At 38.0% G+C, this 144,179-nt stretch overlaps 2 protein-coding genes across 3 annotated transcripts; both read right to left on the bottom strand.

The window, feature by feature from the left end:
* Window positions 1–2,188: 2,188 nt before the first annotated feature.
* Window positions 2,189–16,371, bottom strand: RNPS1 (RNA binding protein with serine rich domain 1). 2 transcript variants are annotated; one of them, XM_044657079.1, is made up of 8 exons: window positions 16,327–16,371; window positions 13,682–13,871; window positions 13,270–13,425; window positions 12,315–12,506; window positions 10,958–11,060; window positions 7,975–8,128; window positions 3,978–4,119; window positions 2,189–3,223 (listed from the first exon to the last, which is right to left on the bottom strand). In XM_044657079.1, exons 2-8 carry the CDS (start codon window positions 13,750–13,752, stop codon window positions 3,124–3,126), a joined length of 918 nt encoding a protein of 305 aa, XP_044513014.1. In that variant the 5' UTR covers window positions 13,753–13,871; window positions 16,327–16,371; the 3' UTR covers window positions 2,189–3,123. The 2 variants fall into 2 exon arrangements, with proteins under 2 accessions (XP_044513014.1, XP_044513015.1); XM_044657080.1 differs by lacking the exon at window positions 13,682–13,871.
* A 24,212-nt stretch (window positions 16,372–40,583) lies between these two features.
* ABCA3 (ATP binding cassette subfamily A member 3) lies at window positions 40,584–120,336 on the bottom strand. The gene is made up of 30 exons (XM_044657170.1): window positions 120,279–120,336; window positions 119,800–120,064; window positions 118,908–119,035; window positions 116,220–116,385; window positions 113,627–113,886; window positions 105,938–106,054; window positions 103,956–104,076; window positions 95,414–95,587; window positions 87,894–88,075; window positions 87,319–87,462; window positions 84,469–84,598; window positions 77,631–77,785; window positions 77,169–77,324; window positions 76,492–76,702; window positions 75,747–75,897; window positions 72,050–72,148; window positions 69,087–69,273; window positions 68,669–68,972; window positions 67,765–68,038; window positions 67,375–67,579; window positions 64,203–64,422; window positions 63,410–63,568; window positions 62,513–62,685; window positions 50,836–50,964; window positions 50,389–50,583; window positions 46,967–47,154; window positions 43,845–44,015; window positions 43,020–43,219; window positions 42,454–42,527; window positions 40,584–41,909 (listed from the first exon to the last, which is right to left on the bottom strand). Exons 1-30 carry the CDS (start codon window positions 120,330–120,332, stop codon window positions 41,781–41,783), a joined length of 5,121 nt encoding a protein of 1,706 aa, XP_044513105.1. The 5' UTR covers window positions 120,333–120,336; the 3' UTR covers window positions 40,584–41,780.
* Window positions 120,337–144,179: the final 23,843 nt, after the last annotated feature.

Raw genomic sequence — 144,179 nt, 5'->3', positions numbered from 1 at the left:
GCCAAGGCAATTCACTGCATTCTGGGCCCCTGCTGACGGTGCTGACGTTTCATCTGGCCGCTGCATTTGGGCAGGGATGAAGAAAAAGGCTTTAAGAGGCAGGGTCCAGCATAGCAGGGGACATGACCAATCTAGGTAACCATAGAAAGAAGAGTGGACTTAAGCCACAATATTTGGGTTCAAGGCCCAACTCCCCCAATTTACCTGTTAGGTTGAAACAAGTGAGTAAAGCTTCTGAACCTGGTTCTTCCTCAGTAAAATGCTCTACTTACTGTAGACAGATTTACTTGGGCCTGCTTGCACTAGCCACCTCACAAAGTGCTTGTTAGCGTGCAAGTCAGATAGCACAATGGTGAGAACCAGGCCTGGAGCTGGGAGGACCTGGATTCACTTCCTGGCTATGTCTTCCTGGGCTAGTCACTTAACTCTGATTGCTTACTAAGACAGAGGGCAAGTATTTTAAGAACAAACAAAAGCAAAGTGCTCTGTAAACCGTTGCCTTCTCCCTTTTATGTTTCCATTTCCTAGACTTAGGATCACAGGGTCTGTAGATCTTAGGGATCTCAGAAGTCATCTAGTCCAACCACTTGATTTTACATCCTGGGACTGAGAGGCTAAATGGGAGGCAGCCAGAAGACGTAGTGCATCGAGCAGTTGGGTCTGGAGTCAGAAAGACCAGAGTTCGGATGCAGCCTCAGACATTTACTTGCTGTGTAACCTCTTGGCAAGGCATATTAAACTGTTTGCCTCGGTTTCTGCAAATATAAAAAGGGGATAATAATATCACCTACCTCCCAGGGTTGTTTGGAACAAATGAGATCAAGAACTAAGCATAGTACCCGGCATCACTCTATAAATGTAATCACATAGGCAATGACCAGAACTAGGACTCAAACTTAAGTCTTGACTCCAGTTCCTTCCGCTCTCCAGGATTTTTCCACTACCACAATATATCTCTGCACAGTACCATGTAGGTACTGCATAGTCTTTAAAGAGGATTGCCCAGGGCACGGAGAGGTTCAGATGAGCCATCATCCTCCCAGCGACCCATGCCAACTTGAGACTCTTCTCTCACCCAGTCTGTTGCAAGGTCTTATTTCTAGCTTCATATCTTATAAAAATATTCCTCTCTCCACTCAAGTAGCCTCTTGTCCTTTCAACTATTACAATAGCCTTCTTATTGATGCAGGTCTGACCAAGTCTCAACTCAATAAACTCCTCTGGTTCTTTATTCCCTCCAGGATCAAATAGAAATCCTGCCTGGCACTTATGGTAAAGTCTAATCTCTATCTTCCTTATCTTATATATTTTACTTGCATGCTTAATACTCTATAATCCAGTTACACTAATCTATCTGCTGAACTTGTGCCTTTCAATGACTTTTCCCCCATGCTGAAAATACTCTTCCTCCTCACCCCCTACCTACTGGCTTCCCTGAAAACTCAGCTTAAAGGTCACTTTCTGTAGGAAATCTTTTTCTGGTCTTCCCAGCTGTCATATTTTCTTCTTTCATCTAGTTTGTCCGTATCTTGTAGGTAGTTGTAAGAATGGGAGCTCCCTGAAGGGAGGGACTACCTTCCTTTGTATCCCTAATTTAGCACAGGATCTAGTACTTCATGAATGCTCATCAACTACTGATGGACTTTTATGTCTCCCTAATGCTTGCTAAAAAACGTAGGCTCAAAGGCAGGGAGTTTCCCCTGCTTTTTTGCATCCTTGGTGCCTGGTAAACAAAAAGTAGTTAGCATGTGCTAAATATATAGAATTTGAACCCAGGTCCGGACAGGTGTGACTTATTCATTCATGTTTCTTCTCTAGCTATCCTTAAGTACTGCTGAGCAATGCAGTGGGAAGGAACCGAGCCTCCAATTTCAAATCCAGTGATTTTCCCTGAAGACCAACTCAATTGTTTGAGGCCATTTTGGAGGGAGGCTGGGCCCATTTGAGATTAGGCAAAAGCAACAGGCCTGTCTACGTAACCAGTTTATCAAAAGCAAAGGAGAAATATCTAAATAGCTACCCTGTTGATAATATCCTCATTTTCCAAATTTTTGACTGCAATGTTGTATGCACAAGTACAATACTATGACCATGATACTCAAAAGCTGCCTTTTGCAGGTTTAGTCTGGAATAGTCCAAGACAAAAAGGAATCACAGAGACCTGTAAAGAGTCCACGACACCACCATATTTCAACCCTTGAAGTTTATTTAATACGATTTTCTTCCATTCTACACAACAAAAGTACAAACACAACATTATCTAAAATGCTACAAAGATACAAAACTCAACGCAGAAATTTTCTAGTACTGACTGTACAATAAAAGCCAAGAATGCAATTTACATTTTGCAAAATTAACCCGTTAGCTTCCCAAGGGGTCACAGCCTCAAAGGACTGGCTCCTCAACGAGGCAGCACCCAGGGGCTGATCTACAACTTGCTTACCAATTTCTGAGACCAGGAGGGCACTAGAGAGTGTGTGTGTGTGTATAGAACCATTTATAGCAACGAGTAAAGGAGTGAAATGAAAAATCTGTACTCCTTCCCAGGGTTTTCTGACCCCCCCAAAATCAGGAAAAAAAAAAAAATCAAAGCAGCAGACTGATTGTTGGTCTAGCTTTAGCAGGAGACTAAAGCGGACATGCATGAGCTCATGTCCTCTTTTCATAAAGAATCAACCTGGTCAATAAGCAAGCATAAAGTCTTCATATTTGTCAAAAAATTTCTGAGGGAGAAGAAAAAAAAAAACAAAACCACTGCCAGTTTGGGGTAGGCAGGGCTTCAGTATCTTGAGCTTTTCTTTGCTTGGTCTGGAGCTGTTGGTTTCCTGCTTTTCTCAGAAGTTGGTAACAGATGAGTTTTCTGTTTGGGCCAGAAAAAAAGACGGCCTTAATATGGCTGCAATTCTGTACCTTCAATATTCCTGTGAGCCAAAATCAGCCCTGAGACATGAATCAAATTTGCTTTCTAGAAGCCTTCAAGGGCAAGGAGACATCCATTGCATTAAACCTTTGCTAGCCAGTGCTTGGTTCCCATTTTTCTCTCCCCCATGCTCAGTACAAATGCTCCAATATTGTTTGTGTTCAATCATATTTAAGTTACAAAGTAAGAATAGCGGTCTTGTTTTATCGGGATGAATTGGAGCTGGAACGGCTGCGGTGGCGCCGGCGGCCAGGGGAGCGGGATCGTCGGCGGACAGGAGATCTACGCCTAGGAGAGCGGGACCTGTTGAAAAGAAAATATAGAGTTAGACCAAAGCTGAAAGAGGGCAGCTGAAGATGTAAAACTACTGTACAGCTTCTTATGTGGGATTCAACTCTCATCTCTCAATACTGAGTTGAGGGAAATAATTTCTAAGAGTCCACAAAGAAGAAATTGTACTTGACCCTTTCTAGAGGTATTTGAGGAAAGCAGATGGGCAAAAAGTATGTGTGCTTAAGGGACCATCATGCTCTCTAGCCATTTCTGTATTCTATTGCACGGCAAATGTATTATTGGGTAGAGAAAAAAAGCAGCTGGCGGCTGTTGACTTGGTACTACCCACCATCCTGAGGATCCAGATCTTTCAGAATATGCCCAAAGGCTTCTCCTTTTTTCCTTAATTTACTTCTTCCTTTTTATTCATGAATAACCGCTAATATTAATTTTTGTTGTCTAAGGGGTAGTCATTCCTTTTTAAAACCAAAAACTTGTGCTGGGCACTTTTGAGTTCTCTGAAAGGAAATGTTCACTGGGCACCAAAGACAAGAGCTATTAGCAAGATGATCAGAAACAAAGAGTCTTAGTACTAGGTAAGGGAAACATCATTGTACTCCCTTTGTCAGACCCCATATGTGGTATAATGTTCAGTTATGATTGAAGCATTTTTAAGAAGGCTACCGAGAACTTGCAGAACATCCAGAAAAGGGCAATCAGGACAGCAGAGGGCCTAGAAATCAAGCCTTCTCACAGAAAACCATGGATTCAAGAACAGGTTTACCTTCTCCTCATGCGAGGTGGCGATCTACGCCACATCGGTGGTGGTGGCAACATCCTTCTAGGTGGGCTAAATCTCCTGGGTGGGGGCCTGGGCCAGGGGGTCAACACTGCAGTGGCTGTTATCTCCTGACCATCAATCTGTCCTGTTAAGGAAAGCACAAAACCAGAGAACTGAGACAAATAGCAAGTAACAGAGATCCTCTCTGCCCTTTCTTGTTTTTGGACCTGTGAATCTAGAAGCTTCCAGAATATCAAAAGATTATTCTTGACTACATAAGAGGTTGGGGACCTCACCCATCTCCATCCACCAGCTCAATGACAATATATAACTAGCATGGGAAATGCTTAGGTGAACAGCTCCAGAATGTTAAAAAAAAATCAGTTAGCTACTAAGAAATTATTGCTTGAAGAAAAAACAGGCATGAGGCATGACTTTTAGTCACTTTGGACTTTATAAAACACCACCCGGCACTTAAGTGCTGCTATGAATTATTGTTGCAGGTAAGAGGAAAAACTCATCTCTGGGTGTTACGCTGAAAAAAGTACAAAGTTTCTGCAAACAAAATTCCAGATCAAGATGATGATATATAATTTCAAAAATCTTCATAGTATAATTAGTACAGAGCAGGAGCCTAGATGAAGAAGGCACAAGAGGCAAAAGTTCCTGTTCTAGATGTGGTGGATTGTTGGCCTTCAATGATGCCCACAGGTTGGACAAAGTGAGATGAGGTAGAGAAGAAATCCATAGATTTCCTCCTCTTTCTTCTCTCTCAGCTCCTATGTGGTAGTTCATCTTTGTGGGATAAGGGGGGTTCAGACAAGGGAAAAGCCAGGGCTGAGAGGGACAAGAAGTCATGTTTCAGGAAGTCTAAAATGAAGTGCTGAAAGAAGACAGCTCAATTTACTAGAAAGAAAAGAATCTGGCTTAAGAGCCAGAAGACCCAATTTCATATTCCTGGGTCTGCCAGTAACTTGCTATGAAAGTTGGGATAAGTTTCATCTCTTCCCTGGGCCTTGGTTTCGATAGTAAAATAAAGGAGTTAAGACTAGATGACTTCTATGGTCCCAGCTGCTCCAACTTGATACCACGGGACTGGACAAAGTTCTAGATAAAAAATACATTCCCTCTGTTGTCTTGTGTAACTACTATTTCATATGGTATCTCTACTTCCTTTCCTTGTCTCTTCCCTATCCTCTCTCAATCCTAGAGTAGATCTCTGTGCCTCCCATATAGTTCTTTTGTTAAAAAAAAAAAAAATCCACCTTCTGTCTTAAATCAATACTGTATATTGATTCCAAGGCAGAAGAGGAGTAGGAGCTAGGTGACTGGGGTAAGTGACTTGCCCAGGATCATATCCAGCTAGGAAGCATTTGAGGCCAGATTTCAACCTAGGACCTCCCATCTCCAAGCCTGGCTCTAATCTACTAGGTCACCTAGATACCCTCTTCCCATATATTTTTAAAACTCTAATAAAGATTCTGCCAATAAAATGTCATTAGAACATAGCCTCTTAATAACTGCTTTACTAAGATAATGTCAAAACGAGTATGATTTAAACATAAGCATAATACCATAAGCAAATTAGGGGAACATAAAAGTAGTCCACCTGTCAGAGAAAGAGAAAAATTTATGACCAAATAAGAGATATAAAATGAATAACATTGATTATATTAAGTCAAAAAGGTTTTGTACTAACAAAATCAATGTTTTGGAAGAGAAATAAACTGGGTAAAATTTTTTGTAGCAAATTTCTCTGATAAATGTCTCATTTCTCATTTATATAGAAAATTAAGTCAAATTTATAGGAATGCAAGTCATTCCCCAATTGACAAATGGTCAAAGGATATGAAAAAGCAGTTTTCAGATACCCTCCTCCCCAAGCTATAAATGATCATATAAGAAATGTTCTAAATCACTTGATTACAGAAATGCAAATTAAAACAACTCTGAGGTACCATCTCATACCTATCAGACTGGTCAATATGACAGTAAAGAAAAATGAGAGATGTTGGAGGATTTGTAGCAAAACAGAGACACTAATGCATTGCCAGTGGAGCTGTGAACTGATCCATTCTGGAGGGCAATTTGGAACTATGCCCAAAGGGTTATAAAACCGTATATATCCTTTGACCATGTAATACCACTGCTAGGTCTGTATCCCAAGGAGGTTTTAAAAAAAGGAGGGGGGCGGGGAAGAATGGCAGTGGAGAACCTTCTCTTACAAATATATTTATAGCAGCTCTTTTTGTGGTGGCAAAGAATTGGAAATTGAGGGGATGCCTATAAATTAGAAAATGGCTGAATATTATTGTGCTATAAGAAATGATGAGCAGGATGGCTTCGGAAAAAGCTGGAAAAACCTACATGAACTGATGTAGTAAAATAAGGAGAACCAGGAGAACATACCAGAAAGACAGCAATACTACATGATCGACTGAAAGACTTAGCTACTCTCAGGAATATAATGATCCAGGACAATTTTGAGGCACTTATGACAAAGAATGTTGTCCACCTCTAGTGAAAGAACTGTTGGAGTTGGAATGCAGATCAAAGCATACCGTTTTTCACTTTAGTTTACTTGTGTTTTTATTTATTTTATTTTTAAGTTTTGGTTTTATATAAATATTCCCTTACAACAATGATTGATACAGAAGTAAGTTTTACATGATACATATATAACCCATCAAATTACTTGCCATCTCTGAGAGGGGAGGGAAGGAAGGAAAGGATCTTATAATCTTGGGAAATGTATGTTGAAAATTAAAAAATAATATATGTAAATGGATTCATGTTTTCTCCTTATGTCTGCTTCATTTCTTTGGACCTATACCCCCAAAATTCCATTGGCTGCTAGCACAATTAATGCAACAGCTCATTTAATGTAACAACAACAACAAAAAAAAAACATTAAATAGCTATGATATACTTGGCTGTGCTCCAAGCTCTGGGAGACAGCTTTCCTTCCCAAGTCTGCAAAAATTGTCTTGTAGTCAATGTGAGAAAACAACCAGACTCGACTCTACCAAGACAATATAGACTATTTGGAGCTTAGTGTTTCCCAGGTTTCCTCCTGCCCTTTCAGATGTCTTAAGCAAACTCTGAACAATTAGGATTGGTAAAGGATGATGAAGGGTGGATGAAGTTACCTATGGTTCATATCTTATGACAAGCCATAACTACAGGATAGATAGGAAAGACATCAAACTGATTTTAATCGTAGGTAGGCTGCACGTGATGGTATACTAGTTGTTTCATACTAATTAGATAAGGCATTTTAAGAGATGGATTAGAAGTCCAATTCCAAATAATGTAAGAGGAGTGAAAGGGAGAGGAAAGGGTAAGTGGTGAAGTATGCTTACCTGGGTAGGGGAGGGGGGAAGAGGGGATGCCAATTAAGAGTATGATGGAGAAGAACAAAGCACCAGAAAGTTAAAAGAAGGATGTACGTGGAAAGATTATTCAGAATACAGTTTGTAAGACTAATCCAAGGGAAGAGATGGAGGGAGATCTAAGAGGGGGGCAGCTGAATCAAATTTGGGCCTGAATAAGGATTTCAAGTGTAGAGAAAAGTTAAGGTAATTTATGTATCAGCTAGGTCATTGAGTGAGTACTAGACTCAGTGTCAGAGAAGACTCACGTTTAAGTCTGACCTCAGATATTAGCTATGTGACCCAGGGCAAGCCATTGAATCTTTGCCTGTCTCAACTCTCCTGTAAAATAGGGTTATGAGAATAAAATGAATAATATCTGTAAAGCCCTTTGTTACCTTGAAACAATAAATAATACTAGTGATCATTAAGTACAAGAAAAGGCAAGATGGTGGTGCTGTGAGGGCAGTCAGCTGCCTATAAAGAGAGAAGAGTCTGGAGTAAAGACAGGTGGCATAAACAGTCATGGCTTATCACGACCTCTTCCAGGGAGACAATAACAGGGGAGAGAAAAAAAAAAAAAAGAGGTGCTAAATGTTAAAGGACTGTTCTTTAACTGAAAGGCTTACCTCCATCCATGTGTTTCAATGCTTTTTCAGCCTCATCTGGATTCTCAAACTCCACATATGCATAGCCTTTGGATAGGTGAGGGTGCATCCTTTCCACAGGCATATCAATCATTTTAATTTTCCCATAAGTGGAAAATATTTCCATGATGTGATCCTAGGAGATATCACATAAAAATAAAAGCGATATATGGATAACTATTACAGATAAACTCTTTGTAAAGATCGTTTTTGCCATCTCCATCAAATTCTCATGTGAATTTGTAGGACAATCAGGTAATTTGCCAGTGGCTTGGATGTGTTAAAATGCTTAAGAGCTTAAAGTATAGGGCAGGGGCAGGCCTTTTCCTCCATGCATATAACCCATTATGGAATTCAGTTTTAGCCTTCCAATGAAGGTACAGGGATCTGGAGGGAGGAGTGATGCACAAGGGTAAAGATTCTCATTTTGTGATATGCCAAAGGGTAGCAACATGACTTCATGGGAAAGGCACAGGAGTATAAGAGGAAAGGGTCTAACTTCAAACCTTAGTTCTGCTACTTCCTATATGTGACCCATGGCAAGTCATTTAACCTCTAAGGTTAATTTCCCTCATTAGTAAAATGAGGGAGTTGGACTAGATTGGGGATTTTTTTAAAAAAGCTTTTATTGATTTCTGTTTCTTCCACCTTCAGTTATCCTCAGTATCCTTCCTAGAGTCATACCATAAAACAAACAGTATTTAAAAAACAATAAAAAAAACCTCTTACCTTCTATCTTAGAATCAATACTATTAATTCCAAAGCAAAAGAGCAGGAAGGGTTGCTTGGGGTTAAGTGACTTATCCAGGGTCACACAGCTAGGAAGTAGCTGAGGTCACATTTGAATCCAGAACCTATTGTCTCCAGGCCTGGTTCTCTCTCCATTGAGCTACCTAGCTGCCCCTCAAATGATATTTTTTTTAGAGGAAAACAAAATCAGTGCAACTGACTGATACATTGAAAAAGTCTGAAGATGTGCAGATTATGACACTTGTGAACTCCCACCTCCACAAAGGGGAAGGTTGGGGGCCATAGCTTTTCAAATTCTACTTGAACACTATAATTTTGTTACATTCACTTGCTGTTCTTTCCATTTCCATTTTTTATTGTTATTGTGTATATTATTTTCCTGGCAGTGCTCATTTCACTCTGAATCAGTTCATATTGATCTTTCCACACTTCTGTGTTCAACACATACATCATCTCTTTCAGCATAGTAATATTCATTATATGAATGTACTACAATTTGTTTAGCCATTCCCTAATTGAGAAGCGTCTACTTTGTATCCAGTTCTTAGCTGTAACAAAAGTGCTGCTACAAATATTTTGGAGTATATGAAGACTTTATCAATATCTTCCTTGGAGTATAAATTTAGTAATGGAATCTCTGGTTCAAAGGATACAGATATTTTAGTCACTTTATTTGCACAATTCCAAAATGGTCTTAACACCAGCTCACAACTCCACCAACTATGTATTAGTGTACATATAATTCTGTAACTCTCCAACAATGACTGTCACTTTTATCATCTTTACTAATTTGCAGTGTGTAAGCAGAAACCTTAAAAGCTGTTTTGATGTGTATTTCTCTATTAACAATTTGGAACATTTTTTCATATAGTTATGAATATTCTGCAATTCTTTTGAGAACTGTTTGTTCATATCCTTTGACCATTTATTTATTGAGGAATGGCTATTAATCTTATATGTTTATTTTTTTGTCTTGGATGGAAATTTTTAATCAAAGAAATTCTTCCCTTCTTAACCTGGATGCATCAATGTTGTCTCTGCCTAAGTTCTTCAGTTACATGTAATCGAAGTCAACGATTTTTACCTCTATCTCTTGTTTAATTAAGAACAATCTGTGCTCAAATGTGGGAGAGGGATATGATCTGTTTCTTGTCAAAAAAAATTTTAATAGTATGATCTTTAATATTAAGGTTACATATCCATTTAGAATACATTATGTATGGCGTAAAGATTAGGGGTTTTTAACCTAGGGTTCATGAACTTGTATTAAAAAACATTTTAATAATTGTATTTCAAGATGTTTCCTTTGTAATACTATGTATTTTATTTCATGTACTTCTTAGGAATCCGTAGATTTCAACAGACCACCAAAGGGATACACAACACAAAAAAAGGTTAAGAATTCTTGGACTGGATATTATTTACTTCCCTTCTCTGGTTCTATGTTTATGGTTCAATGGTTACCAAAGGGATGAGACTAAACTGTCTTAATTCTTTGTACATCCTCTTGTAGTTTATACTTAGGAGGGGTCCAACAAAGGTTTTTTATCTGTATACTTTCCAAAACAAACTAATTTTGATTCACTTTAATTAGGAAAAAAAATCCAGATAGAACTTTTGAAAGGAGGAGAAAGGATAGAAATGAAAATAAGTAATAAGATTAGAAATCAACTCATTATGGCTTGGAAATCCTTAATTTCTGAAACAAGATCTGTTATGAATTCAGGAGAGATTATAAAGCAATCACGGTTTATTTTACTGAGAGAACCCCCCATTTTCTAAATCTAAAGGGACCTCTTGGAGATATCCTATGAGGGACTAATGGAAATGACTAAGAAATCATTAAACATTACAGAGAGACAAGTCTCCTAGGACATAAAACTCTATTGAGTACCCAATAATGGGGTAGGTTAGATGTCTAGTCCAACCTCTTATTTTACAGTTTAAGGAAACTGAGATGGAGAGGTAACACAAAAGCAGATTCAGGGTTTGAACCCAGGTCTCTGCACCCCAAATCCAAGATTCTTTCTAGCACAGTCTTGAAATTGGATTTATGTTGCATAATATCTATCAGTTTCTTATACCACATGTGGAGTTGGTCAAACTAGAATTAGGTAGCTTTTACAACTAGGACCAAGCAATTATCAAGAACTAGGACATGTACAGGCAGATGATGGCTCAATGATTGTTCACTAGATGAATGACGATTTCTTACCTTTGTCACATTCTTAGTGAGCCTTCCAATGTGTACTTTGGTAGGTTTTGGTGAAGGACTTCGTCTTTTTCGTTCCTTTTCATCTCTTTTAGGTGGTTTTGATCTATTTTTTAAAATATCAGACATTTTATCAACTTCTTGATTATTTCAGAAAATAATTACAAATTCCCTAGATCTTCAAGATGATGCAGAATCTCAAATAGTGATATATGGTTTCAATTTGGTATAGACATTAACTGCAAATAGTGGTTTCTTGCCCTTCTTAAAATTAAAATTCAATTTGTTACTACTTATAAATACGATATAAACAAATTTATTATTTATAAAGAATACAATTATTTTCCACATTTTTAGAATTTCTTTGAATTTCTACTTCTCTCCCTCCTTCCAATCCTCATCTTCCATTCAAAAGGCAAACAATGAGCATCAATTATACATGTAAAGTCATGCAAAACATATTTCAATTAGTTATGTTGCAAAAAATAAAAAACAAATTAGAAAAATAAATGAAAAAAATTATATTCCAATTTTATCAGTTTTCTCTCTGGTAGCAGATAGCATTTTTCATCATGGGTCCTTTGGAATTGTGTTGGATCATTGTATTGATGGGAGTAACTAAGTCTTTCATAGTCAATCACTGTTATAACATTGCTGTTACTTTGTACAATGATCTTCTGGTTCTACTCACTTCATTCTGCATCAATTCATAAAGGTCTTCTTAGGACTTGTTGAAACCACACACCTCGTCATTTCTTATACAGTATGCAATAATGTTTTCAAAGGAAGCCCAAATACCAGATAAGATTATCTTATTCCTAGAAATCCCAAAGATAGACTGTACATTATTACTGAATGTTAGTGGGTTCCCAGAAAGTCCTTAACAGACATTTTTCTTCACTTAGATAAAAAATAGAAAGCAATCACTTTTTAGATTGTGAACTTCTTGAGGGCAATGACTATATATACTGATGAATTTTATACAATTTAATCACTTTCTAAACCCATTGCTTTGCTAACTGATGCGTGATCAGCATTCTGACTCTATGATAAAGAGCTAAAAATACCAACAATACTCAAATTTTAAAAGAATAAATAATAATTATGTGGTTTCTCAACACACTTATAGATAGGTGGACTCGTTTGGTTAGAATGAAGGCCCACATGTCAACCAGCTTTATGACCAATTGGCTATAAATATGAACTGAAATCTACTTTTCCAACAACTTAGTTCTGATCCATAAAAGGAAAAAGAGCTTTGGCCATAGCAAAATTCTAAAGGCACATATAGAAATACATTTACATTTTCCTAGAGTACAAGGGGAACAGACTAGATAAAGAAATTTAGGTTAGCACTCACTTGGAGCGGGACCGTCTCCTATTGTCATGTCTTCGTCGAGAGGGACTTGGAGACCCAGAGGAACTGCTAGAGCTGGAACTTCGGGAGGTGCTAGAGCTTCCTGAACGGCTTGATGCGGAAGAAGAGCTGGACCCACTGCTAGAGCCAGTGCTCGTACTTGAGCCAGAGCTAGAGGTGGAACTGGATCGAGACCTGCTGGGTAACAAGGTAGACAGGAGTAAAAAGGCCACAGGCTGAATTGTAATGGTAGCATAATGATTTCAAATTGGTATTAAGGAACTCTAGGTTCAAAGGTAATGTTCTTAAGAAGCAAAGTCCATATGTTGACTTTACTATTCTTTACAGAGCAATCTTACTGCTAATACCAAAATGTCTCTATTTGTTGGATTGGCAAAGAGATTTAAGTTGAAATCTTTGAGGTGGGGCAAAACACCTGAGCAGTAACAGGAAATCAATCACAGTTTCCAGAAAGAAGAAGAGAAAATCAGAGGCCTGTTACTTGCAGAAGACAGTATAGTATGGAGAAGGGGAACTATAAAACCTGCACACATACATGCTGATCGAAAAGGCCTAGACTGGTAAATGTTAGCTGATTGCTTGGAGGTGTTAAACAAACAAACAAACCAGGATTTTTGTTACCAACTGGTTAACACTAATGTTCATTAAAATAAGTATACCCGAGAAGATATACACCTAATCACATTAACATAAGAAGGAGCACCCTGAACACTCCACTAATCCCCCATATTCAGAAGACTTTTCCTCTTTAAAAGTTTTCCCCAAAGGCAAGAGGCTACTAGAACACTCTTCAAGTTTATCTGCTATATGAAAAAAGGAAGGGAATTGCACCATTTCTAGGATTCCTCAAAGACATCACCCCTGAAATGTGACTCCACCTGCACACTGATCTAGCATTCAGTTCCCCCCAGAGTTCAGGGAAAAAAATGATCCCCACCTGGAAGTACTGCTACCACTGGAGGCACTTCGTCTCTTACGTGCTTTGTCTCTACCACGGTCCTTTTCACTTGACTCTTTGGTGGCCCCTTTATCTTTAGACCGGTCCTTTGACTTCTCATCAGTTCTATCTTTACGTTTGGTGGGAGAAGGAGCCCTAGAGAGGGGGAAAAAAGAGTTTGTAAGAACAAAGCCACTCCTAGCCACAGCCTAAAATAATATACCACAACTTAGAAGATAGGGCATCCAAAAGCTTTACAGGGATCCCAGTTAATTACAGGGCAAAACGACCAATTGTTTATGGAAGCTTTCACTGAGAACAAACAAAAAATTTCAAGTTTTGCCCTTCCTGAGGGATCCCTATCAGTGGCTATCCCAAAATTAGCACTAAAAAAAGCTGACAGAAGGATTACCGAGTGCTGGACTTTTTATTATTTTCTTTGACTCCTAGCAAGCTCTTCTTTTTCATTCCTGATAAATCCATTCTCCCCTTCTGAGGTGGTTCAAAGCAGTACTGGATAAGTACTCACTTATCTGAGCTTTCACTTCTAACTCCTTGATTCTGAGAACCGATCCCTAATCGAATTTACTCCATAGAGCAGCCTAATAACAAGATAAAAGGATTTAAAAAGAATCAAAGGCAACAAATCTACTTTGCAGTAAAAAAAATTCAGCAATGTAGGGGTAGGGTAAAGAGGTGAGAGAAACACCATGGATTTAACACCATATACATTGAGTGTTCACACAGAATGCTGTGGAACAAAGGCTGAGGAAGATGTTCACAGGGACAATTCAACACCTCACACAGGCAGCTCTTTCCTTGCTCTAAAGGAAGGGGGTCTGGAGTTTTCACCTTACCCTGGTATTTTCTTATAAAAGCAGGCTTGGGGGAAGGAGAATGAGAGGCAAAAAAAATTATCTTTCATAGGTGCAAGCTCATTTTCACCAAGGGAAGGTGAAAAGCTTCTTTACCCCCCCCCCATTCATTTGGAATACAATTAATATATAGTCATCATATGGAAGACAAGAACACAAGCCATCTGGGCCTCTCCCCCTAGGAGACCTCTGCTTGATTAGATCATTGCTAAGTTTCTTGCCATAATTTAAATTTAGAAAATTCTATTATAATAGTGGCTAGGACCACCTCTCCAGAGTTAAAATTTTATCATTTATGGTATTGAACATGTTTATGTTTGCTGATACCACAGCATTTAATACCAACCTAAAGAAAAGTTTAAAGTTTTTGTTTATATTAAAAGCTAATATAATTATACTTTAAAATTCACATCCTCTTACCTTTCTCCTTTCCCTTTAAATATGTGAGCTGATACTTTTTGTTTTCACATAGGTTACATTAATTTCTAAATACATCTCTTCCCCAGCCCTACAGGCTCTTGTAACAAAGATTAAAAAGAAATCTTAAGAGGCAAGTACCAAATAGGGATAGAGACTGGACCTGTGATTTTATTGGCAAAGAGAACTACCAGGTGAGGAAACTTTTTACCAATGAAGGCTGCTGACACCTTCTCTGGAATTATAGTTTTAAAGTGCTGACTAGAATATTGAGAGATTAAGTGCCTTGGCTAAGGTCAGGAAGCCAGCATGTGTCAAGGGGTTAAGCTTAAATTTAGTTTTTCTTGGCTTTAAGTTCTGCAGTCCATCCAGTAGGCCAGTTGCCCCTCACTGAGAAACCTCAAATCTCTTACAATTAGGTGTCATATATATTATGTTAAACCCAGCAATTTCGATTGTTTACAAGAAACTTCTGCTGTTTCAACCCCTTTAGAACTTCCATTTCTTAAAATGGGAAGCCAGGGTCTGGGTTAGGGTTGGTACATTGGTTATATTAGGTGTCTGTCTATGGTGCTCTATTCTATCTGGGAAAACAAAACCTTATGGTTGTCCAGGGTCTCTTTTTATACTTGCCATCCCTGGAATGGTCGTCTGGCAAAAGCAGAAGCCTTTACCAAAGACTGGAGAACCCTTGATTTTTGCAGTCAAAGCCAAACAGTTCTGGATATATGGGTAGAGAGAAAAAGTTAGGAGGAGAGCTTAATCTAGGATCCTGCTCTGACAAGTAACACCTGGCAGGACAAATTGTAAGGTGTGAGAACACATCAAAAGGAAATAAATTTGCTTCTATTGATATCATATTAGAAAAATAGTCTTCGTTCCACATTTGGGAGTCTTTCAAATGCAAAACTGTCTTCAACTTGGACAATTTCTGGAAGAATCTACACACAACTGCCAGCAATGACAAACCCCCTAAAGCTCATATCTTCAAGATCGCGGATTTTGGGTGAACTAGTCCTCTATTAAGATAGTCACCACCCAGCTAACAAAATGTTTTGTTCAATCATATCGTGGCAGGCACTTATATCCAGACGCGGAAAGAAAAGGATGTTGGAGGATCCTTTTATACAAAAGGTCTTTCAAATCAAAGCCTTTAGCGACTTCCATCCTCCCTAAAGGGCCACCTTACAGTTTGTCCTCTCCAGGCCTAAGCCTTCAGTAACGCTCAATTTCTTTCTTTCTCTTAAGTTTTCAACCACACTATTTCAACTCAACAATTAATCTGGACGCCTTGGGGGAAGCCTAGGTTGCTCGATTTTCTCGAGAAACAATCACAATGAGCTCCCGGAAAGAGCAGAGTTCTGCCGGGCAAACTCCACAACACCCGACATTACTCGTTTTCTCCTGCCCCTCTTTCTCCAGCATTATTTCTGACCCTCACTCTTGGGCTTGACCCAGCTTCGGCCTTCTATCCTCTTCCGGTGTCCCCTCACGACCTCCAGCCAGGCCGCAGTCCCCCGCCCCCACATCCGCGGCTTCCTTCCCTCCGGCCTCCTCCCCGCATCCTTTGGCTCCTCCCCCTTGGGCCAGGCCGGGCCCGCTTTCTCCCTCAGACCACGATCCCGCCGAATTTATCCGGGGCTCCTTCCGCCCGTGAGGGTCTGGTCCATGTCCACCATCCACCTTCCAGGGGATGGCGGCCGGCCCCAGGCAAGCGCGGGGCGGGCAGAGCCCCGGATGGGGCCGGATTCTTTTCGACACTTACATCTTCCCAGGTCCTCTGCCTCTGCCGCCCGTTCCTCCTCCGCACTCTCTGGCGACCAGAGATGACGTATGCGCCAGGGCGGGAAGATAGAGCAGTGCGCAGAATAGTGACGCAAAGGGGCACCGCCTACGTACCAGTTAAAGGGACAAGACGGCTATTCTAGGGTGTTCGCGATCCCTCCACTTGCTTGTAGTGCCAGAGGCCGTGGCCGTGGCCTTCCCTTCCTTTCCGTGGCCCTCTCGAAGCCTACTGAGGCAAGCCTCGGCGTAGGAGCCGATTGCGGCGGCTCTTCCCAAGGCCTGCCACGGGTCCCAACGGTTTCGTTGGTAAGACGGGGCTGTGGCGCCTAGCCGTCCTTAGGGCCGCTTCGAGGCTGTCTCCGGACGCTGACAGAGAAAAGTGGAATGAGGGAGAGAGAGGCTCTGGTAGGGAATGAGCCTCTCGCGCCTCGGCTCCGAGCGGGTTAAGGCCGAAACCTTCCCGGCATCCTCAGCGATTTCGCTGGCACGCGCACCGAGCGGCTGGCGCGGGGGCGCGCTCTCCCCAGGTAGAAGCTGCCTGGGAAGAGGGGTGGCTGCGGCGGCGGCGCTGGCGGCTGCTGCTGCTGCTACTACTACTAGTAGTACTGCTACTATTACTACGGCAGCGGCAGCAGCGCAGCCCCTGGAGTCAGGGCCTGTTAGGTATCGGACAGGTGACGGCTGCGACTAGGACGACTCGGACAACGACGATGATTAGGCGGAGGGGCCCGGCTTGAACTGGGAAAAGGGACACAGTTTCGGCACGGAACTACCCGGACTTCGTGAGCGCCTGGGATCTCGGAGCAAAGGGATCCCCGGGAGGCCTACGAGGGAACTCGCCGTTGAGGCCTCGTAGTGTGAACGCTTTCCTCTGGCTGCCTCTTCTCGGGTCCCTGCTTCTCAGACGCTGTCCTAGGGCAGAATAGTAGTGAGTGACAGCCGGGTTTGCCGAGCACCGATAGAGGACTGGGAATGGAGGGGCGGCGGTGGGGGTGGGTGGGAAGGAGGTCTCTGGGAGGGCTCCGGATCCCCACCCCCTTCTCTCGGCACTCTATCTTTACTAATTGTGTCCGGCTTATCTAAGTGCCTGAGCGATTTGCACTTCATAAAAGTAAAGCCCTCGTAGGCTTGGAGGAGGTGTGGCTGGACGGAAACGGGACCACGGGAGGGGTTGACCTGGGATTTGTTCACTAGCTTCCTGGTATTAGATCCCCCCCTCCTCCGGAAGGGACCTTAGGGAGTATTCAGTGCAACTAATCTCATTTTACTGGGAAACCAAGTGGCTAGTTTTGTCACACAGTGGCTTCACGCGGTGTGTCCCGAAAACCTATGCTTTCCTTGCCCCTTGACTCCTAAATCCAACTCTTTTCCCCTTCAAAAGTTTCAAAAGGCTTTAAAATACCTAAGAATGGAAAGAAAGGTAAAAACAAGGAGTTCACAGTCTAATGAAAACAACTATGTATAAACGGGATATTTGATAGTGGGACTATCCTAGGATTCTTTGATAGGCACTGTTGCCAATCAGAACCAGTTTAATAAGCATATAGGCACCTGGTATTTAAATGACCAGTGAAAAATAATAGAATTTGAAGAGTTTAATATATAGAGAGCTTAGTTATATCAACAGGAAGGATAGGAGTGGGATTTTTAGAGGCCGAAAGGAAAAGTAGAGGTTTACATTATACGGATAAACCTGAAAATTTTATAGCAGGCAAATGGAGAGGAAAGATTTTTATCAAAAAATATCAGATAGGGGAAGTTTAGTGAATTTTTGGATTTATTAGTAAGTGCTAGGGATTTGTTTTGGAATTTGTAACTAGCCAGCAAATGCTTATCATGAGTAAATAAAGCTGAGCCAGAAATTCTTTTATTACCAACTACTGTAGTTAAATTTTTGGAAATCTCAGCTAAATTTCACTCGAAAAGAAAATGCTTCAGCAGGTTACATAGTTTTAAAAAATTAAATGGCAGTACTGGAGCCAATAGAAATGAAAAATTCTCTTAAGACAACATATAGATTGAACTGGGGGAAATAAGGATAAATAAAAGACTATAGAATTTTTTTAAAGTAAGAAGCATAGATATAGGGCCCAGGCAACTAGGGCTGGAAATGCAATTGTGCCCAAAAAGTCATGGTTAAATAAATAGAAGAGGGGTCACAATAAACTTATTTTTGAGATTGAAAGGTATTACTTTATCTCTTTTGTCCTCCTTCAAAAAGATTGAAGGCTATTCTTGGTAGGCTACTAGTTTGTCTTGAAAAGTCTTTCTTGTGTTATTTATCTTTGATGTTAGGATGGGGCTTCATATGGCCACACCTGTTTGGCCCTGCAAATTAGCTTTTGTTGTGGTGTTCTCTTTTTAGATTTTGTGTTTGTCCTGCTAATTAGTGGCTAGTAGGGATTGTAGAGAACTCCTTTTAACCATCTAGACTAGATTTAGCCAACCAAAGTACCCAGACTGAGTGAGCCCTTCCCTCCTGGTGAGGTGACATGACATGACATGACATGACATCTGTGTTTGCCTCCGTTCTTATTCTTCAGGTTTTGTTATCATTGCTGTTCTATGAAAAAAGAAAAGGGAAAGGGAGAACAGAGGATAGGGACAGCAGTTTCCACTAGGTTATGTGGTTTGACATTCTTTTTGGATGTTGTGTTCTGATTGGTGATTTATCTAATCGATGAAGGGAGAACTGGAAAGAGGTGTCATATAACTATAAATTGAGCATATCTTTCTTTGATGCTGTTTGGGAGAGAAGTGTTTGGGTCTTGTGGTCGATTCCTATTTAATTTATTATTCTTGCTAAGTGCTAGATTCTGTTGTTAATACTAGTGGAGAGCAAATGCTATTAGGATTTCCTACAAAATAAATTTCCATTCAAAGCCCTGAGTTATTGTGCTAGGGTTTGAGTATTGCTATTTTGATGGCTTCTAAGGCTGCTCAGGAAGAACTTTTTTTTAAAGTTTTTATTTTGAATATTTTCTCATAGTTACATATTTCATGTTCTTTCCCTCTCCCCCAAGTCGCCCCTTAGCCGACACACAATTCAACTGTGTTTTACATGTATCATTGATCAAGACCTAATTCCATATTATTGATAGTTGGACTAGAGTTATTGTTTAGTGTCTACATCCCCAATAATATCCCCATCAGCCCATGTGTTCAAGCAATTTTTTTTCTTCTGTATTTCTCCTCCCACAGAGGAAGAACTTTTTTTTTTAATTTTTTTTTTTTTAAACCCTTGTACTTTGGTGTATTGTCTCATAGGTGGAAGATTGGTAAGGGTGGGCAATGGGGGTCAAGTGACTTGCCCAGGGTCACACAGCTGGGAAGTGGCTGAGGCCGGGTTTGAACCTAGGACCTCCTGTCTCTAGGCCTGACTCTCACTCCACTGAGCTACCCAGCTGCCCCAGAGGAAGAACTTTTTAAAACAGTTCCATCTTTTGCAAATATTTCTTCTAAGTGGGATACAATCTATTGATAAGTACTTCATTCTCCAAGATTTAAATATCTTTTAGGTTGTTAAGCACTGTGCTAAATTCAAAAAAAAGGAAAAAGAAACCCCTATTCCTGTGAAATTTGGGTCCTTTTCAAGACATATACAAAATTAACATAAAATGAATATAAAGTGGTTAAGTGAAAAGTAGTTGGGAAGGAAAGGCACAACAGTGGGGGGAAAGCCTTGAAGAAGATAAGGCTTGATCTATGTCTTTTTTTTTTTTTTTTTTATTTGTTGCCCTTCTCTCTTTTATTTATTTTATAATTTTTTATTTTTAGAAAAAATTTCCATGGTTACATAAGTCATGTTTTTACTTTACCCTTCACCCCCGCCCCCCCTCCCCGATGCTGTAGCTAACTCGAATTTCCACCGGTTTTAATATGTGTGGTCAGACAAGACTTATTTACATATTATTGATAGTTACATTGGTGTGGTCTTTTCAGGTCTACATCTCCAATCATGTCCTCATCAACCCAAGTGTCCAAGCAGTTGTTTTTCTTCTGTGTTTCCACTCCTGTAGTTCTTCCTCTGAATGTGGGTAGTGTTCCTTTCCATAAATCCCTCCGAATTGTCTTGGTCATTGCATTGCTCCTAGTACAGAAATCCATTACATTTGATTTTACCACAGTATATCAGTCACTGTGTACAATGTTCTTCTGGCTCTGCTCCTTTCATTCTGCATCAATTCCTGGAGGTCTTTCCAGTTCACATGGAATCCCTCCAGTTTATTATTCCTTTGAGCACAATAGTATTTCACCACCAACATATACCACAATTTGTTCAGCCATTCCCCAATCGAAGGGCATACCCTTGCTTTCCAGTTTTTTGCCACCACAAAGAGCGCAGCTATAAATATTTTTGTGCAAGTCTGTTTATCTATGATCTCTTTGGGGTACAATCCCAGCAAAGGTATGGCTGGATCAAAGGGCAGGCATCTTTTATCGATCTTTGGGCATAGTTCCAAATTGCCATCCAGAATGGTTGGATCAGTTCACAACTCCACCAGCAATGCATTAATGTCCCAATTTTGCCACATCCCCTCCAACATTCATTACTCTCTCCTGCTATCATTTTAGCCAATCTGCTAGGTGTGAGGTGGTACCTCAGAGTTGTTTTCATTTGCATTTCTCTAATTATTAGAGATTTAGAACACTTTCTCATGTGCTTATTGATACTTTTGAATTCTTTATCTGAAAATTGCCTATTCATGTCCCTTGCCCATTTATCAATTGGGGAATGGCTTGATTGTGAACTATGTCTTGAAAAGAGTGATCGTGAGGGCAACATAATAGTCCAGGAATGGGGGACACCCATTGCCCTGGCCCAGATATGGGAGGTGAAGTATTGTGTGAGAAACATAAAGGACAGCTGGCTGAACCTTAAGAGTGAAGGAATGTAAGTAAAGTATGAGTATAAAAGGATAAGGTGGGACCAGGTTGTGAAAGTGTGTTTTGATTTTGAATTTTTTCTAGAATCTTACCTTCTTTCAGAGAATCAATAATAAGTAGAAGTTCCAAGGTAGAAGAGCAGTAAGGGCTAGGCAACTGGGGCTGTGACTTGCCCAGGGTCACAGTATCTCAGGCCAATATTGAATCTAGGACCTCCCATCTTCAGGCCTGGCTTTCTATCCCCTGAGCCAGCTTACTTGCCCCTTAGAGGTGTAGTTTTTTTTCTCTAAAACTTTTTTTTTTATTCAGAGATATTTTGTTTTCCCAATTACTTGCAATAACAATTTTCAACACATGTTTTCTGAAATTACAATTCAAATTGTCTCTGATCCTCTCTTCCCCCCTCAGAGATGGTAAGCCATTTGATCTGAATTATTCATGTATTATCATGCAAAACATACATTGTCAGAAAATACTCATATAAAACCAAAACTCCAAAATAAAACTGTAATAAACTAATGTGAAAAATATTATGCTTTGATCTGCATCTCACAATAACAGTTCTTTTTCTGGAGGTGGATTGCATTCTTTATCTTAAGTCTAAAGGCATATTTTGAAGGTCAACAGGAGTTTATGTTTTATTGTAGAGGCAATATCGAGCCAGTATGCTTTGTTGAGCAGAGGAGTGTCATGCTTATATCTAATGTTAAGGAAAATCTCTTTGGCAACTGTGGAGGATGAATTCTCATTGGGAGAGATTTAAGGAAGAAAGACCTATTAGGAGGTCATTCTAACAGTCCAGATGAGAGGTAATAAGAGTGATTCTAGGGGATGGATGAGAAAGATGTTTTGGATATTGAATCAAAAGACTTGGCAAACTAATTGAATAATGAGAATGAATAGGTCTAAGCTTAGGTTATGAATTTGGGAGACTGGAAAAATGTTAGTGCTTTCCATGGAAATAGGGAAACCTAGAAGAGTGGATTTTTTGGCGAAAGATAATTGTTTTGAACATATTGAATTTGAGATGTCCCTGATTTATTTAGTTTGATGTACTCAATGAATAGAAGGTGATGTGGGACCAAAGCTCAGGGGGGAGATTGGGGCTGGATATATATATGAATTAAGGCTAATAATAATGCATAGGGATAATAAACCCATGGAAAGGAAAGAGATATATATATATATATATATATATATATATATATAGAGAGAGAGAGAGAGAGAGAGAGAGAGAGAGAGAGAGAGAGAAGGGCCCACAGTTAAGGGCCTTAATTTGGAGAGACATAGTCAGACAGCCAAGAGAAGTAGGAAAGAGGAGGTTCATAAAAACCCCTCGGTCATTACCTCCACCAGATAAAAATCAATAGTGTCAATTGCAACAGAAATGTCAAGAAGAATGAGGACTAAAAAAAAATCAGATTGGTAATTCTTGTTAAGTGATTGATGAAGCCAGAAATCACATTGCAAAGAACTGAAGAAGAAGAAATGGAGACAACATATAGAGAGTTTTAGGAGTTTGGCTGAGAAAGTAAAGAGAGATCAGACTCTCTTTGAGTGAATGGTAGGATATAGAGAAGTTTTTTTTTAGGATGTGGCAGACTTGGACATATATGAAAGCAGTAGGGAAAGAAGTTGTGGATATGGAGAGGTTGAATATTAGAGGTAGAGATGATTGAGGGAACAGTCTGTTAGGGAAATTGAGAGGGATTGTTCTTCTTAAAGAGAAGCACCACAGTAGGGAATAATGTCAAGGGTTTTGAGTTGAAGAACAGGGGAATTCACAGCAAATGACCTCAATCTCTTCAGTGAAGTAAGAAGTGAGGTCCTTAGCTGAGAAAGTAGAGGGATAAAAGTATATTGGAGGTATGAGGAGAGAAGAGGTTTGGAATAGCTTCTGTGTGGAGTGAATTATGACATCAGGTAGCAAGAAATTAAAGGATTGCCTTAGGCATTAAGGGTCCAGGTAAGCTTGGATAACATAAGTTTGTAGTGTACCCAGTCAGCACAATTGTGTGATTTATTTCAGATAGTGAGTTTGTAGTAGGATAAGCGGATGATGGGAATAATCCAAAACTAGGTTTGGTTAGGGCTGAGCATTGAGAAGATAAGGGACCAGAGATTGGAAAGTTGAGGACTATGTGGAGTTGAAGTGGTTAGTAATAGGGTCAATATAAGAAAAGGAAGAAAGGGAACTCAGAGCTAAGGTACAGGGATAGGGAGAGTAGCAGATGGGGGGAGCCTGCTAGCTTTAGGGGTAAGAGTGAATGACAAATGGACTATAGAGAGAAAATAAGAATATATAATGGAGCACCCTAAGACCTAGGAGAACTAGGATAGGCCTTTTGAAGGCAATACTTCTTGAGTTGATTCTTGAAGGAAATTGAGGATTTTCAAGGGGCAGAGGGGAGGAGGAAGTACATTTCAAGGATGGAAATAGCTTTTGGAAAGGCACAGACACAGGACGTGGGATATCAAAGCTTGGGGAACAGCTTGTAGACTAACTTGACTGTTTGAAGGGAAGAAATTTTTTTTAAATTTTTAAATATTTTTCTATGGTTACATGATTCTGTTTCTCTCCCTTCCCTCTTTCCTCCCCTCTCCCGCAGCTGACAAGCAATTTGAAAGGAAGAAATATGAGACAAGTTTGGGAAGATAATAGTAGCACCAATTTATGTTGTACTATAAAATTTATGAGAGCTTTATATGTTCTCTCATTTGATCTACATTAAAAAGCTGAGAAGTGGGTGTTTTTATTTTCTCCATTTCACAGATGAGGAACCTGAGTCTCAGAGTTTAAATGACTTGCCTAGAGTCCCATATATTAAACAGGTGCCTGAGACAGGAGCCAAACCTAGCTTTATCCCTTATGTATGATTCTACCTCTCTAGGTAGGTGGGAACTAGCTGGTAGAGGACCTTTGGTGCCATGCTAAGGACACATATTGGACATTACTTGGGACATTGTATTCTATTCGAGAGGCAGTAGGGAGTCATTGAAAATTTCTGTACAGCAGAGTGACATCTTTGGGCTTGTATTCTAGGAACAGTAATGTGTCATTTGTGTGGAGGGTAGTTTGGAGAGAGGAGAGACTGGGAATAAGGAGACATTAGCTTGTAGGGCCTGAACTAAGGTAGTGGCTGTATGAGTAGAGCAAGAGGGCACAGACTTGAAAAATAGGGAAATAGAATTGATAGGACTTAGCAACTGATTGCATATGGGTTTTGGGAGAGTGAGGGAGGGTGGTGGTGTCCTCAACAGAAACTGGGCATTTTGAAGGAAGGGTAGGTTTAGTGGCAAAGATAACAAATTCTAGTTTGAACACATTGAATTTGAGGAACATCTAGGTGGAACTATTCAGCATGCAGTTGATATTATGGAGCCCAAGAGATAGATTAGGATATTAGGTGATTTAGGTGTCATCCTTGTAGATGATAACCAAAATGCTGGCAACTTCTGAGATTGCCAACAGAGACAATGTCAAGAGAGTAGATTGGACGATACTTAAGCTTATCGTGAATAGGAGTTGATTGATGATTCAGCTGTGATTGAGATGTAGATAACTGTAAATCACAGAAAGACATAAGTGTGTTAGACAGTTGCAAAACAAGATTCTGAGAGTCTGAAAGCAAGGATCTTTTCTGACAGTGGAGTCTCTGAAGGCTTCAAGGAAGAGGTGGCATGTGAGTTGAGCTTTTAATGGATCCAGTTTGGAATTCAGCTGGCAAAGAACATTTTAGGTGAAAGATATAACATGAGTAAGTTCACAGGAATAAATGCAAGATATGTTTGGGGGGCATAGAATAATCCCGTTTGAGTGGAGGCAGTTTTATGAAATAAGTTTGGAAAGGTTTAGCATTGGCACCAGATCATATAGAGCAGGAGGGGTCAGCAATGTATGGCTCTCAAGCCATATCTGGCCCCACCTCCCGACCGCCAAGTCCGGGCAGAGCCCCAGGATGTGCCCCAGGGGACCCTTCAGCCCCTGCCCCATATTCCAGCGCCTTCCACCTCTATCCTCCTCTTTCCACAGGTGTTTATGGCTCTCACGGCCAAAAAGGTTGCCGACCCTTGATATAGAGCCTTGAATGTTAGGCAGAAGAGTTTACCTTGCTTGGGGCTTGGTAGGCAGTAGGGAGCCACTACAGAAGAGAGACAAGATCATAGGAAGATTAGTTTGGCAGAGGTAAAACATGATTGATTGTTATCTGTTTCTCAGCACTCCAGTTTATGCTACACACTGCTGCCAAAATAAGTTCACTTAAATGCAGATCTGACCATGTGACTATCCTATACAATCAATTTGAGTGTTTTTTTTTATTGCCTTTAAGATATGAAATATACATTTTGTTTAGCTTTTAAAACTTTTCAAAGAATAGCTTCAACTTAACTTTCTGGCTTCACTGGGCATCATGTCCTGTCCTGCACTCCAAAATGGAGCAAAAATGACTTTCTATTCCTTGCATACTCCATCTCATTTCCATGCCTTCCACCAAGATGCCTGTCTCTTCTGCTTTATCTCCTTATCTCTGCTACACAGGTTCTCTCCTTTTAAGATTCATCTTAAATTGGGTTCAGATCTGGCCTCAGATACTTCCCAACTGTGTGCCTGAGGGTAAGTCACTTAACCCCAATTGCCTTGCCCTTGCTGCTCTTCTGTCTTAGAATTAATACTGACAGGAAGTAATCGGTTAAAAAAAAAAAGAATGAACCAAGTACCATCTGCCTTCTTCATGAGGCGTGCCCCCCCCCCCTTTTTTAACCCATGGGCTAGGCAATGGGGGTTAAGTGACTTGCCCAGGGTCACACAGCTAGGAAGTGTCTGAGGCCAGATTTGAACCTAGGACTTCCCATCTCTAGGCCTGGCTTTCAATCCACTGAATCACCCAGCTGCCCCCCATAAGGCCTTTCTTGGTCCCTCTAACTGCTAATATCCTCTTTTCCTAATCACTTTGTATTTAAGGATTCTGTATATATTTGTATTTGTTCACTTTATATTTATGCTGTATGTATTTTTTTGAAATTTGTTTTTTATTTTGTTTTCAAGTTTATTCTCTCCCCTTTTCTGGTCCTGCTTCCTAATATTGAGAAAGTAGGAAAAACAAAACCCCTGTTACAAACTTATAGTTAAACAAAACAAATTTCTGCACTGCTCATGTCCAAAAAAGAAATGGCTCAATCTGCAGTCTTGAGTCTGTCACTTCTCTGCCAGGAGATGGGTGGCATGTTCCATCAGGAGACCTCTGGAATTGGGATGGGATCATTGTGTTGATCTGAGTTCTTAAGTCTTTCAGAGTTGTTTTGTCTTTACAAATGTGTGTATATTAGATATATGTATATGTGTATGTCTATATTTGTGTTCTCCTTTAGATTGTATGCTTCTTGCAAGTAGGGATTGTTTCTTTGTACTTAATCCCCAAACCTCTAACACAGTTACTCAAACATAATAGGTGCTTAATAAATGATTTTTTTATTGACTGATCTGGATTTGTTCTTTACAGTCCTGAGCAAAGAGAGGAAGTGTCATTTTCAGAAAAATAACTTGAGAAAAAAAAAGCTTGATTCATTGAATACAACTCTTGTAGTCGTATTAATTATGTAGAATCATACTTCCGATCATTTGAGGAAGCAGCCCCCAAACACTGAGGTTGGAAAGAATGGAGGGGTTGAGGAAATACAATTTCTTGCCTTGGTTTTGCCATTCAGCAGACACATGAAGAAAAGTTGTTTCTGCTTCTCCGGCCCTCATTGTTTTCTGATCCAAACTTGAGTTTCTTTCCAGCTCTGACATTTAGTAATTCTCCAGCATTTAATCCTTTTTGCTGTGTGTGGCAAGGGTAGTTCTCTCTGCCCAGTGGTCATGAATGGAAACTTTGACCTCAAATGTGAGCTGTGGTTCTTATCAGAATGACAAAGAGTTGAACAACTTCTCTTAATTTTTTTAGATATTTCAAAATGGTAATGATTAAAGAAATTTTGATTTTTTTTTTCCTTAATTTTTTTTTGAGGTGGGGAGGGAAAATCAGGAAGAATAATGGAAATTTGAAAGTCTTGAATTTTTCTCCTGGACTCTATTATTCATTCATTTCATCTGTGATTCTAGCAAATCCTATGTATTGGGGGTGGGAGTTGGTGAAACAATAGACTTTTCTCCTACTCTGTGCCTTAGAGAGTATGCTTTTTTAAAAATTAAAATTATTTTTTAATTCAAAGATATTTTATTTTCCCAGTTACATATAATAATTTTCAACATATGTTTTCCAAAATTATAAGATCCAAACCATCTCCTTCCCTCCCCCATTTGGAGATGGTAAGTAATTTGATCTGGGTCATACATGTATTATCATGCAAAACACACACACTTCCATATTGGTCATCCTTGGAAGCGCACACTAACAAAACCAAAACCTCCAAATAAAATCACATATACACTGATGTGAAAAATAGTCTGCTTTGACATCCATATGCATCCTTCTCTAACAGTTCTGTCTCTGGAGGTGGATAGCATTCCCATTATTCCTTTCAGGATTGTCATAGTATTGATTCGAAGGCAGAAGGTATGGGTTTTAAAAAAATTATGTATTTTTTAAAAAAGTGGTTGGGGAAAGCTTCCTGTAGAGCAGTGATTCCCAAAGTGGGCGCTACCTCCCCTGGTGGGTGTTGCAGCGATCCGGGGGTGCGATGATGGCCACAGGTGCATTTATCTTTCCTATTAATTGCTATTAAGATGAAAAAAAAAATAATTTCCAGGGGGCTAAGTAATATTTTTTCTGGAAAGGGGGCGGTAGGTCAAAAAAGTTTGGGAACCACTGCTATAGAGGATGGGATTTTAGCTGGCTTCTTAAAAATAAGCTGGGAAAATCAGTAGGTTGAGTTGGGAAAGAATATCACAGGCATGGGGGATAGGCAGAGAAAATGCCTGAGGCTGGGAGATGATGAGTCTTGCCCCTGATGTATTTATTTATTTGCATAATATCTCCTCCATTAGATCAAGAGCTTGTGGAAGGCATTCTGTCTTTCGCCTCTTTTTGTATCTCCAGTGCTTCGGACAGTGCTTGCTACATAGTAAGTGCTTAATACATGTTGATTGTTTGACTCAGAAGACCTGGGCTTAAATACCTTTACTTAAATACCTTTAATATCCTTTCCAAACCTGCTCCTTCCCTCCCTTTCCTCCCCACTCATGGAGATGGTAAGCAATTTGATTTGAGTCATATATGTGTTATCAAGTCAGTCCTCCATTGGGCTTCAGTTTCTCCAATATAAAATGAAGAATTGGGGCTAGCTGTCTTCTGAGGTACCTTCAGTTTCTAAATTTACTATTGTAGAAGTAAAATGGACAAGTCTTGGCAGCAGCTTGGATAGGGGGTGGGGGAAGATATGAGAGATAGTAAAGAGTTGAGGAGAATTCTAGGTTTTAGACTGAAGGGCTGTACAGTAATGGGGAAGGTAGGAGGCAGGGGGGGAAAGATAATGAATTCTGTTTTGGACTTGGTTAGCTTGAGATGTCTGAAAGAAAGTTGGAAATTTGAGATTAGAGGTTAGCAGAGAGGTTGGGCCAAGATAAGGAGATTTGAGAATTATCAGCATAGAGCCAATAATTAAAGCCAAAGAAGCTAATGAAATCCTGAAGTGTGAAGTAATAGGGAGAGAAGAAGGCCCAGGACAGAACTCTGAGGGACATCTTCAGTTAGAGGGTATAATCTGGAGAAGGATCCAGCAAAGGAGGTTGAGAAAGAATGGATAGAAAAGCAACAGAGTGGTCTGTAAAATCTAGAGAGAAGAGGGTATCAAGAGTGATCAGTAGGGGGCAGCTGGGTGGCTCATTGGATTGAGAGCCAGGCCTAGAAACAGGAGGTCCTGAGTTCAAATATGACCTCAGACACGTCCTAGCTGTGTGACCCTGGGCAAGTCACTTAACCCCTCTTCTTCCTGAGAACCAATACAATATTCATTGTAAGATGGAAGGTAAGGGTTTGAAAAAAGATTTTTTTTAAAGTGATCAGTAGTTATCAGCAATACATTGATCCAGAACAGTTCTGAAGGACTTACGAAAAAGAATGCTATTCACCTTTAGAGGAAGAACTGTTGGAGTAGGAATACAGATGAAAGCATACAATTTTTCATTTATTTTATATGGTTGGGGGTTTTGGCTTGATAAGATTATTCACTTACAAAAAATGAGTAGCATAGAAATATGTTTTGTGTGATAATACATGTATAACCTGGACTGAATTGTTTGCCAGGTCTGTGATGGGGGGGGGGGGGGAGAGAAAGGTAATATGGATCATATAACATCTGAAAACTTATGTGGAAATTTTATTACATGTAATTGGTAAAAAATAAGTTTTTAAAAAGAGTGACTAGTAGTGTCAAAGGCTGTAGAGAGGTCAAGGAGATGAGGATTGAGAAAAGGCCATTGGATTTGGTACCTTTGGATCACTGGTAATTTTGGAGGGAGCAATTTGGTGGAATAATAAAAATAATAAAAGAAGCCAGATTGTCAGGGGTTAAGAGAATGAGAAGAGAGAAGAAGCTGTACATCATAGATGCTTCCACTTTCTGTCTTAATCTCTTCTGAAACCCTTTGACCCTTTCACTTTGCAACAGAGAAATCGCCATTATTTGGCAGCACCTAACAGCCCAGATGAATGAGTCCCTGGAATGTGAGGACTAGATTTTTTTTAGTACTAATGTTTCCATTCCAGAAAGGATTTAAAAAAAATTCAGGGGGCAGCTGGGTAGCTCAGTGGATTGAGAGCCAGGCCTAGAGACGGGAGGTCCTAGATTCAAATCTGGCCTCAGACACTTTGCAGCTGTGTGACCCTGGGCAAGTCACTTGACCCCTATTGCCTACCCTTACCACTCTTCTGCCTTGGAGCCAATACACAGTATTGACTCCAAGACGGAAGGTAAGGGTTTAAAAAAAAAGATTCAGAAATGTCAGATTCCTCATCCAAAGAAGACTATTTTTACTGGAAGTTTCCTACAGTTTCCCAAAGGCAATAATATGGTCTTTATAAGTTGACTCATTTAGCATAAGGAGCAAAGCAATATAAGAGTTTAATTTTAATTGTACTTTCCCATGGCCTCATACAAGGTCAGATGTAGAAGGTCAGAGACAAAGGCAATAAAAGGGAGATAAGAAAAGGGTAAAACAGGGAAGAGAAACTTTCTTTCTCTGAAGACAAAGTCTTAAACTGACACCTGTGCCTTTGTTGCCTTCAGACCTTGCCAGAGTGAGAAATGAGGGGCAGACACTGTAAATTTACCAATTCACTTCTCCCTTCAGTTATTTGACTTAGGGCTCTATAGATCCTTCCATTCCCTTTCACACACTTTTTCCAGGCCAAAGCGCCTAGTTTACTAGGACCCCTTTATGAACTTCGTGTTTGCTGACTGGCTACCTGTTATCTCTGTTGATTGGGATACCTGGTGTTGTTGGGGAACTCAAATTGGTTCCCCAGGGGAAATTTGATATGGTGGGGCCAAGGCTAACTTAGCCATTTGATGTGTATTAGGGGCTAGACTGTCATCTGAGGAATGAGACAGGGTGAGCTGAGATGGGGCTGATACGAATTGTGTTTGCTTTGCAGGAGCAGCAAGGATCAGAATGGGCTCTCTTGTTGGTGAATTCTATCCCAGGAACTTCTGCTTTGGGTCTTGAAAGGCCGCCTCTGTGTATGTATATTTCTGTGCACAGGCTTCTGGATTGGAGCAAGCTGTGTGACAGACATCAGACAAGGGGACAAGGGACTCCTGAGGAGTGAGGCCTTGGATATACTGTAACCCTAGCAGGCCAGGGTCATGGGTCGTCTAGATGACTATGCCAAGAAGCGAATCGTGGAGCTTCGGAAAGCAGGGCTGAGTTTTCGAAAGATCAAGAAGGTCCTGGAGCTTGACAACATCCGTGTCACACCACAGGCCATCTATCTCTTCTTGAAACGGAAGAATGTGGATCCCAGCCCCCTGCCTGGCAGCAGCCATCCTCTCCCTCCCAGGGACCAGAACAGTCGGCTGCTGGCACTCAGGAGAGCTGGCTGGGAGGATGAACAACTTTGGGACTTGTTGCAGGAGAGCGAGGTGGAACCAAAGGAATCCTTAGAAAGCCAGTCAGCTGGGCCTAGGGGAGAGACTGGAGCTGGTCAGAGCTGGGATGGTGAAGAGGGCATTAAGATTGTCAGTGTGACATCTCTGTGTGAGGATAGTGGAACCCACCCCAAGGATGCTTGTTCCAGTGAGGCTCCCCAAGCCTCAGCTAACAGTAAGCTTTCTGGGCCTTAGTCCTATCTTAGTGGTTGTATCTGATAAGGGTTGTGCTCTGCCCAACATGTCCACTAGATTTCTGACCTGGAATTGTGGGCTCCTCTTCTACCTTAAGCTACTCCCAGAACTCTGCTTTATCTGTTGGGACTTCTTTGTTTATTTGGGAGTAAAGTTATGGCAGCATTAGCTTCCCTTTCTCCCTCTTCCACTTGGGATCCGTGTTGGCTGTCACCCATACCTACTGTGTGCTAGTGAAGAGGGTGCTTGCAGAGCAGAGTGATGGGGGAGAGTGTGACAAGTGACAAAACAGGGCACTTTTCTCAGCCTGACACTCCTTGGATTACAAGGCAATGGGTATCTTCATTTCAGGTCTCAGGCAGAGCTGTTTTTGGCCAACAGTCCACTCCTTCAAGATTGTGAAGGACACTGGGTTTGGAGCCAAGTCCTGGCTCTGCAACTTTCTACTTTGGGCAAACCATTTTGTGTCTTTGACCTCCAGTTTCTTTATCTCTAAAATGATCATAATATACCCCACCATCCCTAAAGCACCTCCTCCTTTAAGAGCTTATGGGCCAACAGTTGCCCTGAGCTCACTGTACCTGATTTCTTGTTGGAGAAAGGCTTGAATGTTGTGATATTTTTCTATATCCTTTGGCATCAGTGACTACTACATTATGCAAAACAGGGCCCTTTTTTCTTAGTCTTAACCTTCTAATTTTCTTCATAGATCAATGTACAGTATACAAGGGATCTTAGGAACTTTGTTTATTACCTGTCTCAACTGCCACTAACCGAGGATTTCTGGGAAGTGTTCTCACTTTCTGGCTATCTAGACTCCAATTTTTTCTGGGGAAAAAAACATTCATTCAGTCACCTGGTCTGTCTATTAGTGTTGGGGAGACAGGTAGGAAGCATGACTTTGGAGACTAGGATCTCCCTGCCTCTCTGTAGCTGCTATTCTTGCTTTACTTACAGGTGATGCTGGTATTGGGCTGGTGGCTCCTGGTCCAGTGAGCCAACCTGCTTCCCCTCATCCACTGAGTCGGGGGCGGGCATGTATGCCTTCCCCAAGGAACTCTGCCCTCATTGTCAAGAAGAAGATTGTGGACAGAGCCATCTATCTCCACAAAAAAGTAAGGTCCAGGGCATCTAAAGGTTGGAATTGGTGGTGGGAGAAGGATGAAGGGGGAAAAGTCGTCCATAGCCCGTTTTTCTCAACTTTCCAGGAGTAGAAGTAGTGGAATTATTATGTAACCATGGGCAAATCATTGTTATTGTGGCCTCAGTTCCCTTTTTTATAAAATGAGGGGGGGAGGGAAAGCAAGATTAGCAGAAATAAACTCTGAGGGTGATTGCAAGTCTACCTTTATTTGAGAAGGGACAGTAGTGCCCTGAGTACAGACCTCAAACTTGGTTTAGTCCCCAAGCCTGCCCTCACTTGGAGAATAAGAGATGGGAATCCTGTCTGTTTTGTTGAAGGGGGTTATGGGCCATTATAGCCAGGGATTGTTCTGTATTCCCTTTTCCTCTCTTCTTTCCATCTGAAAGAGGGGAGGAAGGGACTCAAGTTTGACACTGCTTGCTTCCTCCGCAGGCTACTGTACAGAATATACAAAGGGGCACTGGCTCCTCTTCTCTTCCTCTTCTGGTAGGAGTGCAGTCTTCTGGGCCCAGCCCTGGCCTGCCAGACCTTAAGGATTCCAGCCCTCAAGTGAGTAGATAAAGGAATGAAAAGAGATAAGATAAGGAGGGAGGTGGAAATAGTAGGCATGGATGAATCTCTCTTTTTTAAAAGTTTAATTAATTAGAATTTTTTTCCATGGTTCCATGATTCATATTCTTTCCCTCCCCTCCTCCTTTTCCCCCTCCCATAGCCAATGAGCAATTCCACTGGGTTTTACATGTATCATTGATCAAGACCTATTTCTATATTATTAGTATTTGCACTAGGGTGATCATTTAGAGTCTACATCCCCAAACATATCCCCATTGAACCATGTGATCAAGCAGTTGTTTTTCTTCTGTTTTCTGCTCCCACAGTTCTTTCTCTGGATGTGGATAACATGCTTTTTCTCATAAGTCCCTCAGAATTGTCCTGGATCATTGTATTGCTACTAGTGGAGAAGTCCATTATATTTGGTTGTGCCACAGTGTATCAGTCTCTGTGTGTAAGGTTCTGCTGATTCTGCTCCTTTCACTCTACATCAATTCCTGGAGGTTGTATAAATGGAGATTTTGAACCTTGGACTTCATCCCTCATAAGTCCCTTAATTTTCCCCAAATTCCCTTTAATCTCTCCTCTGCCTCCACCAGTTTGTGTGATCATGTTATTGTTTTATAGTTGACTGTAACTCCTCCCTCTTGCTCTTTGGTTCCTGGGAGCAAGCTGGTTAGTACCTTTTAGTTAGTCTCTTTTGTTAGTTTATTATTAATAAGATATTTAGAAATATAATATTTATTGAATTTATTGAATATTAATTTTAAAATCCATAAGGTCATTCCAGTTCACATGGAATTCCTCTAGTTCATTATTCCTTTGAGCACAATAGTATTCCATCACCAGCAGATACCACAATTTGTTCAGCCATTCCCCAATTGAAAGACATACCCTCATTTTCCAATTTTTTGCTACCACAAAGAGTGCAGCTATAAATATTTTTGTACAAGTCTTTTTCCTTATTGTTATCTCTTTGGGATATAAACCCAGCAGTGGTATGGCTGGATCAAAGGGCAGGAAGTCTTTTAAAGCCCTTTGGGCATAGTTCCAAATTGCCTCATGATGAATCTCTTGAGAAGATTGGCTGCAGATGGAGGAGAGATGGATAGCAGGGTTTGGGGAGAACAATTTTTAGATTATTGGACACATGAGCATGTTAGACCTGGGGGAAAGCTGCTGTGGCAGGCTGGTTAAAAGAATTGGGGATGTTTATCTTGGAGAAGGGAAGACTTAGAAGAGGTAATGATGGCTGCCTTCAGATATTTGAAGGCTAAATTGTGGATGAGAGATTTGGTTCTACTTGGCCCAAGAGACAATTACAGAACTTGAGAATTGGAAAGGACAGCATCCCTGTAGTCCAACCCATATACAAAAGGAGTCTTCAAGGTAATGTAACTAACACAGTCATCCAGTCTCTGCTGGAAAACCTCCAGGTGTGGGAAATCCACCAATTCCTAAGACAACTCATTCTGTGATCTGTGATTGTTAGAAAGTTTTTCCTGAATACCTACATTTTGGAGCTTTACAACTTCTGCCTATTATTCCCACCTCTGCCAGGGCAGATGAGACATAAAAGGGCAGTCTTCTTCCTTCCCCATCCCTTAAAATCCTTTTACTAGATTGTAACACCTGGAAGATTTTCTTATCAGCTTTCATAGGTATGCTGCTCTTTGATCAGGAATCTGAAATCCTTATATTTTATTTTATTTATTTACTTATTTTTAGATCTTTATTTTATTAATTAACTTGGAACATTTTTCCATGGTTTTAGGATTCATGTTCTATCCCTCCCCTCCCATAGCCGATGCACAATTCCACTGGGTTTTACATGTGTCATTGATCAAGACCTATTTCCATATTATCGATATTTGCATTAGGGTGCTCATTTAAAGTCAGTATCCCCAATCATATCCCCATCAATCCATGTGATCAGGCAGTTGTTTTTCTTCTGTGTTTCTACTCTCACAGTTCTTCCTCTGAATATGAATGGTGTTCTTTCTCATAAGTCCCTCAGAATTGTCCTGGATCATCGCATTGCTGCTAGTACAGAAGTCCATTACATTCGATTTTACCACAGTGTATCCATCTCTGTGTACAATGTTCTCCTGGTTCTGCTCCTTTCACTCTGCATCAATTCCTGGAGGTCATTCTAGTTCACATGGAATTCCTCCAGCTCATCATTCCTTTTAGCACAATAGTATTCCATCACCAGCATATACCACAATTTGTTCAGCCATTCCCCAATTGAAGGGCATACCCTTGTTTTCCAGTTTTTTGCTACCTCAAAGAGTGCAGCTATATTTTTGTTCATGTCTTTTCTCTTATGATCTCTTTGGAGTATAAACCAGGCAATTTTTTTAGCGCTCTTTGGGCATAGTTCCAAATTTCCATCCAGAATGGTTGGATCAATTCACAACTCCACCAGCAATGCATTAATGCCCCAATTTTGCCACATCCTCTCCAACATTTATTACTTTCCTTTGCTGTCATTTTAGCTAATCTGCTAGGTGTGAGGTGGTATCTCAGAGTTGTTTTGATTTGCATTTCTCTAATTGTAAGAGATTTAGAACACTTATTTATGTGTTTTTTGATAGTTTTGATTTCTTTATCTGAAAATTGCCTATTCATGTCCCTTGCCCATTTATCAATTGGGGAATGACTTGATTTTTTGTACAGTTGATTTGGCTCCTTATATATTTGAGTAATTAGACCTTTGTCAGTTTTTTGTTATAAAGATTTTTTTCTATTTTGTTGCTTCCCTTCTAATTTTGGTTGCATTGGTTTTGTTTGTACAAACCCTTTTTAATTTAATGTAATCAAAATTATTTATTGTACATAAAACCCTTATATTTTAAGCCATAATCCAGAAATCCAAATTCCATTTTTAAAATTCCACTTTCTTAGTCTGCTGTTAACTTCCCAAATTTGTTTTTCTCTTTTGCATCCCTTGTGTTCAGGGGCACAACAGTGAAGAAAACAGAACCGATGTCCTTGTGGTCTTTAGTTCTTGCCCAAGACTTTGTAATCCTTGCTTTTCTTTCATCTCATTTGTTTGGTCTTGTTAATGACCAGAAGTGGCAAGTTATTTATCTTGATAAGTCTTGGGAGGCTTTCTCTAATGTTTTGGATACTGGTCTCCAAGCAGACAATGGAAGAACTTTCTGTTGTTGTTATCAGTTCTGCAGCCAGCCATCTTAATGCCTCTTAGCCAAGAGTCCCCATCTATCACCACTCTTACTTTTTTTCCCTGTCCTTTACTGATTAATATTTCCCCCTAATAACTTCTGGGGCTCGATTCTTATTGTTCTTTGGGAGAGACAAACAGTTCAGCTTCTCTCTTTTCAGGGAGAGCCTCAATTCTAAAAAGCTCTAATTAACTGCATAGCTGTCTTTTTCCTTCTCTTTCTCCTCTAATACTTCTACTCTCTAATAACCAGACAAGGGTCAAGTCTCTTTTTCCATACAGTTCCTTTTTTTTTTCCCCCTGAAGCTTTAGTTCTGAGGAATGGGTAGAACCTAGGCAGAATGTGGTTTGATTGAAGGAAAAAAAAACTTCCTAACACAGCTCTCTCAAAGTATATGCTGCTTCAAGCAAGAATAATTGGGTTTCCTTATATTGGAGGTCTCAAAGCAGAAGTTGGATGGGTAAGTTGTGACGAGTATTTATGTTTTATGTATGGATTGGACTCAATCCATATAGATTTCCATATAACCCAGGTTCTAAGCTGCTGCCATTTGGTCCCGTTAGGAATATGGGAGGGATGGAGAGCTCTGTGCATTTCTGCTGTCTGCTAGCCTCATGTCAGTCTTTTCTCTCCACAGGTTCACGACATGAGTACTCAGACCCGTCTGCCTTGTGCCAGTGCCCAGGGCTTGGCTGAGAAGCTAGATGCGGTGCAGGGGGCTGTGCAGCAGGTCCTGAAGGTGCTCCAAATGTTGACAGATCAGCAGAGCCGGCTAGAGCGGCAGCAGGAGCAGCAGCGACGTTGGCAGCAGCAAGTGTTGGGAACTTTGCAGCAGCTCAGGGAGCCCACTCACAGTCAAGGCCCCGGAGCCAGGGAAACCCAGGACCTAGGGAACCTTGGGACTCTGGAAGGACCTAATTTCTGCCAATTTAAGATGGAACTTCTTTAACAGTGGTGGGAAGGATCCCCCACAAAGGGGCGGCATACCTGAAGGAGCAGGGCCTTCAGCTGTGAGAAAAAGAGGTCTGTGCTCTGGGCCCATCTCAGCTGAAGAAAGCCCTCTGAGGAGTGAGGTGTGGGCAGGAAACGCTGCCCCCCTCCCCTCCCCCTGGCCTTTACCACAGGCTCCAGCCCCACATCCTTTTCCTGTATTGGTGCTGTCTTTGAGAAGCCCCACCCAGCTGCAGGGGTTGTGGAAGTGCTGAAGGTGGCCTGGGATTTGGGAGCAGGTGACCAAGGGAGGCTTTGTGACCTTTTTCCTTCCCTGGGTTTGGGGCTTAGGCTCTGGGAGAGTAGGTTTCTCTACCTTTATAAGTTATTAGAAGTGAATGAGGGGCTCAGGTGTTTCTTCAAGATAGGGGATGGGTCAGTACAGTTTTTGGCATCATTGCATATTCCTGTTGGGGACTACTAAGCATGTCCCAAGGCTTAGAGCACAGTGTGGGGCCAGGATTAAGTACAGAGTTGGTGGTGGGAGAATAGTAGCTATATGGTAGTAAGGCCAAGGAGGACCAATCTCAAGGGAGTAGATAATGTTCTCATAATGGAAATGCTTTTCCATCAGCCACTGACAGTGTTAATGTGCCATAAAGCTACTCTACCTTGGATAGTTCTTTTGTGTAGATGGGATCCAGTCCTAGACTCTTTTCTGCCTCGCTGCAGAGGGTGTCATTTTTGGGTGGAAGAGGGGCAGTGTAACCCTCTGCAGACAGTTTAATGCACCTAAAACAGTCTGCCCAGCAGCCTGGACACAAATATGGTCCAGTAAGACTCAGGAAGTTACTTTTCTGACATAATACATTTATGGTCATTATGAAAGTAAAAACAAGGAGACAAGAGAAGACAGTGGGGTCTCCTGAGGTTTCCAACTCTGGAAATCATATCTGTGTCATTAAGTAATAAAATAAGCACAATCCTATTAGTGCAATATCTTAATTTCTGTGTCAGTGTCCTAACTGTAGTTGATCAGTAATGGCTCAGACAAAGCATACAGAGAAGGAATACAGTTAAACAGGCATTGTGATCTGCTGTCACAATCCTGGCCCCTGCTAAGGTAGCCTGGAACCCAATCGATACTGGGTCTCAGCCCTATAGGAAAATTTTATTACCTTTCATCAAGGAGGTTTTTTGTTTTCTTTTTAAACCTTTACCTTCTGCCTTAGTATCAGTTCTCAGACAGAAGAGCAGCAAGGTCTAGGCAATCAGGGTTAAGTGACTAGCCCAGGGTCACATAGCTAGGAAGTATCTGAGGTCAAATTTGAACCCAAGCCCTCAACTCCAGGCCTGGTGCTCTTCTCTATTGTGCTACCTAGCTGCCCCCATCCAGGAGTTCTTGCCACTTAGGCAAGTGACTCACACAAACCAAACCAGTAGAAACCCAATATGTAAGTCAGCTGAATTAAGCAAAGAGAAGCAGCATGGTATAGCATGCATAGAGTACCACTGTGAAGGCAGGAGACCTGGGGTCAGGTACTTCCTCTTGACATATAATGGCCGGTGACTCAGCTACAGAGCAGGTCAGTGCTCTCTAGACTACTCTCCTAGACTGAAGCTGTAGGGAAGGTGCTGACCTGCAATGACAGGGGGTTTTCTCATCCAGGAGGTCCCTATACCAGGGAAATCCCAGGTCTCTTCTCTGTCCCTGAAGGCTCACTGCAGTGGCGCAGTGTGCCAGAAAGGACCTCTGCAGACAAAGGTGCCACCACTGGTAGCCTGGTGAGTGTGTGGCTGGGGAAAGGCCAGTGCAAGCTAGAAAGAATCCCCATCTCTTTGTTAAAGGCCATTTAGTGGCTTCATGGACAGCGTTGGGGGCTGGCATCCCTTTGTCTCTCAGTTTTTTCTTTGATAGATCTAATGTACTAATTCCTATTTTCAGCTAGCTAGGGAGCCCTGTCAGTGTTCTGCTCCTGGCTGAAGTTCAGCCAAAGGGTATCTACTCTCAGTGTTTACCCCTTCGCTCAGTTTTGCCTGCCTGGCCTAGGACCCACCAGATTGGCCCCTTTCTCATTAATGAAAGGAGATTCTAGTCCCACAGCAGCTTGGGCAGCCTCAGATCTACTGAGATTTGTCTTTTCACTATGAATGAAACTTTTTGAAAGTGAAGTGTTCTCCTTTTTGTCCCACTCTGAGGCCCAGAAATGGGACTTCCTACCCTGTTCCCCTCTCTCCCTCAAGAGAGGCTAGAAGCTTGGGCTCTTTGCTTAGCACTACATAAACCTATGTTTCATACAACCACTATTATGATAGCTAAGAATGGGAGGGGTAGGGGTGGTATTAGGTGGAATGTGGAGGGCAGAAAAGGGAAACATTTTTAAGAGTTTCAGCTGCCAAACTATATAGCAGCAGTGATAGGAACAGTGATAAGCCAAGGAACGTCCTGTTGCAGCCTGTTACCACCTTCACTGGAGGAAGGGTGGCCACTGAGGGACAGTTTAGCAAGCTTTTGAGTTAAAGGAAAAGTTAAGTTTTGAATCATAGTCCCTTTTCTATACGTACCCCAAAGCCCTTCCCTCTGAAACAGATTAGCTTGGCTATTGCCAAGAAGAGGCACCTCTTGGTAAACTTTTTAGAAGTTCTTCACTTACCATTCATGGATTTTGTGGCATGGGAGGGAAGGAATTTGGATCTCACATCTGAAACTAGAGAACTAAAACAAAGGTCCTGGGATAAAACATGCTAGAGTGGGAAGCCATTCCTCTCTAGTCTACTGACTATCACAGACCTCAAGGTGGCATGAGCTTCATGATCTTTGGACAGGGCTGAACTGCAGTGTTTCGTTAGGCTTAATGAGGACTCTGATCCACCATCACTGGATGAAACTGACCCAACCTTAGAATCACAAGTTGGAAGGAACTTCAAAGGTCCTACCTTCCACCCAGGACTAGAGGCCTTCTTACAACCCTGTCAACAGTCATCCAGCCTTTAAACAGCTGTGGGGAAGCTCATGTTGTGGAATAGGTTCTGCCTTACATTAAGCTGAAATTGGTCTCCCTGTAATTTCTACCCAGTAGACTTGCTCTGCCATAAAGAGTAAAAGAATAATGTTTCCTAGAGGGACCATGGCAACATCAATTTTAAAATTGTTCCTCATATGTAAAACTGGTACTAGGAGTATGAGAAGGCATAGAAACACTTATGATAAAACAAGCTGGGCACAAGATAGAATTGAGGACACAATACATATATTTTTTAATAAATGCACATATCTTTAATGATCTCTGTGACCTATAGGTATTTTTAATAAGTCAAGGCGCGTGTGTTACATTGAAGGCTCAAAGCCTCTGGTAGGCAGTAGCACCTTTGTAGGAAAATGACAATAAAGGTAAACAGGGTTTATCAAGAATGCTCTTGTACTGGGGGCCTGTGCAAATACAATTTTTAAGCTGTGCCTAGGGCACACTTACATCTCTTCAACTATGTTCATTTACTTATTTCTAAATCCCCCTCCTCTTGACAAATTCTAGTTATCATCCCACAGAAATGGTACCACCCAGAATTGAACACTGACCTGCAGATATGGTCTGACCGGGGCATTATAGCATAAGATTCTGACCCGTCCCTTCCCCTCCAATCAGTATGCTATGTTTATAAAGAGTGAAATATTTTGTCCACCATGATTAATGTGACTCAGGGTTGGCATCTCACACACGTGCACATGAACACATCGTGGGGGGCATGCAGGAATTGGTGATGAACAAACTATGGAGGGTAAGCACCATCTCCTGCCACAAATGAGCCCCCAACCCAAGAAGTGAATGATAAATTAATTCACCTAGGACACAAAGCAAGAGTCAGAGGTCGCCATCTTGAAAAATTGATACATGTCTCTGCCCAAGTTTGTATTTCGCTTAATTGGAATCATTTAGGGTCACAGTTTCAGGTCGTTTTGGAGAGCATTAAGCAGAATTCCCTTTTTTCACACCTTACTCCTGGACTTCAATGGCTTACTAATCTCTTTAGGCTGGTGGCCACTGACTCCCATGGATCCAAATGTCTTAGGGTCTTCCAAATGATTACTGTAAGGATTAGCACTGTCCTTCCCTTCTTTGAATTCCTTATTCCTTGATACATTATTTTGAGAGCGCCTCTGCTGTTGATTTTGGCTTAGTATTTAGGGCTTTGAATTTCCATAAATGACTACATTCAGAAGTAAACATTCACCATGACCAGGGTCCTATTGTGCTGTCCAGAACGTGTTCACCATCTCTAATTTGAGAGCAGTATTAAAGTCTATTATGGATACTTAGCTATATCCATAATGCAAAAAGAACCAACTAACAATAAAGGTGCAGGATAAAAAGTGATGGAGAGGGTGTCACTTTTTTGTGTAACAACCAGATAACAAATACCGAAAGCCAACTGCATGGTAGATGCCACTGTTCATCGTTCATCTTCTCCTGAAGACTGTAAGTGGGCAAAGCTCATGAAGACTTGCTCCAGTGAGACTTGACTGATGGAATAGTCGTCTAGTCCATATTTCACTTTGGCTTTCTCCAAGATGCCAAATACCTTTGGGAAAGCAGAGTCACTACTGAAGCCTCAACCCAATGGGAGTGAGGGATTGCTTTGTGTATGATAAGGGCCAAAAGGTAAGGTACAAGTGTGGCTTGACAGGGGACTAGCTCTTCTCCATCACCTGGACCACAAAGTAAAAATAATGGCCTTTGGAAGGAGAGGATGTCACAGTTAGTTATTAAACTGTTGGGCCTTTGGACAAGAAAGGGGTTCCCCCCAAGGCACTGTCTTTACTAAGATCCCCAGGCAAATAAATGCTTTTCAGGTCCCAAAATGTGCTAAGCACATCTTAGTTCTTTTATACAAGGAACTTAGATTGCCAGAGAGTATTTAAGGCTAAGAAATCTTGCTACCACAATAAGTATCAGAGTGAAAACAAACTAACTGAATATGAATAATTCCCCAGAGTCCCTCATGGAGCTGAATTTTACCACATTTTCATATGTCCAAAGGCCAGGCCTCTATGGCTACTTAATTACCTCTGTGTGTCTCTTGCTGGAGGCAGCTTGACACTGGGAAGTTTGTTCTCCATACTCACCTTTGCCCAGCTGAGGTCCTTACTGGGCAGGTGATAATGGACCATTCCTTGGTGTTCATCCTTCAGGATGCTCCCTGCCAAGAGGAAAGAGACAATTCCTGTGAGGGATACTGGGCAGGGTTTTCTATGTCAAGTTTAGTTTTCAACCCAATATGGTTAACTCCAGTCAATTCAATTACCCATGTGACCAGAGGGAATAGAGTACAATTAATAAAAAGGCAGAGGACCCAAACACCCCTTTCTCTTAGCCTTTGGATGACCTGAGTAGCTTAATTCTGCAACACATGAATGTCTGTTCTCAAGCCTGCTCGGCTTCTGTTGATAGTGATAGTGGTGAGAGTTTTAATTCTGTAAGTAGTGCTGCTAAGGCAGGTACATGTTGGGTGGTGTGTAGAATTAGTGAGAATCAGTGGGTAGATACCTGAGGAAATCACGAGGCATATTCTCAGGGAGAGGGAAAGTGCTATAGGACCTGAAACAGGGCTGATGAGAATCTCAGTGCCAACCCCCTTGTTTTCTGAGGACTGCTGGCCAGGGGCTCTAAAGGAAGCTTTGAGTTACAGTACCTGGAAAAGTCTGGTTGATAAACATCTTGAACAGCTCCAGGGCCTCCATTTTGCCCTCTTGCCGGTCACTTTTAACCTTGGCCAAGAGGGTGTAGCCACTCCCAAACTTGCTCTTGAGATGTTGTGGGCTGCCCAGGCACTTGAACTGCCCATTCACCATCATGGTCAACCGGGTGCACAAGGCATCACACTCTTCCATGCTGGGGAGCCAAGGGATTAGAGGAAGATAGGAATACAGTAACCTTTTCTCAGAGTAAAGGTTTTTGTTCTCATCTCTACAGAGGGCAGGCTTAGTAAGGCAGGCCCTGGGCTAAGGCTGGTGAGTGGTCCTATCAATAAGTCAGAGCAGTCAGCATAAAATGGAAGGAACAGCTGCCAAATGGGGTGGAAGTTTCTCCCACTGTTATTCTATCCCACAGCACACATTCCTACAACCCTTTTCAGAAGACCCTGAGTAGTCCCCAGCTAATGGGCTCAGTTTCTTAAAACCTTTCCTCTTTCCCTAACATGAAGGGAGCCAGGAACACACATAAGATCTGTGCTAATCCATGTTCTCAGTCCTATCTCCACCCCTCATGTTTGTCCCCATTGCAGTTTACAGAATCATGGAACAGAAGGTTAAAAGGAGCCTTAGAAGCCACTTAGTTCAAACTCATTTTAAAAAGAGAGAAATCAAGGACTAGAGAATGGATTTGCTGAAGTGCTAAAGTAAGTGGTATACTTGGGATCTGAATCCATCTCCTTATTCCATCAGATACTCTTTCGCCCACACCTACTACTTTCCATTGTTCTTCCTGCATCTGGGTCAAAGTGAGAGCCTGGTACCTATGGGAGGTGATGACAATGGCCTTGCCAGATTCACGGGCCCGAGTCACTGTATCCCAGAGCAGGCGCCGAGCTACTGGGTCCATGCCAGTGGATGGCTCATCTAGGAAGATGACTGAAGGCTCTCCAATCAAGGCAATCCCTGTGCTCAGCTTACGCTTGTTGCCACCACTATGTCAACAAGAAGAGAAAAAGAAATGGGGTAACTATAAAATGATACAAATTTCTAGATTCTAGTCTGGAACACTGGGGAGCCCAGGAACAATGCAGAGAGGCAGGGTAATACATGGTTAGAATGTAAATTTAACTTCCAGCTAGGCTTTATTATAGATAACAAACTAAATGATAGAAACCCCCAAATATGCATTCATTCATTCAAATGACACTTAATAAGAATCTACTACATATAATGTATCACGACAGGCATTGGGAGAGCTAAAAAATTATGTAGTCCTTGCCCTAAAGGACTTTATAATATAGTTAGGGTAGATAAGAAGGTATACAGTTAAGTAAAATATAACATAATAATTACATAAGAGGAACAAAGTGCTATGAATTAAATGGAGAGATCACTTCAATAACTCTTAAAACTGTCTGGTGTTGGGTTAAAATAAAAAAATAGACTATTAGAGAGAAAGGGGCTCCTGAAAGAATATTCAACAGAAAACAATGTAATAAATGACATGGGGAAAACTGGATATCAATATAGAGAAAAATAAATTCTTCAGGGCAGTTAGGAAGGAGAGTGGATTGAGTGCTAGGTCTGTAGTTGGGAGTACCTGAGTTCAATTCTGGCCTCAGACACTTCCTAGTTGTGTGACCCTGGGCAAGTCACCAGCCTGGTTCTTGCCCTTCTGTCTTATATTATTACTAGGACAGAAAGTAAAGGTTTAAGGGGGTGATGGTGGTGGTAGGTTCAAGTAAGAGGGAGAGAAGGTGAATTTTTGTTGAATGAAAAAATAAAAGATAATTTAAAACTAGGCTTTTAATGTACTTTTATATGCTTTAAAATGCATAATATAAAATTATATTATTACATAATAAAATGATATTTTAATATGCTTAAAAATAAGTCAAACATAATAAAAGCCTAGAAAAATGTACCACATGGACAAAACAGAATATTTGCAGGAAATATAACAATCTCCATTAAAGTCCTACTCTGATATATCCCAGTGGGATGGGGTGTTTTCTCAAAAAAAAAAAAAGCTCATTTTGAAATAGTACATTAAGGTTTTCAAGTGCTTTACATATATCTTATTCCATCTTCACAACCACTTTGTGAAGGAGAGGCTACTATTATTTCCCTGGGATAGAGGAGGAAATGGGTTCAGAGGGGGCACTTGAGAGGGTAATACAGTGAGGAAGTATGAGCCAGAATTTGAACAGGTCTTACTATAAATATAAACTGTGACTGTGGATAGATTTCAAGTATGGTGTGGTCATGAGGATCAGCCTAAGTTAAAAGAATCCAACCCAGAACAATAGGGTCAACCCAGGACAATGAACTAGTTAGCCACAGCAATCCTCAACTGTCTTCTAAGTTATGAGTGACAAAATCACAAATCTATTAAATGTTGAAAAAAAAGGGATAAAATGGATAATTCTTGTATTTAAAGTAAATACAGTGATCCCTCATCTTTCATGGGAGTTACATTCCAGAGACTCCCATGATAGGTGAAAATCCACGAAGTAGCAGCGTTATATTTATTTTATTATTTATATATATATATATATTATTTATATATATATATTTAAGGCTTTATAAACCCTTCCCACTCTCCTAGAAACCTTTCCCACACTCTTATAAACACTTCATATGCTCTTAAATACTCTTAAACTACACTCTTAAACCTACGTAATTTGGTGCTTGGGTTCACTGCCAAAAGCCTTAGAAGGTGAAGAATGTTTGGGTAGCATAGGGCTTGAAATAAATTCAAACTTTTATGAAAACTTCACAAAAACACAACAACGCAGAGCATCAATGTAAAGTGGACAAGGAGAGATGCCAAACGTACCGGCACAGGGCTGATGTTATAGTCACTGAGCCAATCAGCACCCAGGATACAGAACACAGTGCTGTGGTTGGTTGCCTTTCATTCCATTAGCCAATAGTGTGCCTTGCACAAGTGGTAATGGTGTACTGCATTTCCATTGTGTACAGCACAGTATTCATCCACAAAATCCCACAATATAGCGAAAACTCCATGACACAGAATTAGATATTTATATTTTTAAAACCCACCATACAATGAAATTGTGATAAATGAACCGTGATATAGCTAGCATATTATATATGACTGTATATTAAAGTCTCCCAAAAGAATGTGGGAGGCAATAATGAACAATGGAAACTGGGAAACACAGATGACTGACTACATCACTAGAAAAGAAATAGAAAATCCTTCAGAACAAAGATAAAACAGAGCTTCAAACCCACAACAAAACAGATTTAATATAGCTAGATGATGAAAAAGAACAGGCAGATAGGAGATCAAGAAAATTAAATTCTAAGGGTTTCCTGAGGGAAAAGCAAAGGAAAAATCCAATACTTGAAGGCAGTGCTGCCTATATAAGGATCCCTTCAGACCACATATTGACTTAGAAAACCACATGTCCATATTATTGGTGTTCTATTGTATTTTTATTGATTTAGTTAAATATTTACCAATTACACTTTTAAACTGGTAGGCCTCATTCCAGAATGTAGGTCCCATATTTGACACCTCAGCTTTAATGGATTAATGATCTCATGATATAAGCTTCACAACACACACACACGTCCCTTATGATCCTATGTTAGTCTTATCCACAATCTCCTAAAACTCTGCTATAACAGAAGGTATAAGATGCATTCTGAGACGAGGGTCAGTCATTGTCTGGCAAACTGGACAGTATGGAATGGTGACCAACCAGGCCACAGGAACAGGCTTCCATTCCCTGGTGGCCTGTTGTCACATGGTCATTATTCTTATCTATGGCAGTGGCCTGGCCAATGTGTAAACATCCATTCCCTGTACTGAGGAGGGAGCCACCCCAGTGCAGTAGAGGAGAAACATTTTCCATATGGCCTCACGTGTATGGTCATCACATGACCAAGGGAAGCGAATGAAGAGGCCCACCTGTAAGTCTTGACGAGTTTGTCTGCGTGGGGTTCCAGGAGCAGGCCCTGCAGCACGTTCTTCACACAGTTGCTAATATGGCACTCAGGGATGCCCCGTAGCCGGGCATACATGATCAGAGTCTCTCGTCCAGTCATATGTTCCAACAAGGCATCAAACTGAGGGCAGTAGCCTATTCGCTGTCGTACCTGAAACAATAATGAATCCCCAGGAGATGGGGGCAGGTAGGAAGGTGTGATCAAATAAGAAAGCTCTATCACACACATATTCTATAAAGTCTGTCAAGGGAAAGGACACAGAACCCTCTCTCTCCTTGACTCTAGCCAGGAGAGGTAATTGTTTCAAATACTTCCCCTTTCTAGGACTTTCCATTACTATCTAATGGGTAGCAATAAAAATAAAATAAAATTTCAAAGAATTCACTGGACTCCCTATAGCTAGAGCTGACTGTATTGGATTGGGACCCTCTCATGCCTCCCTGTCAAGATTATCCCTGGGTTTCCTCTGAAGCATAGGGCCAGAATGATCTATCGAATAACAATCTACACTTCTGCTAAATCATAAATGAATGTGTCCAGCACAGAATATAAAAAGAAACTTACAATTGGAAAGTCACACAAGGGGATCTTGCCTGGCCCAATGATGCTACCAACATTACTAGGCTCTTTAGGGTAGCTGCTCTACCTCCCAAAATAATGGGCTTACAGTTAAACAGATATGGATGAGAAAGGTGGGAAAATATAGCCCTGAGGTATAATGACATTCGGGCATGTAAATGGGCTCTGGGAACAAGGCAGGTGTCAAGATGCAAGGAAGACTGTCCAGGAACATGCACTGGCCATGTAAGTGATGTTATTTAAGAACCAGTCAACTTGAAAGACAGATAAAAGTTTTAGATTTTATAATTAGCTTTTAGTTTTAATAGTACCTACATTTTCAGTGGAACAGACAATTAGAATCTTTCCCTATTCTCTCTTTTTTTTTTTTTTTTTTTTAATTTTTTTTTTTTTTTAATTTTAAACCCTTAACTTCTGTGTATTGACTTATAGGTGAAAGAGTGGTAAGGGTAGGCAATGGGGGTCAAGTGACTTGCCCAGAGTCACACAGCTGGGAAGTGTCTGAGGCCAGATTTGAACCTAGGACCTCCCGTCTCTAGGTCTAGCTCTCAATCCACTGAGCTACCCAGCTGCCCCTCCCTATTCTCTCTTGAAGACTTTTCTGCTGCAAACTCTGGGACCTAGTAAAATTAGATCTGGCCAGATGCTAAAACATTTGTTGCTGGATTATTTGACCTGAACAGCCTGTTTTCTTTATTGGTCTTCATAGTCCTAAAAATGTATAAGCAAGTACAGCAACCTACCATCATATATAACAGTCTGGATATAAACAAACAAAGCTAAGATGGCTGTGGGCAAAAAAGTGAAAACCCTCATATTTTGTCCCCAAATGTAGACCCAACATGAGAATCTTCTGTTCAAACTGCTTCTTTAGAGGCTTGCTATTCATATACTCCTTAAGTACTTATTGATGAGAGAGGAAGCCAGACAAGAAGAAAAAGATATCTAGAGATCAAAGGGAAAGGGGAAAGCAAAGTGGGTGATGAATTATAATTAGATGATTAGTTTTCTCCCCAGGAAGCATTTCTGTGGGTGAAATGGAATTACTGCCAAACAAAACATTTAATCTCCAAAAAGGATAGATTTCCCTCATCAGTAAATAAAGGAACAACCTGTGCATTATACATTAAACAGTAGGCCACAACAGTCAGTCACAAAGGTAGACCTCTGGGCTAACTAACAAGAAGATAAAGAACAGAGGATCTTTCTTTTAAGCAAGCACAAAGGGCAAGGAGAAATTTGCAGTGACCTAAAGAGAATATGCTTCCCCCCAGCCCCACCCCATACTAAGTAAAAGGTTTGTTGATTTCTGTCCTGGAAGAGAAGGTCAAAGGGCTGAAAGAAGCAGGTCAACTCTTCAGATTATCTGGGAGCATGTGGAGTCATTACCCTGTGATAAAAGGCAGCAAGATAGAAGAATAAGACAGAGAAGAAGGGAAGGAGGTAGTCCATTAACTCTCTGGAGCTAAGTAATAGGTGTGGAGGGAGAGCTGGATCATCTCATAAGAAAGCAACTTCTTGGTTTTCAAGAAAAGATGATTTAGACCCACAAATGTCATGAGAAGACATCATTCTGAAATAGAGAAGGAAGAGATAAGTGATGATGAGTGCTGAGGGCAACCAAGATGGCTCTTCATGGACCCAAAAAACAAGAAAGAGAGCCTCCTGACACTTGCTAAACTTAGGCCTTACCTGGGTGTCTTATTTGGTGACAAATGGTATTACTGGAAAGAATATTAGCTGAGGATTATGATATCCTGGGCAAAAAAATTTAGGGAGACAAGTGTCCTTGTTATTACCGTCAATTGAAAGTTTGGCATTCAGAAGAGAAGCAAATTTGGGACCTAAACAGCTAGCTAATAAGAAAAGGATTTGGATTTCTAGATAATGGCTTAAATGTTGGGAACTAGGGGTTTTCAGTGAGGGAGGGAATATAAATAAGTTTTTCCCACCTCCATGCCTTTCCATTGGCTATTCCTCATGTTCTACATACCCTCCTCACCTCTGCCTCTAAAAATTCTAAATTTTATCCAAGTTAGCTTGAGCACCATCTTCTTTTCTTCTTCTTTAAGACCCTTATCTTTTGCTTTAGAAACAATACTAAGTATTATTTCAAAGGTAAAAGAGTGGTATGGGCTAGACAGTTGGGGTTAAATGACTTGCCCTGAGTCACTGCCCAGCTAGGAAGTGTCTGAAGTCACATTTGAACTCAGAGAAATGAGTCATCCTGACTCCAGGCCTGGTGTTCTTTCCAAAACTATGCTACCTCTCAAGCACCATCTTATGGGTTTAATTCAATAATATTTTATTTTTCTTCAATCACATGTAAAAACAATTTTTAATCTTCATTTAAAAACATTTTTGAGCCAAATTCTCCCCTTCCATTCCTGCCTCTCCTCTCCTCTCCTCTCCTCTCCTCTCCCTGAGATGGCAAATAGTGACTTCCTCACAAACTACTTTGTATCTATTTTATATCTACGCACATATGGTTTTTCTCTCTCTGTCCCCTCCTTCTGGGTTGGACTGCAGTACCTCCTGTCTCAATAATACCAGTATCTAGCACGGTGCTGTGTATGGTATAAGTGCTTACTAAATGTAACTGATTCATCAATTAATTGTCAAAATCTATTAGCCTAAAAGATTGCCAGGGGATGGAGAGTGAGAACATTGCCTGTATAGACCTGCTAAGCCACAGAGAAGAACAAATGACATGGGGAACAATTTCCTCCATCAGTGCTTCTAGTTCCTCTCATTTATGATGCTACGTTCATCTCAAGGTGCTATGTTCTGCTGGGAGCATCTTACCTTTTTGATGTCAGTGATGATGCTGTAGCCATCAACAAAGGCATCTCCAAAGGTAATGGTGTCTTCCCCAGTCAGCATTTTGAAGGTGGTGGTTTTCCCAGCTCCGTTGAAGCCCAGTAGCCCAAAACACTCTCCTTTCTGGACTGTGAGGGAGATTCTGTCCACAGCTAGGAAGGGCACCCTCTGGCTGTACACCTAAGAGAGAACTCAAAGACAGTATTGTGGAAATTGGGGCTGCAGACCCTCAGGAAACAAACACCTTCCCCCCCCCCCACCTCCTGGGAAAGCAATATAGGGGCTGTTCCCTTTCATTCCAGGTTCCCACTCTTCAGATCTATAAAGAAAACACATATCAAATGTAGGCACTAGTTGCTCAAAGTTAATGCCATATCATATGGGTCTGAGATGGGAAGGATCAGAACAACAATGACCATAATTTAGCTTTACCTTTGTGAGATCTTTAATGACCAGTGGGGTATTCAGCAACAACTCTGGAAGAGATTCCAGGACTTTCTTTTTTTCATCTTCTACATCTTGGTCTTTTGGAATCACTGGTGCTTGGACATGCATTTGTACCTGGATTCCAGAGACAAGGATCAAGGAAGTAAATACCCTGAAGGGGTCTGGCTCAACTAGGTTTAGAGGGCAGGTTAGAAAAGCAGGATCTGAGGGGCAATAGGGATGTGTTAGGTCTTCAGAAATGTTTTTTAAAAAAGTGTTCTCTGGGGAAGACTTTTCAGGAATTTCCTAGCTCTTCCCCAGATTTTACATATATGTATGTGAGTGTCTACATATGTATACAAAGTACATGTATACACACAAATAATCTGCTGCTTTCCACAAGGACAAAGTAATATTAGAAATTAGGCTCAATTATGATCATGAAAATGAAGAAATAAAAACTTCAAGCTCAATCACAAATATACTGAGAAAATTTTAGAAGAGGAACAACACAGTATATTTCTAGGAAAACAAATCCCAGGGGTATCTAGGTGGCTCAGTGGATTGAAAGGCAGGCTTAGGGTCCAGGGGTCTTGGGTTCAAAACAGGCCTTAGATATTTACTAGCTGTGTGACTTTGGGCAAATCACTTAATTCCCATTATTGTCCTTACTGCTCTTGTGCCTTGGAACCAATACACAGTATTTTTTTTTTTTAAACCCTTGCCATCAGTCCTAGAATCAATACTCTGTATTGGTTCCAAGACACAAGAGCAGCAAGGACTACAATGAGAATTAAGTGACTTGCCCAGAGTCACACAGCTAGGAAGTATCTGAGGCCAGTTTTGAACCCAGGACCCCTGGCCTGGCTCTCAATCCACTGAGCCACCTACCTTGCCCCTTTCTCATGCATTTTATTTTATTTTTTTACTTTGTTTCTTAAATTTTTATTTTTCCAGGTTACATGTTGATATAATTTTTAATAATTTTTTTTCTGGAATTTTTCAACCCATGTTCTCTCCTTCCCTCCCACCTTTACCTCCTTCCCAACACAGAAGGCAATATGATATAGGTTGTACATGTATTATCATACATTATGTATTTCCATGTTCATCATGTTATGAAAGAAGATACATATTGCTAACATCAGAGAAAAATTTACAGAGGAAATGATGTGGAAAATGGCATGTTTCAATCTGCATTCAGATTCTATCAGTTCCTTCTTAGATGGTGGATAGTCTTTTTTTAAATTAATAAATTTATTTAGAATTATTTTTCTATGGTTACATGATTCATGTTCTTTCCCTCCCCTCTCCCGGAGCTGACAAGCAATTCCACTGGGTTATACATGTATCATTGTTCAAAACCTATTTCCATATTATTTGAATTTGCATTAGAGTGATCTTTTAACTCCAAAACCACAATCATATCCTCATATATTTTTCTTCTGTGTTTCTGCTTCCACAATTCTTTCTTTGGATGTGGACAGCGTTCTTTCTCATAAGTTCCTCTGGATTGTCCTGTGTCTGTGTACAATGTTCTCCTGGTTCTGCTCATTTCACTCTGCATCAATTTCTGGAGGTCTTTCCAGTTCACATGGAATTCCTCCAGTTCATTATTCCTTTCAGCACAATAGTTTTCCATCAACCATAAGATACCAGAATTTGTTCAGCCATTTCCCAATCAATGGACACCTCCTCATTTTCCAGTTTTTTGCCACCACAAAAAGTGCGACTATAAATATTTTTGTACAAGTATTTTTCCCTATTATCTTTTTGGGGTACAAATACAACAGTGGTATGGCTGGGTCAAAGGGAAGGCATTCTTTTAAAGCCCTTTGGGTATAATTTCAAATTGCCCTCCAGAATGGCTAGACCAATTCAAATTTCACCAGCAGTGTATTAGTGTCCCAATTTTGCCACATCCTTGATAATATTTATCACTTTCCTTTGCTGCCATATTGGCCAGTCTGCTAGGTGTAAGGTGGTACCTCAGAGTTGTTTTTATTTGCATTTCTCCAATCAGGAGGAATTTAGAACACCTTTTCATGTACTTATTGATAGTTTTGATTTCATCATGTGAAAACTGCTTATTCATGTCTCTTGACCATTTGTCGATTGGGGAATGGCTTGATTTTTTGTAAATTTGATTAATTCCTTATATATTTGGGAAATTAAACCTTTGTCAGAGAGTTTTCTTCTAAAAATGTTTTCCCAGTTTGTTGCTTTCCTTCTAATTTTGGTTGCATTGATTTTGTTTATACAAACCCTTTTTAATTTGATATAATCAAAGTCACTCATTTTATTTACATTTTGTAATGTTCGCTATCTCTTGCTTGGTCTTAAATTCCTTCCTTTCCCACAGATCTGACAGGTATACTGTTCTGTGTTCACTTTAGTTATGATTTCACTTTTTATATTTAAGTCATTTACCCATTTTGAATTTATATTAGTATAGGGTGTATGTTGATCTAAACCTAATTTTCCCCATATTATTTTCTAATTTTCCCAGCAGTTTTTGTCAAATAGTGGGTTCTTGTCCCCAAAGCTGGGATCTTTGGGTACATCCATCCCTTTAAAGACCACAAATATTTTTGTACATTGAATATTAATAATCTTTACAAAAATAATATCTCAGTAGTCTTTTACTGAATTTAGTTTTATCACTTAAAAATGCTACAAAATTTCAAGAACAAAAAGCCCTTCAGAGTCTGTCATCTAGTCCAAATCATACCAGAATAAAAATCTCCTTACACAATTAGCAAACAATCATTTGCTTCCTGCAATGGAAAGGACCCTTTATTTCCAAGGCAGACTTCATTTTGGCATGGTTCTATAATGTTTAAGAAATTTTAAGTAACATCAAATCTAAATTTGCCTCTTTTTTTCACGTGTTTCTGTCCTCTGGAACCAAATAAAATAAAATCTAATCCTACTTTTATACAACATCCTTTTAAATACTTGAAGGAAGCTATATTATCTTCTCTAAGTCTTCCCTTATCTTTACTATGCTTTTCAGTTAATTTATTTTCTAGTTTTATTTTTTATATAGTACTTTTTGGTTACCTATTTCAAACCCCACTCCCCCACTATGCACCTCTTTATGTGATACAATTTATCCTATTTTTCTTCTTCAAATTTATCATAGTACCACCTTCTATCTCTGCATTTTTTATATCATCTTAAATAACTTAGTACCACAACCTCTGCCTGTGAATAATTCTTCTATCTACTATGATAATGAAAACAATTTTTAAGAGTTACAGACATCATTTTTCCATATAAAAATATAAATAATTTAAACTTACGGAAGCCCTTAACCCCCCCTCCCCCATCTTTCTTGTTTACCTTTTATGGTTCTCTTGAATTTTGTATTTGGACATCAAATTTTCCATTTAGTTCTGGTCTTTTCTTTAGGAATGCTTGGAAGTCTCTCTCTCTCTCTCTCTCTCTCTCTCTCTCTGTGTGTGTTTAATGCCCATACTTTCCCCTGAAAGTATATAGTCAGTTTTGATGGGTAGGTGATTTTTGGTTGTAGACCAATTCTTTTGCTTTCCTGAATATCATATTCCAAGCCTAGTCACCCTTTAGTGTGGAGGCTGCCAGATCCTGTGTAATCCTGACTGGGGCTCCTTGATATCTGAATTGTCTCTTTCTGGCTGCTTGCAATATTTTTACCTTGTCCTGGGAGCTCTTGAATTTGGCTATAACATTCCTAGGTTGTCTTTTGAGGATTTAATGTAGGGGGTGAGCTATGGATTCTTTCAATGTCTATTTTGCCCTCTTGTTCAAGAATATCAGGGTAGTTTTCTTGGATAATTTCTTGTAATATGATGTCAAGGCTTTTATTTTTTCAAGGCTTTCCTATTTTCCAGGTCAGTTGTCTTTTCAATGAGATATTTCATGTTTTCTTCTATTTGTAAATTCTTTTGGTTTTTGCTTTATTAATTCTTGCTGTTTTGTGAGATCATTAGCTTCTACTTGTTCAATTCTAGTCTTTTAAAGACTGATTTTCAGCTATGATCTTTTGATTTTCCTTTTTGGATTAGTCTTTCCTGCTTTTCATGGCTTCTAGCAGGTCAATTCTGGTGTCCAATTTGCTTATTACTTCATTTGATTTCTATGCCTCTTTTTCTATGTGGGCAATTTTGTCTTTTAAACTGTTACTTTCTTTTTGTATTATTTTAATTTCTTTTTCCTACTTTTCTTCCTATTTTTCTTCTATCATTCTTACTTGGTTCTTGAACTTTTTGAGTTCCTCAAGAGCTTGTGACCAATTTCCTTTTTTTTTTTTTTTGGAAAGTTTGTATGTGTTTGCTTGTTTGACACTCTCTGCTGTTGCTTCTGTAATTTGTTCTTTTTCTTCATAGAAATTATCCAGGGTCAAGAGCTTTTTTTGCTGCTGCTTATTTCTTTTGCTACTAGTGGACTGGGATTCCTGCATGTTGATTGCTTTCTTAGCTTCTGTTTTGCAGGGCTTTGCCTTGGTAGTATCTTCCCTTCCCAGTCAGGAGCCTGAGTGAGGAGGACAGTCAGCTCTATGATGTTCTTTTTATAGTGCTTTAAAGTGTTTTTTCCTAAGGCTATTTTTCCAATCCCTGCTGCCTCCACTGTGGCTAGCTGCACTTCTTGCCCAAGCTTTGTGCTCCACTGCTCCACTGCCCAGGCTCTGCATTTTTCAGCCTTGAATTGCATGTCTCATTGCCAAGGCCTTGCACTGCCCTCAGGGGTAAGTCTGTGGTGCTTTCAGTCAGCCCCCAAGAATTTAGAGACTGCCCCAGCCCTTGCTCTGACTCTGACATGGTAGGTGGTGTGGGGGAGAGGTGATTGGCTTGTGCTTTGATAAGTGCAGTTTTGCCCCCTTACAAAGTGGAAATCCCCAAACACTGCCTACCTTTAAGGCTGCGTCCCATGGGAGAGCCCCTTTATTCATCAGATTTTGATTTCTGTCCTTTTGAAATGCTTTGTAATGATTGGTTGGAAGGAGATTCAAAAGGCTCCTGGTACTCCATTGCCATCTTAGCTCCATCTCTTCTCTTGTGAATTTTAAATGTATTAATAGTACTCTTTTCTTTCTTTTAAAAAATCTCTACTACTGCCCAATTAAGTCACCCCTCACACACCACTAAAAGTCCTCCCTTATAGTAAACAAGTACAATCAAGTTATAGAAATCCACATATTGACCATACCTGAAGATTTATTTCTCATTCTGCACCTCAAGTCTACTACCTCTCTCTCTATTGGAGAGCATGCTTCATTATATAGCAGGGTGGTCATTATGTAAACTATTCTCTGAATTCTGTTTGTTTTACTTTGCAGCAGTTAATACAGATCTTGGTTTTTCTAGTTGTCAGTTATTATTTCTTATGGAAACAAAATATTCTGTCACACATTTAAAGAACACAATTTGTTCAGGTATCCCCCAGATGATGGACATTCTTTTATTCCCCAGATTGTTGTTAAACAGGAATGACTATAAATGCATTGCATTAATACCAGGTGTGTGGCTACTTCATCTGCTCTAGCGTCTTCTTCTTCTTCTTCTTCTTTTTTTTAACCCTTACCTTTTGTCTTAGAGTCAATACTGTGTATTGGCTCTAAGGCAGAAGAGTGGTAAGGGCTAAGTAATGGGGGTTAAGTGACTTGCCCAGGGTCACACAGCTGGGAAGTGTCTGAGGCCAGATTTGAACTTTAGGACCTCCCATCTCTAGGCCTCGCTCTCAATCCACTGAGCTACCTAGCTGTCCCCTGCTATAGCTTCTTGGAGTCATAGGTGATAGCTTGAGTGCCAGGTGGACACTATAGGTGGATGAGAAGTCCTGAAAAGCGTTCAGTCACCCCCACGCCAGAGATGTTAGTCCACCTTGACCATCCATACCCCCTTAGAAAGAAATGAGCCTTCCTAACTCTAGGTCTGGTATTCTATACACTGTACTGCCACCTAGCTAGCTGGCTAGTGGTCATAGCTTGGTAAAGTGTCTCAGCAGGGAGGTTAAACCAGGCTGAGATAACCAATGGGCCACAAACGCATCAGTGAGTTAGAGGGGATGTCTATCCCAAGCATGTGAAGACTTCTCTAGGAGGAATGGGTGGATGAAAACAATGTTTAATGGTAATGAAGGCAGCTGAATCGGGCACTTTAGAATGCTTAGAGCTTGTTCAGATATCAAAGATGCCAAGCTCATCCACTGCATGTTGTGCCATCACCAGTCATCCTGACTTTTGTCTTGCTACTGGACTTCAATGACTCCAGAAGAGAGAGTGAGGCTGACAACTTTATGCAACTCTGACTTGCCTAAATCCAATTCAAGTACGAGTCAAGACATCAACCCATGATGTCAACTGGCCCTCTATGGATCCCTTCCTTCTTTTATTGACTTCTTTAGGATCTGAATCTAATAATGGCACTGCTGGGTAAAAGGGAATGCAGAGTTTAGCTTTCAAGCTGTTTTCCAGAATAGATGGATTGATTTATAACTCCACCAAGGGTAAATTAATGTTCTGCTTTTCCCACAACCCACAACTTTTTCCTTTGTTTTTATCTTTGTCAATTTAAAGGATGTGAGATAAAATCTGAGTTGTTTTAATTTACATTTCTCTTTAAAAGTGACCTGGAATATTTTTCATAAGGTTACTGATAGCTTGTTTGTCTTATATTGAAAATGATCTTTTTATAACTTTTGAGCAATTAACATTAGAGAAGAGGGCAGCTAGGTTGCTCAGGGGATTATGAACCAGGTCTAGAGATGGTCCTAGGTTCAAATTTGGCCTCAGATACTTCCTAGCTGTGTGACCCTGGACAAGTCATTTAACCCCTATTGCCTAGCCCTTACCACTTTTTTTGCCTTAGAACCAATACACAGCATTGATTCTAAGATGGAAGGCAAGGATTTAAAAAAATTAGCATTGGAGAACAGCTTTTTGTCTTATCTGTGGCTCAATTCCATAGAGAATAAATATAGATGTCAATGTCTGTATGTATATGTGTCTTGGATAAGACACCTTTATTAGAGAAATTTTAAAGTTTCTACCCAGTTAATCATTTCCCTTCCAATTTTAATTGCATTGATTTTGCTTGTGTAAAACCCTTTCAATTTTATGTAATCTAAATTATCTATTTTTATTTTTGAAGTTCTATTGATTGTTTAATGAAGGCTTTTGCCTCTTGACATCAGTATGAAAGGTATGTCTTTCCTGTTTTCTTTATTTTTTTTAATGATGTGACTGTATATTTAGTTGGCAGAGTGCATTGTGACCCAATTTCCCCTACAGTTTTTTAAAATTAATTTTTATTTTGAACTTAACAAACACTAAATATAATGAGCATTTGACATAGTAGAACAGAAAAAGTTGTATGTGAAATTGTGTCTCTGATACAAAGTCATAAAAATCTTTTTTTTTTTTTTTTTTAAACCATCACTTTCTTGTCTGAGTATTAGATAGAAGGAATGGCTAGGCAATTGGGGTTAAGTGACTTGTCCTGAGTCACACAATGAAGAAGCATCTGAGGCCAAATTTGAACCTAGGTCTTCCTGACTCCAGGCCTGGTTTGCTATCCACTATGCTATCTAGCTGCCCTGAGGTCACAGAAATCTTAATAAAAAACTTAATTAAGCCAGACTCTTCATAGAACATTTATGGATGATGAGTCTGGAAGAACAAGAAACAGGAAAAGTAGATAATCACCATTAATTTTAACAACAAATTATCCTCTTCATCATTAACAGTGGAGATACTACATTTGGACTATATATCTCTAGTCTCTATATAGACTGTATATCTATAGTCTCTTTTGTGTTATATAAGGGAGTAAAAAAACCCTAAATAAAACAATATGGGAAAGGTACTTATGGAAAATTTCTCTATGGAGGCCACAGAAATTTGAATATATTGAGAGGTTGATTTTCTTAATATATCTGAAATAGAGGATATCAAATAACTGAAAAATGAATATTTCATGACTAATATAAAAAGGTAATTCGAAATTATCAGTAATTAACAAACTAAATGCCTTATTTTCTATCTCTACAAAATATTTATGAGAATCATTATATGTAAAGGGAAGAGTGGATGAAGATATGAAAAGGGAACCAGGAAGCTGGTATAAATGATATTCTAGATCAGACTTTCTCTTTACAATCACATAATTGATAGAATATAAAAGTCAATTAAAAAACCCAGGCTGCATTTAATAAATGCCTAAGATTTACTAGGCACCAGGAAGACAGATGATATAGACACTAAACTTAAAATAGTCTCTTCTCTGAAAGGCCTTCCATTCTACTGGAGTGGGGAATTGAATCAGTCAGTAGATAAATCTAGATTATGATCTGAAGAGGTCTAATAACTAAGCAGTGGTTCTCAAACTTTTTTTGTCCTACTGCCCCCTTTCCAGAAAAAATATTACTTAGCCCCCTGGAAATTAAGTTTTAAAAAATTTTAATAGCAATTAATAGGAAAGATATTAAATGCACCTGTGGCCATCACCGCTCTCCTGGATTGCTGCAGCACCCACCAGGGGGTGATGGCACCCACTTTGGGAATCACTGAACTACTAGGATTAGGAAAAGGCTTCCTACAGAAGGAAGCACATGAGATGAACCTTAAAGGAAGCAAAGGATTCTTTTTTCCTTTTATTTGAAGGCATTTTATTTTCCTATTTACATGTAGTGAGGTTTTCCAAAATTATAAAATCCAAACTGTCTCCTTCCCTTCCTTCCCTCTTTCTTCTCAGAGATGGTAAGCAATTTGATCTGAATCATATGTGTATTATCAGAAGTAAGGGATTCTAATAAGTGGAAGTGAGGAGTATCTGCATTCCAGGCATGTGGTATGGCTAATATAAAGGTAGAGGCATGAAGTTCAGAGAATAGCAAAAAGGCTAGTTTGCTTGAATATAGAGTGTACGAAAGGGAATAATTTGAAATAAGTTTGGAAAGGTAGACTGGAGTCAGACTGTCAGGGGCTTTAAATGCTGAACTGAGGAATTTGCATTTTACTGTAGAAGGAGAAGGGTACCACTAACATTTTTTCAGCATGGGAGTGATGTGGTCAGATTTGTGCTTTAGAAACATCAATTTCACAGTTGTGTGCAGGATGTATTATGAAAGAGGAGAAACTAGAATCTGAGGGTCCATTTAGGAGATTATTTGAATAGTTCAAATGATAAGAGGATGAGGGGCCAGAATTAGGGTGGTGAGCAGAGAAAAATAGATGGATACAAGAGAATTAAAAGTTAGAAGAGACAAGACTTGGTAACAGACTATAGAATCAAGAATAACTCTAAGATTATGAACCTGGGAAAATGGAAGGATGGTAATGACCTTAAAATAAACAGGGAAGTCTAGAGGGGGTAGATTTAAAGGAGAAAATTAATTCTGCTTTGGATATGTTGAATTTGAGATACTTACAGGATATCCAATAGGAGTTGTTCAACAGGCAACATATGATATGGAATTGGAGCTTAGAAAAGGTTAGGGCAAGGCATAGGAATTATTTACATAAAGATGATAAAAAAGGGGTAAGGATAGATCCTAGAAAGACAGTTAGGGGGTGAGGCATAGATAATGATCTTGCAAAGCATAATGAGGAGTAATTAGAGAGACAGAAGTAGAACCATGAGAGAGAAGTGTCATGAAAGCCAAGAGATGAGTAAGTATCCAGAAAAGAAGTGATCAACACTGAAAAATTGCAGAGAAATAAAGTAGAATGCAAACTGAAGAAGTCTATTGGATTTAACAATTAAGTGCTTATTGGTAAATAGTTGAGTGGAAGCAGACATAAGCTAGGAGGCAAACTGGTGAGAAGTGAAGAGGAAGTGATTAAATGTAGATAAGGGATGTATGTGACTCTTTCTGAGAGTTTGACTTTAAAAGAGAGAAAGAATTAAAGACAATCAAGAGAAGGCTTTCCTTCCTTCCTTCCTTCCTTCCTTCCTTCCTTCCTTCCTTCCTTCCTTCCTTCCTTCCTTCCTTCCTTCCTTCCTTCCTTCCTTCCTTCCTTCCTTCTTTTCTCCCTCCCCCTTTCCCTTCTCCCTCTCTCTCTTTCCCTTTCTTTCTTTCAAGAAGGGGGCAACATGAGTTTTTGTAATGTGTAAGTAGAAATTTTGTACCTTTGAACAATGTTCCCCAGAATTCCTTTAGTATTTCCCAGAATTCCTTTTAATCTCTCCACCACTTTGCCTGGTCACTCTTTGTATGTAGTTGGCTGTAACTCTGCCTCTTGCCTCTCATCTCTTGCTCTCCTTTCCTGCTACCATGGCTTGGTTAGTTGCCTTTTTACTCTAGCTTCTTAATTTTAGTTATTACTAATAAATCTTATTAAATATAATACTTGGAGATATTGTATATTAATTTTAAATCTTACAATAAGTAGCAGGGAAGGAACCAGGGGATAAGAAGACACTGAAGATGAGAAAATGAAAAGGAACACTTAGGGAGACAAATTTCAGGAGAAGGCAGAAGGGGATGGAATCAAGGGCACAAGTAGGGGAGATGACTAACAAAAAGAACAACTTTTTTTTCTTAGAGACTGGAGCAAAGAAGGAAAGAATGAGGGATGATGTAGGAATGTTTTGAAGTATGGAGTAGGGAGCTCATAAGAGATGGTCTTGGTTTTCTCAGTAAAGTAAGAACAGAGAAGGCAGATGGCAGATGTAATCTGTTAAGATGGAGCAAGGCAAAATAGCAACAGGTGAAAAAGATACTTCTGCCTTCTCTTTACCCATTTTCACTCCTCAATATCTTTTTTCTTCTCTAATTACCATAGATAGCATTTACAGTAAATAAAAGTGAAGACAAGAAGTATTCTTGCTTTACCCCTGATCCTAGGGAAAAGTTTGAAGTGTTTCTCCACTACAAATAATGCTAAGTTTTTGTTTTTGATATATACTTTTGAGCTTAATAAGGAAAGGCCTTTCTCCCCCTATATTTTTAGTGGTTTTTAAAAAATCCCATAAATAGTGCTATCTCTTAGGATTTCTTATTCTTTCCTACTATTATTTTCTTCTTGCTTTCTTTTACCCTGTAGTATTTATTTGCTTTTTTTTTTTCATTCTTACTTCACATTTTTGGTCTACCAGTTTTCCTATGAGGATTTCTTTCTTTTCCATTTTTTTCTTTTCATTTGATGTATTTTTTTTACCCCTTTTATGACATGGTGCAGGGAACAGGGCTTGGTCACTACTCACTTATCCATTTTGCCAAATTCCAATACCAAGCATTATTAAACTACTCATAATGCCAACTACTCAGCAAAAGAGGGAGCACAAGAACACATGAGAATGAGTGAGTTTGCTCAAAGGGATGAGACAGATTCCTTCACCTTCTCTTCAGAGAACTTCTAGGGTCCTGAGATTCATTTTTCTGGTCTAGTGGAAATTACATCTGTTTTTCTGCAATAGCACTTTGTTAATGTTTAAAAATAATATCTTGTGTACTATTCACCAGACCTTGTAGATATTCTATTGATTCCAAATAAGACTGTCATGGAAAATGGTGTCTGAAATCAGGTCCTTGGCCAACCTTTATTTTCAGACTGGAAGAAGTAATGCAATATTCATGGCTACAGGGACAAAGTGATGATGGGTTGGCTGGATCTGAATTAAATTTATTTATTTTTTCTTTAAGAAAGACGGATAGATCTATCTTTTATTTAGTCTAAAGCTGAACAGGAGTAAAATCTCACCCAATTCCGTGTCCTGAAGATGCCGCTGACCAAAGTTCTCAGTCTCCAGAGGAGGTTAGTTTCAATGAGGAATAGAAGAATGAGGAAAACAAAGCCAGAAACAGCCATAGAAGTCATGTATTTCCCAATCCCAGGAGCTTTCCATGCAAAGAAATTCTCTTGGTATTTAATATCTGGAGATGGTAAAAGGATATGTGTTCATTTAAAATGCGGGAGTGCTATGGCTTCTCTCTTCCCTTTTACTTAACTATGGAAAAAGCCTCCCTGTCACTCTCTTCATAATAACCCCCAAAGAGACCCTTATGTCTTTGAGAGGCCTAGGAAGGCCATGCCATTTTCCCCACAATTTGACTAATTCAGCTTCCTATTAACCTTAGATTCTCTGCCCTGTAGCAACTCAGTGTGGCCATGCCATGAAAGGTTTGGGGAAGAGGTAAATGTTTAGAAAAAGGCCCCAACCTACCTGAACTGCAGCCAATGTTAACTAGGTTCCTGGGAAGGGAAGAAGCCCTGTGCTTCCTTTCCCTCTTCTCCACCATTACACTACTGGTTTCATTCATATCAAACTGCCTTCTGCTCTGTTGTTTCCAGGTATCCTAAAGTTATAAGTCTGAATTACAGATTTTCCACCATGTGTATATGGAGCCTAAAACTATCATCAGTTTATTTATGAGTTACTGTTATACTAGAAACTACAGTTATAGGGATACCACAGAGGTGGGTCTCCAAGTCACTTGGGGCCATGGCTTGTGGGTGTGGGTTCAGAAAACCCAAATGCAGCCAAGTCATCTCTAGCAACAAGGATCAATGAACATTATTCTGTCTGCTTTTAAGTATTAAAAGTGGCAAAAAAAGGAACTGCTAAAACAGGGGCTAGGGGAAATTCGGGATACTTACTAAATTTCTTGCAGTTATGGGCTGCAATCTCAGAAGATGTGCAGTATTTCTTGGTCTCAAAGTTTTCAAAAAAGTTGCTTATAGACATTCCTAGGCTGTGACTGGGCAATGCCAGGAAAACCATATCTAAGGTTTTAGAAAGTTGCAACAATTTGAGTCCTGCAATGGAAATGATAGGTTAGTTCATTATGCAGCAAATCCATCTTTCTCCAGGGCAGCAAAATTAGGCTAGTTGAATAACCCTTAAATCACAGAAATTCTCTGCATTCCTTTCCTATCACTCCATTTGAAAACAACTGTGTTACTTTGGGAATTTTGGGGCTGAGGTTACCAAACTACTCATCTTTGTATCTTCCTTACTTCAGGCCCAGAAGTAAAAAAAATTATCTTTTTTCCTGGGGCTTAAAAGCACTGGGTATGTTCCTGGATTCCCTTGAACTTTCTCAAACTAGTTAAAACAAGTTGTCAGGGAGGAAATACCAACAATTTCACCAAATACTAACCCAAGATGGTTTCCCAAAGTTATGTGATATCAAGATGGAAAAAAGATATGACAAGGCAGCTATACAAAAATAGCTGATTTTTCTAACTTGAAGTCAGCATGTCTGTTTAGTTGTAACAAATGACTAAAACATTTGTGAAAAACAAAGACTTACCTTGATATTTCAGAAATTGTCTATTTAATGATGGTTCCTATTCTTGAACTCACTTCTCATCAGTCTCATTATTTGGAGAAGGGATCATCATGTGTCTATTAGTAGGGAGGGATGATGACAGATTCAGTGTACCCTACCTGGCATGCGCAAGATGCTGATGATAAGAAAGGTGGCAAGGCCTGAGAGGATGTTGAATATGCTAAGTCTGGTGTAGGCAGCTGCAGCTCCAGAAAAAAAGAAGCTCATCAGGTACATAAGAGGAATGATGGACCAACCATAAAGCATTAAGATCATCAGAGCATCTGCAAGGTGGTTATCCTGGGTGAAAACTTCCACATTAAAGGCTCTGAACACCACCTAGGTCACAGAGACATCATATTTAGAAGGGAGATGGGGCGAAAAGGATGACAAAAGGACAAAGAAATAAAGTCATAACAGTAGTAAGAAGAAATAGTGAAGTGCTATTTCAAATACTCTTAAAAATAGATATAGAACTCCTAATTTCCCATAAAAAGGACACTTCAGCAATAAAACACATGTGCTCATGCTCTATTAAAGCAGTTTAAAGACAACGAGTCACCTTTTTCCCGATTAGAGGACATTCCTTCTCCTCTTTGGAAAAAAAGGCAGAGGAGGGATGCTCCACCTTGTGAGGATGCCCTAGTGATGCCAGTCTGGACAGACCAAACATAGAAGAATGGAGGCCAAGAGAAGATTACTGTTTTCTGTAGATCCTAGGAAACTGAGGCAAAGAGTGTCTAATTTTGCTTCCTCCACCATCATGTTCCTTGGATGGATTTAGTGCCTGGATACCAATTGTCAAAGGAGAAACTCCAAAGAAGAACCAGAACAATGTACACAATGACCACAATAGTACAAAGGAAAATAATACTGAATGATTTTGGAACTCTGACTAATACATTATCTAGTAGGGACCTGAGAGGGCTGAAGGTGACACAAATTTGCTATTTTGTGGCAGGAAGGTGATGGACTATAGGTGTAAAATGAAGAATATGGCCAAGGTATGGATTTATTGACCTTAATTTGTTTTTAAATTTTAATTAGTTTATTTTTTAAACTGCTGGTAATGTCTTATTTTTCCCTCATACATATAAAAACAATTTTTGGAATTCGTTTTCTAACATTTTGAGTTCCACAATTCTCTTCCCTCCCTTCTTTTTCTTCTCTCCTCCTGAGATGGCAAGTAATTTGCTATTGGGTATACATGTGCTACTACTGTACAAACATTACCATATTTGGAATGTTGTGAGAAAAGATACTTAAAAAAACACCCACAAGGAAAATAAAATGAAGAACTGCTTTGAACTGCTTTCAAATATCACCAGTTCTTTCTCTGCAGGTGGACGGCATTTTTCATCATAAACCCTTTGGAATTGTCTTGTATCACTGTGTTGCTGGGAATAGCTAAGTCATTCATAGTTGTTCACTGTACAATATTGCTGTTGCTGTGTATAATGTTCTCATGGTTCTTCTCATCTCACTTTGTGTCAGTTCATGTAGATCTTTCAGGATTTTTCTGAAACCCTTTTGCTCATCATTTCTTTTAGAACAATGGCATTACATTACAATCATACACCACCTGTTTAGCCATTCCCCAATTGATGGACATCCCTCAGTTTCCAATTTTTTGTCACCACAAAAAGATCTGCTATAAATACTTTTGCACAAATGGGTCCTTCCCCCCTCTTTAAAAAAGTCTCTATGGGATACAGATCCAGTAGTGGATCAATTTATACCTCCACCAATAGTGCATTAGTGTCCTGATTTCCTCACATTCCCTTCGACATTCATCATTTTCCTTTTCTGTCATATTAGCAATCTTATAGATGTGAGGTGGTACCTCAGACTTGTTTTCATTTGCATTTCTCTAATCAATACTGATTTAGAGCATTTTTTCATATGACTATGGATAGCTTTGATGTCTTCTTCTGAAAAATGCCTGTTCATAATCCTTTGGTCAATCATAGATTGAGGAATATTCTTATAAACCTGATTATGTTCCCTATGTATAAGAAATGAGGCCTTTGTCATTAGAGATACTTGCCGTAAAATTGCCCCCCTGGGCCCAGTTTTCTGTTTCCTTTTTAATCCTGGTTGTATTGGTTTTGTTTGTGTATAAAACCTTTAATTTAATGTAGCCAAAATAATTTTATTTTATATCTCATAATTCTCTCTATCTCTAGTGTAGTCATTAATTTTTCTCTTATCCACAGACTCAACAGGTAAATTATTCAATGCTTCCCTAATCTCTTTATAGTAGTACCCTTTATGTCTAAATTATGTGTCCACTTTGACCTTGCCTTGGTATACAGTTGAAGATGTGGATCCATATCTAATTTTTGTCATAATGTTTTCTAGTTTTCCCAGCAATTTTTAAGTTCTTATCACAGAAATCTGGATCTTTGGGTTTATCAAATACTAGATTACTAGTCATTTTCTACTGTGTATTGTGTACCTAACCTATTCTACTGGTCCACCACTCTATCTCTTAGCCAATACCAGATTGTTCTGATTACTACTGCTTTATAATATAGTTTGAGATCTGGTAACAGCTAGGACATCTTTTACTTTTTTTTTCCCCATTAAGTCCCTTGATAGTGTTGACCTTTAGTTCTTCCAAATGAAATTTGTTATTATTTTGTCTTGCTCTCTGAAATTCTTTTTTGGTAGTTTGATTGGTTTGTCACTTACTAGATAGATTAGTTTAGGTAGAACTGTCATTTTTATTATGTTGGCTTGGCCTACCCTCAAGCAACTAATGTTTTTCCAATTACATAGTTCTTTTTTTTTTAAACCCTTAACTTCTGTGTATTGGCTCATAGATGGAAGAGTGGTAAGGGTGGGCAATGGGGAGCTGGGAAGTGTTTAAGGCTGGCTTTGAGCCTAGGACCTCCCGTCTCTAGGCCTGACTCTCAATCCACTGAGTTACCCAGCTTCCCCCCAATTACATAGTTCTGACTTTATCTGTGTGAAAAGCATTTTGTAATTGTGTTCATTTAGTTCTTGGGTTTGTTTTGGCAGGTAAACCCCTAGATATTTTATATCATCTATAGTTTTTTAAATGGAATTTCTCTTTCTATCTCTTGATGCTAGACTTTGTTAATAATATGTAGGACTATACTTATTTGTTACAAAGGAAAATTCTATTTGAAGGGTAGTCATTGGGAAGTAAGAGTCATATTCAAAAAAGAAAGAAACATCAAATAAAACACTGAAAGAGGAAAAAAATAAGCAAAAGTGAATCTCCTATAATGGTGGGTCCCAACTGACACATTAACCAACACTCACCAGCAGCAGTGAACAGGAGACAAGGAAGGTAAGGAGATCCCACAGCAGGGCAGAAAGCCAAAAATGAATGACATAGACTCCACTGACAAACTGGATATGCTTTGCCTTCATGTCTCTCTCAATGACTGCCAGGATGGAAAATGTACTGGCTAAGAAAGCCATGCTGAAGAGCAAATTAAGAGCTAGATGAAATCCTGTGTGGCCTCTGCAAGAGATGGAATGGGTAGAGGAGAACTCTCAATACTTCTGACTAAAAGAAAAGAGCAATTTATTTTGCAGCTATATTCCAGAACATGACCTGCTAACAAAAAATTAAACCAGCTGGGCAGGGGGAGATGCTCATGGAATGAAAGCCTCAATCCTTGGTGAAACCAAGGTTCATTCACTTACTCATCGGCTTGTTCTGTTGTGGTCTGGCTGGCACCTCGAGGTTGAGGGTAGTTAGAGACAGTAATGGAAGCACTGGGGCCAGAAAGTAGCTTGAACAGAATATTGTCCACGATGGCCAGAGCAGTGGCAGGAGAGTGGTAGGCTTGGTTGTTGAATAGAGCAGTGATAACTGTTTGGTCTCTGACATCTTTGAAGGAAGCTGCCACAAGGCATCGTTCATTAAAGCCTTCACCTTCTACTGAGGCCCTAAAAATCAGGAACTCTTCCAAATCACCTTGGGTGGTTAAGTAACAAGAAAGCCACATGAATTTATTGAATTTAATTCAAAAGATATTTATTAAGCACCTACCAAATGTGAAGCTTTATATTAAGTACTGAAGGAGATACAACAATATATTAGAAATAGTTTCTGCTCTTAAAGAACTTACAAGTTAGGAGTGTATGTGTATGTGGAGAGGGGAAAGAGGTATTCACCAGATTATAATAGCCAGAATATAGACAATACAAAAAGTATCAAGTGCTACTAGGGTTCTGAGGAAAGATACTTTCTGTTGGGAAGAACTGGGGAAAATTTCCTGGAGGAGAGAAGGCATTAGGACAGGATCTTTAAGTATCAGTAGGTTTGCTGTGTGTGACGGGAGTGGCTGGGATGGGCCAACATTCCATGTCTAGAGAATAGTATAAACAAGGGTAGAAAGCTGAGAAGTAATGGGACATGTTCCCAGAATACTAAGTTCCACAAATTATTGGAGGGTGAAGTATCAAAGGAGAAAAATGTGAAATAAGGCTGCTGCTATTGGCCAGTGCTGTACCACTCTGAAAGCCAGTGTGCTGGATGATGATGTCATACTTCTCACAAGCTCATTTCCTGGCAGACAGGTCTTCACCTACCAGCAGCACTCACCTAACACCTCCCGGGGGACCTGTTTCTCAGCCTGCAGCATATCTTTAAAGCGTTCTGAAAGCTGCTGATCCAGTTTGGAGGTTCCATAAATGGAAAAGGGCACAACTGTCTGACCATATTGATCCAAGGTTAGTTGTAAGATGGGGTCATCTCGAATGGCTGAGGAGTAGTTGATGGCCATGAGAGCTAATGTGATGCAAGTCAGAGGCACAAGGATCTGCGCCACCAGGATCTTCCAGTTGCGCCAGCTGTACAAAGCCTTCTTTGTGAACATGGCATAGAACTGCTGGCAATGAAGGTAGAACTAGAAGAAAGAGATGATGGACCTGGAGTTATATGGTTAAACAGAGGTAAGCATATTGGGTCACATATCTTTCCTGAACTTGCCAGGCGTACAGTCCCAAGTAAGAATGCTCACCCTGGCGTTAAATTTGATGGAAGTACAATCTTCCTTGATTAAGGCTCCAATGCTGTCAGTGAGGTCCATTATTCCACTGAGGTTGTTATCCATGGCCCAGTCACTTGCCCGTCTTTCATGCTGGTACTGCAAGGCAGGAAGTTGTATGGCTTGGATATCCATACTTGAATCTACAAGCTTGCCAACTCTGAATCAAAAAAGTACAAGACATTTTTATTATAAATACAGATAAAAGTCAATTGAATTTGGTCAATGTGAAAAATATCATATTGAAAAGGTTATTCAGCACTTCTACTGAACAAAGAGAAAGAAGAAAAAAAGGGTGGTATCTCAAACTACTAGTGTGGACTTCTTTCTATAACTCCCTAATCTATGTATCCAGTCAGTTAATAAACCCTTGTTAAGTGCCTACTCTATGTGTTAAGTATTGAAGATACAAAAAGAGGCAAAAGATAGCTCGAAGTCTAATAGGGGAAGGACTATGTACAAACAAATGATATATAGGATAAATTGGAAATAATCAACAGTGAGAAAGGCACTAGAATGAAGGGGAATCAGGAAAGGCTTCCTGTAGAAGGTGGGATTTAAACTGAGGCTTGAAAGAAGCTAGAAGAGCCAATAGGTAGAGATGATGAGGGAGAGCTTTCTGGCAGTTGGGGTCAATCAGTGAAAATGCCTGGAAGTAGGAAATGGAGTCTCTTATTCAAGGAAAACAAGGAACTTGGTATCATTGGGTCAAAGAATATGTGGCAATGGAGGTAAAAAGTGGAACTGAAAGCTGGAGGGAGCAGTTGGACTTTATATGAAGGGTTTTGAAAGCCAGAGTAGCTTTTGTATTTGATCACTGGAGATCACTGAGCAAGGGAGTAGCATGGTTGGAGTTGCTCTTTAGGAAAATTAAATTGGCAATTGAGGAGAGAACAGACTGAAATGGGGAAACTTGTGATAGGCAGACCAACCATTAATGTATTAACAGTAGTCCACCCACAGGATGAGGGCCTACACCAAGGTGATTGTCAGTACCAAAGGAGAAAAGGGAATGTATTTGAGAGATTTACAAAGGTGAGATTTAATATATCCAACTGTAGTCCATCTTCTTAGCTGCAGTCTCACATTATGAATTGTCTACTGGTCATTAAAACTAGATGTTCCCTTGATAGCTCAAATTTAACATGTTTAAATCTATGTGAGATATCCACACTTACACCTCTGAATTTCCTTATTTCTGTCAGGGGCATCATTATCCTTCCAGTTTTCCAGATTTGAAATCTTAGTGTTATCCCCAACTCATTCTCACTCACTTCATATACCCAATTAATTGCCAAACCTTTTAATTTCCATCTCTATAACCCCTCACACATGTCTCTTTCTCTCTATTGGCCACCTTGGTTCTTGCCCTCATTATGTAACATCTGAACTCCTGCAAGAACTTTTTATTTGGTCTTCCTGGCTCAAGTCTTTACTTTAGTCCATTCAGTTATTAAATTGATTTTCCTAAAGTGAAAATCCATATCATCCCCATTCTCAAAAAAAAACACCAGTGCTTAGGATCATATATAAATTTCATTGTTAGGCATTAAAAAGCTCTTCACAACATGGCCACTTTCTACTCTCCAGGTTTCTTATACAGAATGTGATACTTGAACTGAAAACTCTTACTTTTTGTCTTAAAATCAATACAGAGCATTGGTTCCAAGACAGAAAAGCGGTAAGGGCTCAGCAATTGGAGTTAAGTGACTTGCCCAGGGTCAAAACAGTTAGGAAGTGTCTGAGGCCAGATTGAACCTAGGCCTCTAGATCTAGTTTTCTATTCCACTGAGCCACCTAGTTGCTCCTTGAGCTAATTCTTTTAAAAAACAAACAAACAAATAAACAAACAAAGAACCCCAGGGATTCCAAGAGGCAGAGGGGGATTATTTCAGGCATGGTGGATAGCCTGGGAGAAAACATGAAAATAGATCAGATCATTTTTGCTCTTGTTGTCTGGCTTCTATCACCTTTCTATAAGAAACCTCGCTATTAAAAATATATTTACTCAGTCTGACATTTTCAGTCCTCATTTTGTTCACTAATGTAGAAAACTCGGCTTGGAAGCAGCAACAGGGGTTTAACCAAGTTAATCTCAATATACATTAGAGGATCAGCCTAATATTTATATAGTATTTATCAGTTTTTACAAGGAGGGGGGCAAAGGAGTTATTCTTATTGCCATTTCAGACAAATTCAAAGAGGTTAAAATGGCTGAAGTGGTATGGCTATTAAGTGATTAAATTTACACCAGAACTCAGGCCTTCTGACTACTGGTATCCAGTGTATTCTAAATTGCAACCTGTTGCAGATGTCTGAAACAGTGTGAGAATTCTCTAGTTATGTTAGCAAAGAATTTCTTATCTGGCATAATAATTCTGGGAGAACTAAATGTCAGTTATTAAGTTATTAATTCTTCTAAGTATTCACCTAGAGAAAATCTGGACTGGAAAACATTCTTCATGTACCTTTTCCTGGCAAAACTGTCATATTATATAATATTCATAATAGTATCTAGAATAAACCTAAGGGAAATGATGCATATTTTAACCTTAGGCATTATTAGTATTTTGACTTCCTAAATCAATTTACCTTTCTCTTTTGCAGAGATAGACATTTTAGAATACATTTAAAAGTAATAATTCTCCCTCCAGTCTTTCAACCACCAATACTACTACTTTTTTTTTAACCCTTACCTTCTGTCTTAGAATTAATTCTAATTATCAGTTCAAAGCAGATGATGGGTAAATGCTAGATAATTGGGGCTAAATGATTTGCCCAGTGTCTCACAACTAGGAGTGTCTGAGGCCAGATTTGAATCCAGGTACTCTGGATTTTAGGCCTGGCACTCTATCCGCTGTGCTACCTAGCTGCCCCATCAATACTTCTAAACTCTTAAGTGATCATAACAACAAAGCTCAGAGTTAAATACTTACCTAAGAAAGACTTCTTCCATGGTGGTAACAGATGCCCCATAGCTGGCAATACCTAGCTCTTTCTGTTTCAGTTCCAATTCAGTAAATAGAGTTTCAAACCTATAAGGAAGAAGGGAATAGAATGAAAATGACCAGTTTGGATATCCTTTAAAAAAATACATGGAAAAAAGTATGCAAGCTATATAAGAAAAATAAGCATATAAGTAAACTAAAACAAACCCAAGACTATATTTTTTCCTCATTACTTAACAACTGCTAGCTCCATTCCAAAAGGCATATCAGCTTTAATAAAGCAATAACTGTACCATCCTTTTCAATTTTTCTGGGTATATGCATAGCATGAATTTGCTGCATGTTATTTTGTCAGCATGTATAATTTTTTTTTCATTCTGCTTTCTTTACTCTGTATCACTTTATATGTGTATTCTTGTGCTTCTTTGAATTCTTCAAAACTATCAATTCTCATTGTAGTTATATTCTATTACATTTTGTATATCATAATCTATTCAGTCATTCCTTGCCTAAGACAGCTAGGTGTTTTAGCATTGAACTTGGAGTCAAAAAACCCCGAGTTCAAATCTAGCCTGAGACGTTTTACTAGTTTTAAGTCCTTAGGTAAGCCATTTAACTTGTCTAAGTTTTTACAGCTGTAAAATGGAGATAATAATTGCATCTCCTGTCTGGGTTGTTGTGAGAATAAGATGAGATAAGTGTTTCACATAGTGCCACATAGTAGCTATACAGATTCTAGTTATCATCATCATCATATTTATTTATTATTTATATATTTATTATTATATGCACCTACTTTGTTTCTGGTCTAGTTTTGTTAAATTTTAATAACATAACTAGATCTTCTAGGAATTTTTTTGCAATGAATCTTCCCCTCCCCCCTATTTTTTGTCAATAATCTCCTTGGAATATAATACTAGCAAGGGGACTGTTAGGTAAAAGGCTACACATTTTTCTAATTCTTATTATTTCACATAATTCTTGATTGCTTTCCAAAAACACTAGATCAATTTCATAGTTAATAGCAATGTTGCCTATTTCATTTTAGCCTTGCCAGCCCTGGATATACTTATTTTTGCCAATTTGCCAATTTGATGCCAAGGGGATAGGATCTTAAGAGTTTTAATGTGAACTTCTCTGATTACTAGGGATTTTGATTTTTTTTTTGGTGAGATTACTGATAGTTTATATTTCTTTTTTACTTCTTTATATCCTTTGACAATCTATTGAATGGAATGTAGTTCTTACTCTGCTGGATTTGAATCAGTTCCATGTAAATTTCAGATGTCACAGTTTTATCTCAAGAATTTGATAGAAAAATTTTAAAGTATTATCAAATGATAAAAAAAACCTGTTACCATCTGTCTTAGACTCAATACTGTGTACTGGTTACAAGGCAGAAGAGTGATAAAGGCGAAGCAATCGGGGTTAAATGACTTGCTCAGGGTCACACTGGTAGGAAGTGTCAGCCCAGATTTGAACCTGTCTCTAGGCCTGGCTCTCAACCTACTGGGCCATCTATAATCTGAGGCCCCCAGGATGAGTGAACCCCAGTAAAATCAAAACCATAGTCTAGATAAAGCCAGATATGTAGCTCACTCCTCACATGAGGCCCCCCAAATCCTTCCTTTCCACCCCTCCTTCTTATACTTTGCAGAAACTGCATGTCCTTTCAAGGAATTACTGATGCAGGGATTCTATAAGAATCTGAGTTAGATCATTACACATTGACCTACTGATTTATCAGCCTATAGAAAGCTCTCTCTAAGCTTTGGTGAGGTAAACAGAATCATTGTTCTAAGACTGTAAATTGTTACTAACCATTGTCCATGTAAAAAGATTACCTAATCCTTAAACTTACATAACATTATCCTATATAACACTAGCTGACCAATAAACTTGCCACCTGCTTGCCATCAGCTCTCCTGAATCTGTCTGCATTCTTACCCTGCAGGACCCCCAATCAGGTGGTCCTTGGTAGTCCTGACAATAATCAAAAATTTTAAAGCACACAAAAAATATAATTGTTCCTTTGCTCTAATTTTTTTGAGTGCTTTAAAAATATTTATTTTGTGACCAGTAGTAGCCTGGTAAAAAGTTTAACAACTAGTTATATGAAAAACAATTGAAGCAAGGCAGTTGTAAGTTTAATCTGCATTCTTAATATTTTCCTCATTCTTTCTTAAGTCCATAATGCATATAAAGTGAGGCAGAGTAAAGAAAGCAGAATCAAAAGAACATTATACATGTTGATGAGAACCACATGGTAAAATCAACAAAACAAATTAAGCTCTGATTTGTAGTGTTTGCAGATTTCCAAGATGTAAATGCTTCCACTGAAAATTTAACAATTTAACAATTAAATTTAACAATCAGGTCTTGGGAGGCATTAAAAAAAACCAAACAAACCTTACCTTCCATCTTAGAATCAATACTGTGTATTGATTGGTCCCTTATCCTAGCACAGTGAGTAGTACACAGAAGGCACATGCTAAATACTTGCTGAATATGGCTTGGTTCTTTGAGTTGTTGTGTTTCAGTTTTTCTCTGGCCACTGATGACTTAGCTCTCATGCTAAGATCCAGGCCTTACTCTTTCCCCATCAGATCCTCCTTTACTTATTCATTATACAATTTGATCTACCTTATGTTAGGGCCAACTTTGCTCCTTGGACCATCCCTGAAGATCACTTGCTACTGTATAGACAGTCTTTCATATGTTGAAGACGTTTCCTTCCTGCTATTTGCTCATTTTCTTGTCCTTTTCTTTTCCTCACATAAAAGGCCACTCTCTTTTGAAGTTCCTTGGTTGTTCTCCTTTTATCTCCTTCCCCTTTTGAGTTTTAGGCATTTTTAGTTACTCATGAGGAAGATGCAGTGAACTGTGCAGTGAGGTTTTCTGCAACCTCTTACTCTACTTATTTTACGGAACTCAATTAGATAATGTTAACTTATCTATGACATTTGATGTCCTTACTTTCTTGTAGGACTGAGCATCCAAAGTCTCTATTGCATGATATTTATATGGTCATTGTAAACCCAAAGGAGCCTAATGAATAAGTCCCTAATAAATCAATCTCCTTTGGGAATTTCAGATATGTAGTAGTTAAGTTAGTTTATGAAAGATTGACAATGGATTATATAATCACCTCAAGAAGGAAATCAAGAACATTTAAAAAATAATTCATTGGGCCTGCACCTTAAAAATGATTACACTGACTAAATTAGAAGCAAAGGATCTAAGCTTTTCCCCAAGGTGTATAGCAAAATCATGTGTTTGCTTTATAGAAAGTAGAAAAGTCCTCTACTTCAAATTCTGATTTCACCCAGTTTTGGGAGTGCAACAGTGTCATGATTCATTATGTTACATATGAGTGACAACTAAGCTTCTAAATACTCCTTAAAATGAGCCAAATACTCCTTTCTGGAAATTTGATGGTGCCAGTGACATACCCATTACTCTTTTACACCTTCCCCAAGATTATCCGTGTTCTAGTAGTTTATTAAGAGTGCTTTTCATGGTATGACTTTCCTAACTGTTTATACTATGTATATGGTAGCAATGTATGTAACATAACACAGGCCTTGCCTATCAGAACTCATCTACCAAATCTCTGGAATCTAGAAAATAATTGCAGACTTTGAGCAAATAAAAGATATTGGTTTAGAACTCTTTGGATTCATACCTATGTGCACTCTCCTTGGGGAGGATAAATGATAATTCAGCTCCAACGTTGCTCTCCAAAATGGCATTTGGTATATGATGATAAACCAGACGAGAAATTTCACTGGTGTTACAATGAAGTTCCTTCACTATGATCATATGATACCCTGCACCTGAAAGAAGGCATTTAAAAGCCTGGATGAAACCATAGAAATTTTAATAGTTCTCTTCTCTAGACCACATTTGGTAAACTCCATGGGAGATGAGATAGAGAACCTAGATAGAGAATGGTTTGCATGCATCAAAGAGCTGATCTCAGGAGATCAGTATTTTTACTCAGAATCTTGTCTCCTATTCCTCATTAGATGACTTGATAATATGAGTTTGGGGGGTGATTGGCTTAATAAAGAAACTAATTTAGGAAGAAGGTTGCTACAAATATACAACTAACTAGGTGAGAAAATTCCATTAGATTAATGTCTTGAGTTTTGTTAGAGTTGAAAATAAAGACATCTATAGGGGAAAAAAATTCATGCTCTGGAACATTTACCTACTCTCTGAGACAGAATTCTATTAGATACGAATATGGCTTATCTTTATATATGTTGTACCTAGGGCCAAGGATCCAGGAAGTTCAAGGTAAGAAAGCTTTTCATTACCAGACTTTAGGAACCATGTATGACATGAACCTACAAAGGGTTTGATGTTAACTCAGCAATGAAGAAAAGGACTAGAGACACCTAGTTTTCTTCTCTTGTCCTCCTCACCATATTTGTGCTTGAGGAAAAGTGATGAGCCACAACATTGCAGGTCCCCTTTGGCCATAATAGCAATTCGGTCCCCCAAGAGGTCAGCCTCATCCATAAAGTGTGTGGTCAGCACAATGGTGCGGTCATTTTTCTGCTGCTGAAGGAGATCCCAGGTGGCTCTCCGTGAAATTGGGTCCATGCCTGAAGTTGGTTCATCTAGCATCACTACCTACAGACCCAAAAGGGATAGTCATAAGACTAGTCAAATGGTACCTTGCCACTTACCAAGTCAGGTGGGGGTCCTGTTCCTGTATGTTCTTCTCCTGTTGGTGAAAATGTTCTTGCCACTGTAATGGTCTATTCAGGGGAGTACAGTGAGTTTTACTTAGATATAGCAGCTGCTATATGAAATATATTATCTGTTAGGCATTCACTTTTCTGGCTGAGATGAGAGATAGTGGGGCAAGGTCAATTGTCTGAGGACAGACAAAAGGCCCAGGAGTAAACCAGATTTAGAGATCCCCTCACTATTATGACCCGCCTCCCCCATACTAACCTAACTAATGATCTTACTGCCCTTTGAGGATATCTTATTAGTCTTCTTAGGAAGAATAGTCATACAAGCTCTTCAAGTCTGTATCAGCTAATGTTTTTGCCAGTCTGCAGAGGCTATCTGGTTCCACCCAATACTGTACCTTTGAGCCTCCTATGAGTGCGATGCCAACAGAGACTTTTCGTTTCATTCCTCCACTTAGTGACTTTGAAAGTGAGTGGCGTTTATTCTCCAAATCAAGAATGTTCAAGATATGATTGACTTCCTCAGGACATTTTTGCTCAGATAATCCTTTCATCTATGAGACCAAGTATGTGAGAGAATTTTAGATTGCAGCTTTCTGAGAGGAGCCTGACTCAGCACTGTAGAGTTGACAGAGCACTGAACTTAAAAGTCAGGAGTGGTAGGTTCATGTACTTACTAGCTGTGTGAAGATGGGCAAGCTACATAACTATTTAATACCTCCTCCCCCATCTTCATTTCCTCTGCATCTCTCACCTTTCTACCTCCTTCCTTTTCTCCAGAGTTCTTCAAAATACATTTTGGGACTCTGTGAGGAGAGTGCTATGAGCTAAACAAAAAAACGTATTTATTTTAGACTCGCCTGAGCATAGAAATAAAGGTGTTCGGCCACTGTCATATAGTCAAAGAGGACATCATGCTGAGGGCATAAGCCCAGGCTCTTCCGGATCTGAACTATGTCATGTGAGATCTCATACCCATTGATATATGCCCGTCCACTTGTTGGGGGAAAAAGACCTAGGAAGAAGCAGAAGATGACCCAGTACGACTTTAGTGATGATGGCTTAATTCATTCCCCATCAGCAGCTGGAGATTAATTATAAATGATGCTAGCCTCTTTGAAGTTCCTTGCTTGTTGCTCCTCTCCCAAACCCAGGAATTTCCACTGGCTATTCCTCATGCTTGGGATATTCTCCCTTTTAGTCTCCATCCTTGGCTTTCTTGATGTCCTTTAAGTCCCAGCTAAAGTTCCACCTTCTGAGAGATTTTCCTTAATCCTTCCCTCTAATATTATCTCTAGTTCATCCTGCCTATATCTTGTTTGAACATAGTGGTTTGCACGTCTTCTCCTTCCTTAGTCAGTGAGTTCCTTGAAGGTAGGTATATTGCTTGATTCATTTGATTGGCCTTTATTTCTATTCCCCAGAACTTGTCTGACAACACTTTCACCCACTTCAAAACACAGCAGGTGTTTAATAAATTATTGTTAGCTTGGCTTGAACCTTACCCTTCTGGGGTATTCACAAAGACTAGCTGACTTCCCTTTTCTCAGAAGGGATATACTAGGGATGTGTTGGTGAACCTTTGGCACACATGCTGAAGGGGGCTACTTCCTTTCCCCTTTCCATGCTTGTCTAAGGACATTTCTCAAATCACCACCCCTCTGCCTAGCAGCCTAATGGGAGCACTTCCTCCCTCCCTTGTCTAGGGCAAGGAAGAGGGGGTCACATATGGTGTGAGGGTTGCAGTTTGGGCACTGTCTCTAAAAGGTACACCATCACTCTACTAGGGCCTGGGAGAGAGCATAACGAAAATAAGAAGAATGATTCCCTAAGTTTAGGAGCTTATAATCAGTTTATGGAGACAAAACCCACAAAACTGGTCAAAAAAATTTTAAGTACATATTGACAAGTAAGAAATTATTTTCTCCTCACTAATTGAGTTAAATACCAAAGGAAATCAGAATGAAGATAAAAATGGAAGAGATTAATCAGGTAATTACTAGAAGAGAATTTTGAATTAGTTTTGAAGGTTGTGAGAAATATGAAATATAATGTAAAACTAACATGATGAGAAGGGTTTTATATATGGCTTATGGAATTAATCTCATTAAATTGGTTACACTAAATCAGTATAACAAATTCACATAAGTTTTGGGGTAGAAAATCTCTAGTCATAATGAAGGGTCTTTAAACAAAGTAACTTAGCTAGATAAAGGGCCTTTGAAAGAGAGGGATCTCTCTCATTACCTTAGGCAGGTTATATCTGAACATTACACTAGGAATCATAGTTCTAGTAAATGTGGTGTTATGTTAATTCATCAAATGGGATTTTAGGGAAAAAACACCTGCAAATAAGGTCGAGTAATTAATCACTATAGCATGGGGATAATGATTTTTTCCAATTATTCTTGCCTCAAGTCTCCCATATCTATCCTTTTCACAGTTGACAAAATTCCCCTAAATAAATAAATAAATAAATAAAAACCCTGCTTATTTACTTATTTATTTATTTATTTGTTTATTTATTTACTTGCTTATTCATTCATTTATTTATTTATTTGTTTGTTTGTTTGTTTGTTTATTCATTCATTTATTTATTTATTTGCTTATTCATTCATTCATTTATTTATTTAAATTAGAATATTTTCCCATGGTTACATGATTCATGCTTTTTTCCCTTTCCTTCCCGCTTTCCCCCTCTAGGAGCCAATGAGCAATTCCACTGGGTTTTACATGTACAGGTTCAAAACCTATTTCCATAATATTACTTTTTGTAATAGAGTGATCATTTAAAGTCAACATCTCCAATCATATACCCATTGAACCATGTGATCTATTATTTGCTTTTCTTCTGGGTTTCTACTCCCACAGTCTTTCTCTGGGTGTGGATAGCGTTCTTTCTCATAAGTCCCTCAGAACTGTCCAGGATCCTTGCATTGCTGCTAGTAGAGAAGTACATTATGTTCGATTGTGCCACAGTGTATCAGTGTCTGTGTACATCATTCTCTTGGTTCAAAATTATTTTCTTAAAGTAAAAGTCTGCTCTTGTCACTCCTCCACTCACTAAACTCCAATGGTTCTCACTGTCACTAGGAATAAACTACTTTTCCTGCCCATTTAAACTACATACCAGGGGGCAGCTGGGTAGCTCAGTGGATTGAGAGTCAGGCTTAGAGACAGGAGGTCCTAGGTTCAAATCTGGCCTCAGACATTTTCCAGCTGTGTGATCCTTGGCAAGTCACTTGACCCCCATTGCCTAGCCCTTATCACTCTTCTGCCTTGGAACCAATACACAGTATTGATTCTTAGGTGTAAGGGAAGGATTTAAAATAAAAATAAACTACACACCAGCATGAGCATGATATATCTCACCATCTCATCATACCTCTCCTAATGGTAACAACTTCATGATTGAGAACTTTGAAATTCCTCTCTCTTACCACAACTATATGTATTTTCAACTCTTCTACTCTTTCCTCACTCACACTAAATCCAAGCTTCACAAATATCATGATCTCTAGTTCTTTAAATCACTTCTATTCTCCCAGTCTATTTTCCCATATGTAATCTTGATTCCATATCAAGCTTTGACCCTATGGTCAGTTACTTTTTTGATAAACTAGCTATTATAGCTCTAGAATCCCATTTCTCTTCTCTTTTGCCACACCTGCCCAACAAAGCCTCATATTTGTTGATGATGCACTAACTTGTACCAAACTAATTTCTAACTTTTGCTGCAGAGCTGAGCATCACTGGTGAAAAATAATTGAATCAAGTTGATTTCTCCCACTTCAAATTCAAGGTACACAATCTCAGCAAGTATCCTCACTACTTTTCTTTTTTAAAACCCTTACCTTCCATCTTAGCCCAGGGTCACAAATTCAGGAAGTGTCTGAGACCAGATTTGAACCCAGGACCTCCCATGCCTAGATCACAACTTTATAATTATATTTGTATTCTACTCTTATCAATTCCCTATAGGTCTCTAAATTAATGGGGAATATTTTCTTATCTCCTCCTTTCCTCAACTGGTCTCCTAATCCTCATCATTTATAATAAATAAGCTAATCTACTTCATGAGAAGACTGAGGTCCATTGATGTGATCTTCCTAAGTCCCCAAGTATTTGATGCCTCAAGATCTGTTCTTTTCCTCATTCCTTGTCACAAAAGGAAATATTCTTTATTTTTCTCTAAGGCAGAACCCATACTGTATGCTTTTAAAAAACAATTACATCAAATAAAATGAGTATTTCCAAATACATAGTAAAATGGAAAAAGAAGATTACAAATGAAAATGAGAACCTGCTTGCCCTTCTGTTTAAGCATATAATAAATTCAACGTGTAATTTTCAGAACTGTCCTCTTATCTATGATTTTTTCTGTTCTCTTTTATGCATTCAAAAACATTTCAATAACCATGTTTTTTCTTTTGTGGTGGGCTACCCTATTTCTAAACTCTCTCCTGCCTGCCATCACTTAGAAAAATAGAAAAACAAAACACTCGTAGCATATATGAATAGTTAAGCAAAACAAACTCCCAAATTATTTGTGTTTCAAACATATGTTCTATTCTGCCTCTTAGTTCTACTACCTCTTTGTCAAGGTGTGGGCGACATGCTATATCACTGGTCCTCTGGATTTCTGTTAGTTGTTTCATTGATCAAAGTTCTTAAGTCTTTCAAAGTAGGTTGTCTTTACAATGTTGTCATATAAATTGTTATAGTTCACTCTGTATCAGTTCATAAAGTCTTCCAGGTTTCTTTGAAACCTTCCCTTCTGTAATTTCTTATGGTGTAATAATATTCTATTGCATTCATATATTCTACATGGGATACTGCCACCTTGTTTCTGGTTCTTGCACCAAATAAAAGAACTGCTATATTTTTGTACATATGAGTCCTTTTCCTTTTTCTATGATCACGTTGTGGTATAGATCTAGTAGGGGTTCTTTTACTCTTGATTTCACTTCCCTCTCCTTTCTTGCTTCCTCTAAGACCTAGTTCTAGCAATCATTCTCTCCTTCACGAATCTTCAAATCTCTCCCTTCTCACCAACTGCTTCCATTCGGCCTATGGATATGATCTGTTCCTATAATCCTTAAAGTCATCCACCTAATCCTGTACTTCTCAAAAAGGTTATCTACAATCAGTGCTTCTATCCTGTGGTGGGAACTGTAGATGCCTTCTTTTCTCATATAGCTCTTGTCTATGTTCTTTCATGGATCCTTTATGGATTTACTTAGTAAAGACCTTTCTCTGAGGCTTTTCAACATTTTCAGGATACCTATGGAGCACTAGGTTATCCATTGGTTATCCTTAGCATGAGAGACATGTCTCCTGATGATACATTTCCTTAATTATTTTAACTTATATAATTTCCTATTATAATATATAATTACCTTATATAATTTTTCAAGCATTGCTCATCCTTGGAAATATACTACAGCTTTATTTATGCCCAGCAGGGAACTCTCTATTGCCCTTAGGATCACCTGCCACATTAATTCCTCAGAGAACAAGTTGTTTCCAGGATTCAAAATCATTAACAATTGCTGGAAGAACAATTATGTTGAAAAGATAGGTCTCTGAACTAGGAAGCTGATTAGTCATAGTAAGAGCAATGTACAGGTTCCTAAATGTAATCCAATCTATTCTCTATTCTCTTCCTCCTATTCAATTCAAGGTCCAATTCATGGACCATCTGCAATGCATATCCCATATATATAGACTACTTCAATAAATCAACTATATAGTTGCATGTCTCAGGCACAGTAGTTAGATTTTTTCACAAATTAAGTGGGATTTTTAATGAATAGATTGATAGTCTGATCAGTCTTAAAAAGTCATAGACCTCACTATGGAAACTGGTGATAAGATGGGTTCAGTATAATTTGTTAAATAGTATCTACAAACAGGAACATTTGTAGGCTGTCATCATTGATAGAGAAATCCTCATTCACTTTGGATCTTGCATAAGACATCCTTCTCAATAGTGGAAGGTATCCTGGGTAAGATTGCATCATCCTAGTTAATGTCTCACTTAACATCGATAAAGAGACAGTTATTGGAGTTATTGCTACGGTTGTATTTATTAAGGAGTCTTGTATGATCTTAACATGTGCTTGAGATATTCCAGTTTGGAACAAAATCTTTAAAATTGTATTTTACATCTATTATGTCAAACGTTATTTGCAATTAAAAAAAATATATATATATATATATAATTCCACTGTCAATGGGATGTCAAATAAATGTCAAAGAACATATAATTTGCTAGGGAGAAATGTTCGATAAAAACCTGTATGTTCCCTTCTTATCTTAAAAAAATAAAATATTCCTTTGATACATATAAATCATTCCCATAAAAATTTAAAGATGAGAAAGTAGGCATATGGGTTAAGAGTTAGATCTCTCTCTCTCTCTCTCTCTCTCTCTCAATCCCCCCCGCCCCTTTACCTTCTGTCTTAGAATCAATACTCTATTGGTTCCAAATCAGAAGAGTGGTAAGGGCTAGGCAATGGGGGTTAAGTGACTTGTCCAGGGTCACACAGCTAAGAAGTGTTTGAGGCCAGATTTGAACCTAGGACCTCCCATCTCTAGGTCTGGCTCTCAATCCACTGAACCACCCAGCTGCCCCCTAGAGATGCTTCCTGACTTTTTGTAGGGAATTTTTTTCCTTCTGCCTGAAATATCTGGTAAATCAATCTCTCAATGGGATCAAGATTGTGTTGCAATGGACACAGATTTATTTCTTTATTAAGTGTAACTGGCCTGGTCTTGCTGCCTTTTCTGACACTGCCTCCCTAAGTGTCATTTAAGTGAGAAGCTTCCAATTTGGGTGGTTCCTCTGTCACTGATGATAATAATACTTATAGAAACATTAAAAAATTTGCTCCATTAAAATAGACAATAAAATATTTATTTTCTATTTTCATCTGTGAAAATACTTGGAATGATGTGATTCATTTTGGTCTTATGCCAAGCTTTTCTTAGACTTGTTTTTGCTTCTATTTTTTGAGGGGGAATATTTTATAAGATGATTCTGCTTATTATCTTCTAGCATTTTCTATAGCGTTTTATAGATTTGCTTCAAAATTGGTGATGCTCTTGGCTGCCATTTCTTTTCATTTTGCATGGAGATAAAAATTAGGTCTCCTTGTGAAACTTACCTTATTTGGGCTCAACTTTTCTAGATGTTAATCATCAAAGTCTTTTTACATTTTCTACTTTTTCCACATTGGCAGCCCATTTGTACAGATCAAGTTGAAGCTATTGCTAGTGTTCAAGTCTGTTTCGTTTTTATCCTTCAGCTTTGATGTTGATTTTGAGCTGATTCTGATATGACTTCCAAATTAGGAACTGTCTGATTCCACAAATATTTATACCTACAAATATTATGCAGGATGCTGTATTTATCTATGTTTGTATAGTATCTCCCTACTTTACAATAAACTTCATAAGAACAGGAACCTTGTCTCACTTAAAACTTTGTATCTCTTCCAGTGTCTAAGTATAGTAGTCTGTACACAGTATCTATGTGATTGTTAAATGAATAACAATGAAAAATAATGAAATGGAAATAAGTCATCCTAGACAGGGAAGAAAAAGGCCTACTGTGAATCAACATCTTTTGATTCTAGAAACATGAAGGGCTGTCCAGCATTATTCCCCTTGCCCTTCAGCTGAGCTGATCCTGACCTGTGAGGATGGATAGGGTGGTGGTCTTCCCTGCTCCATTATGTCCTAGGAGAACAGTGATCTGCCCCTCGTACATATTCAGAGTCAGGTCTCTTATTGCCTCTTTTTTCTTATTCCTCACCATAAACATCTGTGGAAAAGGTAAAGAAAGAGTAAATTTACATAAAACTCCAGTACATGTGAAGGAGTTTACAATAAGTTAAGCATTAACCAACAGATACCATTTGTAAATACAACCCCTCTTTCCCCTTGTCTGTGTCTACTTCTTTTAAAAATGATAACCTCTAAATTATAATAAATAACATTCTGGTTCAATGACCAACCCTAGAGAGTGGCAAGAGATACTAACCTGAATAATGGTGTCTAGGGGAGTAGGATATATCTCTTTCTTTTGCCTTAATCTGTTTAATACTTTTATTTATGCCTTTTATAATGATGTAGATGGAATGCTTATAAAAATATGAAGCTGACATAAAGCTTGGAGGGATATAAGTCACATCAGATAAAAGACCTGAGATCTAAAGAAAACCTGTCAGGTTGGACTATGATGAAACTTAATAGGGATAAAAACAATATAGAAAGGGTAAAAAAAAAATCAACTACAGGATGAATGAAACATAGCATACACTATTCTCTCCAGCTAAAGGGAGGGACAAAGGATTCAGTCACTTATCTAAGAACAAACAGAAAGTCCAGGCCATGCTAGAGTTAAACAATCTTTGATCCTCTCAATTATGTACCCACTCTATATCATCAGATTACAAATTTGTTTGCCACAGGGTATACCTTTAAGTGGCAGTATCTTCCTATGTCAAGCAAAAATCTAATGCATTCTCAGACTGAATCAACTTCAGTTCAGTCTATTATTCAGAATGATAGAAATGACAGTCCAACTGTATTTTTTAATAATATACTTAAATTTTTTTCTAGATTACATATCATTACAATTTTTCAATATTCTTTTTATGATATTTCGTAATCTGTGTTCTAGCTCTCCTTCCTATCTCTTCTTTCTCCCCAAGAAAGCAGGTAATATGATATAGGTTGTTCATATTTCCATGTTCGTCATGTTGTGAAAGAAGACACATAATGCTTTCCCTAAAGAAAAATTTAGGGAGGAGATAAAGTAAAGAATGGTGTGTTTCAATTTGCATTCAAAGTCTGTCTGTTCCTTCTATGGTGGTGAATATTCTTTTTTTTTTGTTATGTGTCTCTTGGGAGTTGTCCTAAATCCTTGCCTTATTGATCATAGTTAAGACATTAGCAGTTGAGCATTATTTATTACTGTTGTTACTGTGTACAACATTCTCCTTGTTCTGCTCACTTCTCTTTGCATCACTTCAGATGAGACTTTCTGGGTTTTTTTGTGATCACCTTGTTTATTATCATTTCTTATGGCACAATAGTATTCCATTATAAACACATACTGTGACTTTTTTAGCCATTCCTTGATTGATGGACACCCCTTCAGTTTCCAGTTCTTTGTCACCACAAAAAGAGCTGCTATAAATAGTTTTGTACAGGTAGGTTCTTTTCCCCTATCTTTAATCTCTTTGGGATACAGACCTAGTAGTGATATTTTTGGGTCAAAAGGTATGCACCATTTTATTGCCCTTTGGACATGGTTCCAGATTGCTCTCCAGAATGATTGTATTAGTTCCCAGTTCCACCAGTGTTTATTAGTGTCTCAATTTTTCCACATCCATTCCAATATTTATCATTTTCCTTTTTTGTCATGTTAGCTAGACTAATGGTAAACTGTATTCTTTCCCAGTCAGATTGTGGCTAGAGTACAGTGTCTAGTTTTTAAGAAGAACAGTGAAAAACTGAGGTGTTGCCAGAGGTGGCAAGGATGGTAAGAGGATTCAAAACTATACTTCAAAAGGATTGGTTGAAGGAGCTTTTAGAGAAGAAAAACTTAGGATGTGATCTGATTATGGTCTTCAAATATTTGTAGGGCTCTCATGTGGACAAAGAATTAGATTTATTTTGCTTGATCCAACAAGACAGAACTCAATCCTTTGGGTGGAAGTTATACAGAGGCAGATTTCTGCTTGATAAAAGAAAAACTTTCTGCCATTTTAGTTGTCTGGAAATGGATTATGCTGCTCTAGAAGGGAGATATCTTTCATTGGTAGTCTTTAAGAAAAGGCTGGATTACATTTGTTTGAGATGTTGTAGAGGGCATTCATGCTTCTGGCTGGACTAGATTACCTGTGACATTCCTTTTAATGATGAATGATTAAATAACAGTAAATCCAGAGGAGAGGCTTTAAGAAGACAGATAGTTTTACTTTCTACTATAAAAGAGTACTGAAGTTTCATTGGAAACTAATTAGAAAGCATTTTAGATTGAAGATAGAAGGATATACAAGGAACTGTATACTTTATTTCTAGTAATACAAAGTCAATATAAGCAAGGAAGGAGAAAACTGAGGACGAAGATTCTAAGGGCTCTGACAGAAAAAAACAAAAGAGCAAATATCAATTTAACAAATACTCCTCTCTCCCACAAGGTTTCCTTTCTCCAGAACCATGATACATGGTTTCCCTGAGGGGATTCAAACAATGAAATGCAAAACTCTCCTCATCTATCTATTATACTTTCAGGTTTCAGCATCAAGTGAGAGAAGGCAGTGAAAGCTTTTGAGAAGGTGGAAATCACCCCTTACATACATACAGATACAGATTCTAAAGCTAGTCATCATTACAGTCTAGATAAAACCTAATAGATTTCTGGAGAATATTAGAAATACGGTGGTAATTAGGTGAACAAGTAATGTTTTCCTTGAACACATGCTCCCATAACCCTACATTAGTAAAGTTTCAGTCCTAAGCATTACACAGTACCTTGGACAGGTGCTTGATCTTTATGCCAGCTACTAAATCTTCAGGTTCAGCCTCAATGTACTCTGTTTTTAGAACTTTCTCAGGATCATCATCTTCCTCCTCTTTCCCCATCATAGATCTTTGGTTCCCACACCAGTAGGAAGGCTAAGGAAGAAATCAAAACTGGATCACCAAGATAGTCAAAGATAATAATGACAAATTTTACTGAGACCAGAAAAGCTTTATAATATAGTCTTTTTAAGCAAGATAACCTTGAATTTGGTTCTCCATATAAGATTATTAAATACTAATGAAAGTGTTATTGGTTAAGAAGCAGTGGACAAAATAAAGCAACTCTAGAATAAGGTCATGACCAAAATAGCAGATATGGAAAGATTTCTATCAAACTAAGTAAGTCAAGTTGCTTTCACGTTTTACAGTTTACACTGTCCCTTATTAAGTAATGAAGTAGAAATTAAGGGAAAGAAATAGCCGACTCCCTATTCTTTCATGACCATGATTGCAGCCTAAGTAAGGAGTGGAGGGAATAGGGTGGTAGGGGTACCTTCAAAAGAATAAATAGCATCAGAACTCACCATCAAGAAAAAATACCAGGGCTGAGGCATACCATATTCTCCTGGAAAAACAGCTTCCACATACCAAGTCACCAAACCATAGAAGGTAGAATCAAATAGCAGCATTATCAACACGTGCCCAAAAGTGAAGTTATCATCAACATTAACTGATTTCATGAGGTATTTCCATTGAATTCCTATTCCTGAAGCACAAAAGGGAAGGTAATTAGAATTCTTAGTTGGCTAAGATCTAGTGATCAGAGTTGTCCTCAAGCTTTTTGATTGCAAAATGAAGAATATAGTGCAGTCATAAGACTAAAAAATATGTAAGCTAATTTTCTACTCTGTTACTAAAAATTGTTTACTTGTTAAAGTACTCAGTAATATTTTTCTTACTTTAGTTTCTATTTTTTATTTTTTAATTCAATTTTATTTTACAGTATTCTATTTCAGTTCTGAATTCTCTCCCTCCCATTTTTCTTCCCTCACCCATTGGAAAAGTAAGAAAAACAAAACCTATAGAAATATGTAAAGTCAAGTAAAACAAATTCCAAAATTAGCCATGTCTCTCTCTCTCTCTCTCTCTCTCTCTCTCTCTCTCTCTTTCTCTCTCTCTCTCTCTGGGGTATGTATGTATGTATGTATGTATGTATGTATGTATGTATATATATGCTTTCATCTGCACTCTGAGTAGAGATCTAGAGGGAAAGCATGCTTCATCATGAATCCTCTGGAATTGTATAGATCAGAGTTTCTGCCTTTTAGGATTAAATGTCTTTAAAATATTATTGTTGGGGCAGCTAGGTGGATAGAGGATAGAGAGGTAATTTGGTGGATGGAGAGTAAGGCCTAGAAATGGAGGTCCTGGATTCAAATCTGGCCTCAGATACTTCCTAGCTATGCGAATCAATACTAGGTATTGGTTCCAAGGCAGAGGAGCAGTAAAGGCAAGACAAATGAAAATAAGTGACTTGCTCAGGGTCACATAGCTAGTAAGTGTCTGAAGCCAGATTTGAATTTAGGAAGAGGAGTCTTCCTGACTCCAGGCCCAACACTCTACTCACTATATAACCTAGCTGCCTAATATTTGATTTTATAATATGTGCATGTATGGACCCTTTTGGTTATGGTATTAAGACCAATGCTTGGTCAAAATATGTTCCAATGAATTCTTTAAGAGTTTCTTTTGCTTCCCTAGTCTGCATTTACTATACTTTGATATATTATGGAATTGCAACTTGGGTATTCCTCATTATGAACCCAGTAGAATTTTTTATGGTATATTAGAACTAATCTCTGGATGTAGAATTCTCTACTCCCTATGGTGAATGTCTATTTTGAAAATAACAACTTTGCCACCTTTAGGAAACTCAATAAAGAACTTGAAAAATACATACATTAGATTCATTCTTATTCACAACCAATTTGTATGGAAATGACATTTAAGTGTTTTTGTGTCATCAATGAGCACTCTATTAGATATAAAAGTAGGGACAAAAGAATAAACTGTGAGTAACTAGTATTGCAGTGGTTGTCAAAGGGTATGCTATGAATGCCATGTTTTTTTCTAAGTATATCATGAATTTTATGGAATTTACACTTGCAATTGAGTGTGCGTGCATGAATCTCCTAATTCTCCTGGAGTATAATTTATAATAGCAAAGTACTATAAAGTGAGCAAAAAAAAAATGATAACTAGTGGGTTAGTATTGATTACAGAAAAAACTGAAGAGAAAGAATCATTGAAAGTTTCTTTACTCCTCCAATCTATATATTGTGGACAATACCCACAAAGGTGTAACTTTGTAAAATATAACTCGGCTGGGCAGCTAGGTGGCTCAAAGGATAGAGAGTCAGGCCTGGAGATGGGAAGTCCTGGGTTCAAATCTAGCCACAGACACTTCCTACCTGTGTGACCCTGGGCAAGGCACTTAACCCCAATTTCCTAATCTTTCTTGATCCTTCTGCCTTGGAACCTATACTTAGCATCAATTCTAAGATGGAAGGGGAGGGTTTAAAAACAAAAGGAAAAAGAGAAAATAAAACTAGGAACTGTTCAAAGTGTATAATTCATCAAAGAAAGATTCTTTGACCTTTGATTCCAGGTGAAAAATTTTCCAATTGTATATTGTCTCCTCTTCTTAACTTTACTATTATCCTACCATCCTGTCATCCTGCCACTATCATCCTAGTCACCCAGGTTCTCAAGCTAGGGCTCATCCTTTATTCCTCATTCTTTCTCATCCTTATTCCACCACATTATATTCAATTAGCTGTCAAGTCCTGAAATTTCTACCTTTTTAACATCTCTCACATATGCCTTCTTCTCTCCTCTGACACCGAAACTTTCCTAGCAGAAGTCTTCATTACTTCATACTTGGACTATTACAATAGTCTGCTGGTTGGCCTTAATGCCTTGTCTTTTCTTTATTCCAATCCTTTTTCCATTTGATTAATCTCCCTAAAATGCAGACATAACCATGCTTTTCTCCTATAACTTGCCCCCTCGCCCCTATTCAATAAACTCCTGTGATTTCCTAATACCCCCAGGATCAAAAATCCTGCTTGGTTTTAGAGCCCTTCATAATGTGGCCCCTTGCCTATTGTTCTGGTCCTTGTACCTTCATCCTCCTCCACTTATTCTAAAATCCAGAGACACTAGCCTCTCAATTCTAAGTGTTTTCACTGGCTGTCTTCCAAGCCTGGTATTCTCTCCCTCCTCTGTGTCTGGCTGCCTCCAAGTCTCAGCTTAAGTCCCATCTTCTTCAAGAAACCTCTCCTACTTAGTTGTAATGCCTTCCTTTTGAGATCACCCCCAATTTATCCTGAATGCACCTTTTTTTATACACAGCTGTTTGCACATTAGAACATTAGCACTTATTACAGCAGGAGCTTATTTGTTGGTTCGTTTTGTCTTTCTTTGTATCCCCAGTGCTTAGCCCAGGAAGTGGAACATACTAAATTCTTAGTAAAGCCTAAATGAATGACTGATTGACTAACTCTATAAATGCTTCTTTTCAAGTCTTCTTTGCTGGCATCTTGTCTTCTACCTGACCTCTTAAATGTGGGTGTCTAACTTCTGAAAAAGGTCTAATTTCTCAAATATATAAGGAACTAAATCAATTGTATAAAAAAATCAAGTCATTCCCCAACTGATAAATGGGCAAGGGACATGAACAGGCAGTTTTCAGATAAAGAAATCAAAACTATCAACAAACTATGAAAAAGTGTTCTAAATCTCTTATAATTAGAGAAATGCAAATCAAAACAACTCTGAGGTACCACCTCACACCTAGCAGATTGGCTAATATGACAGCAAAGGAAAGTAATAAATGTTGGAGAGAATGTGGCAAAATTGGGACATGGATGCACTGCTGGTGGAGTTGTGAATTGACCCAACCATTCTGGAAGGCAATTTGGAACTATGCCCAAAGGGCTTTAAATGACTGCCTGCTCTTTGACCTAGCCATAGCACTGCTGGGTCTGTACTCCAAAGAGATAATAGGGAAAAGTACTTGTACAAAAATATTTATAGCTGCACTTTTTGTGGTGGCACAAAATTGGAAAATGAGGGGATGCCTTTCGATTGGGGAATGGTTGAACAAATTGTGGTATCTGTTGGTGATGGAATACTATTGTGCTAAAAGGAATAATGAACTAGAGTAATTCCATGTGAACTGGAACAACCTTCAGGAATTGATGCAGAGTGAAAGGAACAGAACCAGGAGAACCATATACATAGAGACAGATACACTGCAGCACAATCAAATGTAATGGACTTCTCTCCTAGCAGCAATGCAATGATACAGGACAATTTTGAGGGACTTATGAGAAAAAGCGCCATCCACATTCAGAGGAAGAACTGTACGAGTAGAAACAGAAGAAAAAAAACATTTCCTTGGTCACATGATTTGATGGGGATATGATTGGGTATGTAGACTTTAAACGATCACTCTATTGCAAATATTAATAATATGGAAAAAATGTAGGTGTTCTCAAAATCTCATCTTTGGCTCCATTTACCCCATAATCTCTTTCTTGACAAGTGCATTCACTTCTATGGATACGATCTCTATGATGATAACTTTCGAATCTGTCTTTCAGTCCTGATTTCCATTGGACTCTAAACTCACATATCCAAGTACCTATACAGTTAATCTCCATTTGAATGCTCTACTGTGTGATAAGAAAATTTCTAGCTCAACTTTATTTATCATCATTTACTTAAGATGAGCAGGTCATGTAACTTAACTACAATTTGTAAAATCAAGTTGAGACATCAACTATATCCCTGGTGTTAGCTGGTTATTTCCTGCTTTGTTTGCAAAATTCCAGTTTGAGATATCAGCTACATCTCTGATATTTACTGATTAGTTTCCTATTTTTACCTCAGATAGATCTTTCCCTTCTGCCATCTGTCCTTTGGTTTATAAATTATCATTATCTCTCATTTGCTCTTTGAAATTCTACTGTACCCATTTTGCCTATGTAACTGAAACTTATAACAAGGTCTAAAATTGTTGCTCAGAGTACAATGATTTTTATATAAGGTGACTCCATACCTGTATGCCATTGATTATCATGATTGGCAATAGTAAGAGAGCCTTAGGCTATTTTTTGTCACAACTAGATTCTCAAATTTGACATTTCCCAAACTGATTTCCCAGATGATAAACTCTTCCTCTGATATCATTATTTTTTGCAATGGTAGAATTTTGTCTACCATGTTCAAAACTTTTAACTTTTTCCTCACTCTCACTTATCAGATCGAAATAGTTATTAAATACTTCCAATTCTCCCTCTGTAATCTCTCTCACATATGTTTTCCTATTTTCCATGCAAATGATCCAAAATTATAGTACAGGTATCCCTTCCATGTTGCAGGGGCCTGGAGTGTGGCACCTCAGCAATCTGGAAAATATATGTAAAATGTTTTGGTCCTCCCTTTGTACCAGAGAATAAGTCTGAATTTCTCTTTTTATTTTATGGGGAGTTTACAGTACTTTATTGTAAAATATGGGTTAAGTATTTGGTCATAGGCTATATAGTTTCTAAAATTTTTCTGTGTTGTCTGCTGGCCTTCACCTCCCCCAAACTCCCCTATAATTTCCATTTAATTTCTTATGCTGACCTGTGATATATCAAAATCTTGATGGGGAGTCAAGATGTGGAAGGGATATCTGCATGGTGATTTGATTGCTTGGGGATGGGAATGAGAGTGGTAGGCAAAATTCTACTCCAGAAGACTGGTCTTGCTCCCAAGGTGATTTGTACATTATCTCAAGCATAATAGAGGCAATAATAGAACCAAAGGTCTACCTATATCCTTTTTACTTTTCACTAAGTGAAATTCTCAGCATGCTTTAGGATTTATCCAAGAGTACTATATGTGTTAAAAGGTCTTTTCTGCCCATAACTAAAGTTAAAATTTTTTGACCAAGTATCTTATTAGTAAGCTGGATGAGAGGGGTCTGACGTCACAAAAGAGAAAAATACTTCCTGGAGCTGGGAAGAGATAAAATATCTGACAGAAGGCACCCAAAGGTTAAAGACCAGAAGATGGCAGCAGAGAGCATTTAACAGAGCTGGCACCTTTCAGATGACATCACCAGAGGACAGTTTCCCCAGAGTTTCTAGAAGAAACAAGCCAAAGTGCTGGCGGCAGAAGAGTTTCTGAAGAATAGGGTCCCTATTAAAAGACTGAGAAGAAATACATAGCATCGTTAGAGAGGTACCTGGGGCCAAAGAAGTTTCTGAACCCTTCTGGTCTCAATTTCTTCATCTATCTTCCACATAGCATATTTCCTTGTTTAATCATTTCAGTTGTGTTCACAACCCATTGTAGGGTTTCCCTTTTGGATTGTTTTTTTATTTTAATAACAAATTTCCACATAAGGTTTCTAAAGTTATGTGATCCATAGTCTCCCTCCCTTCTTCTCTCTCCCTTCCTGGAGCTGACAAGGAATTCAGTCTGGTTTATACATATATAATCATGCAAAACATATTTTCATATTATTTATTTTTGTAAGTGAATAATCTTATAAAACCAAACACCCAAAATATAACCAAACAAACAAGTGATAACTCATTGCTTTTATCAGCAAAAAGAAAAAAAAAAAAAGGTTTCGGAAGGGCTGCTGCATTAGAAACATGAGTTGTCCAGGATCTGTCCCACCTACAAGTTCACCAGTCACTCATGTTCCCTGTGGGTACTCTCTCCCATCAGAAGTATGGTACTCAAGGCAAAGCATTCCCTTGAGAGAAGGGGGAAAATCTTTTCCTTTCTTTTGTTCTGATCCTTATATAAAGTTATTTTGTTTTGAAATAACTAGTCTGCTGGATTAAAAGATGTCATTACACAATCATAGACTTTGGTTTTGGTTGATGCTGGCCTACAATGGGATTTGATTCTGGGGTAGTTTTCAAAGGATCCATCTATGAGACAGGTCCTAGGTGATACATCTATAACTCTTTTAATATGTCCTTCATATTGCTGTTTTAGTAATCTTCCTTAAGCACAGTCATGTTTCCATGCTCAGAAATCTTCAAGTAAAGTTCAAACTGCTTTTGCCAGCATTCAAGGCTCACTATCAATACAAACTAAAGTGTTCTCTTCTCAATCCTCATTCCTCCTCCCCCCAATATGTTTTCCTCCTACTTTCAAGCATTTAATTAGTTTTAGCTACTGCATTTATTTTTATATACGTTATTTGCCTAAAGTATTACTAACATCCTTTTAAGTTCAAATCAAATTCTACTTCCTGTATCTGATTCTTCTCTAAGTTTACATGTTGTTCAGTCATTTTTTCAGTTGTATCCTGACTCTTCACAACTCCATTTGAGGTTTTCTTAGCAATGACCCTGGGAGGGTTTATCATTTCCTTCTCCAGCTCATTTTACAGATGAGGGACTGAGGCAAATGGGGTTAGGTGACTTGGCCAGGGTCAGACAGCTAATAAGTGTCTGAAGCCAGATTTGCACAGAGATTATTGTTACATTGCCCTCATTTTATAGATGAAAGAGGAGACATAATTTGCTTAAAGTCAAATAGCAAGATGGGTAATTGCAAAGCCAGTACTAAATAAATCAGGTTCATAGAAACATAGGATTATATGTAGATCAAGACCTGGGAATAATTTCAAAAGCCATTTCATCCAAACTCCTCATTTTATAGATAAAAAAAAAACTGAGGTAAAGAAAGTTAAATGACTGGCCTAAGACCACACAGGAAATAAATGTGAGAGGCAAGATTTGAAACTAGATCATATGACTCCAGAGTTTTTTTTCTATTGTACTACCTCCTTGAAGGGGCATTCTTGAAGGACATGAATTGGATAATATTGGAAAGCCTCAAATGGCATTACTAAGGGGAATTTTCAGATAATGCAGATGTGTAGGGTCAATCCTTTAATAAATATAGCTATCCTAAGTAGCAACAAGTAAGAATTAGATGAATGTTTACTACTGGAAACTTTATGCTTTCATTGATCTAAGTGGTACCTAAAGTAGCAAAGGCAGCAATTACAAAAGATAGTACTCACCTTTTGCTTCAAACTTCCCTATAAGCTGGGCCCCCAAAGCCATGGCAACATTTGAGAAGAGACAGGAAGATAACTTTTGATTGAGGGTCATCCAGTTATATCGAGGACCAATGAAGAAGTAAGGAATATATGTAAAGAAATAGAGGAAACCACCTATAGCAGCTGCCAAATTTGCTGCAAAAGGGGAAAGAGAGATTAATCAATATTCCCAGAACTGAAATACAAATACTTGAAAGCATATATTTATTGAAGTTTTGAGAAGGAATCTAATCCTTCACTTAAAAAGCCAAGTGAACCTTTTTGGGAAGTTACTCAATCTTCTATAGTACAATAATTAAGGAAATTTATAGTCCATTGAAAGAGAAGCAAAGCACTTATGTTTGAGAAAGTTATTTCATCATCATCTGCTGATTAAATTAAACACAGCATGACATAATATTGCCTATTACTTACATACCAGAAAATCATATTAACAAACTCTTATCTCACCTTGGACAATATTTGGAAATTATATTATTTACCTCTCACAGACTCTTTATAGCATATTCCCCACAGGAAACCTGTCCTCTTCAGTCCTTAATTACTTTTCTCCTCTCCTCCCTTGCCTTAGTCTCACAACATGTCACATTCTACTTCACCAAAAAAAAATTGATGCCATCCTCTATGAGGTTTCTCATATTTCACAAGTTTTGCTTCTATAGCAATGCTTTCATCTTTATTCTCTCTAATATGAAGAATGTGCTATAAAGAAACTATGCCAATATGATCCTTCATTCTGTTGCCAAATTTCTTGAATGAGTGATCTAGACTAATGTCTTCATTTTCTGACCACACACTTCTTAATAAACCCCCTATAAATGGACCCCTAAAATCTACAGAATAGCTATCTTTAAGTAAATGAAAGGCTGACAACCTGAAAGAGAAGCCAGAGTTATTACACTATTCACACCAAAGGGCAGAACTATACGAAAGAGTGAAAACTGAAAAAAGATAAATTTTGGCTTGTAAAAAACAAACAAACAACTTCCTAATAATGAGAGCTATCTGATCTAGTTTCAGAGTCCTTTCTCACAGCAGCTTGTCTGTTTACTTTCCCTTTGAGCATTTGATGCTGCAGGAGAGAGTAGCCTGTGTTTGCTTCTGAAGACTTTGCTCTTTCCTTCTCAATGGTTTGTACGGGTTCTTCTCTTTTGCTGACAGAGTCTTTCTCTACGAGATCCTGCTTAGAACACCCAGTTAAGCTCATTTCTTCTACTGTTTTGTATTGCTTTAGTAATGATTGATTTAACTGATTCTCTTGTCTAATATACATTGATGCTTCATGTTGTTGCCTGTTTGGAATAAGTGTTTTTAATGTTGTTTAAGACTGAATATCTGCATTTGATGTTTTTAATGCTTTGCCTTTTGCAATGCCATTATGATTAATCAATGCTATTTCCATTAGGTTTATTATCTTTTGTTTTTTTTTTAAACCCTTAACTTCGGTGTATTGTCTCATAGGTGGAAGAGTGGTAAGGGTGGGCAATGGGGGTCAAGTGACTTGCCCAGGGTCACACAGCTGGGAAGTGGCTGAGGCCGGGTTTGAACCTAGGACCTCCTGTCTCTAGGCCTGACTCTCACTCCACTGAGCTACCCAGCTGCCCTCCATTAGGTTTAAACCAAGGTTCTGTGTAGGTACAAGTGTATTCTGATTATCAGTTTTTAAATCACTGTTTTTCATTCCATAGATTCTATTTCTCATCTCAACAACATCTTTCTCCATTTGTAATTCTATTTCAGTCTTTTCCCTATAATCATGTTTTGCTTCAATAAGCCCATAACTTATTAATGCATTTTCCAGCTCCTCTTTTTTGTTTTTTTTTTCTGCCGTTTCCCTGTCATACCTCTTTTCTCCTGTTTCAATTGTTAACACTGCTTCCTTGATTCATAAATTAGTGTGTGGTCTTTCTCCTTGGGTCACACATTTCTCCATTTCAGTCAAGTGTGGACTATTGCTTGAACTGGAGTAGGTGTGATTGCAGCACCTTGATTTTCTGTTATTGTTGTACCTATTGCTACTGTTATTATTGTTGAATTGGGAATTGTAGTAGGTATTCCTTCTGTTGCTATTGTTGTTGTTACGGTTGTTAAAAGTAATCTGGGACTTAAAATGACATTCCTTCACAATATGGCCAAGTTTCTGACAAAGGAAACACCTCTTTAAATTGTTGTTGTTGTATGTTCTTGGCTGGCTTTGGTTTCTTTGATTCTGGGTCTGTAGTGCCAAATTCTTCATTTCCTCTATTTCTTTCTGCTTTTTTGCTTCCTTGAGTTGTTTTTTCAAGTCAGCAATGATAGAATCTTTTTCCTTGTCAGAATCTCTCATGGATTTGGGCTCTCTGTCATGGGATTCATGAACATAGGCAGCTATTTTCCTTAGATCTTCAAGAGATAGGGATTCCCACCTAGGACAATGCAAATGGAAGTATGTCTGGACAGGGACTGCACTTCCTTTAATGAACTGATGCCTAATGTACTGGAGATTATTCTCACACATATCTTGAAACCTGAAAACATTTTCCCCAGCTTCCATCAACCTATCGAGGAAAGTGCTCAGATGTTATGACTCCCCCTGACTCAGTTTCTTGAAACATCCCCAACTATTAGGCCTTTTAGCATGGATTTTCAAGGTTTCAGCTATATCTTCTCTACATTGGTGTAGAAAAGACATGTTAGAGTGTGAAGATAGTTCTAAGTCCTCATATTTTTCAGGTCAGGAGGCTAGGTTGGAGTTACTCCTGGTCTTGGCTATGAACTTTGCTTTCATGGGGGTAAGTAGCTCTGATAAAAAAAATTTCCACGTCACAAAATGTGGGGTCATACAGGCTAATAGCCCTCCTATTTCCTTGATTGCCTTGTGGGGGTTGAGATAGACTTGTGGGAATCTCTTTTTGAGGATCTCAAGTCCCCACTTGAGAAGGGTTTGTATCCCTTGACATGCAAAATCCAAGAATCGGGCCGGACCACCATTCTGTCGCATATAGGTTGAATGGGGACTCTTGCCTTAGCCCCCCGTGGCTTTTCTTGGCTGTTCTTCTCTTTGCCTTTGGCAGAATTTGTACCCTCAATCAATTCTAGTTGCATTATGCCATTTGCATCAATTTCTTTGCCCTCCCTCAGTTGTTTGTTTATTTCTATTAGCTCTTTAATTTGCTGCTTTAGGGCTTCAATTATCATGGTGGAGTCATAACTTTTGTCAAACACATGCCTTATCAGCTTTCTCAAAGTATCCTTGGAACAGTGATAACATGACTGCTCCACAAGTTGGTATAAAATGTAAAATCTGCTCCAGGCTGATCTTGAGCCATTTGTAGGTGTCATAAAGTCTTAGGAGCTCTAACAGATATTGGGGCATCCAGAGCACCCATAAGTTGTATACTTCAGACCATAAACTATAAAGCAGAAGGGTACTGCTGATGATAATGAAAGTTATTCTCCCGAGAGAATATTCCATCTTTCTTTCCTGCTCTCAAAATGGCTATTCAGTTGTTAGTGAAGTTCAGAATCCTAAGCTGACTCAGTCAAATTGTAAGAACTAAGCAGGATGCAAGCTGATGAACCCTGCAAGCTCGTTGACTTTAGTGAGGGATGGGTACACAAGGGCCAGTAATTGTAGAAGACTTTCCCCCATGAAGAGGCAGGCCTTGCTGTTCTTACTTGAGGAAGAAAGGCCAGTGGTTTCACTGAGAGGATTTGATTTATTCTCCCCCATCTCAATGGTTCAGTTGAGAGAAGGAGTATCCCCACCAGAAGAGATGTTTCTGGCTAACAGGTGAAGCCTACAATTGAGGACAAGTGATAAAATCAAAAAGGGCCTACACAGCTGAATTTCCCAGTCAACTGCCAGTCCTTGATGTAAAATGTAAAAATTCTCTTTTGGTAAGTCAATGTATTATGGCCTTTCCCTACTAGAAGAAATCAAATGCTATCTGAACTATAGAATAACTCTTTAATAACAAGGGGAATAAATGGGGAAGAGAATGATTGTAAGGAAATAAGGAATAGAAGGTCTCTACAGCTAATTAATTGAGCTTTGGGCCTGGCTTCACCCTGGCTGGGCAAAACCCACCTCACAGTACTTCTTCTCTAATCTAGCTAATTAAATAATTGAGTAAGCTTTAGATGTAAAGTTGGTATTGCTGACTGGAGGTCTGTAGAGATAATGTTATTTGTCTTAATAATCTGCCTACAAGGTAGCAATAGTCTGTTTGAATGTGAATCAGTCAGGACTGGATGTCAAACAAGATTTTAATAGCACAAAGCTCTACTGGTATGAGGCATTGCTAAGGCCTAGGAGTCTAGTTCCTAACACCCTCCACCCTAGCTCCCCCAAAACCCAGTGAGTTCTCTGCTTTGGGGGGTTTCCCCTTGTATGCCATGGTTCCAACTGTCCTCAACTGCTGTTGGCATCTTGGGGTTCCATGGATTGTACCCCACTTGAGTTCTTATCCTAACAATGGCAATGTTAATATTTTGTAATTGTGGAGTTTTATCTTAATTTACAGAAAGCATAATTTTTGTGGATAGGTCTAGATGTAAACACACACACACACTCTCTCTCTCTCTCTCTCTCTCTCTCTCTCTGTGGTGGGAATAATATCCCAAGGTCTCACCTCAGGCAGATAAGCCTGTTTTTTTTCCCTAAAAGGTATTGAAACTGTCCTCCAGATTCAATTTTCTAAATGGAGGAAGGCTTGTGCTGCTGACATAGCTTCTTAGTCTCCTTTGTAGAAAAACTACAAAGACACGAGGGCATCTGAACTCTTCCATCAGACTTAGGACCAAAGACCAGTGGTATAACCAACAGAAGCAGAAGAAAACTGTTCAACTGAATCAGTTGTATCCTCAATAAATATGTACTTTAAGAAAAAGTAAGGTTAAGAAGCTTTTATGAACAAAATTCTGAAGACACAAAGAGAAATCATTCTGATAAAGAGGAAAAAGAAGAGTTATCTCAAGGGACCTAGGTGGCTAGTAAACTCATCAACCAAATTTTTAAGTCATGTTTAGTGGAACAGATTAGGTATACAACATACAGAAGCACACAAACATAGTAATTTAGTGTTAAAAAATTCAAATAATGAAACTATTAGGCCAAGGATTCATTATTCAACAGAAACTATTGAGAAAACTAGACTAGAAAACAGTCTAGCAGAAATTAGGATTAGAACATGATCATTTATCATATACCACAATAGAGAAGCAAGGAAGGAAATACTTATTGAATAGGTGAAAAGTTCATGACAAGACAGAATAGAGCAGCCCACAGAAGACAATTTGATTACATAAAATTGGAAAGTTATTACACATAAAAATATCAATAGTTAAAATTAGAAAGGAAACAGCTGGGGAAAACTTTTGTAGTAAGTTCCTCTAATAAAGGTGGAGTATCTAAGGTATATAGAAAATTGATTTAAATATATAAGAATGCTAGCCATTCCCATTAGATAAGGGGTCAAAAGATAAGAAGAGTTAGTTTTTGAAGGAAGAAGTCCAAGCTAGTAACAGACATAAGTGCTACCTATCACTAATACTTTTTGAGAAATGCAAATTAAAACAATTCTGAGGTTCCATCTCACAGCTATCAGATTGGAAAAGATGACAAAAATGGAAAATGACAATTGTTGGAATGATCATGGGAAGACAGGTATCCTGGTACACTGTGGTGAAGTTGTAGTCCAGTCATCCTGGAAAGCAATCTGGAACTATACTCCCAGAGTCATTAAACTATGCAAATCCTTTGCTTCAAAGATACTATACTACTATGAGGGCTATGGCCCCAAGATATAAAAGAAAGTGGGAAAAGACATGTATGTCTTTTTTTTTGTTTGTTTTAGCAAAGAAGTAGAAACGGGGTGAGGGGATGCCCATTATGTGATCAATGAACAAACAAATGATGTGAATGAAACAGAATATTATTGTACCATAAAAAATAATAAGGACAATTTCAGAGAAGGCTGGGAAGATATGTGCTGAACAGCTGTAGAGGGTGATAAACAGAGAATCAGGAGAACAATCTATACAGTAATAATACTATAAAAGATAAGGCAGTATCATTTGTTTTTACTTGAAAGGAATCGTTTCATTAAAAACTAAATACTGAATATAAATATAAACAATTCAATTTTAAAAAACCCATACCTTCTGTTTTAGAATCAATACAATGTATTAGTTTCAAGGCAGAAGAGTGGTAAGGGCTAGGCAATGGAGGTTAAGTAACTTGCCCAGAATCATACCAGTAGGAAGTGCCGGAGGCCAGATTTGAACCTGGGACCTCCTGTCTCCAGACATGGCTCTCTATCTACTAAGCCACCTATCTGCACCAGCAGCTCAGTTTTCATAGTGATTATATATGCTTTTAATTTCAGTACATAAGATGTCATAACTTTTCCTGTTGCTCCCCTTTCAATTCTGCTCAAAGTTCTCAGATGCTCTAAAAGATTGAAGAACTCAGATTAAAAAAAAATTCCCTACCATATCTAGAAGATAGGGAAGGGAGATAATTTGGATGATATAATTTTGGAAGATGTATGTTGAAGATTGTTTCATGTAATTGGAAAAAAATTGCATATCTGTTAAAAGAGCTCATATCGATACTGTGATCATATCTTTAGAAGACAAATAATGAAGTATGCAGCTCATCATCTGACATAAGGCAGAGTGACTCAAGGAGCAGAATAAAACATAATATCTGTGGACCCTGCAAATGTGTAGCTATGTTTGGCTTGACTGTACTTGTTGATTACATGAATTATGCTTTTGTCTATCGAGGGGGAGAAGGGAGTTAACAGTAGTGTTGCCAAAAAATAAACAAGAAAAAAAAAGAGGGTTATTAAAGCACTAAAATAATTCACAGAAAACGAAAGAAGTTTAGAATGAAATAAAAATAAGACAGCTTTGAAAGTAAGTAACATGCTAGGAGCCAGCTAGGTAGCTCTGTGGATTGATAGCAAGGCCTAGAGGTTGGAGGTCTTGGGTTCAAGTTTGGCCTCAGATACTTCCTAGCTATGTGACCTTGGAAAAGTAATTTGAGCTCTCCCACCTAGCCCTTACTGCTCTTTTGCCTTAATGGCTTGATGCTGACCTCGAAAGAGGTCTCTAATGGACTAGCCCCCATGCATTGTGTTTGTTCCTGTATTGCTTCATAGGTTTATAAATGAATCAGATAAAGGCATAGATGGATTAGTGGATGACAGCATCCACAAAGATACTGACAGGCTAGAATGCTGTACTAGATCTAAAAAAATGAAATTTAAATAAATGACTGGTCTTAGACATGGGTTTGAAAAAAACAATCTTGCCAAGTATAATATGGCTAGAAACCAGTTTATTTGAAAAATCCCAGGAGGTTTAGTGGAAGATCGAATATGTCAAACGTGTGATATGGTAACCAAAAATAGGCTGCATTAAGAATAAGGAAGTGAGAGTCACACTGAATTCTTCTTTGGCTAATTAATCAATCAATGAGCATCTATTAAGCACCTATTATGTGCCAATCACTGTGTTGGGGATACAAATATGAAAGAATGAAACAATCTCTCCTCTCAAGGAGCTTACATTCTATCACATTCTGGACACTATCTTTTAGAAAAGACATTGATAAGCTGGAGAGTAGGCCAAGAGTGGCAACTCCAATGGTTAAAGATCTTGAATTTGCATCATAAGAATTGGCTCAAAGAGTTATGGATGGCTTACTCATAAGGAGAAACCTTAGGGGAACATAAGCTGCCAAATGTAAAGAAGAAGGGGATTAAAACCCGAAAGGGAGGGGCAGCTGGGTAGCTCAGTGGAGTGAGAGTCAGGCCTAGAGACAGGAGGTCCTAGGTTCAAACCCGGCCTCAGCCACTTCCCAGCTGTGTGACCCTGGGCAAGTCACTTGACCCCCATTGCCCACCCTTACCACTCTTCCACCTATAAGACAATACACCGAAGTACTAGGGTTTAAAAAAAAAAACAAACCCGAAAGGGCAAAACTAGGAATAATAAGCAGAAGTTGAAGGGAACCAGATCTAAGTTTGTTTTAAGGAAAAATATCCTAATCATGACAGGAACCTAAAAGTGGAATGGGTTGTTTCAGGAAGGAGTGAGCTCTACTTCACTGAAAGTCTTCAAACAAAGTTTAAATTGCCACTGGTTAGGTTTTATAGAGATGATTCTTCTTCAGGTATGGGGCAGCAAGTGAACAAGAACAATGAACTCTCAAATCTGCAATTCTGTGATTCTATAAGTAAATGACCTTTCAGCTTTAAATCTATGACCCTATGATAAAGAGAGTACAATTATTTTTTCCCATTTTTAAGAAGAGTTAACAAACTCATGACTACATAAGAATGAAAATTTGGCATTGGAAGAACTAAATGATGCTCAACAATCTCAGCTTCTTATATACAAAACTGGCAAAACTGCAGGGATGCTGTAGAGAAGGGGGACCTTACAAACTCATTTCTAATATATCTCTGGGAAATACAGAATTTAATGGATTAAGGTCCCTAGACTCACTTACCTTTATTGAAGAAGGTGCTGACCATAAAACTGAAGGAGATGGAAGAAATGGCAAAACACATCAAAAAGACAAAAACCAAAGAAGGATCACTGTTGGTGATCACTGCAATGTCCTCTTCCACCTATAAAACATTTCATTAAAACTGTTTCATTAGATGGGCAGAAGGGTGTCAATTTTATGTAATCAAAATTGTCTAATTTCCCTTTTATGATCACTTCTCTTGTTTAATTAACTCTCCCTTAGCCATAATTATAAAGGTACCTCCCTTTTATTGTCTTATAATTTTTTTTGCTGTGATCTTTTATATTTAGGCTATGATTTCATTTGGAGCTCACTGAAATAGGTAATATAAGATAATGGCTGGCACCAACCTAGTTCCTTCCAAATTGCTTTCTAGTTTCTAGCAGTTTTTGTTAAATAAGGTGCTTCTTCCTAAGATATAGCTTAATTCAATATTATACTAATATCTTTGATTGTTTTGGGATCTTTTCTGTGTTTTTTCAACCACTACTAAATAGTTTTAATGATTTCTACTTTATAGTAGTATAGTTTGAGATCTGATATTACTTACTTTCCCTTCATTCCTACTTTCTTTCCACCACTTCACTACCATTTTCCCCTTCGGATGAATTTTGTTATTACTTTACACAATTCTATGAAGTAGAACTTGGTTGCTTGATTGGCAAGGTATTAAATCCATAAATTAATTTAGGTATGTAATGGAGGATTACCAGGGAAGTTAACTAACTTATCTGTGGGTTCACAATGGGGTGAGGGAGACAGGAATGACAGATGGATAGGACCAAACAAGGTTGGGAGACCAGGTTTTACTGCCAAGGAGGTGACTGCTACTGAAGTGGCAGTTGGGCCCAACTGCCACCCTGTAGTATCTAGTCTAGGCCTATGGAAACCAGCAAGTTAAAGCAAGAATTTTATAACACTTTTAATCAGGGACAACTAAGAATAAGGATGGGAATGGGAGTTACTACACTCTTCAGACTAGGGGCAAACCCCAGGGTCAGGGAAGGGACGTATCTACACTAACAGACCTAATCAAGACAGGGCCCCAGGGAAAAGCAGGATTGAAGTGGATATCCTCACAGTAGTGTCCAGCTCTACTCCAGTGGTGTTTCTGCTCCTCCTAGACCACCTGCTGTACTCTTCCAAGTGGGTAGATTCTGGGAGCTGACCCAGCCCAAGTTGACCTGCAACTCAGGTTGGGATTAGCAGTCTCTACCAAAATCTCCCACAAGTAGGTGACGGTCTTTCCACAGGATCTCTGGCAATCTGGTGTCTCCTAAAGTCAGTTGCAACTTGCCCCAATCACCATGGAGTCCTCTCAGAGAGCCAGAGCCACTTCCTGCTTCCCCATTCCATGTTAGAATTCTCCAGTCCTTCCTGCTAGGTCTAATACTAATACTAAACTAATAACTAAATAATAATCTTCCTCACAACAGGTAGCATCACCTACCTAAAATACTACAACTACAGATATTATTACTTGAGAACAAGGATTCAGAAGAGTTCTCATATTCTACAAAAAGAGTCTAGCTACTAAAAAAAACTTCAAAAGGAAAAATAAGACTAAAAGATCCAAACATTTCAAGGGGAAATTTTATAAAGAGGGATTTATTAAAACCATAATATATTTTTAAAAGGGGCTTATTGCAATAATCCAGGCAAGAAATGATGAGGATAATTGTAGGATGTACTAGGATAGTCATAGTATGAGTAGAGAAAAGAGGATAGGTTCAAAAGATGTTGAGAAGGTAGAATTAAAAAGACTTGGCAACTAATTTGACATTGGGGGTGAATATGAGTGAGGAGTCAAAGATGACTCCTTGCTTGCAAATTTGGGTGACTGAAAGAATGATTACTTTTAGCTATCTTCAGTCACCTATCACTTTCAGGACCACTGAACCCAGGTGAAGTCTCCCTTCCAATAACAAGACTCAGAAAGTTGGAGAAAACCAAATACTTGCCTTAATACAGAAAAGCATGGTCATAAAAAAGACAGTAAAAAGCAGGAGTAAGAAGAATGTGAGGAACCAGGCACTCCAGTGAAGCCAGTTGCTGAGTCCCATGATGCGCATGTACTCCTATTAGAGATGAAAAAGAAGGTAAATGTTACAAAGTTGGACAATTTATCTATTTTTGGATCAATGTGGAAAACTGTTCCCTAAATTCTGGGAAAACTAGGATGAAGGTCTCTAGGATGCTTCTTTATATTTAAAATCTAGGATGGGGGGAGAAAGAATTTTATTTTAATGCTTTTATGTAAGTATGTGTGTAATTAGGAGAGAAGAAAAAGGAAGACGATTCATGTCTGTGTAACTTTGGGAGAACATAGGTAGGTTCATCTGTTAGAGTAATTCACATCTTAAAAATAGGAAAAAAGCCCCAGAAACAAGGACATCATGTAATGATTTAGTACCTTTTATTCCTCAAAGACTTTAACATCTAGTGCCTTCCTTTACTCTGTAAAATAGGGTAGGGATTATCTCAATTTAATAGATAGAAAAAGTCACAGATGAGTGTGTGTGTGTGTGTGAGAGAGAGAGAGAGACACACACACACACACACACACACACAGGAAAACAATGATAGGTGCTTCACAATCAAACGGTTGATGTACCAAAACATTTTGAGAACTTTTCCACCAGACCATGCTATGAAACTTGCTCCCCAAAGAGTATGTTTATATCATTTCATGCCCAGAAAGGGAATGCCTGGAATTTCCATCATTTCTCAAACTAACCTCATAGCAGATAACTACAAAGAAGTAGTAAGTAGATTTATAGAATCCGAAGAGTTAGAAGGTAGCGTAGGGTCCACATACTCTAACCTTCTACTCAGTGTAGTAACCATTTCTTTGATATCACAGACAAGTAGTTAGCCAGCCTTGGTTTGAACACTTCCAATGACAATAACTACATCACTTCATAGAACTTCACACTATATTTCTAGACAACTCTAATTGGTTTAATTAAATTCAATTTCAAATCAAACATTTAAAGTCTAATGTTGGGAGTGAAGACAGATACACTAAAATATTAATTATAATATGATATAGGCACAGAAGAGGCACAAAGTGTTAAGACAGATTGCTAGAAAGTTCTACTTCCCTATAGCTCCACCTTACTGTTCCTAGTTCTGCCTTTTAAAGCCATATAAAACAAATTCAATATTTAACAAACTTTCAAATAACTTATATATCTGATGCCCTATTTAGTAAGCTCTCTTTAAATATTTTTCCACACCTAAACATCTGCAGTTTCTTCTTAAATGTTTTCCTTTTGAAATTAAACTTAGCATTTTTCAATGAACAAAAATCTATTTTTCTCTCCCTCTTCTCTCCCCTTACTATAATGGGAAATGCCCAACAATCTTGTAACAAATTTGCAAAATCAAGAGAGACTAATTCCCAGAAGGTCATGTCCAAAAAATATGCCACATTATGCACTCTGAAACTATCACCTTCCTGTTAGGAAGTAGGAATCATTCTTCATCAGCAATCCTTTGGGATCATGGCTAGTCATTGCACTAATCAGAGTTCTTGAGTCTTTTAAAGTTGTTTATCTTTACAATGTTGTTACTGTATAAACTGTTCTGGTTCTGCTCACCTCATTGGCATTAACTCACAGAAGTCTTCCCAGATTTCTCTAAAACTGTGCCTTTCATCATGCCTTATAGTTCCATACCATTCCACTACATTCATATACTATCATTTGTTCAGTCATTCCCCAATTAATGGGCACCCCCTTGGTTTCTAGTTCTTTGCCACCACAAAAGAGATGCTATGTAAATATTTTTGTACATAAGTCCTTTTCCTCTTTCTATGATCTCTTTGAGGATCCACCAGCAGCTTTTTGACAGGATAACATGGCAGTTTGCAAACATTTTATCACCCTGGTCTGTTCTTCCGTGAATATAATTCTTATCAATGTCCCCATCAAAAATGATCCCAGAAGTAACCACAGTATTTCTTATGTAGTTTGACAACAAAAATAGTTTCAATTGACTAATCATAAAATAAGAATTTATTAAGCCCCTACTATATGCAAGATATTGTATTAGACATTGGGGTAATAGACAGAAACAAAATAGTCCTTCAACTTAATGAACTTATATTTTAATAAAGGGGACAACACATACCTTCATAGGAATAGAATTTTTAAAAAATATATAAAAAGCAGACAGAAACAAGGTAATTTTTTAGGGAAGGCTTTAGTAACAGATGGGATAAGAAAGGCCTCTTGCAAAAGTTGGTGCTTGAGCTGAATTTTAAAGAAAACGTGGGAATTTAATAGGTGAGGGAGAGGAGTAGAAGCATTTCAGGCTTGAAGGGAAAATCATTACAAAGATATGGAGATGGGAGATGTAGTGAAGAATACCAAAGGTAACTGGACCATCAAATATGTGGAGAGTAGTAATGTGGAATAAGTCTGGAGAGGGAAGATGGGGCCAGGTTGCAAAGATCTTTAAATACTAAAGATATCTATAGAATAATCAGGAGTCACTAAAGTTTACTGAGTAGGGAAATGACAAGGTCAGAACTGTGTTTTAGAAAAGAAACCAAACCAAAAACACCCCCCCAAAAAACAAACAAAAAAACCCCACCTCTACAAAGGAAAAACTATTGCCTTTTACTATACATTTTAAACCCTTACCTTCTGCCTTAGAATGAATATTGTGTATTGGTTCCAAGGCAGAAGAATGGTAAGGGCTAGGCAATGGGGGTTAAGTGACTTGTCCAGGGTCACAAAACTAGGAAGTGTCTGAGACCAAATTTGAACCCATGATCTCCCATCTCTAGGTCTGGCTCTTGATCCACTAAGCAGGTTGCCTAGTTGCTCCATTTACTAAATATTTTTAAAACTAATGTAGTCACTATAGTTATAATGCAACCTAAAATCACATTAGCTCTTGAGCTAGTTATATCACAGTTCCTTATACTGAGTTTGTGGAAGATTTATATAGTCATGGAAAAAAAGGACTAAACCTACGATTTCATTGGTATAGGGAACTCCCCAGGGAGGAAATTCCTATTGCCAATGCAGGTTGTTAACTTCTCTGAAACTTAAAGTTTTAGAGGGTCATCTAAAACACAGATGTTAATAATTTGCTCAGGTCATGTAGCCACCATGTGTTCTGTATATAGCCCTGATATCAGATACTTATCAGGGATAAACTGATGTAACTGTTGGTGCAGATGATAGAACTCTGGACCTGGACTCAGGAAAACTTGATTTCAAGTTCAGCTTTAGTTACTTAGCTATGTGACTTGGAGCCAGTCACTTAACCTATGTCTGCCTCAGTTTTCCCAATTGTAAAATGGAGATAATAATAGCAACTACCTCACAAGACTGTTTAGAGGATCAAATGAGTTAATAATTATAAGGCACTTTGTACAGTACCTGTTAAAAGTAGGTGCTTAATAAATGTCTGTTCCCTTCCCTTCCCTTTACCTTTGATACAAAGATTGTTTCCCAAATAACTACTACCCTTTTCCCCCAGTTTTTCTTGTCTTTGTTCCTACAACAGTTTTCCAATTTCATTTCATCAAAATTATCTGATTACCTTCTGTTACTGCCTCTATTATCTCCTTTTTAATTAAAAAATTTCCCTTAGCCACAGTTATGAAAGGAAACTGATATGTTACCTATTTTATTTTAAGATATGACATTTAATATTCAGTTTAGGTATCTATTCATTTTAAGCTTATAGGTTATATGCTTAAAGATGTGGGTCCAAAATTAATTACTTTCAAACCACTTTCCAGTTTTCTCAGCAAAATTTGTCAGACAGAGAGTTCTTCTACAGGTAATTTATGTTCCTGGGTTTATTGAACACTGAGTTACTAAATTTGGTTATTTCTGATTCTTCCCGATTAAGTCTGGACACAAACAGATTTCAAAAGAGGAACTGCAAACTACTATCATGTGAAAACATGCTCCAAATCACTAATAGAGAAGTGAAAATTAAAATGACCCCAAGATTTCCCTCCTACCCTGCAACTGGCAAAGAAGACAAAAAGGAAATAATTAATATTCTAAGTCTTGACAGCACTATGAATTATTTTAATAGTTTCAGATTTTTTGCAATTATGTAAGAGAAGCAACTATTTTTATATGGTCCCCTAACTGGGTACACATCCCAAGAAGATGAAAGATAGAACAAAGGTCCAATATATGTTCAAATATTCCCAGCTGTCCCCTTTGTGAAGGGCAAGTCTGGAAGAGCAGGGACTGCCTGCTGACTTAAGTTGGTTGCCCATCGACTAGGAAATAGTTGAACAACTTATAATTTACTAAATGTAATGGAATATTACTATGAGGATATGATAAATATGAAGAATTCAGAGAAACATGGGGAAAATGTATGAAAAGATCCTGGACAAAATAAGCAGAACCAAAATTTGAACTATATACACAATGACTATGACAAAGTAAATGAAATACCAATAATAATAATCATCATCACCAATATTTTTAGCTTTAAAATTTTGAATTTTATTATACTTATTATTTATTATTATATTATATTTACTTTTCCAAATTTTAATTCCACTGAACAATTTGGTGCATTTTTAAAATTTGCATATCTTAACACAAAACTGTAACAATTATGTTACAAATCTTCATATTTAATGGTTCTAAATGAAGAACAGATCCCAAAGATTTTCAAGAAGAACAGATTATAATAATGAAGTCCACTGATACCCTCTCTCTTAGTACAGAGGTGGGGAACAATTATTGAGGAAAGTTGTATACATTGTCAGATTTGGTCATTGTATCGGGTGCTTTTGTGGTAAACTATTTTTCTTTCTTAAAAGGAGAGATTCAGTTTGGAGGGGAGGCTATATTTACAGAAATTACTGTAACATAAACATAGGAAACATCAATAAGACTTTAAAAAATAATTTAAGGGTAAGACTTTACAAAGTTATTGTGAGAACTAGAAGAAACATTAAGTATGAAAGATAAACTACAGTATAATTAAAACAATCCAAAATCAGAATTTCAAAGTTTGAGTTCTGGCTCTTCTTTCTGTGACTTTGAAGCCAGGAGAGACTTGGGTACAAATCTTCCCTAACATCTACTAGCTATGTGATCATGGAGAAGTTGCTTGACCTTGGAACTGTGCTTAGTAGGCAAGAGAAGGATGATGATCTAGAAATGGAGACTAAAAATAAGGTACAAACAGGTAGAATGATAACCAAAAGATAGTACAGAATGATAATCACGGGGAAGAAAAAAATCTCAGAGTTGAAAGGGTTCATTAAGTCCAACTTTACCTGAACAAGAATCCTGTGTTGTTTGTGATGTAACAGACAATTGGTCATCCCACCTTCATTTAAAGACCTCCAGGGAAGGAGAATGTATCAGCTCTTGAGGAAGCCTAATTCACTTTACAAATATTATCTCATTTGATCCTCACAACCACCTTGGAAGGGAGGTATTAGCATCTCTATTTTTATAGATGAGGAAACTGAGGCAGAGTATTTGTTGTTGTTGTTGTTGTTATTTGTTTTTAAGTGACTTGTCCAGAATCACACAGTTTAGCAAATGTCTCAGGCAAGATTTGATCTTTGGAATTCTTGACTCTAGATCCTACGCTTTATCCCTGTAATGCACAGTCCAAAGTGGGAGTGAAGAGGAAGGACCAGATGCTAGAGCAGGGGTCGGCAATGTATGGCTCTTTCTGCAGGAGCCATAAAGTCAATTTTTTTCAGGCGCTGTTACAGGAGTGTGCACTGTGAGCACTGTACGGCTCTCACAAAATTACATTTTAAAAAATGTGGCTTTTATGGCTCTCACGGCAAAAAAGGTTGCCAACCCCTGTGCTAGAGAGACTGTGAATGATATCTGAATGGACAAGGGGAACAAAGTATGGGAAAGATTCAAAGATAACTCCAAGATTCAAGCCTTGGTGATATGGGGAATAATGGTGCTATAAATGCAGCTGAAGAAATTATTCTTTGTTTTATTATCACTTGCAGCAGTTGTTCAAGTAAACATATTTGCTGAGTAATTCAATAACTTGCTTGTTTGGACCTAAGGCATCAAACATGTAGCCTACGGGCCTCCAAACCAGATTAAAATGTAATTGGGAAATATTTAACAACAAAAAAATACAACATAACATAGTTAAAGTTAATACGTAGTTTTCTAAGTCAATATGCAGCAGCAGGGATCCATATGTCTGGTTTAGTGACCCTGGTTTCTAGTTGAGTTTGAGATCACTGGTTTGGGCAAGACTGTTTTTTGCATCTGTTTTGTGCTTTTGTGGATCATTAGACCAGTTTCTTTTGAGAAATAATTATGAATCCACATTTCTTTAACTTCCCCATAACAATATCATAAAAGATTTGGTCAAATGTGTTGCTGAAATTAAGTTATTTGAAATCAAGGTCTACAATACCACCTTGCTCTGCCAAGTTATATTACAAGTAGACGTTTCATACTCAGTGCCCACACTCTCTCCAGAAATGCCAGAGGGGTAAATGGAAGAATGTGAAGCCAGAAGATGCAGCTTTTAAGAGACTGACCATGCTAGGGGTCTACATTAGATACTATGAGAATCTCTGCTATGGCCTATTCCTTTTGGTCATCCAAATTAATTAATTCATGGCATTCCACATTCTCAATCTTCTCAAATGGGGTATTAAATTTCTTGAGTGGCTTTACTCATCTGACTTTCTAAAACTTCTTACTCAAATCCTTTGAAATGCTCCTGTAATCGCTTCAAGGTTTGTGCCTACTTAAGAGATTCAAAATAATGGGCCATTAGCGTTGAAGATAATTTATAAAAAAAAATCTCCAAAGTGTTTCTGAGTAATAACATTATTATTTTTAAAATCTTTATCTTTATCTTGAAATTAATACTGTATATTGGTTCCAAGGCAGAAAGAAGAGTGGTAAGGGCTAGGTGATGGGGTTTAGTGACTTGCCTGGGGTCACTTAGGAAGTGTCTGCAGCTAGATTTGAGGCCTAGAGAGGCCTCTAGACCCTCTCAATCCGCTGAGCCACCTAGCTGTCCCTAGTAGCATTACTATTATTAAATTAAGTATATTTTGAGAGGAAGTACATTTTTTTGGATAACTAAAGTTCTAATCTGTTGGTCAGAAAATCAATTATAGTACCTTATGGTTATACCTTGTCTACTACCTAATACTACCTTAAAAATACAACTAAATATACTCTCTTCTCTCTCTCCTCTTTCTCTCTCTCTTTCCCTCTGTAATAGAAACTACTTTACTTTTCAATTATGCACTAATATTCTTGTTCTGCTGAATGTATTTCATTTATTTATAACAATTTCTAATTATTAATGCCTGAAGAACAGAGATTACCCACCAAGGCATAACATTTTGCATAGTACTTACATTTTAAGTACAAGCACTTAATAAATGTTTTCTGATTTTTGATTGAGGCTATGATTTGGGGTAAAGCAACAAGCAGTTTAAAATCATGCCACAACTCTCATACCATATAAGATTCTATTGCTATTGTATCACCCTCACTGCTATGTAACTTTTGTCTGAATAAGGCAGCTAGCAAGCTTCATTACAATTCCAGGGGCTATAAAGTAGCAGTTCCAAGACAGAAGTTAAACTGCTAGAATCAGTTTGACAGGGAATTTGCAAATCTAAATATAAATGTGATTACCTTCAATTTTCTTTCCTTCTCTTGTACAATGGCACGGATGATGGTGAGTGTGGAGTAAGTAAAGCTCAGCATGAGCAGTAAAGGAAGCTGGTACTGGATAGCAACCAGAAAAGAATCTGAAATGAATGGTGGGTAAGGGAACCTCTTTGCGATAATGGTGACTTTCTCAAACAGTCGGGTTGCAGCAGTGCTTGCATGGTATTGAATAATGGCTTTATCCACAGCATGCTGAACAGCCAGGAATCCTTCTCGGATGTATCCTAAATAAGAAAGGAGAGGAAACTAAGCCCAGGAAGTGGAAAGGTGGAAGTGCCAAGAGGCTGGCTCTCAGAGTGCTGCCCACCATATAAGTGAAAGTGTAGAGAACATCCTCGCAGATTTCATGCTGAGGAATACAGTGAAATGTTCACCTTTCTGGCCTTGCTACCACTGGTAATCTTTTCTGCTTCAGTGTCCCTAAAAAGCAAACATACACAAGCCTAGAGACAGAGATCCTGGGTACAAAACTGGTCTTGGGCATTTCCTAGTTTATGACTCTGGGGCAAGTCACTTACCCTCAATTCTCTAGCCTTTACTGCTTTTCTGCCTTGGGACTGATACTTAGCATCAATTGTAAGACAGAAGATAAGAGTTAAAAAAAATAAAAACAAAAACAAATGTATGTCCAAAGAGTGGAACAAGAATAAGCAGTAATATTTCATCTCTGCTTCTTTCTTTTATGTGAATACTATTTCATATGAATAGAAGAGACATGAATGGACAGGGTCTAAAATGCATGATGGGCAAGATTATACTATAAAAAATGAAGGCGATGGTTCAATTCAATTCAGCAAGCACTGATTAAAAGCCTACCATGTACAGGACAGAGGTAGCTAGGTGGCTCAGTGGATTGAGAGCCAGGCCTAGAGATGTGAGGTCCTGGGTTCAAATCTGGCCTCAGACACTTCTTAACTTTGTGACCCTGAGCAAGTCACTTAACTTCGCATTGGCTAGCCCTTACTGCTCTTCTGCCTTGGAACTAATATATAGTTCTAAGATGAATGGTAAGGGTTTTTAAAAAAGAGTCTACCATGTATGGGATACTATAAGAGATATTAGGGAGACAAAGACAAATGAAAAAACTGTCCCTGTCACTAGGGAGCACACATACTACTATGGTGATAAGAACATTTACTCCAGAGAAATAAACATGATTTAATTTGATAAGGGAGAGAATACTAACAACTAGGGGATCCTAACAAATCTTTTCTGTTCAAGGTGGATACATAAAATAGACCTTAAGGAAGCCAAGAGTCCAAGTGCCATAAGTGAGGAAAGAATATGTTCCAGGCATTGTAGCTAGCCTATGCAAAAGTGTGGAGGGGAGAGATGGAATGCTAAGCTTGAGGAACAGCAAGCAGGCTGGAATGTAGAGTGCATAAAGGGGATAATGTGAAATAAATCTAAAAAGGTAGACAGTAGCTGACCAAGAAGGGCCTTAAATGTCAGGATGAATAGTTCATATTTTATCTTAGAAGAATAGGGAATTACGGAAGCTCTTTGAACAAGGTCGAATTTGTGCTTTTGACAAATGTTCTGGCAAACATGTAGAGAGATGGACTGGAGAGGGGAGAGCCTAGAAGTAGGAAGACCAACCAGGAAGCTACTGTAATAAGTGAGAGATGGGACCTGAGGTAGGCTGGATGAGGGGAAAGAAGGAACTGGACAGAGGTAGGCCAGAAATCATTTGGCAACTGATTGGACTGGGGATAGAGAAGAGATGGGCAGGTTAAGGAAAATGGGCAAAGAGAAACACAAAATAAAGTCTCTAAAATAAGAAATGGAGAATACTTCCCATAAATGCAAGGTGAAACAGACATTTAGAACATTTGTTATCTTGTAACATTGTGGCATTTTATATCTATATGAGTACATGAGCATATAATTTTCTTGTTTAATTCTTTTTTTTTTTTAAACCCTTAACTTCTTTGTATTTGCTCATAGGCGGAAGAGTGGTAAGGGTGGGCAATGGGGGTCAAGTGACTTGCCCAGGGTCACACAGCTGGGAAGTGTCAGGCTGGATTTGAACCTAGGACCTCCCGTCTCTAGGCCTGACTCTCAATCCACTGAGCTATCCAGCTGCCTCCCTTGTTTAATTTTTAAGTTTAATTTCTCTTATATTTTTAGTGTATATGGTGTGTCCCTAGACTAGACTATAAGCTCTATAAAGGCAGGAATCGTCTTATCTAAATTTTGTATTTCCCTCATATGAAATATTATTGCCCCTACATTGGTTTCTCTTTCTCTCTCTTTTTAAATCCTTACCTTTGGTCTAAGATTCAATACTAAGTATTGGTTCCAGCATAGAAAAGTGGTAAGGGCTAGGCAATGGAGGGTAAGTGACTTGCCTAGAATCACACAGCTAGGAAGTATATGAGGCCAGATTTGAACTCAGGGCCTCCCATCTCTAGGACTGGCTCTCAATACACTGAGCTATCCAGCTGTCCCCTTAATAAATCTACTGAACTAAACTGACTTAAGCAGTGAAGAAACAGTACTATTTAAAAACAAACAAACAAACAAACAAAATCCATGCACATAGGGTCCTCCTTACCAGGTTCTCCTCCATCAGGGAATGAGGGTTCCCTAGGTCCTGGATTCGGGAAAAGTGGAAAGAGAGAGGTAGTGTGCCATCCCTCAATCTCTCTTGGAAAAAAGAAAGTCATCCCAGCCCACATATCATTCTTCCGAAAGTAACTGAAGCGTAAGTGGTACTTAACCTACAAAGAGCAAATAAGAAATAGAATGTATTCTATTGGAACAAACATTTTTTTATCTAAAACCTGAGAACAAACACTTCTTGTTTAAGCAAAAGATATTTTGTTGAGAAGTCAGATATGATTAAGGGACAGATGCCCACATACAGTCAATATTCAAGTGAGAATCTTGTCCTGAACCAAGGAGCAAATCCCATTGTGGTGACATGGACATTAGGCTACCTAAGCTAGTCTCTTTATTGGTCAATATTTCAAGTTGTTCCTGCTAGATGCAGTGAATCATAACTTAAATGGAACAAATGGATGATCATGCTGACTCTCAACTCCAGAATAGGGGTCTTACAAACTTAACAGGTCAGGCACACAAAAATGTCCTTATTCACATCTAAAAAAAATATAGCAATTGGGAAACATTTTTTATAGCAGGTATCTCTGATAAAGACCTTATTTCTCAAATACAGAGAACTGAGTCAAATTTATAAGAATACAAATCATTCCTCAATTGATAAATGTTCAAAAGGACATGAATAGGCAGTTTTCAGAAGAAGAAATCAAGGTTATAGATAATCATATGAAAAAATGCTTTAAATTTTTCTTGATTAGAGAAATGCAAATTAAAAGAACCCTGAGGTACCACCTCATACTTATCAGATTGGTTAATATGACAGAAAAGGAAAATCATAAATGCTGGAGGGGATGTGGCAAAACTGGGACATTAATGCACTACTGGTGAAGTTGTGAACTGATCCAACCCTTCTAAAAAATTATTTGGAACTATGTCTAAAGAGCTTTAAAATTGCATATCCTTTGACCCAGCAATACTACTAATAGGTCTGTATCCCAAAGAGATTAAAAAAAGGGGTAGAAAACAATTTTTTTTTGGTGACGGTGGCAAAGAATTGGAAACTGAGGGGATGTCCATCAACTGGGGAATGGCTGAACAAGTTGTAGTATATGATTATAATGGAATATTGCTATGCTATAAGAAATGGTGCGAAGAATGATTTAAGAAAGATCGAGAAAGACCTACATGAACTGATGCAAAGGGCAGTGAACAGAATTAGGTGAACTTTTTTTATTTTTTATTAAATTTATTTATTTTTAATTATTTTTCCAAGATTACATGCTTTATGTTCTCTCCCCTGTTTCTTCTCCCCTCCTGGAGATGACAAGCAATTCTACTGAGTTACACATGTATTATCATTCAATACCTTTTTCCATATTATTCATTTTTGTAATAGAATAGTCTTTTAAAACCAAAACCCCAAATCCTATATCCATATAAATAAGTGATAAATCATATGTTTTTCTTCTGCATTTCTACTTCCACAGCTCTTTCTCTTGATGAAGATAGCATTCTTTCTTATAAGTCTCTTGGGATTGTCTTGGATCACTGCATTGCTATTAGGAGCAAAGTCTATTACATTCAATTATCCCATAATGTTTCAGTTACTATGTACAATGTTCTCCTGGTTCTGCTCATTTCACTCTGCATCAGTTCATGAAGATCTTTCCAGTTCTTACAGAAATCAAGCAATTCATCATTCCTTATAACACAATAGTACTCCATCAATACCACAATTTGTTCAGCCATTCCCCAATTGATGGGCACCCCATCATTTTCCAATTTTTTGCCACCACAAAGAGTAAGGCTATAAATATTTTTATATAAATATCTTTTTAAATCTAGGAGGATATTTTACACAGTAACAGCAATATTATGTGTGATGAACATTTATGAATGACTAGCTATTCCTAGCAATATAGCAGTCCAAGAAAATCCTCAAGGACTCATGATGAAAAAAGCCATTTGTATACAAAGAAAGAACTGATAGGAGTCTGAATGCAGATCAAGACATGCTATATTTAAATTTATTTTTTTCACTTTTCTTTCATTTGTTTGAATTTTCTTTCACAAAAGGGCTAATATAGAAAGATGTTTTATATTATTACACATGTAGAATCTATACTAGATTGCTTGCCATCTCAGGAAGGAAATGGGGTAAGAGGGGAGAATCTGGTTCAAACTTAAAAGAAAATTAATGTTAAGAATTGTTTCTTCATGTAATCAAGTTAAAAATAAAATATTAGTAAATGAAAATTTTAATAATATGGCATTTAAAATGTTAAGAATTCATACCTAATTTTATCTTGAAATACTAGCTAGCTATTCTGCTAGCAAGTGAAAAAATGCCATCCTGTACCAGAGCAGAGGTCTAGAAATCAAAAGCCCCTTTAGAAAACTTATAGCATTAGAAAGGGCACTAAGAGATCATGAGGCCTAGTTGCAAAGCTTCAGATAAGACATATTGACAGCTATTTAATCATAAGAACTTCATGAAAACCAAGGATGTTGGATAAAAAGATCTTTGAAAGTAAGACAAAGATCTGTCTGACTAAATTAAATGAGGTGAAGACAGAAGGATGGATGATAATTTGAAGCCTATACAGCTGAAGACTTTGTTAAAATCACTGAAACCAACTGATATCATAAAAATAACTTAAATAAATAAATGCTTCCTTACCTCAAGTGGCAGGGGTTCCTTGTAATAATTGAAGTTGTGCTCAAACACGACAGCAGCCAGCACATTGTAAGAGTGATTATTAAACTTAATGTAATCCTCAAAATCCTTTTCTGAGGGAAAACCACGAACTGCAGAGAAAAAAAATCCAAACAGTGAGTACTCTGCATAAAGTCATAATGTTCAATCACCCTGAGGAGATGTGGGAGTGTTGACCCATTTCATTCACATTCAAGGGAGGCCAAATTTCTAAAGCTCTCCATGTTCCTATAAAAAATAAGTTCTCTTCTCTCCATGAGGGAGAATGCAATACAGTAATGATTAGGAAAGCAATCTACTTATGAGATTTTAAACTGTGACTTATTTATCTTGTTCCCTGCACAATTGTACACAGTACTTTGCATATAGTGGGGTGCTTAATGTTTGTTAAATTAAACTGAATGAATGAATGAATGAATGCATTACTTAGAAACAGATCACTGAATTGAGAGCTGTAAAGGACCTTTTAGGTCACCTAGCCCACCCTAACCTATACCTGAAACATGAATCACCTCTACAAAATCCTTGATAAATTGTAATCTAGCTTCTGATGATTTCCATTGCTTCCTAGGACAGTCTATTCTGCTTTTGGAGAGTGTGAACTTTTAGGAACTTTCTCTTCATTTGAAACTGAAATTTGCCTCTCTATAACCCAAAGACTGAGGATTCTGCCCCCTGGTTAGAGGCACAGTTAGTCTGCTATGTTTTTTTAAACCTAATTTTCCAAAATACATCAATCTACAGAGATATTTATCACTCAAAGGGATAAGTATAAAGAGCTAAACTTGAAGTAACTCTTATGAAACCACTTGTTAATACATTTATAGAAAACACCTATCTCCCCACACCATCTAACCTTTCATATCGATGACTAAAGTCTTTTTTGCCATCTCAGTGATTGTCTTCACAGCTTCACTGTTGGAAGGAACATAAACCAGTTCCCATGAATCTTCTGGCGGAGGAAAGTTGAAAAACAGGGGCAGGTCACTGATGGACTGGCCAGGGTATATGGTAGCATTGGGAATGTTTTCTGAGTGAATATTCTGGCGAAGCCAAATTAGTATTCCAGAAAACAGCAAAGGCAGGAGAATTTCCAAGACTGTTACTACAATCTTCCGCTTCTAAAAGAGAAATGAAATTCTGTGTTAATCCAAAATAGAGTACATATACAGAGCACCCCCTTGAAAATTCCTTGCTCTTCTAGTCCCATAGCTTCCAGAGGTCCCTTGCCTGAAGAGGTACAGTCAAAAGTGAATGAAAGGGAACTGGAATTATTTTCCCCGTTTGGACCAAGTCCCACACCCCATTTCTTTCCATATGTACACCTGTATCTACCTTTAAGGTGTAGTTCTTCCAGAGAAGAAGTGTAAACTGCCTGAACACTGCCATTCTTCTGTCCAAATGGGAAACTCAACACTAGAGAGAGACAGGAAGAAAAAAAATAGATTTATGATAAACATTTTAGTTGTAGATCTTTTGAGGGATGTGTTGAAAGGGATGGTAAAAATAACAGGGAAAAGCAATTTGTTAATGTAAAACCTTTCCCCTACATGGCTCCTTCTTTACTCTGATCTTTAGTTTTATCAATTATTACATTAATGAAAAAACAAAGACACAGAGGAAAACACCTAAGACCATAGACTTCCTTACTTGGCCCCAAAGAGACTCCATAATATAATGTTTCCTTTTGTGTTGTCTGTACACAAGCTCCACCAGGTGAAGGATTATTATTATTATTTTTAAAGGAATATGTGCCAGAGATTTCTGCCTGCATTTTTCTGATAGTGAGAGAGCACTGTTCATATTTGATTTCACTGGTATGAGAAATCTGTAATCTAGAAACTCCCTTCTTTCCACATGCAGATTATCTTTATATAATCTCTATTTGTCTCTTTATCTGCAAATGAGTGACTTGCCTATAGTCACTGAGCTAGTTAGTATTACACGTAGTACCCGAAGCCAGGTTTTCCCAACTCCAAGGATAGTCCTCTATCTACTCTGGGGTTTGGTCCAATGGCATACTTGATATATAGGATTGCTCAACAACATTACATTAATCAGAGAACAAATCTGTTCCATAGAATCAACCAAAAAACAAGCTTAAGCGACTGCTACATGAAGGGTATGTGAATATAAACATAAAAGTGAGACACAGTTCTTGTCCTCAAAGTGTTTATATTTTACTGGACAAATAAGGAAGCAAAATATTTAGGTTAACGGACTTTACCAGAGTCTTATTTTTTGACTCAGTCACTAAGCCTAGTCTAACACAGTGTCAGTGCAGTAACTTGGTGCTGAATCCTTAAAATCTGATTTGAGAGCAGCTAGATAGATAATGTGCCAGGCCTGGAGTTGGGAGGACCTGGATTCAAATCTGACCTGAGATATGTCCCAGCTGTGTGACCCTGGACAAGTCACTTAATCCAAATTGCCTTGCCTTTGCTGTTCTTTTGACTTAGAACTGACACTAAGACAGAAAATAAATGTCTATTTTTTAAAAATCTGATTTGTGTGTTAAGGAGTTGCAACATAGGTAAAGGGGGAAGGATCCCAGAGTCAAGACTGGCTATCATATTCCAAAGACTTTCTGTTTGCTATTTTTAAAAAAAGATGAATGAAGATAGATGGCCATATGCATCAAGTCTTGCGATTTCTACATCCACATTTATTTTAAAAGTAAGCATTTATTACTCACATAGCTACTACCTTAGGCTGGGCCTTAATTACCTTTCATCTAGACTTCTGAAATGACTCCTAATTGGACTCCCTTCCTTAAAAGCTCTCCTCACTCCAAACCATCTTCAATGCAGTGGCCAGAGCAATTTTCCTTAAATATAAATCTGACCATGTTGTTCTGCTAACTTGGTAAACTCTCATGATGCCCTACTGCCTCTAAAGAAAATGTAAAATTCTCTATTGGGATTTTAAAGTAATTCATAAAAAAAAGTACTTCACAGCTGAGCCTAATCCTATCTTTCAAGCCTCATTTATTATATGACTGGTCAAACTGGACTTCTCTCTGTTGTTCCCATATCCTACCTTTTGTACTGGACATTCCCAAGCATAGAATGTATCTCTTTAACTGAACTCATAGAATCTCATTTCCATTATGAAACAGTTTAAGCACCACCTACTCCATGAAGTCTCTCCTGAATCCCCCCAAATAATAGCATCCTTCCTCCCAACCATTTTATATTTCTTTTGCATTACTTATATGTATATCTTGTCTCTCCTATAAAATGCAGACTCCTGGAGAGTAAATATTGTTTTATTTCCTGTATCTGCCCAGTACCTAGCACAATGCCAGGCATATGGTAAATGCTTAATCAAAATTCATTGGATTGATTGCAAAATGTCTGGAAAGTACCCTGGATTTATAGTAAGAAAACCTGAGTTCAATTCTGCCTCTCCCATTTACTGTCACAGCATGACCTTGAGCAAGAAACTTCACCAATCTGGGGCCTCAAATTCTTCATCTTTGAAATTAGGGAGGTGTGGACCAAATGAATTATATGGGCCTTTGTGACCATTTGTATGGCAAACCACCAATCATCAGTAAAAATAAAGATTAGCCATTTTAATCCATAGGTTTTTTGACTAGTCAAAGAAACTATAACCAAAGTTTAAATAAGATCTGGCATGTATAACAGGGTAGAATTAATCTTTCTTCCTTTCCCTTTCAGAAAAAAAAGGACCTTTAAAGCAATTTCAAAATTACAGAATTGGACACACTAATTTTTTTTCCCGTTGAGCCTGAAGAGATCAATTAGATCATATTATATTAAGTGGGAGTACCTGTTGGAAAAGTACGCTATTATAACAGCATAGCTCAATGACACTGAAAATGCCCAGAAAAAGGAAGGGAGGGAACTAAGTTCAGGTGCTTAGAGTACAGTTTCAGATGATGACTAGACTTTTGAGAAATTCCTGTGTGGAGAAGGGAGAAAGCCTAAGGTTGCCCTGCTCATTTCCTAACGAGATTTCAGAAGTCTTAAATTTCTTAGTATGAACAGAAGCATATGACTTCTTAAGCTTTCTATAAAGAAGTCAATATAAATGAACTCTTATGATCATAGTAGATGCAAATTAAAATCAATTTAATTATTTTGGATAGCTATATAGAGATTAAATGCAACACACTGAAAAGTTTATAACAGAATTAAATTAAATTGAACAAATGTTTATTAACATTTGAGGCAATATGCTAGGCCCTGAAAATACAAAGATGAAATAAGAGTTATATCATTAGGTAGCTACTTACTAGTAAGGTATATATAACTCACAAGGAAGTACACAATTAGTAAATTCTTCTGCAGCATACTTCAGAATATTTCAAAATATCTTTTTTCTTTAAAAAGGACAATATTATTTGACTTTCTATGGGAAAAATAAATGATATTCTAATAATCAATATACAAAAAAAATCAATGTTGTTCACATATGCTGATTCTTTTTTCTAGTAGATTCTTTAATAGTTTATGCTTCCAAAAAAAGTTAATATTTCACTTAAAAAAACCACTTTTAATACTAGTATGAAACAGAGTCTCAATAATGTACCTAATAACTTAAAATGTTTTATAATGAATCACATTATAAAAAAGTATAAGTTTGAAGGAAACTAAAATTATGTATGCAAAAAGGTTAATATGTAGCTTCTAAAATTATTTTCATTTCTAAATTAAATACAATGTAGAATTAAAGAAAGGTTTTCCCATTAATATCATAATTAATTAGAATATAAATTAAGATTAGAAGGAGGGTATAGAGATTGGACTTGTGATTTTATTAGTATAGAGAACTCAACAAGTGAGGAAACTCCCTCTGCCTATGTAGGTTGGCATCTACCCTGCAATTGACAGTTTTAGAGAGCTGGCTATATTACTGAGAAATCAAGGGTTTTCTCAGGGTCACTCAATCTATATGAATCAGATGTGAGATTTTTCAATCCATGTCTTCCTAGCTTTAAGGTCAACTATCCATTATTCTAGTCTAGTTAATAATAAAAGATTTCTCAATGCTAAAGAACTATATAGTACAAGACATAACAAAATGTTTTTAATATAAAGAAAAAAAGTCAAAGCCAGATAGATACAGATCGAAATGTACATGTGTATATACATACATACATATAGTTAGGGGCAAGAGATTTTACGTTAGGAACTACAAGAGTTGAGATGGGCTTCCAGCTCTGATAAGTCTGAACTATTATCTTCATATGTGAGGATGAGTTTTAAAGGCAGTGAATTAAACAAGGCACCTAGGAGGCAGCCGAAGAAGCTCAGTGGATTGAGTGCTAGACCTAGAGTCAGGAAGTTCTGAATTCACATCTAACCTTAGACATTTACTAATTTGAGTGACTCTGGGCAAAACACTTAACTTCTGTTTGCCTCAGTTTCCTCATCTGTAAAATGGAAATAACAAAAATACTTGCTGCCCGGGGTTGCTGTGAGGATCACATGGTATATCTATAAATTACCTAGCACATAGTAGGCATTATGTAAATATCAGTTATTATTATTAAACAGGAGGAACAGAGTAGAACTGCTACTTATTCTTTTCTCCTTACCTATCCCCATTCCAAATTAATTATTTTTAAGGGAATGGGGCCAAAATGATTGAAGATCAAAGAAAAGGCTCCTTCAATATTTGGGGAGTAAGATCTTAGAATCACAAAATTTTAGAGCTGGAAGGAACTTTAGTAGTCACCCAGTTCAATCCTCCTCCCTAAAAGGTGAGAAAATCAAGGTCCATGATGGTTCATTGACTTGTTTAAAGTTACTCAAGTAGTAAGCAGCAAAGTCAGAATTTGACTCTTAAGTCAGTTTGGACTCCAAATCTACTGTTCTTTCCCCTACACTGAATAAAATTCCTCTCAAGAATACAGCAGTAGGTCTCTGTGTAGAGAAGATAAAACCTGTGGGGTTATTGCCACTTTAGGCTCAGGAAGAAAAAGAAAGCAAAGACATTCTTATTCCTTAAGTAAGATAGAAAAGAACTGACCTGAGGTCCTAGGGAGAAATTCACTGTAGTCCTTCTTCCTCCAGAGAACAGGAAAAAAATGGAAGGGACACAGCCACCCTGGGGTGGAGCTAACAAAACTTTTGAGTGTGCCTATGTCCTCCTAACAAGGCAGCCCTGAAATCTGGCAACATTGCCTACTCTGAGAGGTATAAGGAAAAACATTTGATGATATGACATAATTCCCAGGCAACTCTTGAGAAATAAAGAACACCTAAATATAATTTAGAAAATGCTAACAAAATAATATAGTCATAAATAGCTTGCCCACAAGTCAGAACCAGGGCAAAAGGTTTATGCTTTAGGCAAAATAGATCTGACATATACAAATCTGTACTTAGAAAAAGATCAGTTAAATTTTCAAGGCAAAATCTTAAGGTATTATATAAATGTGAGATATTAGGTAATGATTCTTTACTTTTTATTTTTTTCCCCAAACCCTTGCTTTTGTCTTAGAATCAATACTATGTAATTGTTCCAAGTCAGGAGAATGGTAGGAGCTAGGAAATGGGGGTTAAGTGACCTGCCCAGAGTCACACAGCTAAGAAGTATTTGAGGCCACATTTGAATCCAAGACCTTCCATCTCTAGACCTGACTCTCTATCCACTGAACCATCTAGCTGCCCTCTGATTCTTTTCCTCAGTGAATTTAAAATATGATTCAACTAGAACCTACCACTAAACTGATTTACACATTACTATTTGGAAACATTTTCTACTGATTAAAGTAAATTGTACTTATATTTCATATAGATGCTTATATTTATTTCATTTTAGATACAAACTCAAAAAGCTAATGTTTGACAATCCTCCCCACTGGTACTTGGTTAGATGCAAAACAAAAAGATTCTCTCCTCTGCTAGGATCCCCTTGAGAAGGATTTTAATTGATAGGGGTCTTAAAGCATTTTGCATAATGGAGTTAAAAACATTCTGCAATATGGATGTACTTAGTTGCACAGTATTTAAGCTCGGTATAGCCAGTTATTCTGTTGACATTTGCTCATTTAAAAAAGTTAATTCTCCCTAAGTTGCCTATAGTAACTGGCATCTTTGTTTTGTGAAACACACTGAATTTGGATTCAGGGCACATATGTTGAAATGCTTGCCCTGCTGCCAAATTATCTGTGTGACTAGGTAACTCCATTCCCTTCCCTGTAGCTCTCTTTTCTTTTCTGTAAAATGAGGAGGGTGGGTTAGATGTCTGAATTTCCACCCAGTCTTACATGCCATTGAACTCAAACGACTCATCACATTTGTCAAAAGTTCCAGCCTGGAATCATGAAGAAATGAATTATCATTAAGTATTTAGAAAGCCACACATACAACCTCAAATAATTCCAAGAAACTCTGGAGAGCTAACTCCTGTATTTGAAAACTCTGGGTTTATGGAACATTGCAGTTTTTAGAATAGCAAGAAGAGTTGTTTCAAGAAAGGGCACAAAATTAAGTCCACAAAATAAGAAAATCAATTGTCCGTGGCACAGACTATCCTCATTTTATAGGTGAAAAACAAAAACAAACAAACAAAAAGACCAGCTCCACCACTGTTGGCTTACAGAGACTATTAGTAATTGAGGTAAAATATGAAATCAAGTTACCATTCTTTACTTAGGATCCTATTTTCTAGAAGACTGTAAAAACAAGATACTGGCATGTGTGAATTTTTTTTTTTAATAAAAAGTCACCACTTCTTTTCTGCTGCATCACAATCTTAAGACTACCCAAATGGTCTTTCATGGTTTGAATAAAATCAATTCATTTCAACACAATTGTGTGTTATGAATTTAAGTTTTCAAAATTAGACAAACAAATCTAAGACCTCAAGGATACTACAGAGTTTAAGAGCAATCCAGCTTGGATGTTTAATCACTATGTCAGCAACTAGAATGTACTCTTCTGAACTGGACACCAACAAAGCTTTCTTTGTTCACCTTGTGTTGAACTGTGGGGAGGCCTGTCTTGTTCCCAAATCAGGGGCTTGCTTAAGACAGGAAGTTAAAAAAGAGATTGCCTCTTCAATATCAGCTACTAAATTCAATGGTTGGAAGAAATGAAAAGGGATTGCTGACTATCAGAATTCTAACAGAAGCAACACAACTTCCTGCCATAATTGGGGAACTCCTCCTGGCTTACTAGTTGCTGCTACCAAGGGTGGCCTTTAATAGCCCTCCTCTTTAGATCACAGTCTGTGGCTTTCTATGTCTTCCAGGGATCTTAGAAAGGTTTCTTTCTAAGGTTTCTCATGAAAAGCCAAGAAAACATGTCTAGTGTTTCTCATTTAAACCTTGCTCTTAGAAATACAAGATAAAATAAACTATAATGATAGGTAATCCTAGGCCCAGGGGCTGTGTTAATATTGGATAAATTGGATAAAGAGTGATTAATAAATCTGCCTCTGGATCAGGGAAGTCTAAAATCAATCAATCAGTCCGTAAGTATTCAAGTGCCCACTTTATTTCAGGTACTGTGCTAGATGCTGGGGATACAGATACAAAGAATAAAACAATCCTACTTGCAAGGAGTTTACACTCTGATAGAGATGGCAACAAGTATATAAGTATATATAATATGCAAAGAATAAATATAGAAGAGTTCATTCAATACCAAGTAGACTGAAAGGGAGACACTAGCAGTTGAAAGAATCACAAAAGATCGATTTTTGTAGAAAACGGTATATAAACTGTGTCTTGAAGGAAGAAAGGGACTCTAAGTTAACAGGATTACTGTGAGGACAAGAATGGGGGAATATGACCATATTGGTATGACCATAGGCAAACCTGAATATTCATAAATAGTAAAATCTAAGTCATATATAATAATCAAGTTTCATATAACCTCAATTTAAGAGGAAATTACAGTCTATATTTTAAATGGAGATCTATATTTTAAACAGACTCAATTTTGCATGAAAGAGTTGGGATTGGAATGAAGTAATTTTTTTAGCAAATGAATTAAAAAGAATTTTTAAACATCTATGTGTTAAACTGACAAATACAATTTTTTAAAAATGGGTTAGTAATTTAAAATTTTGACAGTTTTCATACTTAAAAAATTAATACATAATACATACATTAAATATTAATCCCACTGAATTTCTTACATTTGTACATTCTTGCATGGCACATTTTATCCCTACATATGACCACTAATTCTCCTGATAAAAGCATTAAGCTATGTTGATTATCATAAAATAGAAACTACTTTCTCCCAGAACTATAGTGGATTCAACACTAAAGTTATCTAAGAGTGAGCTATTTTCTGTACAATCTGTTAGAGGCATCCATGACATTAAGGGTTCAGCTTAATTCTGGGGGTTATCACATTTCCCTTAGCTCTAGCATTCACCTAGAAATTTGGGAGAAATATGACCTGGGCAACCTCATTTACTGGTATCAAGTAAAATTCTACATATGCAAGCAACTATATACATATGTGTGTATCTATATATACATATATATTAATTTTTTTCTAATTATAGAAACATTTTTTGACAATTTTGTTGTTACATCTTGTAATTCAAATTCTCTTTCCTTCTCTTCCTCTCTTCTTCCCCCAATTCCTTGAGGTGGCAAATAGTCTGATACGGATTTTGTCAGTGTTTTCATGAAACACATTTCCATATTCCTTGTGTTGTGAAAGAAGATAAACCATACAAATAATAAAAAATGCACAAAAGTGAAAGATGAAGGCCAACAACAATATAGTGAGAGGCAGTGATACAGAAGAGAGAGCACTGATTTTAGAGTAAGGACATCTGTATTAAAATAGGCTTAATATTAGTTGTGACTTTGGGCAAGTTGTCTGACTTTTCTGTATCAGTTTCCTCATTAGTAAATGGCAGATAATAATTTTTGTACTACTTGAATTATAGGGCTTTTGTGAATAAAGTTTTATAGCACCCAGGTCCTCCCATCCCTCTCACCACCACACGGGTCCCTAAAAGTTGTCTCAGGTTCAAGGCACATTTTCCATCAAGAATCCACATTAAAACCAATAAGGCTCATAAGCTCCTACCCAAGTGTTCCTTTTATTAATCAACCAGAAGACACAGTTCAAAGTAAAAAACATTCCTCTGCTCCAGAATCCCTGGACTAATCTGTCCACCATTCCCCCAGGCTTCTAACCCTGAAAGATCTCTCTGATCCTATGTTCTCCATACTCATCAATGGATGAGTTCCTCCTGGAAGCACAATTTAAAGGAAGTAACCAGGCTAGCCATGCTCACTTCTTCATTCCTCTCCCAGCATCCCTCCAGATTCTCTCTACCAAGAGCACTTTCTCTTCTCCTTCTTGCCTCCATCTCTAAACTACTAACAGCTATTTTATGTATCTTCCTTCATTAAAATGTAAGATCCTTGAAGGCAGGAACTAATTTTTTTTTTTAAACCTTACCTTCCATCTTGGAACCAATACACAGTATGGTTCCAAGGCAGAAGAGTGGTAAGGGCTAGGCAGTGGGGGTTAAGTGACTTGCTCAGGGTCACACAGCTGGAAAGTGTCTGAGGCCAGATTTGAACCTAGGACCTCCCATCTCTAGGCCTGGCTCTCAATCCACTGAGCTACCCAACTGCCCCTTTTCTTTTTTGCTTGTATTTGTATTCCTTTCACTTAGCTTAGTGCCAGGCATATATAATAAATACTTATTCATTTAAAATAGCATAGCAAATAAATGAAAAGAAAAAATCCTGTCTCAATCCAACAAGACAAGAATATATTCTCCCACATAACCCATGCAAGAAGGGGCACAGGTAACAAACATGTATGTTCTTAGAGTTTGCCTTGCTTAGGAATAAAATCTTTCTTAAAAATCTACTTTTCCTCATATTCTCCCCACTTCTCTCCTATTTTCCTATTTAGTTAAATGTATTTCCTTACCCTGCTGTGTGTATTCTTCCCTCCTTTGACCAGTTCAGATGAGTGAAGTTCAAGGATAAGTGGCTCCCTCATCCCATCTTCATTTGTATAGAAGTCTACTTGCACACTGTGATTATTTAAGTTAATTTCGGCTCTCTTTTCTCCCATTATGTATTCTTCTTCCTCTCCCTTACCATTCTTCTTTTAAATAATCACGACGAAGCTATTCAATTCTCCCTAAGATCCCTGATGATGATAGATTCTGAGAGAACATACATATAATCTTCCCATATTATAATGTAAACAGTGTGTCCCTACTTGATCTCTTAAGATTGCTTGCTTGTTTTTAACTTTTCATTTAACTCTTAACTCCTGTATTTGAACTTCAGTGGTCATTTCATTAGGAATACAGGAAATCCATTTTTCCCTTGTAAGATTATATCATATTCACTTTTGCTTGTAAGTTATTCTTGACTTTAAGGCTAGTGTCTTTTGTCTTCTGGAATATCACATCCCAAGTTCTCTACTTCTTTATACTGATGGGTTCTGAATTGTGGGTGATCCTGATTGTGACTCTTTAATACTTGAGTTCTTCCTTCCTGGCTGCTTGAAGTACTTTTTCTTTGATCTGGAAGCTCTGGATTTTGAATTAAATGTTCCTGGGAAGTTTTCACTTTTGGATTTCTCTCAGGAAGTGACCAGAAGATTCTATTTCTACTTTTTCCTCTAGTTAAAAAAAACACAAAAAACCTAGGTAGTTTTAAAAAGCATGTTATCTTTTTGTCATGATGTCTAGGTAGTTCAATACTTAAATTCTCTCTCCATTTGTTTTCCAGGTCTATTTTTTTGGTCTTTTGCCTTTTTAAAAAAACCCTTACCTTCTGTCTTATAATCAATAATAAGTATTAGTTCCAAGGCAGAAGAGTGGTTAAGGGCTAGGTTATTGGGATCGAGTCATTTGTCCAGGGTTACACAGCTAGGAAATGCCTGAGATCACATTTGAATTCAAGACCTCCTATCTCCAGGCCTGGGTCTCTATCCACTAAGCCACCTAGCTGCCCCTTTGAACTTCAATTTTATATTTCTTATTATCTCATCCAGTCACTGGCTTCTACTTAGTCCATTTTAATTCTCAGGGAGTTTGTTGCTTGAACGTTTTATACTTCTTTTCTATCTGCAGAACTTAAATTCATTCCCTTTCTAACTCTTTCTTCAGTAGTTCTCATTTCTTTTGCAGTTTTTCCTCTAGTACTCTTTCATGTATAAAAGCATTTCAAGCTCCTTTTAAACACCATTTGCTTCATCTCTTCCAGGAATTTAAGTTTAAGTTGTGCCAAAACTAGGTTTTTCTTTGAGGTTTGTGGATGTTACGGAATCATCCTCTCCTTTTGGGTTTGTGTTTTGAACATTCTTGTAACCATAATAGCTTTTCTTTTTTCTTTTTTGTGGAGTTCTTTTTTTGTTTGCTCATTTTCCAGCCTATGTACATAAATTTAGATGGATTTTATGTTAGGGCCAGCCTCTGTGCACTTCTTTTTTTAAAACTCTTATCTTCCACCTTAGAATCAATATTGTGTATTGATTCCAAGGCAGAAGAGCAGTAAAGGCTAGGCAATGGGGTTAAGTGACTTGCCCAGGGTCACACAGCTAGGAAGGGTCTGAGGCCAGATTTGAACCTAGAATCTCTCATCTCTAGGCCTGGCTCTCAGTCCACTGAGCTACCTGGCTGCCCCCCCTTCTACCCTCCCCCCAGCGCACTTCTTGAGGGAATTTCTGGACTAGTTCTACTGCTAGCTTCTTGGGGGGTATTAAGAGTGCTATGTTAAGGAGAGTTGAGTGCTAGATTTCAGGAACAGCTCATAATGAGCTTTTAATGCTCCCAAAGTGGTCTAATACAGAGCACTGTTCCCTTGGTCTGAACTACGCAAGATCCTTACTTGGGTCTCGGCTTGGACAACACTTGCGGGTTTTCCCCATTTGGAGTTCCAGTAGATTGCTACTAGATTCAGCCACCTGGAAAGCTCTGCTGGTTTAGATAATAGAATTGCAAGCTTCCCTTTGGTCTGGGATTGCCCTGGTTGATCCTCTACAGGTTTCAGATTGCACTAAAACTGGAACTGGGGTTTAAGCCATATAACTGTTGCTTGCTCCTAAACTTGCTTTTAGCACAGTGCAGTCTAGCATCCAGAACCATTCCTCAATCCTAGAATGCCACTGAGCTGCCAGTTTGTAGCAATTTTTGCACAAGTTTAGATCCCTCTGTGCTGGATCTTAGAATCTCTTCTTTCCTCAGTGCAGTGTCTCCCTGTGCTCTAATGCTCTATATTGGCATTCCTTATGAGATTCCATCTCTGGTATCTATAGACCTCTTTCTCCTTATGATTATCTGGCTTTAAAAATGACCTTCTGTGATCTTTTCTTGACTGTTTAGGAGTGTGTGTGAGTGTGTGTGTATGTGTCTGTGTGTGTGTGTGTGTGTGTGTGTGTGTCTGCATCTGCTGTACTTCTTCCTGCTATTCTACCATCTTGGCTCCACCTCTGAAGTCAAGAAACATGTATGGATGTGAGTAACTGAGGAAACAGACTAGCATCCTCTAAAGCAGTATCACTGATGAAACCTTTTTTTTCCTCTGATGCTGTTATATGTTCCCCCCACCAACTTGCTGATGTCTTTTTTTGATGTCATTGGCTGTAAGCTGTTCTCTCCAATGAGAAGGTATTCATTGCTAAGCTGTTCTCTCCTGAACTTTTAGCTACTATGCTGACTCTTCTCTCATAGTGGGAGGTCAGTTCAGCAATTTGAGTTCAAAGCTAATTCAATTTTTTTTGTCATGTAAACTTCTAGTCAGTTAGTACAAAGGTCCCTAGGCTCTTAAGTCAGTCTTTTTAATGATATTTTCCTCTGCTACTCCTATTTTCATTCCAAAGTCTTACCTCAAGTATGGTCTAACCATTCTTTTGCTCCTGATCCCTTCAAATCATTAGAAGGGCACTACTTAGCAAAAATGCAAAGGAACTTAAAAAAATTTTTTTTAATTGAATTTTATTTTTAATTACATGTAGAAACAACTTTTGGACAACTGTTTTCTGTCATTTTGCAATTCAGATTGATTGCCTCCCTCCCCCAACTTCTTAAGGTGGTAAATAGTCTGATATAGGTTATATCAGTATTTTCATGCAATACATATTTCCATATTCTCCACATCATGCCTGAAGATATATACATATATATATATCACATATACAATAAAAAACTCATGAAGGAAATAAAGTGAAAAATGGTGTGTTTTGATCTGCAATCAGTTTCCAATAGTTCCTTCTTTGGCTGTGGATAGCATCTTTTTTTTTTTTTAAATTTAAATAACGAGTCCCTTGAGGTTATCTTGGAACTTTGCTGATAATAGTTTAGTCCTTCTCAGTTGATCATTGTACAATATTTCTGTTACTGTATATACTGTTCTATTTCTGCTCATTTCACTTTGCATCAGTTTATAGAAGTCTTTCCAGGTTTTCCTGTTCATCATTTCTTATGGAACAAGAGTATTCCATTACAAGTATATAATACAACTTGTTCTGCCATTCCCCAGTTGATGGATGTTCCCTCAGCTTCTAATTCTTTGCCACTGCAAAAAGAGCTGATAAAAATATGTTTTTGTACAAGCAAGTCCTTTTTGCAAAGGATTTGCATTGAAAAAAGTCATCCCAATCTACATCATATTACTAATGAAGCCCAGCTTTTCCAATCCAAATCACTGCACTTACTCCATATATATATATATGCATATATATTAATCATTTAAAAAAGAAGATTTAGTAAACACCAAAAAACACTGATCACAATGTTTAAGTTCTGTCAATTCTCACAAAATCCTAGAATTAATCTTTGTTGGTGTCCCTGCTGTAAAACGTAATATGGCATAAGATAGCGAGCTGATCATAAAATCAAGAAGGCTTGGGTTCAAATCTTATCTCCAAAACACACTGTTGTATGATCCTGGGCAAATCCCTGACCCTCTCAGTGCTTTCACTCTCCAAGATTGTAGGCTGTCACATTGACAGCGGAAGATTCCTCATCCAGGATCCCTTATACCAATTAAATCACAAGTCCAGGACTCAAGCATCTGATAATCTCACAAACAGTGGCTGATGGCTTTCTCTGCACTGCTTTTTCTAAATGATGGCTCTAACAACTCTTAAATGTCTTAGTTTGGGGTATCAGTCTCTTGTATCAGCTATTCACAGGGTCTTATGTAGGCATTTTCCTGCTCCTATTAGGAGGCCATTACAATCTAGGACAGTGATGGGCAACCTTTAGAGCTTAGAGTGTCAAAATTCACCAAAAAACCAAGCATAACTTGGGTGGTGTGACTTCGAGAAAAAAACCATAATTTTGTGATATTTACAGTTCAAATAACAAAAATGTATAATTGTAATATGTTAATAAACCAAAATAGGTAAATTAATATAGGTAGAATTATCATCTATAGTGCACAGAGTGCACTATACTACAGCAAATGTTTCATCGTTGGCATGTGGCCCCATACTTCTCTGTATGCGGCTACATGCGGTCACATATCATAAAAAATGGCTATGCATGATGTGTCACAGGTTTGCCATCACCGATCTAGGAAGACTCTTGACATTAGTAGGGGTGAACCTAAAAGGGGGCCTCTCCTCTGATCTTTCTGGGGTTACAACTCTTCACAGAAAAGCCAGTCATTATATTCACCAAATCAGAAATGCTCTCTTATTTTAGCTCAATTAAAAAGACCTAAGTGTCACATCTGAAGAGTAACTTACTTTCCATTCTAGGAACTTTCATTTCTCCATATAGTCTCATGAAGATTACCAGCACACAGTCCAGGTTTATGGAGGGAGACCAACAATTTGAGAAGCCTTTTCTATTTATGTCTTCCACTCCCACATTAGGGGGAGAACATTTACCATTGGCTCACAGGCTGACAATTATTCAAAAAAATTTACTCTCTTTAAGCATTTGGGTAAGATTAATCAAATCACTGAAGTCAACTATTGGTTGTATAAGTTCTACTAATTCTGCATGTCTAGGTCTTACCTATAATTTACCTAAGTTAGTAGGGAAGGTTTAAGAGTTCAGATCCAAGCCCTTAGACTGAACAGAATATGAAGAAATGCTTTATGGCTACATTAGAGATTAAGAATATCAGTTATCCAAATAAGCTAAAAGAAGTGTCTGATGTATATCCCTGGAACTTCAATAATGTTTTTTAATTCATTACTGACTCTCAATGTTATTTTCTATAGTGCTTTGAAGAATGGCCCATATTTCTTCCCCCAAACATTTCAATGTTTACTTTGGTATGTTCTTAAAGTATAGTAATATATTTTTTCCTGGTCATTCAAAAGCTTTTGTTGCATTGAAATGGATTTTTCATACACACTGACTTCCCTTATTTCAGTGCCCTCTATCATTTATCTCTGATCAATATCTATCTAATATTATGATACTACTATTGTTTATACAATTTTAAAATACTGATATATCTTGTTTATGCCATTTCTATTTCCAGTTTCTTTATCTACTTAACTTTGGAGGCCCCAAGACACCACAGTCTCTTCAGATATTACAATTCCTTAACATGGATAAAATAAATGGCCAGAAAAGTTTCTTATGTTATTTGAGGATAAAAGAGACCCTATCAGAAAAATACAAAACAAAATAACATTTATTTAGAAGTATCTCTGGTTAAAAATACATACACAAAAGGCTTTTATAACTAGTGAGACCCAAATTAAGATACAAGAATCAGATTCTTCACTAAGACTCTGAAAGACTCTCCTAATAGTTTGTTTAGTGTTAATAATTTAAAATACTAAGGTATCACATGCAAAATTTTTAAAAATTACACCACTAACAGTATAACATTTATTGTTTTATTTATAAGCTAACAACGTTAATTTTAATGCTAAATATAAAAATAAGCCATCAATACTCTCTGCTTTTTCTAAAATATAAGAATTTATAAAGTTGTAAAAGAAAAAATGGATTAATATAAAATTATACAATGATCACAAATTGAATGAAACTAACAAGCTAGAATCAAAGAATAAAAAAGCTAACAATCATTAAATGAATTAAAAATATGGACAAAATAGTGTACTTTCCCCCCAATTATATTCAATGGATCTATGATTTTATCAAAATGAGTAGCCTCTCCACTGACCAGACTGAAATCACTCCTTTGAATCTTGTGAGATTTTCATAGTTTCCATAAATTCTTCACAGATTTTCTAAATAACAAGAGAATAATAGTTTCATGGATTAATTATAAAAGTTAAAAAATAAAGAATAGAAAAAAGAAAAATATGTAAAATTATTTTGATAGTCCATTAGATTGTAAATATACTAATAACATTTGGCTCAACATGTATGCCATCAAATAGTGGTTGATATATGTATGAAATTCCATAAAATTATTTATTTGCATATCAGTACTATTTATATTTTTCATGAAAATTTCAGACAAGGAAAAGCCTTTCCCTTCTTGTCTTTTGGAACAAGCATTTTTTTTTAAACCCTTGTACTTCGGTGTATTGTCTCATAGGTGGAAGATTGGTAAGGGTGGGCAATGGGGGTCAAGTGACTTGCCCAGGGTCACACAGCTGGGAAGTGGCTGAGGCCGGGTTTGAACCTAGGACCTCCTGTCTCTAGGCCTGACTCTCACTCCACTGAGCTACCCAGCTGCCCCCCTTACAAGCATTTTTTAAAAAAGGCTCGAGTCTTCAAGAAGATCTAGGTTAGAAAGTTACAGAATTAGAGATGGGAGTGAAATGAGAGGCAATCTAGTAAAACTCTTTTACCTTGCCAATGAAGAACTTCAAAACTGAGAAGTTTCATTGTTATTAAATAACAGAGATAGGGCTGGAATATAGATCTTCTGACTCTAAACTTAATACTTTTTCTACTATACTGGTAATAGATTTAGTAGTTAAGAATAGCCTTGGAAAGAGGAATTTCAGTCAAGTGATGGAGCTGAAAACCAGATGACAAGCGATTGAGAAATGAGTGGGAAGTGAAGAAATAAAGCAGAGTTAAAAAGGAGAGAGAACTTTCCCAACAAGTTTGACTGAGAAAACAAAAACAAATATGGCACTATACTGATGAGGGTAGTAAGGTCAAGTGAAGGTTCAGGTTGGGAGTAAGGGGTTTGGGAGATTAGAGGAAAGATGAGAAAGCTTTGGATAAGCCATTGTATATGTTTAGTGGTAGGGGGAAAATGATGATAGAATCAGAGGATCATAGATTGAGAGTGAGAAGGGACCTCAGAGGCCTCAGAGTCAAATCTATTAATCTTAACGATGAAGAACAGGCTCAGAGTAGTAACTTGCCAAAATTATCCAAGTAGTAAGAGGCAGGATTTGAACCAAGGCCCAAAGCCACTACCACTTACAACAAAGTATTTCCATTGGGCAATGAGAACCCAGTTGGGATTAGATAAAAATTTTCTAGTTAGATTCATTAGTACAGATATGATCTTCTAAGTTGAGTTCATCAACATTCAAATAGTATGGAAAACACAGATGGTGGAAATAACTCAGGCTTGCTGTTTGGCAAGGCATATGTGGCAATTGTAAAACATGGCTGATTATGGCAAGACCTAGAACAAAGGTTTCACTACCTTCACTACCCTCCCTAAACTCTTGTGGCTTCCTCATGTCTAGGAGAAAATATAAATTCCTCAGCTTGGTATTTAAAGCCCTTAATAATCGATACTCCTGGTCCTACCACACATGTCTCCCCTTCCTACCCTCAACTAGCCTAGCCAAGCACATATGACATTCTTTGTGTCTTTCCACTGGCTGTCCCTCTTAATCATCTTCACCTCTCAGCATCCTTGGTTTTCTTCAGTCTCTAAGCACTGTCTTCTCCATGAAGCCTTTCCCTACTCCCACAGCTGCTCAAGTGTCTTCTCCCCCGAAATTAACAAGTATCTATATTCTGTGTATTCTGGTACATGTGCCAGTCTCTCCATATAGTAGATGAATTACTCAAGTGATAGGACTGTTTCACTTTTGTCTTTGTGTCTCTGATGCTCAGTACAGAGATACTTAACAAAAGCTCATTTATTAATAATTATGACTGTTCTCTGGGTAACAGATATGGGAGTAACAATAAATACTCATTTGATTCACATAATCACCTAATGACATAGTTGCTATTCTTACCTTCCTTTTACAGTAGAGGAAAATGAGTCTTGGAAAAATCAATTGACACTCTTAAATACACACACAGCTAAGAAGCATTTGTGATGGAATTCAGACCCAGAATTTCTTGATTTCAAGTTCAGTGGTCTTAGCTAACTTATTCAAACATAGTGATACAGGCAGATGGAATGAATTCTAATGGAGGAGGACTGGAGGAAGTGGAAGTCAGGAGCCAAGGGGTACGCTTCCTTGACCTCTTACTACCCTCGCTAGCTATCACTTATCAGAATCTCTCTTCTCCTTGGGGGCTAAACTTGGGAAAGTCATCTATAATTTGTCTTTCTCTTTTCACTTGCTTCTAAACTTTTTGTAATCTGCTTTCTAACCTCATTCTTTGACTGAAATTGCTCTCTCTGAAGTTACCAATGATCTCTTAATTGCCAAATCTAAAAGCCTTTTTAAAATCCTCATTATTCTCCACTTTTCTGCTGTATCTGATGCAACTGATCAGCATCTCCTGGCTACTTTCTCCTCTATAGATTTTCATGACTGCTTTCTCTTCTGGATCTCTTCTTATCTGTTCAATCACTGCTTCTCAATCTATTTTGCTGGTACTAATCCAAGTCATACCTATTACCCATGGGCGTCACTCAAGGTTCTGTCCTGGGTCAAACTTTTAACTTTGATTTATCTTAGCTGGGGAGCTAGGTGGCACAGTGAATAGAATGCCAGGCCTGAAGGCAGGAAGACTCTTCCTCAGAGTTCAAATCTGTCTTTGAACACTTCTTAGCTGTATAATTCTGGACAAGACACTTAACTCAGTTTGCCTCAGTTTCCCTCATCTGTAAAATGAGCTGGAAAAGGAAATGGCAAACCACTCCAGCATCTTTTGCCAAGAAAACCAGAAATGGGGTAATAAGAGTATGATACCACTGAATAACAAGAAGAAGTTGATGATCTCATCAAGGATTCAGTTATCACCTTTATGCAGATGATTCCTAAATGTATATAACCTAGATGTATATATCTAGCCCTAACTTCTCTCCTAAGCTTTAGTCTGAAAATCCCAATTGCCTCTTAAGACATCTTGAACTCTCTTAGGTCCATTTCAAACTCAACATGTTCAAAACAGAACTAATTTTCTTTCCCTTCAAACTGTCCTCTCATCTAGAATTCCCTATTATTATCCAAGACATCACCATCCTCCAAGTCATCTAGGCTCACAAACTTGTTATGATCTATTCCTCATTTTTACTTATTCCACATATATAATCTGTTTCTAATATGTTTCTATTTTCAAAAGATTTCTCATATATGACCCCTTATCTCCATTTACAGAGTTACAACCCTAATTTAGGCCCTTATTACTTTTCACTTTCCCCCCAATTAATTGTTTCCCTCCTAATTTTATGTATTTCTATATGTATATGTATGTATATGTATATATGCAGCAGCACACAAAAGGAGACTGTATATGAAATAATGAATTTAATCTGTATTGCTTGCTTTTTTGAAAAGCATAATAAATTTGATGTTCCTTCCAAAACTAAACTGTTTGCCTATGTATTTTTAAAAAAGTCCTTACCTTCCGCCTTATAATCATAATATGTATTGGTTTCAAGACAGAAGAGTAGTAAGGGCTAGGCAATGGGGATTAAGTGATTTGCCTAGGGTCACATAGCTAGGAAGTGTCTGAGGCCAGATTTAAACTCAGGTGTTCCTAGCTCCAGGCCAAGTGTTCTATCCACTTTGTTGCCTAGTTGCCTAAAACAAATATGCACAGTTAACCAAAATCAATTCCTGCCAGTTATGTACCAAAAATATATGTCTCATAATTTATACCCTCAGAATGTTTCATTGTGGATCCTCTGGAATTATGGTTGGTTACTCTACTGATTAGAGTTTTTATGTCTTTAAAAATTATTTGTCTTTTTAATTCTATGGCTTTTACAGTATTGTTGGTATAATACATAGTTCTCCTGGATCTGTCTATTCACTTCACTCTACATTAGTTCATTCAAATTTTCCCGTTTCTCTATTTTCTATCTTCTTAACCATTCTTACCCTTATCTTTGCTTATTTTCCTATTGAATTTGATTTATTTCTTCCTCAGAGTTTGTGTTTTTCCAATTCTCCATCACTACTGGTAATTCATAATTTCTTACAGCACAACAGTATTTTGTATACCATAATTTGGTCAGTCATCTCCAACTGATGGGAATCCCCTTAGCTTCCAGTTCTTTGTCAACAGAAAAAGAACTACTATTAATAATTTTGTACACATGGATTCTCTTCTTTTTTCTTTAAACTCTTTAGGATATAGGCTTCAGTAGTAGTATTACTAAGTTAAGGGGTATGGATAGTTTAGTACTTCTGGAGCATATTTACAAATTGCTTTCCAGAATGGCTGAACCAATTCACAACTTCATCAAGAGTGCATTACTATACTGTTCCCACAGTCCCTCCAACACTTCCATTTTTGGGGGGTCAAATTTGCTAATTTGAAGAGTGTGAGATAAAACCTCAGTAATTTTAATTTGCATTTCTCTAATTACTAATGATATGGGACATTTTTCTCAAATAGCTATTGATAGCTTAGATTTCTTCTTTTGAAAAATGCCTGTTCAATTCTCAGATGAAGAAATTAAAACAACCTATAATTATATGAGGAAATGCTCCAAGTCACTATTGAATAGAGAAAAGCAAATTAAAACAACTATAAGCAGCAGCTTTGTGGCTCAGTGGATAGAGAGCCAAGTATAGAGATGGGAGGTCTGGGCTCAAATGTGACCTCAGACACTTCCTAGCTATGTGACTTTGGATAAATCACTTAATCCCAACTGTCTAACCCTTATCATTTTTTTTTTGTCTGGGAACCAATACTCAGTATAGCTTCTTGGGTTTAAAAAAAGGGGCGGGGCAACTCTTAGATACTACCTGAGATACTACCACTAGAGTGGCCAATATGACCAAAAAGGAAAATGATGAATGTTGGAAGGGTTGTGGGGAAATTGGGACACTGGTGGAACTGAACTGATAGGGCCATTTTGGAAAGTAATATAGAACCCCATGCCTAAAAGGCCATAAGAATTTATCTTATTGCCTAAAAGGCAATAAGAAAAATACCTTTTGACCCAGCAATACCACTGTGGGCTCTCTATCCCAAAGAAATCAGAGATCAGGGAAAAGGACCTACTTGAACAAAAATATTTTTAGCAGATCTTATGGAGTGGCAAAGAATTGGAAACTAAGGGGGTGTCCATCAACTGGGGAATGTCTAAAAAGTTGGGGTATGTGGTTGTAATGAAAACTATTGTGCCATAAGAAATGATGAACAGGATGAATTCAGAAAAACCTGGAAAGACTTATATGAATTGATGCAAATGAAGTGAGCAGAAACAGAACAGTGTATATAGTAACAGAAGTATTATATGATGATGAACTAGGAAGGACTAAATTCCAAGATAACCCCAAGGGACTCGGTATAAAGACAAAAAAAAGACAAAAAAAAAAAAAAAAAAAAAAAAAAGCAAGCAAAAAAAGCTACCGACAGCCAGAAAAGAAATTATTGGAATCTGACTGCAGGTCAAAGTACATCATCCTTCATGAGTCTTTGATTATATATGTAATATGTGTCTTTGGTCACAACATGGGGAATATGGAAATATGTATTACATGAAAGCACTTATATAAGACTATTAACTGCCACTAAGAGGGAGAGAATTTGAATTACAAAATGTAAGAAAACAGTTGTCAAAAATTGTTTCTACATGTAATTGAAAAAAACCTTCCTGTTCAAATAATCTTACCATAGATCAATTGGGGAAATGGCTCCTATTCTTATAAATCTGAATCATTTCCTTAAAGGTCTTGGAAATGAGATATTTATCAGAGAACATATTTTCCCCTGTTTATCTGTTTCCTCTTAATTTTAGCTGCACTGATTTTCTTTGTATAAATTCTTTTTAATTTCACATAACACTAAGTGCCCAGTTTACCTTTTGTGATCTTCTCTATCATTTTTATTACACTGGATCATTCTATCTATGAGTCATTACTATTTTGCCAATTATTTTAACCTGTCTTTATATATATATATATAAAGTGTTTTGTGAATTCATATAGTGGCTGTGTAAGTCTTGGCAGGTAGACTTCTCAAGTATTTTATATAACTGTAGTTGTTTTATTAATTTACTTATAAATTTTCTTTATTTTATTCCAATAACAAATCTACACATAAATTTTCTAACATTACATGATTCATGTTGTCTCCCTCCCCTCTTCTATAGTTGACAAACAAGGTGCAAGGTGGTTTCTCAGAGCTGTTTTGATTTGCATTTCTCTAATCAGGAGGGATTTAGAACATTTTTTCATATGATTATTGATAGCTTTGATGTCTTCCTCTGAGAACTGCCTATTCATATCCCTTGAACATTTGTCAATTGGGGAATGGCTTGGTTTCTTATAAATCTGACTCAATTCTTCATATTGAATTGAATTGAGACCTTTATAAGAGAAATTTGTTATAAAAATTTTCGCCCAATTTGTTGCTTACCTTCTAATCTTGCTTGCATTGGTTTTATTTGTACAAAATATTTTTAATTTAATATAATCAAAATTATTCATTTTTACATCTTTGTCTTTTTATTTTTTTCTGCTAGGTTTTTTTAAAAACCCTTACAATTTCTCTTAACCCATACCTTCTGTCTTAGATCAATACTAAATATCAGTTCCAAGGCAGAAGGGCTAGGCAATTAGGGTTAAGTGGCTTGCCCACAGTCATATGGTTACAAAAGTATGAGGCCAGATTTAAACCAACTCTTGTTTCCAGGTATAGCTCTCTATTCATTGAGCCACCTCTTCCTACTAGGTTTTGATGATAATAATCAGAAGTACCAATGATTTATGTGGTTTTATTTTGTATCCTGTAAATGTTCTAAAGTTACTCGTACATTTCTTAAAATATACTTTAAAAAATCACCATTGGCAACTGCTCTCCCTCTTGGCAATTAAAAACGGAAGGAATAAAACAAATCCACACAGTGGTCATGCCCCAAAATATATGTCTTTTTCTGCAACTTCAATCTATCCTCTGTCAAGAGACAAGCAACATGCTTCATGCTAGGTTCTCTGCCTGGTCTTTCAAAGATGTTTTTCTTTATAATGTTGTGTTTGTTATATAAACTGTTCTCCTAGTTCTGCCCCCTCCACTCTGAATCCTTTTTTATTTCCCAGGTTTCTCTGAAGTTATCTTTATAATTTCTTGTGGAATAATAATATTCAGTTCCATTTTTTTTTACCATTCCCCAACTGATGGACTGCCCCTTAAAGCCTAGTTATTTGCTCTTTTTCTTCTTTTAATTCTCCCCACTCCTTCAGGTGGAAGAAATTTATTTTGCCTGGTACTATCCCTTCTCCACTTTTATCTATCTTTAAAAATTTTCCTATTTCTATTAGCTTATTTTCCCATGAATTTGGTATATTTCTTCATCAAACTCTGTGTATGTATGTGCGCATGCAACACACATGTGTTTTCAATCTTTCTTTGGTTCAGATAAAATGAAGTTCATCAAATGTTGGTTCTCCCATTTCTTTCATATGTGTATATATTTTTTCTCATGAGTCCTAATTATGCACTTATCATCTATGATTTCTTAAAATATAGTTCTAGGCTTTTTTTTTTAAACCATAGTTTTCAAGAAGTCAGATGATTCAGAAATTACTTCTCTTTGACATGATTTCCAAGCTTGTTTAAAAATGTTAAGTATTTAATATTTTCCTCTATTTTCAATATTTTTGTTTTGTTCTACCATTTCATGTTTCATGGAGTTTATTTCTGTTTGTTCTGTTCTAATTTCTACACAGTTTGTTAGTTGGGGCAGCTTGATCACCTTCTCTTCTAACCTACTAACAGTTCTCACTTTATATAAACGGAGCATTCCATAGACCTCTAGGTGAAATGTTTTTTTATGCAATTTAAATTTGCTCCAAGAAGTGAGGAAGGGAGAGAAAAAAATCCAAGTCCCAGGGTTGAAGGTATAAAAGGAGAAAAGGCAGTACAGAAGAGAAAAAATGGGTGCAGACCATTGATTCTAATTTACCAGTAAAGTTAAGGAGAGAAATATGGCTGTAGTTATTGGGGAACAACAGTGTCAAGTACAGGTTTTCTTCAAGATAA

This window comes from Gracilinanus agilis, chromosome 1 (assembly GCF_016433145.1).
Source record: "Gracilinanus agilis isolate LMUSP501 chromosome 1, AgileGrace, whole genome shotgun sequence".
NCBI classification, from domain to species: domain Eukaryota; kingdom Metazoa; phylum Chordata; class Mammalia; order Didelphimorphia; family Didelphidae; genus Gracilinanus; species Gracilinanus agilis.
This window is presented reverse-complemented; position numbering and strand designations above follow the sequence as displayed.

Coding starts and splice junctions, on each gene's coding strand:
- RNPS1 (XM_044657079.1), bottom strand. CDS start 13,752: ATGGATTTATCAGGAATGAAAAAGAAGAGCTTGCTAGGAGTCAAAGAA. Junction 12,507..13,269: donor AGTGGTAGCAGTACTTCCAG/GTGGGGATCATT, acceptor GTTACCCAGCAG/GTCTCGATCCAGTTCCACCT. Junction 11,061..12,314: donor AGGAGACGGTCCCGCTCCAA/GTGAGTGCTAAC, acceptor TTTAAAAAATAG/ATCAAAACCACCTAAAAGAG.
- ABCA3 (XM_044657170.1), bottom strand. CDS start 120,332: ATGGCAGTGTTCAGGCAGTTTACACTTCTTCTCTGGAAGAACTACACC. Junction 119,036..119,799: donor TTTAGTCATCGATATGAAAG/GTTAGATGGTGT, acceptor TTTTCTCTGCAG/TTCGTGGTTTTCCCTCAGAA. Junction 64,423..67,374: donor TCTCCTGTTCACTGCTGCTG/GTGAGTGTTGGT, acceptor TCTGTGACCTAG/GTGGTGTTCAGAGCCTTTAA.